Below are 126,855 nucleotides of genomic sequence, written 5' to 3'. Positions count from 1 at the left end.
CAAAAGGAAAATGGGGCTCCAACTGTTTTGAAACATGGTGAGAAAATAAGCTGTAAAATTCCCAGGTGGGCCACCTGTGAATCATCCCTTTTCTTTATCCATTAAGAACAGATAAAAGCAAAGCTATCTCAGTTGTGTGATATCTTTTCATTCACTTGCTGTTTCCTAAGCTTCTGCTCTGCCTTCACATTCAGAAAAAGAGAGCAAGGGTTTTGAGGAGACCCAGGAGCCTGATGGAGATGATGGCTCAAGGTGAAACAGAAATGTTGGCCTGGAGAGAAGTAGTATTGGAATAAAGGAAGACCACTAAAGCTCTTCCTCAGGGGTCCTGATTTTAGATTTCTTGTCGACAGTGACTGAAGTGGAAGGATGTTGATGATGTGCTGATGGCATAAAAATGGAAGATGTTATTTGCCGTCGTACTGCAAGAACTGGGTGACCTTAGGAGTGAATGCGATAGGAAAGGATTCTAGTAACTCTGAGCCACACACCTCAGGCATGGATAGCAGGATTTTCAGCCATAAGCAAAGATGTCACTATCTGGAAATGAGAAGGAAAAACAGGTCATAGGATGAAAATGAATCCCCCTCCATCCCATCTGACCTTCAAAGGCAGCGCACTCATGGTGTTCAGACCTCCAAACAGGTTGTCCTCTGGACTCAGAGCCTGTCCCTGGCCTGGGACGTGAGCCTGCCCATCCCAGGTCCTACAGGTTCATTCTGAAAGGCAAAAAACCCTCTATGTTATCTTCATAAATATTTCTGAGGATAAAATCCATCTGTGAGAAAACTGGTGTGGGCAAAGTTGGCAGCCTGACTCCTAGTCCAAGGACCTGAAGGACATCTGGGACGGGCAAATGGTGACTATGGTTGCAGGTCTGTAGTCCCTGCCACCAGACCCCAAGGGATGTCTGACAGTGCGTGCACAGGGGTGCAGCCAAAGTCCTTGGCATCCCTTCTCGCACTCCAGCATGCAGGCACTGCAGACAGCAGCAGGGACGTCTCACCCTGGCACTGACCCTCACACAGCCTGGTCCTGTCCCTGAGATGAGCCCTCTAAGAGACAATATGGCATTTATCCTCAGACTTGTGCTGTCCAGTCATTCCCTTTGCTCTCCTTCCTCATCTCCTTGTTGGAGCCAACACCTCTGCTCCCAGGAGAAGAGCAACCTGGCACTCCGACCAGATGAAACTTTGACCCTTCCCCCCCCGCCCTATTTTTTGCCTCTTGACAATCTGCTTTGACCTGAGTGACATCCTCTCTTTGCTTTCAATCCCCAATTTTCTGCACTTGGGGACAGACTTTAGGAAGGCACTAAGTGCTGAGGCTGCGCAGAGGCAGCAAGGGGGGGCCACTGCTACCCCGCAGCCTGCCATTCAGGCAGATGGTGGAGGGAGCCGATATGAATAGCTCCTGTCAGTCTCATAGAGCGAACTTTACAATTGTGCTACGTGTTGGACTGCACGTGACTAATGCCATTCTTCTGCAGGCTAGAAGCAGGACACAGCTGTTTCTTTAAAGAAAATTGTTTTTCTGGGCAGAAAAAACCACCCATGGCAATATTGTATCCATGTATCCAATATTACACTCCATAATTAGGCATGATCAAAGCCCTTACTGCCTTTCACTGCCTCTCTTTCTGGTAAATTAGATAATGTTTAAAAATGAGCCTAGCCTTGGTTTGGTCCTTCTGGAGGTTTAAATCTTGCCTCCCCGCACAGCAAGTATGCACTGAGAAGCTGCAGCAGGGCCAAATATAGGTTTCTTTACATAATTCTGGAGCAATTAAGTATTTCAAGATCAGTGATAAGTTCAGTGCCAAAAGCTAAATGGAGCTTCTGTTGACAAAAAATACTACTGAAAAAAAGGATTTAAAAAATACAGACATGAATATGAGCATGTGGAAGGTGAAGACCTCTTAAAAGCTGCCAAAAAAGAGCTCTGGACAGAAGATGAGACTGGATCTTGAGCCTATGGTACAGAAGAAACACGCCAGACTGGAAGGGTAGAGGCTCCACATTTCGGTTGGGCTCACAGCCCTGTTCCCTGCTTCACTCTCTTGGACAGGGCTTCTCCACACGGGTGTTTCTGCAGTGAAATCAGTGCCAGGCTCTCCAACTCGGGTGCTGCCAAAAATACACCCCTGTCACTCCTGCACCTGCATTTCCTTAGCAGTGGGCATGTCCCTGCCCCACAGCCTGGCCAGGGCTGCACCTGCATCCAGGCAGCCCTTGGCAGTGGGACAAAGTGCAGGCAGCCCCAGGCAGCGCTGCCTTGAGCTGGCCCTCTGTGGCGGTCTGGCCATGAGGCTGCAGATGGGCAGCTATCTAGCAAGGCACTGATGTGTGGTTATACCTTTAACATTTCCTTCAGCCTGCATTTCCAGACACAGTGTCTGCCCACCAGCACTGCTAAAACGCCCCACAGAGTGCAGAGCAGGGCAATAGCTTCGGTTTGACTGGTGGATGAGCATCATCCCCAGGCCTGTGGGTGCATCAGCTTAGCACAGGGGGAGTTCAGAGAGGCTGAGCTTTGCTTAAAGCACCTTGGCCATCCACATGGAAGGTGAGCAAGGTAGTGTCTGAGCAAGGAGGGTGTCTTTGATCTCCTTCCTCTCCTTGCATCGATGGGCCACAGTGGCTGCAACATACTGTGCTTCTGTGGCATTACAGTCCCTGCTTAGACTGTGTTTGCACAGCACAAATTGTCGTTGGACCCACACCTGTTTGAGGCTACCTTCATAGGTAACATTGCTATATAGAATAAAAACTACCCCTAACTATAATTTTAGATTCTCTGTTGAGAAACAAAGTTAGAAATAACATGGGTCATTATTGTCAAACCCCCCAAAATCCCTTCTAACCTATAATGACAGCTAGGACTAGCTAATGAACTACAGCCCACTTGGAAGATCTTCAGATTCTCCTGGCGGTCTGCAATATGGGAGCTGCCAGGGAACTCTTCCAGCCCCAAGTGTCCATTATGGAGGGATGCTAGGCTGAAGGCTCTGTTTCCAGCCTATCTGGGCTGAAATTATCCACCCAGAAGGCCTAGCAAAAACTCTAGAGAGACCTCTAATTCTTCTCTGCACTGTCTGTTGTCTTGACTCATAACTTTAGTGCTATTCATAGTTTGGGGAATTCAGCCACCTTTACTGTAGGCAGCAGCTGCTTGAGGAAGTAGCACTGGCCTGTACTGAGTTTGGTGTCAATGCTCCCTCCCAGTTTTGGAAATGCCCTCTCTAAAGTTGTCCTTATGCTTCAAAGGAGTGTGGAAAGGTGACTAGGGCTGCAGCTGCTGCTAAGGGTCACCCCGGGAACCCCTAGGGGTGTCCCTGGGGGTGAGTGCCAGAAATATGAACCGCACACTGCACTTGCTGACCAGCCTGGGGCCAAGGAGCCTTGCAGGGCCCGCTTTTCTGCAGGAAGGGTGGATGGGGAAACTTCCCTGGGAGAGGCAGTTGTTATCATGCACACCGGAGAAACAGGTGCTTCTCTGCAGTGCTGGCTCCTGCCATCCTCACCGCACTGACAGTCCCCGGACATGCACCCTTGTGCTGAGCACCTCGGGGCTGAGCTGGTGTGCCAGGGTCTGCCTCTCGGCACGGTGCAGTTGGGTTCATGGGCTGTGCTAACACAGCTACGTGTCTGTCGCCTGGGAAAATGCCTGTCCGATGCATCCTCTGCTCTGGGCGTCCTCGTGCCTTTCCCGGCGACGGCATTTGTACCACGAAGCCGCGGAGCGGGAGGGAGCCGCGCTCATGTCCCGATGAACCAGCCTCACGTGAGGGCAGGATCGTGGCTTTTCAGGAAGGGAGGCACCAGCCCCCAGCCTGGTTTCACAGCAAGATCCACCTGCCAGCAGCCGGGGCGTGGCTGCTGTGCTCTTGAGGGCCGCTGCCCGGCCCCCCGGGGCCCGGGGGCGGGCGGCTGCCGGCTCCGGGGTCCCCGGGCCCGGGCTCTGGCGCGGAGGTGCCGCTAGAGCGCAGTGAGAGCCCGGCCGCGCCGGCTCCGCTCCCGCCGGGCCCGAGCGTGCCCGGTTTGTTTTCCTCTTTGCTGTGATCCTCCCAGCGCTGCTCCCTGACCGGGCAGCAGCAGCCAAAGAAACGCTGTTGCTCCGGCCAGAAAAGCCAACGTCAGGGTTTTAATTGTTATTTATAACACATCTAAAATTCCCTTACTCTCTTCTAAGCCTTCACGCCGTGATGCCGGGGTGCATTTGGGAGGTGCTCTCCTGACACGGTACTGCTTCTTTAACGATGCGCAGTAGGAGAAGCCATTGCAGGCAAACAAATGAAGCTCCAGAGTCCCTTGCACAAGCAAAAGGTTCAAAGATGCCTGAGCGGCCTCAGAGCTCCCTCAGTTCAATGCTGCCTGAGTGTGCTCAGCACCTTCCAGGTGCTCAAGTCCAGCTCTTCAGGACCAATCCTGCAATCATAAAGCATCAGAAAGAGTTTCAGAGGAAAATGGGGTCTGCAGTACATATTGTGGTGAAGAAATAGAACAAATCACAAAGTCAATACTAAGCAAAGCATCAGTGATCAGAATCAGTCTCTGCTGGAGCTAAGATGTTTGCTACAGCATTTCTGGGCTTTTTACTCCCACTGAAGCCAAATATGAGCTGGGCGTGGATTTCTACAGGTGCCAAATTAGGTTTTCCCACGAAATTCCATTAAAAACACAAAAGCTGGGTACTTGGAGCGGATTAGCACTCTGCTTGTCTGGGGTATCAGAGTGGTTTATGTCCATTGGGATCCTATACGTGGGTGTTGATGGGAGGCAGCAGGGTTTGGTATGTGCTGCTGCAGAATGTAAAGGACTTAAAACAGAAGGCCAATATGCTGAAATGAAAAAAAAGAAGAAGAATGCTTATTGGCCCTAACACAGTCTCTTCAACCATCTTTTGCAGAGATAATGTTACTAAAGAAACAAAATGAATATTTTATTTGTTTATGACAAATAGCAATAAGAATATATTGTCCAAGTTGGGTGGCCAAACCAATTTTTGCAAGTCTGATGCCAAATCTATAATTTTCCTTTTTTTCTTTCTGCCCCAAGTGTATCTGATACATGTCACTGTTGCACAACCTAGATCTGTGCATGTGCAGAGCTCCACACAAGAGACAGTGGTACTGGGGAGCCTGGACTGACCCAACATGGGGACCACTTAATCCAGATAGATGGTGCTTTAAAGTAGCACTTCACTCACAAAATTCTATAATCAGTGGCTCATGGTGAATGAGAAGTTATTTGGAGCTATTTCTAACAGTAGCTTACATGTCTATTACTTGCAGTGTGAGTTGCACCTTAGCAATGAAATCTAATAGGCTTTTATATATGAGGGTTTTGTATCTGAGGAGGCTTTTATACCTAAATACTTAGTCAGAATTTGTATTATTTTCTTCATGAAGTGTATGGTGGAGCTGGGCTGCAAGGACAGCAGAAAGCGGTACAAGCAGTACTTTGGCTCAGCTTTGGCAATCCTCAACTTAGTGATTGCTGTTTGTTCTAGCACAGAGAGATGACACAAAGCAAACTAGAAGAGACCAGTGGCTTACCAGTTTGCCAGCCTGGCTGAAGCAAAGCTTCGTATCTGTTTATCAGAGACCTGTTTTATCTGTTTATCTGTAGACCATAGAGCTGCCTGCACTGAAAGTAAATGGGAAAAGGAAGGGTCAAAATGCAGTTTGCTGTCCTGCTAGGACAGCACCTACCTTGTCTCCTTCCCACCTACAAGAAAAGGTATAACCGTGTATGTGTGTTGCTATAGATCACAGTTCAGGGGAACACGTGAGCACAAGCTACATGCCTGTCAACACTGACTTACTCAGATGGACTCCACTAAATTAACATTTGATTATCAGCAGTCATTTCCCCCATCCCCCTTTTTTTAGAAAATAGTTCTCACAAAGACATTAGTCCACTGTGTAACATGCTCAACAGAATGCTAATTTCAGCACTCTGGGTTTACAGTGTGATATATTTAAAAGAGTTCTCCAGTTGTAACTAATAGAACTTAAATTTTGGATACTGAAGGAGTCCCCAGGACTGAGCTGGGGCAGAAATCACCCTCAGTCTAAGAGCTTAACCTAGGTGTACAGGGCCCTTCTTTTAGGGATTAGTTTTGCTGGAAGAGGCAAAATGTTGACATTTCCTGATAAACAAGTCGTTGCACCTGCATTATTCCCAGAGCTGGAGCTTTGATGGGGAGGTGGAACATCTTTGGCCAAAAAGAAGCACAGGCAGCCTCTGGAAAGCAGTCCCTCTTGGATAAACTGATCTGGATCAAACCACAAGGATGAGATGGCATTCAACTGAGTGTGCTAAAAGAGCTCAAATATTAAATTGCTGAGCTACCCGTGCAGAGATTATACCAGCCTCCACCCCAAGGAACAAAGGTGAGTAATGTGGTAGGTAGTTGTATGTATAACAGAATAAATAAAGCAACATTTCCTCTGGACTGGAGGCAGATTTACCGGAGGAGTACCCCAAGGACTTATGCTGGGATCAGCACTGTTCACCATCTCTGTATGTGGCATGTCAAAGCGGATGAACACTAGCAAAGTTTGCAGATGATACAAAATTATTCATAATAATCAAAGCTAAAGCTGACTGTTGCAGAAGGAGCTTATAATATCAAATGACAGTGAAGTGCCAGATGAAATTCAGTATTGACAAGTGCAAAGTAAGGCACTTAGGGAAAAAATATCTCTACTTATACATCTGCAGTGACAAGCTCTAGATAGCAACACTCAAGAAAGATCTTGGGTAACTGAAATTAAGGTATGAGGTTTCTGAAAACATCACTTATTGCCCTGCAACAGTCAAAAGGCAAATTGGATAGTAGGCATTGCTGAACGAGGCAACACAATAAAATAGAACAGAACCCATGATTACAGCACTGAGCTAATAACCTTAGAAAAGATGTAGAACAGGTAGCAGGGAATTTTCCACATGATGCATTAAACCATGGGATTTGTTGCCAAAGTATAAATGAGTTTACAAAGGACTTGGACAAGGTCATGCCATATAGGACCATTACTAAGCTGAAAAATCCACCTTCAGCCTGTGGCTCAGGGACTCCTGAAACTGTTGATTGTCAGAAGTCAGAAGAGGATATCAGGTACAGATCACTGTGTACTTCCCCTGCCCTTGTGTCCTTCCTTAAATATCTACATAGGCTGTCATGTGAGGTGGGATACTGGACTAGGGAGACCTTTCATCTCATTTACTAGAGCATTTGTTAGCTGAAGGAATGGGAAAATACATCCTGGGTATGATTGTGCAGTGCGAGGCAAGGAGAGGGTGTACTAGAACAGTGTGAAAAACAACATCCCATTTCCTTCCACCTCTGTTTACAAGTTTGTTTGGGGCTATTCTGCATTCATAGCAATTTTGTTCTGATGATCATAAAAGGAAGTCTGCAACTCAGAAAGTTTTACTTATAGTGCTTTTTCAGAAGAAAGATGAGGGTGCTCTAAGGGGAGCTAACATAAATCAAAGTGTCATCCATCATGAAAAAACACGTTATTTTTTCAAGAAGATTTTGTTTTGGTTGCTGTTGTATTATGGTCTCAGTCACAGCATTTTTTTCTTACACCAGAATATACAGTACTGAGCCCATCAAAACAAAAGCCCTAGTCCAGTTCTGAGAACAGCCACATGCCTGCTTACCTCTGAAGCCTCTCTCCAGCGTGGCTGGAAGTCAGGGTGGCCATTTATTTTGGTACACATGAGTGTGTATGTGCTTGCAGATTTGGAGCACAGGACAAAATCCAAGCCAGAGAGAGAGACATAAAATTACATTCTTTCTTGTTTGCTGGTTTGCAGACCCTATCAAGGGTTCATATGTGCTAGTTCAGTGGCACAGTGTCTGCATCCAAGGCTGACTATGGGGTCTAAGGCGTAAACAAAGTAGGCAGTTGTTGAGGGCAGCACACAGCTAGCAGATGCCAGCTGTGGGCTTGGCAACAGGAGTAGCCAAGCTCCATGTTCATGGGGCAGCACAAATTCAGTTTCTCTCAAGTTGCTGCTGAGTCTTGAGCTGCTCTGCCTGATTTGCAAACACAGGGGAGGCATGTTCCCACTGGAGTTAAAAGCACTGAGTTGTGGCTGTTTCTGCTGTCCCATTTTATTCACACAGATTTTATGACCACGTTTTGAGGACACATAGACAAAATCCAAAGATTTTGAGATTTCCCAGGAGTGGGAAAAATACCCAGCCTCAGCCCCATGAGCCTTCAGATACTGCAGTGAAGTGTTTGGTAGGAAAACTGTGGTTGCTTTCTTCTCCAAACAGCTCAGCTTTGATAAATGCAGAAGGACTGATCTGTGCTGTGTGTCCCTTAACTGAGTTACGATGTATAATCCTCCCTGGAACAGAACATTTACATTCCACTGACCTAGTTGAAAAAATGCATTAATTTTAATTTATGTAAAATTCTCCCAATAGAAGAGTGAGAGGAGGGATGCAATTTCTTATTTGTAGTCCTTGCTTGCTTGGAGCTAGAAGTGAAGTCCAACTTTTCAATCAGGATTTTTGACAATGCTGAAGTATTTCAATGGGTGGTTTGTTCGTGTAAATCCAGACACAGCTTTATTACCTCCCATTTTAGCTCACGGGGTCATGATTAAAAAATGTGCCATCAGCCTGCCTCCTCTCCACTGAGGGGTGCCTCTTCTCCTCTGGGAAGCCCAGGGCCATGGAGCACCAGGGGTAGTTTGACACAGCAGAGAAAGCAAAGGCTTCACCCAGACACCTCATTTCAACTCCCCCTGTTGCACATCTCCATGGAGGCTGATCCCATAGTGCCGGGATTGGGGAATTTTGTTGTTGAGGGAGGAGGTTAATGGTGCATCTTCCCACATCAGCTGACCTGAAGAGCCCAGAGAGCATGGTTAGCCCATAGCCCAGCCCCAGTGCAGCAGTGCCCACAAAGCAAAATGGCCAGTAACGTTCGTGAGAGTTGGTTGTGTAGTCCAAAGTTTGGCTGTAGAGTCACTTCGTCTGTCTCGGTGAGACAAACAGCACAGGTACATTTACAAAAGGGACTGAGTGGAGGGTGGGTTTGTACTGCTTCAGCATAGAAAAACAGATGGAAAGATGTCTCATGGTAGAATTCCCTTTAGTAAGAATTACTTGTGAGGTCTCAACTCAGCAATGTTGTTCCTACTCCAGCCAACCAGCCCTGTTTCCACATGGGAGGTTGTCAGAGCAAGGAAGTGGTAGCCATGATTACTTGCTCAGTATGCTTTTTGTTTGCTACCGACATTACTGTAGCCAGTGCAAAATAAAGCCAACTCAGGAGCTTTTCGTACCAAAATGGCCTAGGATCAGGGGAGCACAATGATGTCCAAGTCATCTTTTCCTTCTGTTTTTTAACTCCTGCATAAACAGTAAAATTGGGGCAGGTGAGCATGGGGTCCTTTCTCTATCCCTGGAGGCTCAGACCCAGCCTGCCTTACTCATACTGGTAGCTCATCTGTGGCCAAGGGGAATCCTCTTTCCCTGGCCAAAGCAGGAGCTCTGCGAGCCTGAGCAACACCACAGCTGTCCACAGGAGCCTGTATGCAACCTGAGGGAGCAGCTCAGAAAACCACTGCTTCAGGGAGATGTTTGGATCCAGACTCTGTAATGAGCCCTGATCCTATAGCAGAAACATCAAATGTAGCCTGTGCTCACGCAGTGTTGCTACAGAACATGTTGTCTCATGCAGTCCTTGACAAAAGTTGCCATGTAAACACAGGAACCAGAACTTGAGCAAGCAAGAGAGAAAAAAAAAAACAATAGAGGTATCTGCATACAGCAACTGTATAATTCTTACGTCTCCATATCATGTAGTATCCCTGCTGTTTACAGTCTTAAACCTTTCTTTCAAAATCATCTCTGTTTTAACTCCAGGAATGAGAATAACTTCCCTCACAGGTGCAGGTAGGCATCTGTGTCTAATGGAGATGTCTCAGGGATTAATTTGATCACCAATGTGAAAGGGCAAGAGCCACCGTGCTTTCAGGAGGCCACTGCTCACCTGCCATTTTTTCTTGTTTGCTGATATCTTTACCTTACAGTAAAGTTCATTTCAGATGGAAAGTACTGTAGATGTTTTGCTCATTACCAACAGAAATGCGATGGTGTGTTACTGAGAACAGGCTCTGAATGTGCTTATCTCCAGCTGTTTAAGGACACATTCGTATTGCTGAAGAAGGGCAATCCCTACACTAGACTGCAGCTGCCCAGAGAGATACAGTATCGTAAAATGCAGACAGTGATTTGTGACAATAGAGATTTTTTTCTTTTTTCCCAACCAAAAAGCAGTCATTTTGCACTCTACCTTATGCAACATGAAAAAGCTATTATAGAAAGTAACCTTTCCCTGTTTTCTAATAAATTGATACCAGCAACATCAGGAGTACAATGTCAGACAGGTATAAATAATGAAAGGTATAGAAAGGAAGAGGAACATTATCCACACAAGGCAGTAGCCCATTAGCTCCCAGAACATTTCCAAAGATTTATTTGGTAATGAAACCAGCAATATTCATTTCAAACACTAGAACACAATCATCAGCTTTTCAGCCTTGATAACTCACAAACTGACAGAGCTCCTTCCAAACACACATGCACCCTCACAAACTTGTCTTTTTATGCAGCTGGACTTTGGCAGAATCTTAAAACAAATGTTTCGAGAGAGAGAAATGGCTATGCAATGATACAGCTTTCACTAAAAAGGTAGAAAAGAGAAATAAATAATAAGCTCAATGAACCGATGTGCAACTCTGTAAAATTTAGGATTTGGAGGACTCTGGCAGAACAGAGGAAATTTTATTAACCCTTCTTCCAGGTATGGAAGTGTTGAGAAGAGACCAGAGTTGATTGCTAGCATGAGTAGCCAAGGCTTGGTAAAAGCATTCTGCAGGTAGAAATATTCTTTCAGCAGAATCTTTATTTTCCATGGAATACCTTATGATCTTCAGGAGTTTAAATTCTCATAGTTTGTAGGGATTTGCTATTATTAACTTTGTTTCCAGAATCAACAAATTAAAGACTGTCATTTTGCAATGTCACTCTAAGGGCAAAGCTGACAAAAGGATTTCTGACAGAGAAGATTGTTCCACAACCTTATGTCTCCTTCTATGATGGAGTGACTACATCAGTGGACAAGGGAAGAGCTACAGATTTCATCTATCTGGACTTCTGTAAGGCCTTTGACACAGTTCCCCACAGCATCCTTCTCTCAAAATTGGATAGATATGGATTTGATGGGTGGACTGTTCAGTGGATGAGGAATTGGTCAGGTGGTCGCATCCTTATGGTGGGGTCAATGGCTCAATGTCCTGATGGAGATCAGTTACAAGTGGTGTCCCTCAGGGGTTCGTATTGGGACCAGTGCTGTTTAATATCCTCATCAATGACATAGACAGTGGAATTAAGCGCACCCTCAGCAAGTTTGCAGACAACACCAACCTGAGTGGTGCAGTTGACATGCCTGAGGGATGGGATGCCATCCAGAGGGACCTGGACAAGCTCGAGAAGTGGGCCTATGTGAAACTCATGAGGTTCAACAAGGCTAGGAGCAAGTTCCTGCACCTGGGTCAGGGCAACCCCTGGTATCCATACAGGCTGGGGGATGAAGGGCCTGAGAGCAGCCCTGTGGAGAAGGACTTGGGGGTACTGGTGGATGAAAAGCTCAACATGAGCCAACAGTGTGCGCTTACAGCTCAGAAGGCAAACCGTGTCCTGAGCTGCATCAAAAGAAGCATGGCCAGCAGGTTGAGGGAGGTGATTCCATCCCTCTGCTCTGCTCTGGTAAGACCCCACCAGGAGTGCTGTGTCTAGCTCTGGAGGCCTCAGCACAAGAAAGAAATGAACCTGTTGGAGTGGGTCCAGAGGAGGGACACAAAAAATGATCAGAGGGATGGAACACCTCTCCTATGAATACAGACTCAGACAGTTGGGGTTGTTCAGCCTGGAGAAGAGGAGGCTCCAGGGACACCTTGCTGTGGCCTTTCAGTACTTAAAGGGGGCTTATAAGAAAGATGGGGACAAACATTTTAGCAGCGCCTGTTGCGATAGGAAAAAGAGGGTAGATTTAGATTGGATATAAGGAAAAAAATTTTTATGAGGGTGGTGAAACACTGGAACAGGTTTCCCAGAGAGGTGGTAGATGCCCCATCCCTGGAAACATTCAAGGTCAGGTTGTATGGGGCTCTGAGCAACCTAATCGAGTTGAAGATGTCCCTGCTCACTGCAGGGGGGCTGGACTAGATGACCTTTAAAGGTTCCTTCCAACTCAAACGATTCTATGATTCTATGATTTTGAACTCACATGGTATTTTGAGCAATCTAGTGGCCATTGCATCCAGATACTTGCTAAGAAAAAGATCACAGATACCTGAGTGTCCCACCTCTATCAGCAGGTAAGATTGCTTCAAATAGGGGTGACCTGGTGTGCCAGATCCTGGACCAGAGCCTGTTCCCTGTTCAGGGTCTCTACCAGTGCAAGCAACTTGGTGGACCAAACTGGGGATGCTGCTAAATCTGTTTTGAGGGAAGAAGCGGTAGATCTATCAAAAGTCTGGCAAGGCTTATTGTATCAGCTGAATTGGCCTATAAGCATGTGTGATCCAATAATATCTAGGAACAACACGGATGCTGAACAGCTTTTGTTCTTTAAATTTTCTGTGCCACCTTTAGGACAGGCTTGGTTGAATACTACCAAGGATTTCTGGCATGGTAGCCTAGCTAGCTTGATGCAGATGCATTAGTCTCTTCCTTTAGTTCATATTTATACAAGTACACTGGTGAGAAACTCATTGAGACTAAAATAAAGCTCCTTTTCTTTCTAAGAATTAGTCATTAATTATCCAGTTATGATCTCCTGGACCATTTAGGTAACCCAAGTTCCAGCTAATGGGTTAATTCATTTTATGTCAGTTCAGCTAGGTCACATTGTGTCATTTTTGTTTCTTGATTGGGTGAATGAAACCTTTAAAATGGGATGTAGCAAGTAATGAATATCCTGTTCATACAGTAGAGTAATTCTTGGTTTTGTGTGTGGCTGACTATGTAAACAAGATTACATCCAGGCCAGTGCAGCCAGCCACCACGGCGTGAATGCAGCACGCCAGCTGCACGGGGAATAAGTGGATTTTGAAAATGTCATTGAAGACCTGGTCCAAATGCTGTGAATGAAACATCCCCCTTTTACAGAGCTTTTGTAGGAAAAAAAACCCCAACAATTAACTGGCCCTACAAAATTATCAGTTGTATTATCTGGGATTTTTTTTAATTTAACAGTGACTTTTGAAAACCTTTTAAACACCTATTTTCGCCACTGGACTGAGTCTAATTTTGTTATGTGAACGCCTTTCCAAGGAATAGGTGTTACCAAAAAATGAGTAAAATAAAGAAAACCACAATAAAACTATTTTAAATTCAACAAATTAAACAACTGAAAATTGATCAAATAATGAAGGGGTTTTTCTAAAACGCTTTTGTATTTTAAAGCACAAGCGTGCCCATCAACCACTCAGCATTATTTTTGCAACTGTAGTACACAGAAGCCTTAACATAGCAGGACCTCATTGTCCTTTGCTTTAGTCTTCTGTACAGGCTGAGCTTCAGTCATGAAAATCTATTTCTCCAACAATTATAAAGGAGGGGGGAGATTTTCTAGAAATATCTGAAAAAGTAACTAACGTATGGATGAATCCAGCAGCATTTGGGGGTTTCACAAATATTTACAAATGCTGTTTGCAGTGTGCTGGCAGGCCTAATCACCAGTACAAAAGCCGTATCAGCCTGGTATTTAGCAACTGTGGTGAGCATTAAGAGCCTGAATGCTTGTTGGCTCTGGAGAGATTGCTTGGTAGTGGGAATATTGATTTGTAGGCAGAAGATTGAGATAATCCATTTCCAGGAAGGCTTGTAGAAAAAAATAAGTTCTGATTGCTGTGTATTTGACACAAAAGGCAGCTGCGCTTTGTTTAGTTGCATCTACATTTTACACGTCAGAAACTGATTAGTTTTCCCTTAAAAGCCAGTGTGGAGCCAGGCTTCACACTCTTCTGCTTCAGGCAGATGGAAGCAAGGCAAAAGGGTATAGAAATTCAGTTGTAGAGGTGCAACTGATACAGTTGGAAAAAACAGGTAAGCTTCTGAACACAGAGAACATTCTTCCAGTCTGGAATAGGCATCAAGCTTCAAGCTGAGTTTAATTTAGTTATGATAATTGACAAAACAACAGCTGACTGATTATCTGCAAAGGCTGGTTGGTACTTCAGAGCAGGTGAGTGGAGCAAAAGGAGACACGATGAAGTCCTGCAGCCCAGAAAGTAACAGCTACTCCCTGAGCAGCTTTTGAGGGGAAGAGAGGAGATTATTATATACCACAAAACTGATGTCTTTACTGAGTAGGTAATACCTACTCTCCAGCAGAGCTGTGATTTTTTTTAGGTAGGTGAGCTAACCTGTTGAGTACACATTATTTACCAGTGACAAGGAAAATGGAACAGATCCTTTGCAGTGTTACGTCAAGCAGATTATATTAAGTGCATCTGGTCAATGAAATACATCCAAGCTGTCCAACATGTCTCTCAAATGCTGAGATGTTTATTCAAAACAAGATTGTGGGGCAGATTGAAAGACTGGTGGGAATATATGTGGCTAACATTGATTCAGTTAGGAGCTTGCTATAAAGCTAAACATAATAAGCTTTCAGTGAGTTCAGCTGTCTGTCTCTGTGTCCCAGGCCCTTCAGTGTTGCTGTCCATTAGTGAGTCTCTTTTAGCTTGGGGTGAGTTGCTAGAAAGGCTTGAACTGCTCTGGGTCAGGGCTCCAGGTCCCTCTTCCTGATCCTCCTCTGCTCTCCTGCACCAGGACTGCTTTCTCTATGGGTCCTTCTTCTCTTTGTATTTTCCTCTGTTCATATTATTTCTGTCATCATCTTGTTAACAGCTCTTATTTAGAAGTAGAGGAAAGTAGGATTTCTCACCCGTATGTTTATCTTGCTAAGGGGAATTATCTGAATAGAAAATGAGCACAAGCAACACTCATTTACCATGAAAAAAGCAAGCTGGAAAGTGTCAGAGACATGCAATGAATGAACTCCTCTTGCTAATGGCTGACTGGTCTTCTTATTAATATAGATATAATGATGTTAAGCTTCTCTATTAAGTCAGCAGACCAGGGGTATTGGTTACACTTCATTTCTAAGAAACAGGCTCATTTTTCAATTACATTGTAATTCACAGTGTGTTTAAGTGCCTGGAAAATGCAAGAAGTTCAAGAACATCAGACTGAGGATGCTGCTAAGTTTCACTTAAACAAAAAAATCAGTACAGAAAGACCACATTTGCTGACTTGTGATTCTTCGCTGTTCCCAGATGAAGCGAAGAAAGTACTTACATCCATGCAGACTGGGAACCAAAGTTCGTAACAGATAAAGTAAGTTAAGATCATGCTGAGGACGTGACTAAAGCTGTCTGCTTTCAACCCTCTGCTGGAACCTTCTAAACTGAGTCACCTGGCTGTGCTCACCAGTCTCATACCAGTGTGCAGCTGCAATTCTGGAATGCCTGGTGGGGTGACATAAAAGGTGTTAGAGCATCTTTATCTCTTCCTCATGCTGCCATGCCCCTGGTGCAAGCACTAGGACCATTTCCAGTCCTGATCCGCTGCTGGGGCATAGACCCTTTGAAGGCCGTCCTGGGGCTGCTGGCCACCCAGGGGGAGCAGGGCACCAGTGCTGTCATGTCCTCTGAGTTTCTGGGTGTGCTGGGAAATAGCATTACTCCAAGGATGCTGTAGGACAGTGATGAAAGCAAGTTGCATGCCATGCTGTTTGCATCTGGAACACTATACACATACACTGTATGCATCCAAGCACTCAGCCTTGCCCAGGCTCGGCAGCGCATCTTGCCTTTCCCTGCTGCGCACACAGCTGCAGGGGCCTGGCTTTCAGGTACAGCTTGTCATGGGGCCCCTTCCCTCATCAGGGTCTTCTTCCCTCTCAGTGTCCTTGTTTTCATCTGTTCAATTTAGCGATGTTCTGACATCTCGGAGCTGGGAGTCCCAGGGGATGCTGTATTCTTTTGGTTGGAAAACTTGTGCAAATGAGATGGTAATGGCTGCCCAGAAGGGTGAAGCATGAGAGCGGGGGGAAGAGTTGGCTCTGACTTAAGCAGTGGAGATAAGTGTAATGGTGGTTGGCAAGAGGAGAGAGTTTCCCTTGCCAGCACTCTCCCTTTGTCATTGCCTGGGGCACTGGACCACACACTAGGCCTTGCTGGACCTCCTCAGACCTCTTGGATATGCATATTACCAGGGTGTTAAGGGTTGCCCTCCTCTTGCTATTGCTGGCGGAGAAGCCTGGCCCAGATCCTCACAGCTACTGCCTTACTCTCATTTAATTTCAGTAGCAGTAGCTTCCCACATAACTTTCCCCTTTTCTTTTAGCTAAAACCCATGGCATGGTAAACCTTTGCAACCCTCTTGGTCCCAGAACTTAGGGCAACCACCAGAAAAGACTCCTGCCTCTCCTGACCCTTGTGATACCAGTTCACCTCTCCCTTATGCAGCAGAAGCTGTCCTGCTGCCCTTTGGCTACTTTGGGGACCTTCATCTGGCAGAGCTAAAACACTTGTAGCGGTGCTCTGGTCATGGGTTGCCATATTCTCAAATAGTAGATCCCTGCTGCTGTCTGGTTATCATGGGTTATCAAGTTCAAGTCAACTTAAGGTAAAATACAAATAAAACAATTTATTCATAGCCTCAAAATACTCAACACATTTACAATGCTTGCAAAAGGCATCAGTGAAGAAGGTAAAGTTAACTTACTTCCTACTTAATTGAGTTATGTTAATATTAAATCAAGGAGGTCTCTTTCTCTATTATCAGTCTAGAGATATCAATCAATCTCCAATACCAATCATCCTAGCAAGGTGGCCTTAAGGGACGATACCCCTATGGCTGCCTCCTGCCCAAGGCTGAGCCCTTTGCAGCCCTTTCCCACACGCTGCAGCTGTTTGGCTGTGGTACAGGTGGGAACTGACACACCTGAGAGCAGCCAGCGGCCCAATGCACAGCAAGGGCTCTGCAGCCCAAATAGGAACATTTTTAGGGAAACCTGCAGGTTTCCACAGCTCAGCATTTACATTTTAACACCTGGGACTCTTAGAAATATTGCAGATCAACGGTAGCTTGAAGTGACAGAAAGCAGGAAAGATTATTAGGAATATGATCTGTGGGCTAAGTCAGGGCAGGGCAGTACACACAACTCCCTACCAGGGCTTGCATCAGCTCTGCAGTTTGTCCTCAGTCCAATGTGACAGAAATTTGTGGGTGCCAGTCACCTCTCCCATTCTCAGTGTGGGCCAGAGGAGCTGGCTCAGAATCAGGGCCCAGGGTGCTCTAGGTCAGGAGAGCTAATGACCTCCAAGCTCTCCCTAGTGCACACACTGCATTTGGATTTTCCATTTGGAATCCATTTGGGTTTGGATTTTCTTTCTGCATAACTTCAGGCAACAGCATTGGAGCAGGACGAGCTCTCGGCTAGACACAAGCTGCTGGGATCCAGTGCTGGATCCCAGACCTGGCCACCACAGACCCTGCCCGGCTCCCAGCCCATGCCCCGGCAGACTTCTGGAGGGAAAAAGTGCGTGGGGCAGAGAAACTGTTCAGACTTCACACACGGGGAGCAGCTGTGTGAGATCACTTCGTCCATGTGAAATTCAAATCCCTGTAATGCTGACATGGTCAGGGAGACCTGCTTGGCTGCCTTGAGCTAAGCAAGGGGCGGTCAGGCATATGAAAGCTGCTTCTGGGCACAGCTGAATGCTGCACCTACTCTTTGCAAGATACAAACCAATACTAATAATACGACTAATAGTACATGAGGAGACAGTGTGTACTTCCTCTTGCTGAGGCAGATCCACCCGGTTTTCCACTTGAGAGGTCTCCGACGTATGGCTGCACCTCACTTGCTCCTCTAAGACACATGCCAACCCCTGAGAGGGGAGAAGTTACTTTTGCCTCCCAGCCAGGAAACAATAAAGGTCTATTCCCTAGTTCCCACTGGGATAAACCCTCTTTCAAAGGCCCTGCTGGAAGTGCTGAGCAATAGGGAATAAGCCCCCTTGGAAACAGGTAATGGCTGCATGGTGGTATGGAAAAAGTGAGCTCTGATGGTTGAGCCAGGCTGCTCTGTGGAAGGTACCAGCACTCAGAGTCTGAGGAGCAGAAAACAACCACCTTTTCTATAACTCCCTTATTCTGTCTCCTGAGTCCCATCCCAATTGCACAAGTAGTCTCTTTCCTTATGTTTGCTCCTATCTTTCCAAGACAGCCAAGTCCTTACTAAAGCTAAAGCTGTGGTTACTCTCCCACAATGCAGGAGGAAGAGGCTGAACTTTGAGGAAATGTTGGGCAAGCCACAAATTTAAACTTGAAGTTGATCCAGCCGCACAGCATGTCCATCAAGTACTTATTCTTTGCAAACATTCACTGCAAGTAGAAAATTAAATATCTGCTTTACAATATTTGGGAGACCCAAGTGGTGGGTCTTTGTCAACATTTGGCTGCTGATCAAAGCTGGTTCAGTTTCTCTCTGACTCTTTCTCGCTCTCTTTGTATTGCTCCAGTGAGACAGCTCAGTTCCTGCCAGCACAGCAGTAGTGATTTACTTCTCGAGTTGTGGGTAGGATCAGAGCCTGAGGTATGTCCCTTATTCCCCCATCTCCTGGTCTTTCATCTCCAGTGACTTGCAGTGTACTGCAGACATAAGCATGCCTTTGCCTGTTCAGCTCAGTGGGACTTCTGGTAAGAGACCTGGTCCAAAGCAGTGGGGCTGTTGATCAGCCAGTGACCCCCTTTCACTTGGGGATGTGGGGGTGTGTACGATGGCACCAAGCATCTCTGACACTCTCAAAGCAAAGCGCTGGCTGCAGAGATCATCCAGCAACATTTCACCTCCCTCATTAGGAAGAAGCATCCTTTTGAATTTTAGAGTTTGTTTCCTGTCTACATAGTGGAGGGGAAGTCCTGAGAATTGCAGACCTGCAGCTGAGAGTTAAATTAGGCTGAAGACATTTTTACAGCTTTTGGCTTCTTTTAATGTACCTCCTTTTGCATGGATGTTCTTTACAAGCTGGAGCTCTGCAGCTGTAAGTAGGCACTGGGAAAAATCCAAGGCAACTTTCTTAACTACACACATCAACAGCTAGTCCTGAGGCTCATCTGAGGCTGTTGTACCTACTTAGGCAGTGTTTGAAAGGCTTTCAGATCATAATGAATTCAGGCACTCTACTTCATTTAAATACATGAAGAGCCATTTTTCACTGCATAATCCTGAGCTCTCCCATTTCTTTTTGCACATGGGCATCAGTCTGACCCCATTCATACTGCCATCATAGCAGAATAAAAGGCAGAATGTTACACACTATATACACAGTCTGTGCTTACTTATACCTAGACCTAAGCTTTTTACCTCCCTTTAGTTAACACAAGGGCACCTCCACAAGCATGGGGTGATGCACGCTCCCGACTTGTGACACAGGGCTTTCTGTGATATAAAACTTGTCCTCTCCATGGCAGCCTATGAAAGTGCATGGAGTTTCCTGTAATGACATTGGCAGGGGCTTGGTTTGGTGCAAGAAGCTCTGACCACTAGTTATATGACCCCAGAGATCTTCCTTCCTTCTTTTAAATCTGAACCTGGCCCAGTCCAGATCTCTCCCCATCAGGGGAAGTACTAAAAAAAAAAAAAGAAAAAAACCCAGGGAGAAAAGATGCCTGGTCCAGAGGAGTTGAAGATGGCCATGGTGTATAGCAGGGAGCTGTCTGCAGATGTAGAAGGAGCCCTGGGCTAGCCTAACACTGGTCCCATCACTAGCAGGGAGTGGTGGGGTTTGATGGCACCTAGTCCACCCTTAGTCCCATGTGCCAAGCTCCCTACCTTTTCTGGTAAACACTTTTGATGCTTAGAGTGTCTCTCACCAGACCTTATGGCTGAGACAACTGCAGGCACTTCAGACCCACTATAGTCTCTTCCCACCTGACGTGGCTGCTCCAGTATGCCAGCACACCCCGGCCCACGGCCACCCCCTTTCCAGGACCCAGTCTCCAGTGTGCTAGCCCTGCTCCCACCTCAGCCAGGTTTGCCAGTCGCCGGTCTGGGGTTACAAGCTCTGTTCTGAGGTGCTTCAGAAAAGGGAAAAGGGGGAAAGCCTGCTGCAGGCTGTGCCAGAGGTACCTGAGCAGGTCCAACAGGCACCTTGTTGCCTTTTTTGTGGCCTTCTCTGTGCAGCAACTAATCCACAATGTGGATAAAGTAGTTGTGGGTGATGGAGAGCTGGTAGTACTGCCCTCTCCTGTGCAGGGGGGATTGTGGATGTTGAACTGGCTAGAAGAGGTGGCTCTAGAGCAGCATCAGCAGGGCCCGTGCACACTGCTGTCAGCGATACCACTTCCAATCACATACAGCCTGTGGCAGTTTTGCAAGAGTAAGCACAATGGATGCAGCCTAGCACATGAATATGCCTTCCAATGTAATTTCATCAGTTGTAAGTCATGAGTCACAACAGATGTGACAAGTACTGAGTTCTGTGCAAGCTCACAGACAGGGTCCACACCTGGAAGACCCTGGCTGTGGAGCATTTTGAACACAGTCTCTAAGCTGTTGTCCAAAGCTTGGTCTTCTACCCATGATAACGTCCTTGAAGAGGTCATCTCAAGCACAGATCTCCCTCCCTGCATGTGCCCTACTGCTATTCTGTTGAGCTAGCAGCATCCAAACCTTTCCCATCACCAGGATGATGGATGGGAAGAAGGAAGTGCTACTTTTCTAGATGTTAAGCAAAACGTGCATCTCAGACTCAGGCAGACTGTGGTCACCATGCACTTCAGGTGCCACTATCCATCTCACAGGTGGATGGATCCAGGCAAAGCCTCTCCCTTGCAGTTGAGGCTGATGCCTGCCCTGTGTTTGTGAAGGGAACGAGGCCAAGAGATCTCCTGTGTCAGTGGCATTAGGACCTGGTGAAACAGCAGCAAAACTAGCTTGCGCAGAGGTCCGCATGGTGGCAAGCTTGCCCCAGCAAGCTGGTTAAAGATACCTTGGGTACCCCTACACTACAAAGCAGGCACGCCAGGATCCTTCAGCCTATTTTGAAAGTGTAGTTGTCTCAGCTTGTCCCTCGGTCCATGCTCTGTTTACCTCTCATCTAATGGAGAAAGTCCTTTCACCACCCCCCACTCCCCTCCCTGCCATTGCCCCTTGCCTATAATTAAATATTAATGGACTAATGGAACATGGCATGATGATAAGTGTTTAAAAGATTTATCTTTCTGTCTTAATTTAAGACATTTCAGTATAAGGCAGCAGTTTCCAGCCATCATGGTAATTTATTTAAATGATTTATGTGGAAAAACAAGACATTCCACAGTATTTCTAAGACGGCTCCTGGAGCGTGGCTGTTGCTGGCTAACACTGCCTCTGGGAGCCGAGGTACTCATTTACACCTTGTACTTCACACCTCTGTGGGGGGGTGATTACCCCTGATAACAACACCCCTTACCAGAGACTTTAAGCATTTCTGCTTGAACAAATATGAAGCTGCATGGAATAATTTAAAAAGCACAGTGCACAGGAACAACATGGGGAAGAACTATTTCAATGATACTCAATGCTGCCAAATGAAATGACAGGAAAAGAATCAAACCCCTGAAAGAGATTTCCCCAAAGAAAACCAAAACATATTTAGGGATTTTAGAAGAAAAATGGTAGGGGAGTGATTAATCTGTGGGACTAGTCACATACTAGACTCTGTGCCATTAAGGCTTTCAGAAGCATTGACTGAGAGCAGCTGCAGAAAGTACATTTTTGTTCCATAAAACAGTGGCGCGCCATTCTACAAAAACAAACAACAAATTTAAAGGATCACCATTGCCTCTAGAACTGCCTGGTTTATCTATTTGCAGAGAAATATTGCCAGTTAAACAAGACTGAAGTGTACTAAAGGCTGGCTTATCCCATTTCTGAGGCCCGTCAGTGAGAAGTGCCACCTGTTCCTCTCTGGACTCAGAGTGATGCCCCTGCATGTAACATTGATTTGCAGCCTGGGAGTCCAACCTCTGTTACTTTCAGCTTTACTGCACATGCCTTCCCAACACCAATGGCATGATGTCTCCAGCTGTATGACATCCTTGTCTATGTGCATGGGGCTAAGGGGACTTTAAGACCCATTCTCCTGCCAGTCATGAGTTGCCCAGCTGGAGTCAAAGCAGTCTTGGGTAATTTCTGCCCTACAGAGATGGGGCGCAGGAGCACAGTGCGGCAGCTGGCTCACATGGACCCATGCAGGGAGAGAGGCTGAGTGGAGTGTGGGGCAGAGCCTGGGTCAGGATGCTCAGCTCACACCCAGGGCACTGGGGTGCTCTCTCAGACACCTGCAGACATACGTGCATGAAAGCATCCTTCCAGTCTAGTTGTGGTGCCACCTCAAACACCATGTCAGAGAGCTTTGGATGGAGCTTGCTCAGCTCTCCGTTATGCATTTATGTTTTCCACCCTCATTTCATAAAGTCAGTGAGTAAATTAAGACCTTCAACAAATGGCTGTGACTTTGTTAGGGCCTTGTGAGTGTACCGTTACAGTAGAAAAGCAACAGACAAGAGACACTCCTGCCTGCATGAGGCACTGTGCATCCCCACTGACCCTCTTTCCAGAGCATCCATTGCCTTGCCACTGGCGCGCAATGGAAAATTCAGCCTTGCTTTGCATTTGCAGTCAGGGACAGCTAGCAGAGCAGAAGGACTAATCAGAGATCTTCCAAGTATTTGAATGTGTTTCCACTTATTAAGTAGGAGTGTTTCTAAGATTAAATAGAAAGTTATTTTCTCCCAGGGACCACAAGGCCTGTTGAGCACTACAGAGGGTACGGCATGTAAAGTAAATCAGCAGACACAGTGTCTTGAGCAGGGGATCTCCAGGCCAAGGACAGAGAGCACAAGCCTGAGGGGTGGCCTGTCCTCACTCTCCTGCTCTCTGCTGGTTTAATGAGACTGCCAAAGCTTTACTGCTATAGCCTGAGCAAGCCCTGCTGGTGCTTCCTAGGCGGTAACATGCCCTGAAACTGCTGCAAGAATTTGCTGTGTGTCTCTCCCCATGCCCCACCACCCCCAATCCCATTTCTCCATCCCTTTTAACAGAACTAGCAGCAGTAACCTAGCTACATAATAACTGTTTCCCAAGGCTGCTGCTGATAGGAGCAAAGTTCTTGTTCCTTCTGGTTGGAGACCCTGCCTCTAAAACTTGAAGTTCAGGCATCTGCTCTCATTACACTCAGTAGCATATTCCACTAGTGCAGGCTTTCTTAAAAGCAGTAAGCTTTCCTCAGACTCCTTAGCTTTGATGAAGCCATAGTTTTTGATAAATAATAAAAAACCCAACTCAGAAATAGCTATTAGTTATTCACTGGAACAGCAACTACAACCTCAATTGCCTCATGTCCCAAACCAATGCCCCAGTCAAGGGGCAGGACAGAGCAAAGGAACAAAAGAGAACAAAACAAAACAAAAAAAGAAAACCAAAACAAAACCAAAACCCCAATTTGTTTCACTCTTTGCTCCACAGTTTACTGAACCTCTGTTCACAATACTGCTTCAGCTCTCTGGGAGCACAGCTATGTGTTTACCTCTGTTACATCCCAAGGAAGTGACTGTGCTGTTACCAGGTAAATGAAATCAGTTCTGTCACCAGGGCAAGCTGTTGCAGGGCCTTGGTGATTAAAGAAGTCATGTCAAGGCACATCAGTTGCAGTCCAGCCTATATTACTCGTATGAGCTCTTACAAGAAAGGAAAGCTCTGGACAAACTCTAAATTCCCTTGCAGGGACGCTGGGACTGCAGTCAGCTGCAGAGTTACTTGAGATAAGTCGGCAAAGGAGCATCGAAGTACACAAGATGAAGTACTGAGCAGAGGGACCTGACATTTCAGGACCATTCTCCTCATAATATTTCAGTGCACACCATAGGCGTGAATGAGCAAGAAACCCCCACACCCTGTATCTAGTTAAGCTCATGCCCATTAAAGAACTCAAGATTTTTCTGCAATTTATCGAACTATGGTAGTGACAGGCAATACCCACCACCAGGCATTGATATTTTTCTTAATGACCTCTTCTGCATGAGTCGTTATCCCCAGTCTAGAAATAGGGAGGATGAGCACTATGAGGTGAAGGGACTTGTACAAATTATCTCAGCTATTATGGAAAGAAACAGCAAAAGAAAAACACACCATTTGTTCCCCAGGCTCAGTGTGCCCTCGAGTTTTTGTTCTCTGTTACTGGCCTTTCTTATAAATGCAGGAAAAGGGAAGTTAGTTGAGGTAGGAAGACCTACATTCCCTTTTTTCATAAATTCCTTCTAATAAGAAGGGAGGTTTATCCTGGAAAGCAAACTTTATCCCTGATTATTGCTCAAAAAAAAATGCAAGGGTATATATTTGTTTTAAGAAGTATTTTATTGTTCACTAGTGCATGGAGAGGGCTGGGGGATGCAGAAAAAAAGGTGTTTCTCTTTGTGCAGAAGGCTCCTATGCAAGCCATAGAGGAAGCCTCCTAATTCCACCAGAGACAGCAGATAAAACTGTGCCTGGGCTCCTATGGCATGATTGCGGCGGAGGCAGCCAGCCAGACACAGCAGCAGCTTTGGTAACCTCCAGATCCCTCCTACCCCCAATACATTATATGGAGACATTTTCATTATGTGCTCGAGAAAGATGAAAGACATTTGTGCCAACTTTCAAGTCTTCATATGCATCGGTCATTCCTCTTGAGACAGGAGATGGCTTTTGTTATTGGTTTAGGGCTTTGCACTTGAAAGTTTTTATAAGCCAGTGCTAAGAATATTAAAAACAGGTGTATTTTGAGCACATGGGACCAAAATTTTGTGGTGTATAGTTGAAAGCCAATAATAAAAGAAACCATAGAATGTAAATAAATACTTGTTAGAAAAAAAAGAAAATCCCAAACCAACAATAAAGCACCCACACACTATTGTCTACTTTCCTACCTCCCCCAAGGAGATCCACAAATCCACTTAGTGGCCTCTCTTTCTTTCTAGAGTCTGATTCTCCTCTCATTTACACAGCTGTAAATCCAGACTAATTCCTTTGAAGTCAGGGGAGTCTGAGTAGTTCGAAACACATGAAGTAGGAGAATAACCAACCGGTCCCTCTGTAAACAGAGAACCCCCCACTGGCCAGATCCTGATCCTGTTGATTTAGTAGGTGTTTCCCATTGAGTTTAACAAGTGCAGGAGAAGCCATTTCATTCAGTTAAGTTACACTTGCAGCCAGATCTTCTACAGACTCTGTAGGCTCAGCTTCATGGAAGTTACATTGGTCTCCAGTGCAAGAAGACTGGGTGTTTGATTTTGTGCATGCTGGTGTAACTCAGCAATAATCTGACTTAGTAGATGAAGTCCAGGTTAGGTCCATTATTTGCAATGATAAATATCTGTGTTATTTGTCATCAAAATACTGATTGGTGGTTTATAACTTGAATTGGGCAAATCACTAGCAATAAAATATCATTAGGCCTCCAGCTGAAAGTTTGATAGCTGATAGGCAGTTTGGAATATTAATTGGTGCTGATTAAAAGGTAAAGAATACTTTGAGAAGATATCATAAGGACAAGTCTGGCCAGGCTCTACAATCAAGTCAATAAATAGGTGTTGAATGGGTACTAAGCAGAAAAGGCAACAGGCCTTGCTATTAGCAGAACATGGTGGTTCAGATGCAGTAATAAAATGACACTGTCAAGTGGCCGGATAAAAATCTGGAGTTCTGGAAGACAGTATCTTAGGTATTAGAAGGACTTGTTGATTTCTACAAGGATATTAATCTGTAAAATACCATCTTTATGTTGTTATTTATTTTAAGAAACACAAATGCTTTTTTATCTTTTAAAACAGAATTAATATTTTGTCTTTAAAGACTAATAACTGGTGGGAACCTCAGTGATCTCTTGGAATATGGGCTAGAGAGAAAGCACGGAAGTTGAAAGCAGAAACATGATTTACAGAGCTGAAAGTGCTAAGTGGTTTTTTTCTGTTTGCACGCATGGCAGTAACTGACTTTATCTTCCTTTAACACACCACAGCCTACAAGATGCAGCACTTTCTTCTCACCATGCTATCTCCTGAGAATAGATAATACTGGAAATGATGGGTCTTAAAAACTATTGACATGGCTAAATGCTGTGGCATATTGTGTTTGCTTTGATCAAACCAGGCAGAAAGTCCGGAATGAAGCTAGCCGGCGTGTCCAGCTGAGATGGGGTGTTGCTGCTGGCAGAGTCTGGACTGAAATGACCACTGAAGCAAAGTGCAACTAGGAGGCATTTGGTAAATTCATACCCACAAAAACATTGCAAAATAACACCAGCACTGCCATATTGTTCAGTCTGGAAGGAAACCACAGATTTGATTGAGCTTCTGCTGGGAAGTCAAGGTAATCATCACCTTCAAAAACAGGTCTGTGTCTGTAACATAGAAACAAATTGTTTATGATAGCTTTGAGCAGTCCAATTATTCTTACCTATAACAGGATTGGAAAGAAATTTCTCTGGGTGTTTTTTATTGCTTTCCTTCACCTTGTAGCACTAGATAGGGTACTTGGCTTTAGCAGGTCTTTTGATTCCTTGGGTTGCGGATGTTGCCCTTTCCAAACAGCTGGGTCCAGGGCTTATCACATCCCATGTTGCTCTGCAGGGACCTTTGGGAGCTGGCCACAGGCAAGCCAACGTGAAAAAAGGTGGCAGAGATCTGCAAGTTGTCATTGGCTTCAGCTATTTTATCAGCACGTTACACAAAGTAGAATTTGTCCTTAATATTCTTTTGTTGTTCTCACATCAAAGGGCTAAATTATGCCCCCTAATATGTGTAAGAGGCTTTTCAGTTATCTTTCTGATGCAAATTATATCATTTTGCATTATCTACTCATTATCTGCAGTTTCAAAAGTACAGCAGATGTTGTGCAAATCCTATATGTCAGTTCTCTCCTTCCCTGAGAACAGTATCCAAGTAAGAAAAATTTAAACAATGTCATGGTGAATTCAAGTTTAGCTATAGCTCAAGGGCGGAATCAGTCCGGGCTTCAGAAAATTTGTCAGATATTTGGTGAAACTAAGATTAAAGGTCTGGGTGTGCCCAGCTCAGCGCCTGGATGTATACCTAGCCATCTCCAGCACATACATCCTCTCCCCTTGCTAGCTGCCTATATTTAGGACAGCATGTCATCATATTTCACAGGTGCTTCAGGTCCATTAGTTGACAGCCCAGTGTGAGATCCACCCTCAGCTCTCATTGCACAACACGGAATAGGTTGTATCTGATTGTGGCAACATGTCAACAATGCCAAGGATAATGAATTAAAGATGTATAACAAAGAATGCTTAATGAAGTCAAATTATGAGTGATTGTTTTATGAGGTGGCATTTAGTATTAAGATTAATCATTACAAAGCAAATCCTCTACTCACCTCTGACTGGGCTCTTGCAGAGGTGCATAGCATTTCAAAGTTGAGCTGAGAAAAAGCAAATACTCAAAAGATCTGCAAAGCAACATCAGTCAAATGTGGTATTTATTGTTTTTGAGGAGCAGTGATAGGAACATGGAGGGAAAGAGGAACAATATTGTGGCTCCTTGCCTAGTAAATTTTATTATCACAATGTGGATAGACCATCTTTCTCGTTTTCCATGTGTTAAATATCAGCAAACTGGCTCCTTTGCAAGTTCAAGCTTTTCTATGTCTATACCATAGCCTGGGACTGTAGTCTACAATTATTAATTTAATGGTGGTTCTGCACCATATCTTGTTATCTAGTCAGCTATATTAAATTATGACGGAAGACCTCTCCAGAAGTCCATCAAGGGCACTTCCTCAAAATAAGAACACTGACAGATGGTCAAACATCCAAGACAGAGCTCTTTCCCCAGGAAGGAGTGAGACAAGCCTTTTTACCCAGTCCTATCTATCCCTCTGTAAGCCTGAAGTTGTGTCAAACTTGTCCAGTCCTTAACTCATGGAAGTTAGGGAAGATATGGCTCTGCAGGGCTCTCCTTCCTCCTCCTATGCTGAAAAACCTACCAGGTTGTAACAGGACCACAACATGCCTAAGACAGGCCTTGAACACACATCAAAGGGCAGAGTATGAAAGGCAGATGCCAGAGCTGGAAGAATCAATGCTGGCTCTTTCTTTCTGCCAAAAAGACTATTGATTCTCTATACTTGTTCCTGTAACTTGGCTGACAGGTTCATAGGACAGCAAGAATCTCAGCTAACAGCAGTGCTGCTTCAGCCAGTTGTTCTTAATAACAATGACAAGGAAAGAAGATTTATAGACAGGAGCTGAACAAGGCAAGAGGTTATATATTTTTTTAATGTAAGCACATATCTCAAGACAGTTGGCTTGCATACCAGTTGTCTCACGTCCTTTTCCACAAAGCTGCAATACAGTCTCTCTGGAGTGTTTGATGGGTAAGAGGTGATATATGAAGCTGGGGTAAGAGGATATACATAAAGCTGGTCGCTCTGTGTTCCCTCACATAGGGGCAGTTGTACAATAGCACAGGTCCTTAAATCATGACCTTCTAGACTGAGGACTAACCCATTCCCCCTTGAATTTAATTAGAAAACTCTTGTTGATCTACATGGAGATTATATGCTTACCACAGTCAAGGTTTATCCCTCAGTATGTCCTCTTTTCCTAAGGCCATCAGCTTGTTTGGCTGTTATTGCTGTCTGCACACACTCTTAAAAATTAAAAACCAGGTCCTTCCACATGACCTCTCTTTGTCAGACATCTACACCTTGACCTTCTCCATCTGTTTCAGATACACTACAAAACCTGGCACAATCGACGGCAAATCAGAGCAATACAATAAAAATGGGAACAAAGGTGTTCTGTTGGATGCTTACTGCTGTGGTAGAATACACATCAAAAGAAGGAATAAGCCATGCTGAATATCTGATAGCTCTGATTTACTATACTTTCTAACCATACCTTAAATACCCTGTGTTTTTGAGCATGATCTGTGTTTTTTTTCCTCTCGCCTTGATGCAGTCCCTTCTAGCCCTTATCTTTATGTACCCTCTGTCCTCCAGAGAATATCTAGGTGGAAATACCAAGCAGCACAAAGCATCTTGCAGGCTGGCAATTGGGCTTTACAGAGCTTTTACAGGAGCTATAAAGAAGATACCCAGCAAAAATAGGTTGATATCTGAGATAGTGTCTGTGCATGCTTGATACGTGACTCTGTGGTGACACCACAAGATGGAAATAGATGTTTGTCAAGATTCACTCATTAAAAAGAATCAGAAAAAAGCACAAGCTTCTTTCATTCTGTTTTCTTTTCTTTTTGAAAATCACCTTTCAGTAAAATACGTGGGTGAAAGTCATGTTTATTTTGAACTTTAAGTCTCAGATATTCATTGGGCAACATCAGGCTTTGGCCTTCTACAGCATAAATTCAATATTGGAAAAAAAAGCCAGCATCCTTGACAGCAAAATATCAAAATCCTGTAAAAAACCACTACCCCTCTTGGATTCTGGCAATGCACTCAATGGGGAGTGAGCTTTGAACTCTGAGACTACAAGGCATGCCTGGTTAGTTTTAGTGCCAGGGTGAGGAAGTCCCCTGGAGACCGAGCATTGCAGGAGAAGAATTCAATCACTAAGGTGTTTCCAGGCTGGATTAGGCTGAAATACATTCACAGAATATGCTGACAGGTTTCCTCCAAGCAGGAAACAATTATAAAAGAAAGGCCATTTGTTTCTGTAAGTGCAAATCTAATTTCTTGTTATTCTCCTGGATATACAGTACAGAAATTATCCTACTTTAATAGATAGGGATGGATCCTAAATTGTGCCCAAGCCTCCCAGTACTAAGCAGGTTTTTCTTCCTTCTTCTCACCCAAAAGCCTTAGGCCAGTATATTAAAAATAACAATACCATTCTAAAAGATTAGACTGTCACTTTGCTGAACAGTGGTTTCTGGCTAATAGGACACAATTCACATTCAATCTTAAGAGACCTATGGTAGAAACTATTAAATACACCAATTAGGAATGAGATGGAGCAGTTCCCTACGGACCTTTGCTCTCTGATGTTCTCATTGCCACTGGAAGAATAAATAAATGCAAAGCCTGTCATCCTAGCTAATAACTCCCAGAGACAGAGGTTACAATTACGCAATGGGAGTTAGCCCATGTTTCAATGATGTTTTGCTACTCAGTTTGCCTCCCTGAAAGGCTTTTTATGACTGTGAGAAAAAAAGAGGCAGCAGACTCAAAGCATATGACCCGGCAGTCTGGGTTTCATGACAGCCAGCACTAATCAAGCACAGAAGAAATTTTTATTTATAAGGTACCAGTACCTTTCCTTTAGAGGGGAATATGAATCAGAATTGACCAGACTACAAAGGGTACAGATGTTCCCCAGCCAGACAATGTCCTGGACTGCACAGGACCCTCCACAGGGTAATCAGGTCCGCAGTAACTACAGCAAATAGGAGCCAGGAGAAGGAAAAGGATTCAGCGTTACAGTGCAGCAGATGCTGCACAGGGCATTTGAACCTGTACTCCTTTTACTAGGATGGTCTTCATGCCACAATCTTGTCGTGCTACAATTTTGATCACTGCTCATGAATGTTATGAACACTCAGGTTAATGTCTGATCTCTCATGATTTATAAAAACCAATTTTTTGAACATTCCAAGCCTCATAGATAAATGCAAACATAAAACAGTGCTCTGGAGATATTTTAAGTGGAACTAAATTTTATATACATTACTAGAGGATTACATGTGCAGCAGTTTGGCTTCAGAGATACAGAACATTTAAGGTGGAAATTTTGCTGATGGGAAAGCTGGGAAATTATAGCTGAAGCCTGCAAGGCTGGGAAGGGTGACATGTTAAAAATATTTCATGCTTTTGAGTGTTGCTGTAAATGCATGAATCAAAGTCAACTAAGAAGACAGCCAGTGTTAAAGTCATTAGTGCAAATTACTAGTTCAAGGAGCTAAGAAACAGGAATGGAAATAAATGATTTAGGGCTTTTATAATGCAACCAGAATGAGTGAGCTGAGGCGCTGGTTAAAGCAGCCAATATGATGGATACACTGGGAAGCTGTGTTAGGCAAGAATGGAGGAACTCTGGTTTTCTTACAAAGATATTCATTCTTTACCTCCATCATATGCCTTCTATTAACTTTCAAGTTAAAAAGGAGTTGGTTATTTCTGTATGGACCAAACTGCAGGTGAAAAAACAATCCAGAGGTGAAATGTCTTTCTCAAGGTCACATACCACCTGCCTTGTAACCACCAACTTCTACACTCCTGTTCATACCACTAGATCACACTGACAAATTAGTGTAATAGTTGCCAGTGTGAAATGGTCTCCTGGGAACAAAATGTGTTACCTGTTAAAGATGCAGTTTCCTTACATTTGCTTACTTTTAAAGTACATCTCTAAATAATATTTTTTCAGTGAGAAATTTGAATAGTTCATAATTTATAACACTAAATCTTGGCAAGGTGGTTTTTGGAAGTCAAATCTAATGAAATGACTGTTAACTTCAAACAAGAAGTTGAGCCTGTGATTCATTGAAGGGTTTATCTCTGTCAGATTTGCAGTTACACATATTAAAAATTGATCCACTTATATATATTTTGCTGCAGTTGAAGTTATCAAGGTTATAAATTCTAAACAGTTCCCAAGCTTGTGGTGAGTAATACCAATTTTAGGATTACAATATTTAGAATAACCTTTCTTTCTGCACTAAAATGCATTTTTATCTGCAACCTGCACTTTTAACCTCTGATATTTTTCCTTTCACAAAACACCAAGGCTTCTGTTTTACTTGCGTGTTTTAGAGATCACTGAGAAGTAATATACTTTCTTTTTCTTTTCTTAATTGAGTGATTTGCCTTGAAATCACTTTAAGCGCAAAGCGTGAAATACTTCTTTGTGAGTTTGCATACCTCTTCCAAAAGCGGTGGAACTGCCAGGCCAACACATTCAAAATGGATGGGGTTTGGGGTTGTTTCCATATTTACATGTCTGATTTGAGGTGTCTGAAAAAATCCTGATTCAAAGGGCGGATTTTCAGCTTGATACATGTTCCAAAAGTTTATGTTTATTTATATATGCAGTATGTGTGCCTATGCATTGAGGTCTCTGAGCAGGTGACTCCAGTTTCTGCTGTGAACATCCCCAGTCCCATTAAATAGAACCAAAATCCCAGACTACAAGTAGTGTATTTTGGTGAAAGGTGAGCTCAGGCGTCCCATCTCATCTGGCCATCACGGTGTTGAGCAGTACCAGGTTACCTCCTAGGCCACAGCTTCTCCCATTCAGAAGAAATATCATCAGCCACTTGACCATCATCTGTGGGAGCTAAGATTTTTCTCTTGCTGTGAATTCCTCCCTGCCTGTTTCTCCTAACTGTTCATCTCAAGCCTTCAGATTTTTCTCACTCTAGGATCTAGTTTTAAAACTTTTTTTTTTCCTATAATATATAATCAGCACTCACCTGACAGGAGAGTGTACTCAAGACTTATGAAAAAGCTGCTTTAAGACCACATGATAATAAATTCTCCTTAATCCCAAATATATATGAGATACAAAGCAGGACCCACAACAAGTTTTACAGAGAGCATTAGTGTCAGCAGTTTAAAGAGAATTAAAAGGAAAAATAACATTCCATCCCTGAGGAAAAATCCAAGTAGTGCATAAGACTAAAAGGAACATTTCTATAGGGAATTGCTTATGAAAAAGATTTTTAGTTCAAAATAAAGAAATCACTAGGCACTGCAGAAGGATTATATTGGTCAAAAATAGTCTTCTGAAATATCATGATCAAAAGAAGAGCTGAAGTAAAAGGAAAGTAATCAAGTTCAAGTGCAGGAGAAACTCCACCTTCCATTTGCAACAAAGATTACTTCTGATCAGACTCCCAACTAAGGCAGATACTACATGTAGTTGGGAACATCTGAAAACTGACTTATAGCTATGATCCATAATAATGTTAGATTTATTGACCACCTGCTGTGAAAACAGACCTTTTTTTCTTGCAGCAAAACCTCAGCTCGCCATTTGTGAAGTGTCTCCTGTGTCATTTTCACAATTTCCTAGAAGACATGATTAACCAAGATGCCAGTACTGCTCCATTCCTCCACACTCACCAATCAGTGCAGTATTAATAAGATGCCAAGTGAGACCACTGAACCTCCTGTTGAGCTATTGAAAGTGAGCATGCTAAAAATATTTAGAGAGATTTATTTGATTTCTCCACATGAAGTCCTCTATAATTTATCACTTCAGCTCATACTTGTTCTGTTTTCTGCTTTGTTTTATTTTAGAAAGGGGCCTTTCTCTCCTCACTTTCACTGTAACCACATCAGAGGTTTGGATCTATCCTAGAATCATACAACCATAGAATATCTCGAGTTGGAAGGTACCCATAAGGTACCCATTGAGTCCAACTCCCTGCTCCTCCCAGGGCTACCTAAAACTAAACCATGTGACTAAGAGTGTTGTGTACTTCAGTCCCTGTGTTTAGCTATTTGTCCTATCTGGTAAACTAGCAGACTTCTCCAGTTGTTCTGCCAAGCACAGAGGGGCTGAAATGATATACATCTCAAACATGTATGTATTGAGCAATAAGGTTACAGTATTGTCTCCTTTGCAAGTATGTATGGTGTCCATAAACAACCAGAGATATGAATGATCACAGTGCTGGGCAAGCTGGGGATTGACTCCAGTTCTTCTGAGCTGCAGAATAAACCTGCTCTGCTTTGCTAAATCACAGTGAAACAACCCTCTCATCTAATGGTTATTTAATTTAAGCCAACAGGTCCCCTTGGAACAGGCAGGTTTTGTGTGAGCAGCTGAAAGCAAAATCAAACATGACATTTTGGGGTATTCATCAAAAGCAGTCGAATGAATGAACTTCTGAAAAAATCCAGTTTTTTCTCCAATATTTCAATACCCAGGATTGGAGACATGACAAAGTTTAGAAATCAAAAGGTCATCAGATTTCCATTGTAAAATGCTGACAAATAAAAGTGATCTGTTAAGTTTATTTGAAAAACTTGTGTTTACTTTTAACAGAAAGCCTTATAAGCGTAGCAACAGCCCCATGGAGCTGCTGAACGCTCTGCACGCAATAACAGCAACTATATTTTTGCATGAAAGTATGTCACCATCAGTACAGACTGCAAAGTGCAAAAGCAAAATACATACATGAACATACAGGTAGCAGATGAAGCCGTCATTCTGGATGACCCAGAACTGGGTATCTTACTACATTTACTAAGTAAGGTAACAAGGCACATACGTTTCTGACACTTCTAAATGGACACCAAAACTGACTACAGCATAAGCACAAGGAATAGATACATTGATAATAGAGAAGGAAATTAAGTTTTTACTATAAAGCAAGTACAAAATGGACAATCCCAGCCAGACCTAGATGTCAATGTATATCTAGCTAGCTCACAGGTGGTGTTGAAATAGAGAAATGGGTAGATTCAAATGTGCTTGGGTGGAAGATTATCTGAAAATGTAAGTGGTCAGACTGGTACTGGCCTGGTGTAATAGAGAGGCATAAATGATATTCACAAAAATGTTTTGTTGAATAGACTCATCACTGTTTTGAGATATATCCCAAAAATCTCAATTAAGTTAACATTGTCTTAGGCTGAGCGCTCAACAATGCTGCTCAAAATCATTAGCTGTGTTTGGAAATCTTGATATGTATGTAGAGAGCCATTTTATAGGTGAGTGGTTTTTTTTATAAAACAAATACATTGATATGTAGGTATGTAAGTAGATGCATAAATAAATGAATTTATTCCATTCAAGAGAGGGATGTCAGCACGTTATATTTGTCTCCAGTGAGCACAGAATAGAAGAGCTATAGAGCCTGTGGGAAGAAGTAAGGCGTGAGTACCCCTGAAAGAGGGAGGCAGCATGAACTGGATTCTTGTGCTATTGCCTGACCTGTGTATTTCTTACTGCACTTTCCCTGCTCAGTTCTGGTTTCACAGGACTTAACCCCAGGCAGAGATTAAATGGGAACTTTTTAAGAGTTTAGACAAACTTACTGAGCCAGTGCATGCAACAGGTCATTTTCTTTCAAAGGTGATTTATCTCCTTTATGTGGCTGGAGCAATAAATACCCTGCAAATGAACTCCACGCTTGCTCATAAAATAAAATCCACATTAATCTCAACTATCAGAGACAACTATAAATTGAATGAAAGTGAAACAGGGTAAAGAGGGTTTGGAAACAACAGCTCCATCACTGGCAACTCAGACCAGGCAGACACTGTGGCAGTCCTTGCTGAGTTCAGCCATCAAGAGGCCCCGCAGAACTGACTCTTGGGTCACCTTCAACAAGGTTAAACATGAAACTTCAAGTCTCCATGAGCCACACGCAGGTCTTGGAGATGACTGCAGGGAATAAATATCTCTGCTCCAGGAATGAGATCAGTAGGAAACCTGAATTCTTTGTCAACAGGAGGGCGCAGGAGCAAGCCATCGGAGAGAGGGAAGAGGGACACGGAGAACGTAGCAGAGGCTTTAAATTTTAACACAAGACACTATTGGTCCTCACAGGTCAACAGAAACGAGCAAGTTCACCTTGTCCAGTTGATGGGTATGAGTCACGGGTGTGTATACGCTGTGCATGAGTTATCCTAGCTCTGTCTTTCTTCAGCCAGACTTCTGGCAGAATCACATTATTTAAGTCTTCTATAAAAAACTCATTCTAAATGTCTTTCCTTGGGTTAAAGGTCAATACTGTTCATTTCAAGCTAGCTCTGAGGAACCTCCCACATAACTAAACCTACAGGATTCCCTACAAGCATTGCCTCCAGCTGATGCCAATGGGGTAGTGTGGAGGGAGAAGGGCTCATTCCAGATTTGAGAGCTAAAGGTAAGGAAGAGAAGGAAAGCAGAATACATTGCTACTTCAGCATCTTAGGGTGGCTATTTTTAATGGATTATGCAATGTGGTGAAATTCCTATAGTTTTCTTAGCCTGAATAAAGGTATTAATCAGGGCCCCTTTTCATCAAAGAATACTGTATGCAAGTATCTGTAGGTGCATGGGCCCCTACATCCTAGAGGCAATACACAGATTCAGTGTTAGATATACATTTATAAAGTCTCCTGAACTGCCATCTAAACAAGCATCATTTGCTATCAGATTTGCAGCACTCTGATATTCTGTGCTCCAAATCAGTCCTGGGTGAATTCCATCCCCACAGCTCACTCATTTTTCTATTACAGATAATCCAATTACCTCAGACTCTTATCTCCCTACCAGTGAGCACATATGTCATCTTCCTCATGCAAGTCATCCTGTGGAACAGTTAACAAGCATATTTATGTGAGAGAAGTTATGGACCAAAGCGTTTATGGGCGCAGGAGTTTACTACCTTTGTGGTAAGCAAGGCAAACATATTGATGGACAAGATACATTAGTGTAATTTAAACAAATGAAAAGGAAGCATGAATGAGTATCTGAAAAAGGCTAAACCTCACCCTCAGTTCAGGCTGGAAATAGCACAAAGAGAAAGGTCCTTGAAAGGAGCTGGTTGACACTGGAGAAAGTTTTTGGACACAAATTTTTTCCCCTTTCCAAACAGAAACTATGCAGAATGCCCAGTGTTGATGGGGTTTCATACCCTGTAGGTGCCAGCAGGCTCTGACAGTGCTCACCAGAACTCTCTGCTTGATTCAAGCCAAAGGTAAAACTTGCCTAAAGCCTGGTTCTAGCTAAAACTGGTTGTGAAGAGAGGATAATCCGTCTTTTCTTGGACTTGAGCTAGTTTCAGAAATGAATTTCAACTGTGAGAAACAGAGAATGTTAGCAGAGCTGAAGGTGCCTGAAAGCCTCCGCATGCAGGTGGCTCACTGCGGGCAGGTTATACCGCTGAAGCTAGTGCATCAAAATACACCAAGTTTGTCACCTTACCCCGAGTAATTCCAATCAAAACAATTCTGGTGCAATTATTCTTTTTCTGCAGCTGTGTGGTGGCTCATTTTCCAATCTGGCAACGGTGAGTTCAGCTTCTAGATTCAAACAGCAAAGTAGGATCCAGTAACTGCTCATACAAGATGATTCGGAAGGAGCTTGATGGCTGGGTTACATTTGAAAACATGAGGAGGGTGAGACCTGTAGCTAAGCATGCTCCAGCACCATAAAATTGGAGAGGAGAGGACTAATGCATGCTCTGAACAGTGATGCCAAAGCCCTCCACAAACAGCACAGGGTGCAGGGATGAGTGCTGTGGGACTCTGGAGTTGCACCCCAGCCTCTGCACCACCAGCAGGGCTGGGAAGAGGGGGATGTCAGCGGTGGGTTAACTTGTAGGAGGAAGGAAGAAGGAAAAAGAGGGAAGAGAACCAGCCTGTTTGCTCTGGGACCCAAAACAGCTCTTAGCTGCTCTGAATAGCTCTGTGTGGGATTGACAGTGTAGCTGATGCTGGATTATTCCAGCAAAAATGAGTATTATGAGTATATATTCAAGTGCGGGAGAGGGATGGGGCAAACCAGTATCTGGTAAAACAGCTTTGTTGTGAGGCAATTCTTTTACTCAAAAGTAAACATTTGTTCCCCCAGGCAAGAAGTCATCCTAGCTAAAAAAAAACATAATGAAAGGAGCCACAGCATATACAATCTCCAGGAGCCTATTTCCTCGCCCACTGGGAGGACACATTGTAAAGACCTTCAAAAGGACAGTGGGAGTTTGTTATGGAAAGCATCACAGCAAGCCCAGGGCTCCTTCTGGCCAGGAAGGTCCTAACTCTGGTCATGTACCTTTCTGAAGACAACAAAGAAAATGGGCTTCTGCCTGCAATATCCAGTACACAGTGGCAGAATTACGCCCCTGTACATCTCGGGCAAGTGTGTGGAGCTGGACTCTCGATTTCCAGTTCACTGGCCAGCACTCTACAGGCGTGGGCACACAGGGGCTGCTGCAGGCATTTCAGCTCCTCTCCTACAGCTTGGACTCCAGAGGATTGCCGCTGTTGCCTGGCCGATTTATTTAGAGGAAACCAGAAAATGGCAGCTAAGGAGCTGATTAGATAAATAGTATAGTGTTTCCAAGAAAAATTAAGCTGTCCGTTGCAAACAAAGAGACTTTAAAGACAGAGAATTGTTTATCATGTTCCATTAATGTCTGCATTTTATACCTTCTCGCTGGGTGCCTGTTCTGCTCTTTAAGCCCATAAGTGCGCTGGGGCATTACTGCCTATTTCTCAGCATTTGACCAGGGCCTTATTAAATTACACCCCAATATTAGCTCATCCCTTGGTACTACAGTAATAAGCACAAGGAAATAATATTAATATTAGCCACTATAGCTTTGGATACAAAGAAAGCAAAATGGATGCACTTGTTCATAAACAGACAAAGGTTTCCTCTGATTATGGGTTTCCTCCCTGCTCATTACAAACAATTGTCAACTATTCCTGCCTATAGGTATATCAAGGTAACTAATTGCCAGGTTAACATGGAGGTGATCCACAGTTGCTTCTGTAATTCAGGTTTAGAGTTATTACAGCAGCATGAGTCAGAAGGATTAAATGAGGACAGTAAGCTGAATACAAGAAAATATTATATGCAAATTGTGATTATTCATGACTGAGTCACAAAAAATACGTATTCAAAATCTGTAATGATTTAAAGTTTTAACAATACAATGCTTTGCATTTATGTAATGACTTTCATTGGAGGATCTCAAAATGCTTCAGAGGTATCGAGATGAATGCAAAATAATGTCAGTCTCACAGGGCAGCTTTGGGTGCATTTCTTCTCAAACATCAGGTAGTGGGGGGTGATGCACTTGGTATTTGAAGTGAGGGAGAAGCTAAAGGACATAGGAAGTAACAGCAGAGGCATAACAGTCAGTTAAACAAGATTGGACCTTCAAACTCAGGGAGGGATGAAACAGTGCGAGGGCCAGTCAGCAAAGTAAGAAGTACCACACGTTAGAGTGTTACCTCCCAGGGAGCAAGCATCCCCAGCCAACACTTCTGAGACTGTGCCTGTCTGTGTGCTTAGGAGGACGCTGTGCCTGGGTAAGCTGAAATGTGTCATCGTTAGCAAAGACTGGCTACTATTGCCTCAATTATCTCTTCACAACACCTTGCACACCAGTTTTTTTCTCCCACCACTGCATCAGAGAAATGGATGGGAAGGTTCTCAAAACAGTGGCTCCCAGGGGTTTACAAGATATCAGCATGAGAAAAAACAAATTGCAAGTGGAAAAAAAAAGCACACAGACTCTTTCCTCACCTCCTGCACAGACAAGTGGGACTAACAAGTAAAAAAAATGGAAAAAGTGAAAACATCAATATTCTAGCCCATTTTGAAATGAAAACCATTGTGAAAATATGGCACAGGGTGATACTTGGTGGTCTGGGGAATAAAAAGGGCTAACAAAGATGGATCTGATCCATCCTCTAGTCCCCAAACAGGTTCAGCCTCTGTTGATCCTTACAGATACATTTCTAATACCCTTTAAATTATCCAGTGATAGAATACTTAAAATTATAGCCAACCTCTTTCTTCTCTCTGATTATATAACAGTGTCTACACTTAAGCAGCAAACAAATATGTTGCAAACACAATAATACTCCAAAAATATACTCATTAGCCAAATATTATTAGTGCCAGCAAAAACATGATGTGGCCATCACTCATCACAGGAAGAAATCCCTTCCCCAAAAAGCACATGGGAATTTTGCAGCACATTCCTTCATCCACTCTCACACAGGCTGAGCAAGGATGGTGGAAATATAAAGCAAGAGAGACTACACCTCAATCTGTGTGGAACAGAGCGTGGGCACCGACATTAGGAGACATGGCAATGGAAATCTTCACCACCATCTTTCTGGGACCTCCTGAGAGCTCTCTCACTGTTCGGTGAGACTAAGCAGACTGCAAGATAAGGAGTACTCCAAGCTGTAAGTTCTTCAACTGGAGGAACTATGAACTTCCAGGCTCTTCTTCTACTTAGTGCACATATTTGTTAAGATGAAGAAAGAAAAAGAACAGATCAAGGGTTTGAATGATTCCAATAATAATGAAAAATAGAACAGTATAATCATAGAAAGCTGAAGATGGGAACTGAGATTTTATTGATAGGAGATAGTTTTTTTAGAATGCAATAAAATATAACTCCGCTGGCTGATCCAGAGCAAAAACAATGGTGTATTGAAACCGTAGACTGAGAAATGCCTGCTTATATTGCTGGCCTTAGTAGGAGGACATCCTAGAATCCACACATTCTGCATACGATTCTGCCAGGGAAGCAATTCTGAGTTACAGTGACAAACTGTGATATAAAAGAAGTTACAGGCAGTGTAATTTGTGTTTGGTTTCATGAAAACATCCATAGCAGAGGCTCAAGGTAAAGTATTTCAGAACTTATATTTTTTTCTCGTAGAATTGTAATTTTCTAAACATATTTTTGTCTTTTCTTTATGTCCAGCTGTGAAAATTCTTTGCAATGTGTATGTCACCAGGCCTACTCCTGTGGAGAGCCTTGCTCCTGGAAAAATGCCTTCTGACCCTGGAAAATACTCAGAAGGGGCAACAGAAACCCACAGGACACTGCCTGGTAGGACTGCTTTAGAAACACAAACATGGTGGTTGGTGAGAGAAGTAAAATGCTTCGCAGTACCTCAATGTCTAAAATACTTTATAATGTAGATTTTTGAACTTCCATAACAGCTTCCATCTATATTCTTCAAAGGCCAAGCAAGGATTAATGCAGTAGCCAGTCCTGCAAGACCCGTATGTTTGGCTGTTTTCTATACAAGGAAGGTGACGAGGTCGGTCATGGAGCCTGTGTGTGTGGCTTTTTGGTAGTCAGTCTAAACCACGAGGAACCATGCTCCCAGCTACTGGCCTAACCTAACAGCTACTCAGGTGTTGGATTAGGCTGGCCTAACAGCCTAACAGTTGAGTCTGTTAGATTAGGGCAGCCTAATCTGACAAGTTTCTAGCAATATCGTACCAGACATGAAGATAACCTACCACCTATGGTCAGCAAGCACATCCCAGTATATCTTCTGCATACCAGAAAGCATAGGCACCAGTTTAGGTGTGTGTCTTCTCTTTCTTCAGATAGATACAGACCACACAGGATCTAAGAAATGACAGCAGTGGGCAACTGGATTGGTGTGTGTGCATCATGGCGACTTCAGGCATAGATGATGCAGAAGACTTACAGAGATTTAACACCCTGTAAATGCCTAGAAATCACTGACAAACTGATGGATCTTCCTTCCCAGCTGCAGACAGAACCGCAGTATATTTTCAGTAGAGTACAGATGTACTGGACAGTTTTGAATTCATATACAAAACAAAGGCCTGTATTACACACCAAACAGACACTTCTGGTTGGGAGAACTGGAAGCTGTTACCAGTAACGCCACTGGGAGCTGCCAATGTTTATCCCAGCGCAGTGTTTCATTCTCAGCATCCAGACGTTGGAGAGAGACTCTCCCCATTAACCCCAGTGCTATCTGACTGCAGCGGATCTCAATGGCAAGCTCTGCTGCCAGTGGTCTCTTTGCGATAGTCCCCTCTAGCTATGACTAATAACCGATCAATAGCTCTTGTTATGAGACAGATGGGCCCATTACAACCTGACCTGCTTGGCATCTGGCTCTTAACTCTTAACCTCAGCTGATATAAAATATTCACCAAAATTCTGTGTTAGACATTGGCACAACCTCGCATCTCTTTCCCTGCCTTTAACAAGTGTCATGCATTTGTCAGTGGCACAAGTTATCACACCCAACTCACCACAACGGATGCCAAATTAGTTGAATGGGGCTTGCAGGGTAGGTGGGATGGGGAATAGTGAATGAAAACATGGCATGCACATCTCAGAAAAACTAATTTTAAAGTTATTTTATTTTCTCCTTTCAGTGACCATCCATATGTACACATACACATGGGTAACTCCTTTCTCTGTGCACATGGATATTCCTCTCAGACACAAGTGAGGGAAAGGTCCAGTGTGATTTGCACAGGATTTTCTCAACCAACACCCTCTCTGACAAGATGCACGCCAGGTGTGCACTAGCAGTAGAAGAACTGAGGGAGGCAGACCACCGAGAACAACTTTCCGTGCTTTCCTTCTGAAGTTTGTGCTCACGCAAAGGTGGATGTAGTGGCACTGGGTTGCTCAGTTCCTCAGTGAATACAGTCACTCCCTCCTTCTGTCACCCCGTTATTAACAGCTTGCTTGCCAAGTCATCTGCTTGGCTTCCTGTGGCAAATTTCAGTTTTTACAGCTCACCTGTAACAGAAACAGCTATTGCCTGGCAATAAGTGAAGCCCTCATATCTATTCCCCCATAGACAAATATAGGCAGAGAAGTGCTAAATCAAAATAGACGGAATGCTGCCATCGTGTTTCAAATGTATCCCACCGACCAAATTAATGAGGAAATAGAATGAGAAACTATTTACAAAGCTAGCTTTCAGTGGAGTGTTTCTGATGACTTTTATTAATTATTGAAAAATTTCATACATTATTCAAGCTTTTCCTGCAGCTTATACTATCATCAAACACCCTTATGGACTGGAATCGATCGACCAGCACCTTGTGCTCCTGCCTCCTGTGTAAATGGTGTGCTTGCACGCAGGTGTAGGGCGAACCTCTCTGTGCCAGGGCTTTCCTCTGTCGGCTGCTGCTTCTCCTGCTATCTTATGTCGGAGAAGTTCTTGGATTATTTCTAGTCACTCTCCTGACCCCACAGAGCAGCACAATGGTCTGTATTAAAATGCAGGTGTACATACAAATCAGCTCTGCTCTGCTCTCTTCTATTGCACCTCCTCTGAGGATTTTGCACGGTGTTCCTCCTCCTCTCACCTGAGTGCTTAGGTCAAAGCATCTCCACAGCTTGGAACCCAGATATGAATCCAGATGGTCTGTGCACTCGCAGCCACAAGGACAGGCCGGACAAGCCACCCCTGAGATCTGCAGACTGCCAGCTTTCTAAAATCTGGTTCCTAATTTTTCAGACTGAGAGTCATGTCAATTAGAAATAGAGGTAAGAAGTGAGAGAGGAAGGACAGAAAGAAAGAGCAATATTCTGTGAAATGGACCATCTTTCAAGCATTTTTTAATGAAACATTGTCAAATATACAGACCTACAGACAATAGTTTTAGTCACCAAGTCAATCATATTTTTGCTGGGCATAGAAACTCTTGGACTTGTAGTTTTGAGGAAGATTCTGATGCTTGGGGTACACTAAAGAGACAATCAAAATTAGATTTCAGCTTTCTTTTCATTAGATCAGACCAAACAATTAGATCAAAATATATGCAGGTTCCTATTTGCAGGGGCAGTTAAAAAAATAAGCTATGCTGACAGTTTTTTTTCTTAGAAACAGTGATCCTTTGCCCTTGCCTTTCAGCTGGAACTTCTTACACTCTTGTAGGTTTGCTCACCTTCATCCTTGTCATCTATCCATTCCCTTAATGGCCTGGGCAATCATGGTTCTGGTCTTATTTCATCCTTCGTCTATAACAACATCAAGGACAGTAAAGAAGCACATCCTTAATAGTAGTATGGAATAAACAGTGAGGTATCTTTTAAGGCCTTATTAAGGTTTGATGAACTTTTATCACCTGAGCAGCCATTTTCCAGTGGAGCAGCTACAGACCACAACATACTGGGCAATTGTACCGGATTTCTGTGATAAAGTAAATGAGGAATTCCTCCTGGAAATGTGTAACCAGCCCTGCCTTTTACATCAGATCTGCAAGGGAGCCGAACAGAGTCCAAGAGTAAATGTGAAGGCAATGTTTTCATATTATCTTTTATACAATCCAATAATAATTATTTAATCTTCGTAAAGACAGATGAAACCTAAGCAGCAATGAATGTATGAGTGTAAAAGTGATATAGCACTTAGGTGATTCCTGCAACCTGCAGTTCACTCAGGATGTAAGGCCTTCATTATAATAACCACAAGAGACTAACAATGTAATATCTGTAAGAAGCAATGTGTTGCGTAACCAATTGACAAAGCTGAAAAGAACCAGACATATTTGTGGGCATACAAGCCCCTCCTCACATCCAGGACTTTTCTGGCCACTTTCAATAACTAATCCCACACATTTTACCTTTACATTTATAAACAAAGAACAGCGATGGTGTTGAGCAAATCCATTTGCTGAAGAGAACGTATTGTGAGAAACTACCGAAAGTGAGTAAGCAGGAGGCCTGTTTATCGCTGAATGCAGTATTTCAGAGCTAGAAAACTTAATAGGCAAGAACAGGCTTACATGATGTATAGCCGCAGCTCTTCTGGCCATGAATACAATCCTGCGCTGTGCTCTAACTTCAGGTGCTGGAGCACAAGCTAAAGGTTACATGATGCAGCCTTCCATGTTGGTCCTATTCACTCCTCACCTAAACTGATGTGTATCCATTAATTTTGGTGAACCTATTCCTGATTTATACCAGTGGAAGGAGATACCCTGCCTTTGTTTTCCAGATGCAGTGCAATAGCCCACATTTATCTGGGAGAAAACTTGAAAAGCAATTCCTGAAATTCTGACACTTCTAAAACTTAAAACCCACTTCCAATATTCGATAACTATTAATTTAATATAATGAAAATTAAAGAATCAGTTGTCTTGACAATTTATTCTAGATGTGCTCAAAGTTGGGAATCTTTTCCCACAAGCTGGAATTATCAAACAATTGAAAAATCAAGTCTTCTGAAAATCAAATCTGTTGTTTGTATGTGTAAGTACTATTAAGGGTCCTAGTATTTTTCTGTATTCTTTAAAATAATTGGGATAATCAAGACGAACCCCCTCCCCTCCCTGAGAATTAACAGTGGTGTTTGGAGAACTGCAAATTCCTCCACTGTTTCTGCTGCTGTTATCTTTATTACTTGTGATCTCCTAAAAACTTCCCAGTAAGGTGTGGATTTCTGGGTAGAGGCTTTAAATCCAAAACCCAATATATTTGCTTTCCACATGTTGAAAGCACTGCGTTAGAGACATGGAGCAATAAAAATATCTTTGAAAGAATAGAAAACAAAATACTTTCAGCGCAAGCCCACATTCAAAGTTAAGAGATGCTGTACATTTACAAGCCTGTTGATGGTGTTTTAGACTCAAACCCTAAAATTAGCCTTACAGAGATGGTGCTTTCAGGCTGGAGGAGGCTTTGAAATCTCTGTGCTGAAATGTTTTCCGTTTATGTTTTGGCTAGTGTTTCACCAGGTTGGGCACTCTTCTTCAGTTCATTTATTCACAACTGGAAATGTCATTAGCAAAAAAAGCTTAAGTGGATTCTTCCTAGGCCTGACTGACCACAAAGCTTGAGAAGTGGTCACCTTTGCCACCTCTGCTGCTGGTTCCAGCTAAAAGCCCATTCCCATGTACCAGAAGACATAGGGACAAAATCTTCCTAAAGTCAGATTGATGAATAAGTATTGATTTTAATGAAGCCTTGACAAGTCAGCTTGGAGGAGAACCTTCTCCCATGTCCTCTGAATTCTTGAATACATGTTGTAAACTCAATCTATACTGACAAAATAAATAGCCTCTTAGAGTCCATTATAACTATTATGGCTACTTAGATTAAAGGAGTACGATAATATTTGTTTCTACAGCTAATCAGTGTTGCAGTCCTTACTAATGTTTCCTGAGTAGTTGCTCCATTGGAGTGTTAATCATGGTTGTTCTGATTATCAGCAATTGTTTAAAAAAAGAAACACAAAGCAAACAAGATAAATACTCTCAAACCAAAGATGAAAGGGAAGACGACTAATGGTCATCAGTCTATTGAGTGTTAATATTAATCTTAAATTTTTGAGAGACTGCTTGGATGATACTGGTTGTTTGGGTTTTTTTTCTGAAATCGACAAAAAAAAAATTCTTTTCAAATAGCTTAAGTTTTTATTTGGAGCTGTGACACTTACTTAAAAGGCACTTTTCATGTACGGAGCACCAAGCCAGAGCACGGACCTGGGCTGTTCACACCAGCAAACGATCTGGCATTGCTCCGGATTTCTGTGATGTGCTAAATACATCTTGGAGGACAGGGCCGCGTTACTGCCTCCACCACCAAACACATAGGTGCCTTCAGGTTTGGCCATGCCATTTTGGCAGGTAGGGAACCTGGTGCAAGTGATTTTAAAAAGTCCCCAAGGTAGCAGAGGAAGTCATGGCTGGTAGTAGGAGTACAACCCAGGAAATCCTGGTTCTGGTTCAGGGATCGTAGCCTTAGCCAATATCCATCTCAACATTTCAGTAGTGTGACTGCTGCAGACAAATCATCACGCCCTTCCTCACACCAGTCCTGGTGTTACAAAACACTTAATGTGTTGTTAAGTAAATATATTTCAACCCTGTCATTGATTCAGGGCCTGCAGTCTTACAAGCACCATATCATTTTTCTTCCTTATAAGCGGGAAAAATTCCTGGACTCTATTTTCTCTCCATAGAAACTACAGAATAGAAGCCAATGCAATTAATGAAAAGTGCTGGTATCATGTGGACAAGAATAGGGCACATATTCAGCCCTTTCTTCAGCCATTCAGTCTAATGGGAAATATGCCTCTGTCTGGACCGCGTGACTGGGGCCAAAGTCTGGATTTAATATACCCGCAGCCCAATCATTTCCCCAAGGAAACTGTCAATTACCAGTGTGAAATGGAAATGATGTTGATTACCTGGACCAAACTCTGCTCTTGTTTGTGTCAGAACAATATCCCTGATTGCACTTGCTTCCATGTGACTGCGGGTCGAATTTGGCCCTGTGTCCTCAGTTCCCTGGGTTGCCTTTCAACCACAGGAACAACGCTTCGAGACGGCTGCTTGGGCAATTGCTAATGGCAGGAAAATCCACAGTTCTTCTGACATCAAGGCATTGTAAATACTGAAAGAAAAGAAATCTGTGTTGTATTTTTTTGGTGTATAATGCCTAAAGCCTTATCTCTCATTCTGTCAGGAACCAAGAACTGTGTATACAGATGGTGCAATTTATTATGTTCTGTACTGTGACCAAGTGCTGAAATACCTTCAGGAAATCACCAGAAAGCCTGAAAAGCTTTGCTGTCTCTTGTGACTCCGGCTCACTAAAACTATAATTGAATGAGCACAATATATTAAGCACTGCATGTTGCACAGTAGACTTACAGAAAATGACGCCATCTTTTTCAGCATCATTACAGAAAAAATATTTGCTGTACAGTTACTGCCTGTACCCAAGGTTGTAACATCTCTGTCTCCCTGAATTCTCTTACAAACCCACAAGACAGGGATTTACACAGACTCAATGGTTTTACCTCAACTCGGGTGTAACTCCATTGGTGTAAATTCCACTCCGCAGTTCTCATTTCAAAGGTGTTGCTAGGCCTGATAGGCCTGACATTTAAACCAGTGTCTGTTGGGGCTGAAATGAATGGAGGTTGGTGTAACGGTGGTATGAAAAGAGGATTTTAGCCCTGTATCAGCCAAGAAGTTCATGTATTTCCATTCCTGCTTCACTGAGCAGATTTTTTGTGGAACTGTTTATTAAACTTGGCTCAGTAGGTGCCAAAAATACAAAGAAAAACTAAAATCAGCGTCCTCAAACTCATACGTCTCTGGGTATGAAACATAAACCCTAGGCCCAATATTTTGTTCAAACCCATTCACTTACTTCATCCAAAGCACTGAAAACAGGACTGCTGTTCTATTGACCCAACAGCGGACGCTTACGGGCATCCTGATACACACCAAGCCCAACTTGCAGCAACAACCACCATTCACAGAGCAGCTGCTTTGCTCATTAACTGCTTCACTGGAGGTGAAACCATCTTCATCTTTGATTTTCTACTCCACATCTTTGGTCGTCTCCTGTTCCATCTTTGCAGGGAGGCTTGGTATTAGGGGATTCTTTATCCACTTGCCCTCAAGCGGTGTTAAACATTTCCACGCACTTTGTTGTTACAAAGAAACACGAATGCCACGAAACGTCTTCCTTATTGCAACCCAAAGACACAGGGCTGCTGGGGTCACAGACCCAACTCCCGCCTGTCACAGGACAAGCCCTCGCATCACTCAGGGGTTAGGGGGTGGGGAGGGAACCCAAAAACACCAGCCCGAGAGCCACCTGGCTGCAGTTTTGGACGAGGCGCCTCCAGGACACGGGGGTGCCGGCTGATTCCTCGCCCCCCTCCCCCGGCTTGGTCCCGCTCCCGGCTGCCCGCCGGGGCTCCCCGGGGCCGCCCCCGCCCTGCGCCGGGCCGGCCGGGGCCGAGCGAAGGGAAGCCGCCGCCGGGAGGAGCCCGGGCGGGGAGGGAGAGCCGGGGGGAGCCGAGAGCGCAGGGGACTGCCTCGATGGGCTTGAAAAATCACTGCAGCAGCAGCGGCGGGCAGGGGGGAGATGCAATCCCCGGGCTGCGCTGCCTCGCCGCTCTCCCCGCCGGCTCCGGCTCCGGCTCCGGCTCCGGCTCCGGCTCCGGCTCCGGCTCCGGCTCCGGCTCCGGCTCCGGCTCCGGCGGCGCTCGGCCCCTCTACCCCCGCGCCCAGCTCCAAACTTTTCTCGCCGCCCGCTCCCCCCGGGGGGTGAGGGAGCCCCGGGCGCGGCGGTGAGCCCCGGGCGCGGGCAGGCTGCCGGCGGCGGCCGCCGGAGCATCCCGGGGAGGGGGAGCCGGCGGGGAGGGGGAGCCGGCGGGGCGGGCGGGGCGGGAGGCGGGCGGGGCGGGGGTGGAGGCATGACTCCCCGCTGAGGGAGCCGGGACTTGCAGGGCGCTGGGTTTTCCCGACCACCCTTTCCCCTCCCCACCCGCCCATCTCCCTGCCTCCCTCCCCCCTCCTTCCCTCCCTCCCCTCCAGAATTAAAGTTGGGACAGTCGCGCTCCGGGGATGGGTGCGAGCCAACGCCTCTGCTGCCGGCTCGCTCTGCTCCCTCCCCAGGCCGCCCGGAGCCCGCGCCCCCGCCCGCCCGCCCAGGAGGGATGCTGCTCCGGGAGCTGCTGGGGCTGCTCCGCTGCTGCTGGCCCTCCCTGCTGCTGCACTGTGCCCTGCACCCGCTCTGGGGCTCCGTCCAGGTAGGGCCGCCCGAGCCTGCCCGGAGCGGAGCCGCGGGGGCGGCGGGGCCGGGGTGGGGGGCGGCAGGCGGAGACCCCCGGCAGCGCGGGGGGGGGCGGCTGGTGCGGGCGGCGGCGGGGCGGTGGTCGCGCAGGCGGCCCCGGAGCGGGGAGAGCTGTTGCTTTGCTCGGCGCCGGCCGTCCCCGCTCCGCCGCTCCTGTGGGCTGCTGCGGGACGGAGCATGTAGGGGTGGGCGGCCGGCTCCGAGCCCCCGGGAAGGCTGAACTCGGGGGGGGTGTCTCTCCAAGCAAGATGTAGTTGACTTTCTTCGGCGCGCCGGCAGCCAGAGGGTTTGTAAGCGCATTTTGCTCTCGGTGGCAAGATGCGCGGAAAGAAGCAATGCACGGAGCGAAGCTCCGGCAGTCTGATTTCGGCCGCGTTTTGCCCTGAGTGTTCCGTGTTGATTGAGAATTGAGGTTTCTGTGGGCAAAGGGCTGATTCAGCTTTTGCCAACTCCGACACTGTGATGCTGTGTGACCTTGATTGTAGTGTGGGGTGACCGGCAAGATGGACTGGGAGAAATTAGTACACGGTGAGGGAGAGTGCCCATCCAGTTTGGAAAATCAGAACGGCAGCAAAGCTCAATTCAAATGCGTCACTTTGATATTTTAAAGTTTATTTATAATATATGTCTTCGGAGGAGTGATTGATGAGCCAGCCAAGTGCTGTTCAAGAACAGAACAATTAGAGTTTCCTTCTTGGAGAACACACAGCGGACACTCCACGTCTTTTACTCCCTGTTCTAAACTTAGTGACTCCCAAGAGATTAAAGAGAGATGTTGTTTGGTTTAGCATCTGGTCTCTTGCCGTCAATGACAAAGAGGATTTGTGCCCCTTATAGATTAAAATGAACAGAAATACAATAAAAACAACCTCCTTTAAACCAATGCCCGTGTCATAAAAATCTCTGCCAGTGCTACCTTCCTGCTGTCCTGCTCAAGTATTTAGGTAGCTAGGCTTAAGTCAAAAATTGTAACCGCATTTTTAAGGGAAGTGCAGTTGTTTAAGAAGAGATGCCTTCTGCAACCTCTCTCCTGTAATCAGTCAGTCAATCAAGCATACAAAAAAAAAAACTTGCATAAACATCTTTCTGGCAAACTAATCAGATGATCTAAGCCCATCTTTCAAAAATAATTATGTTTATAAGAATTGAAACAGGCTCCGAGGTATGCAAAAGCCAAGGGCCCCGGCCTTTCCTTTCAATAATTTGGAAGTTTTTGTTGTCCCATTCATCAACTGTGCTTGTACTATTACCTGCCCTTCTGGGGAAGGGCAACCAATAAATCTGTTCATGCTCAAGCTTTTTTCCAGCTCTCCCAAAACTAAGACATATCTAAGGTTCCCATCAGCAGGTACCAATGGGAAGGCCGGTGTGGAGCGTGTCAGCCTTCCTGTGACCAAAACTCCCTCATCTTTGAATCCCTCCCATGACCCCCTTCCCCTTGTTGAGCAATAATCCTTGCTCTTATCCTAAAGTCTCTCAAGCCATACTCCCCTCGACTAATTCAGTAATGTCCCATCATGTTGGTCCCCTGCTCCATCTATAGCAGCCATCATGTTTTCTCATGTCTCTTCTCCCAGCCTCTCTTCACCCATTTGTTGTTGTGGTGACTTATGTGTGGCATGGCCTTCCCTCCCACATCTTTGCGTTCCTTCCTTAGGCCCTGCCTTGAGGCACTTAAGAGAATCAGTCAGATCCTAATCAGAGGAGAAGCATTTATCTTATTAAGTGGGGAAAAAAACCAAAACAAAAAAAACCAAACCAAACCCCACAATCTTTTCTTATTAGTGTCGTAGCCAGCACTGTGACAAGAAGGAAGGGATGATTCTGTCTGAGGCTTTTGACATAATTAAAAAAAAGAGCAGTAAGTGTCATGATAAATAGCGGGCTCACATTTTTTTCTGGTTTCATAAACATGGATCTGGATTAACTCTGATGGGAATTATGCAGAGCTGTCCTGGGATTTATGCAGCGGTGTTGAGATCTCATCTCTGTAGACTGCTTCCAAGAGACAAAGCTCTTGCCATTTCAGCAGGCTTTTAGAGGTCTCTGTGCCTTTTCGGTCAACTGCACTTTTCTCTACAAGCTTTCCTCCTTTTACCTGATTCAAAAAGTCACAAGAAAGCCACCCTCCGGGAAGTGTATTAATCCTCTTTTCCCATCCCAGTCTGTAGAGCATGCTTGTGGACTGCTGCAACCCCATGGGACTCTACTGGAATACTAAAAAGCTCTGACCACATGCAGTTTTATTCTTCCACTCTATGCAAAGCAGGACTAGGACCACTGTATCTGAAGGAAATCTTGTTTTAAAAAGAAATACATCACAGGCATGAACTTCAACAGAGAGACTGCAAAAGGAAACCACCACTTACCACCTTACATTTGTTTTTTCCTGGACAGTGGTGGATCCTATTTTCATTCCTTGACTATTTAGAAACATTTGTCCTTTCTGCAAAGCACATTCGTATCAAATGCACAAATCCATAAAGTCAACTCTATGCGTTTTCAGAGCAGGGCAAAAAATGCACAATCTTGAAGTCCAGGCAATATATATATATCCAAACTGGCCAATGCCTGAGTGTGTTAAGAAAGCCTCATGCCAAAAAAGTCACCAAGTTTTAGACAGGCCAAGGAGATGTGTTCGTGGCACCTCCAGCACCTGAAGAAATGGCTGGAAGGTGCAGAAGTAACAACTAGGGAGCAAGCCCTGTGTAGTCTGTCTTCAGAGATGACCCCTCACCAAGGCAACCTCTGTGCTACAAACTGCCTAGCAGCCTGGTGGGTGTCTGGTTAGTCACGATCTGCAAAGTGCTTCCAAAGCCATTCTGGGGCTGTGGTAGTGTCCGGCAGAACAAACAAGCAGCAAAGTTTGAGGCCAGACTCAAATTAGCAGGCCTTGCTAGGGATAGATTAGGCTCTTTCAACATGCCTTTTTCCTGCCATCTCCTGTAAAGGCAGCTTACCTTGAATTGCAAACAGTAAGAAAGAAACATGGAGTAATTTATTTCATCATCCTCTGCCAGAGCAAGATTGTTCCCTAAAGCATATTTTCTAGTGATTTGTTCTGCTTACCTTTAGAAGACTCAAGTAATAGCCTTCATTCGTTTCATAAGACGACTAATAGACATCAACAGTGGGATTTTTTCCCTTGAAAAGGAGCCAAATGTATTTTCTTTTTTTCTTAATTCTGTTTTGCTACTGTTAATCTTCTTGAAGCAGTCCTTGAATATTTCTCTCCTCAAGGCCCTCAGCCTTGATTCAGGTCTTTCCTTCCCCTGCCAGATTTCAGCCAATTTACATATCTTCATTATTTTAAACTAATTGTCTAAGACAAACCCCTGGTGAGGTAATATCTGTGTTCCTACAGGTATCTTCTAACAACCAGACATTTTACTGAGTGACAAGAGAAGGGAAACAAATAGGTGATAAAGCCCATGCTTTTAAATGGCAGTTCTTGGCTGACCACTTGCAAATTATCATGGGGAATTTTGATAAAGTTTCAGACTAAGGTATCGAGAGACAAAAAATCCCCCCCCCAGTTATGTTTTAAAAGTTCACAGGAGCAGGGGCTGGCTGGGCATGTATAGGGTTAATCTTGTCTGCAAAGTAATTGAGAAAAATATCCACTGGTTTCTCAGGACACTCTATTAACAGCCTAAGGTAGGAGAGCCTCCAGGGATTTAAAAGCAGTCAATAGTTCTAAAAAAAGACGGAGCAAGTCTTTGGTTCTGGTTGATATTAAGTTAGAGCAATAAGTCAATGTAGCGTTTCCATACCAGCACTGTCTTCAGACTTAGCTACATAAAGCTGCTTCTGGTCTGCAAATGAAGCTGGCTGCAAGCCCACACAATGTTATTCTTCCCTGTCTCTATCCTCTCCCATTGCACTGGCTCCTGCCAGACTATAGCGAGCATAGGATTCAGCAGCTGGGGAGCTAGGTAGGGGACGGTAGCTGTAGCTAAGAGTTAACAGTTGCTTCCTAATCAGCTGCCGGGGCCAGTGGAGAGATGTTGCTCTACCTCCTCTGTCAGCCCAGTAAATGTCACACCAGTACAACTAGGAGGTGCCCCAGGTGTGCTCTTCCTTTGGGGCTTGGGAGAGTCCCTAACACCCCAACCCAGCATGTGAAGAGCATTGGAAGAGATAAAATGGCATAGAGGATATTCTGCTGCCTGTGACCGCTTCCTTGAAAAACAAATAATCCTGCTTAGTAGACAGATTTATTACCAGCCATGAGGGATTATGACACCAAGTCACTTTGATTCATTAGAGCATTCAGAGACTTTGCGTAAGTTCCTGGAAACTGTCTGGGATGGACTTTAAACATCCTCTTACTGTTACCTGATGGTGAAGGGGAAAATTGGAAAGCACCTGTGCTGAATTTGTTTTTCCCTGTGTTTGGTAATAGATTTTGACAAGCTGTTTGAAGAACTGAGCCTTCTGACTTGTGCTGTGCTGAGCCGTCCTTCCAGCTCAGCTACACGTAGCCTCTTCTATTCTTTCCTCCCTCTCTATAATATTTAATAAACAAAGCCCTACCTCCATTTCCCTGAGGCCAGAGTAATGCATCTTTCTGCATTTAGAAACCTCCTACGCATGTGAACAGGTCTTGTGTGCAGTGATGTTGTTTTAATTAGCCATTTCTCTCTTTTTTGCCAGAAATACATGAAATGACTGTGTACAGCTTTCCTACCACACAGCACCCTTGGTGCCCAGCTGTGGGTGGTGGGAGAAGCTCACTGGCAGTGCTGTGGGCTGCGAGCTAGGGTTGAAAGGGGAGAGGAGACAGACTGTGTGCCCAGAGCTGGCAGGGAAGGGGAAGAAAAGCTTGGGCAGGAGAGAGGAGGAGGGGAGAAGGCAACCTTGGGTGACCCTGGGGTTAGGCAGGGAGGCAGAAGAGGCCTACCTAAAACAGGTCAGAAGGCAAGGCATGAGATGTCCTCTTTGTAATGACCAACGTGTTGTGGAAAAGAACTAATTTAAAAAGACGCTGTTAGCTCAAAACTTTAAGGACAGTAACCAGCCCAAGACCAAACTGTACAAGGCAACAGTTGAATGCTAGCTTAATTATCTTTAGCTTCAGCAAGACCCAAGTCTGTCCCAGGTGATCTCCTAATCCAACATTTGAAGTGCTTGTTAGATAACATGCTTATTCATCTTTCAGCCTTTGACCCCTTAAAATTGTGTCCAATATTTTTCCATCTGAGTATCAGTCCATTCAAAAAGAGCTGGCTTAGAGACCTCTGAGTTAACACCTCTCAGGCTCCTATAATGTTCAGCAAATTTCCTTTTTGTTAGGGACTTACTCCTCTTCATTTTGTAGCTTTAGATTAGGAATTTTACTGAATATTCCTTGAATCCCTAGTCAAGTAAATATTACTGATGGTAAGAAAAATATGTTATTGATACATGGTCCTTGTCATGACTAGATCAAGCTATTGAATGTATTGTATACCAGTACTGGCTAAATCAGTGTCTGTGGCCAAGCAGTGCCTACAGTTGGGTTCTGCAATGCCTTATCTTCAGCTTTATTCCTAGCCAGCACTGCATGTTATGGGGGCCATAAGTCACAGTCTGTGGCATTTCCATTTTGACCACGTCATTGCTGTGGTCCACAGATGAGTAAAATGTGGGCTCCCTCTCCTCTTGGTGGGAAATGAAACACTCCATGAAATGCTCTCTGAACATCAAAGCAAGGCTGGCAAAGCAGAAGAGAGATCTCCTCTGGATTTCAGTTCTGCCATAAGGAAAATGAACATAATCCTGACCCTAACTGTCTTGTAATTTTTATTAGCTCTTTTTGGCTTGCAGCAATGACCCTGTGAATAATGCGTGCTGTTGGATGGCTTTCCTAAGGAAAGAAGGCTTACGCAATCATATTGCCTGGCACTACCTGCCTTCTCCTTACCCCATAATAACTCAGAAACCAGCTGGCCAATTTCAACCAAGTCTGACAGAGGGAAAGAGGTCTTGAAGCTATTGTGTTAAGTAAAAAAATAAAACATGTGGACCATGTAGGGAAGAGACGACCTTGCAGGGGCCTTAGTGAGGTACATGAGCTCAGTTCTCCCTGTAAGTCTGAGGTACACATTCGTGGAAAATCAGTTTTCACTGTTTCTGCTGCTCATGTAATGACTTGTTTCTTCACAGATCACTCAGGGTGAGCCCCAGAAGTCATGCTCCAAGCCTGTAGCAGAGAAAGTCACAGAGAGCTGCCAGCAAATTTGCCAGTGCAGGCCACCTCCACCATTACCACCACCTCCCCCACCTCCACCACCCCCAAGGTTGCTAGTGGTGCCAAGTAAGTAGCCGCTGGTATGATTGTGGTGTGCTGAGGGAGGGCGAAGCGATGGGGATTCTTGGACAGATGGAAGGAGAAGGGATGTGGGAGAGGGCACAGCTAGCTCGTTTGTCATTTTCCACTTACCAAATGGAAGAAAAAGTGTTCTCAGTAGAGATGGAGATCTGTTTTCTGATCAATTAATAATGCTTGGCTTTTGGAGGAAAGCCAGAGAAATTCCCTCCTTTCATTGTATTATATATGATTCCCTAGCTTTAAATGGTTCCCTAATGCCCTAGCCCTGGGAAATGCTTTCCTACGGAGACATAGCACTGTGCTTCCCCTTGAGTTACATGACCTCCTGTTTCGCCAGGTGTGCAGCTTGGCGGTCTGGGTACTCCAAGGCAAATTAGTTTATAAGCAGGCAAAAATTCGAACACTCTGCCTTGACCATGCTGCAGGTTTTGTTGTCTTCAAGATGCCGGAGCTCTACTGCTCTACTGGTTTGCCATAGCAGTGAGACAGGCTCACTGGTTTTAAATTGCTTACAACTGTAACAAAAGTCAGGTGCACGTCAGGAGTCAAGGGCCAGTGAGCAGTTTTCCCACTAATGCACATAAAAACTAAGACTCATCTATTTCTCTTCATCCAAATCAGTGCTCCCAAGCCTTATCCTGCACATCTGAGCTCCTCCTAATTTCCAGTTGTGCATTCCTATGCCCAGCACATATTGTGTCTGTAGTTCCTGCTGGCTAACTCTGCCAGATTCCTTCCTCATCAGTATACCTGTGATCCCAGATGCACAGATCCTTTCTGGAGAGCGATAGCTGTGCCAGTGGTCCCTGGAGATGCAGTGCCTCTGCAGTGGGACAGAGCTTGCTGGCACTACCTGTGCTGGCTGAGTGCATGGACATGGGCTGGACCCTGTGCAGACGCTTTTAGGTCCCAGGTGTTTGGTGTTCCAGCAAATCTCCTTAACACTTCTATATTTTTGCAAACTTATCTCTCCCTAAAAGGCTGCCTATTAATTCTTCTCCCTGCTTAGATAAACTCTGGGAACAGTGTTGCAAAGTATATCTAGTCTCCTTTTCAGTGCTTCCCCCAAGCGAAAAGAAATCATTAGGTAGCATCATCTGGCTGTTTGTCTTTATCAGCGCCATCCCCAGATGTGCAGAAGACACAAAGAAGGCTTCTACACAGCTTTTAGCCAGGCAGAAGATAGGCAGAATTTTGCAGTGTGTTTTCTGCCAGGAGTGTGCTTCATAATCGTGCCACACTGCAGAAATTTTAGGCAAAGGAAGGAAAAAACAAAGAGTGAAATACTTGGGAAAGAAGGTGCAAAGAGATTTGAAAGCAGAGATAGCAGGAAAAATCTCTTTAATGTTCAGGAAAATGTCATGGACAGTAATATTGAAAATTCCCTTGATCTTTGTCTCACAGTCAGAAAATAAAATACTTTGCCACTCTGTTTTCTTGTACCTGGGGCATGCTGTTGCCCTGAGGGAGCTGCTCTTATCCACATGAGATGTGGTAGAGGAGTGTCAGCACAGGGAGCAGCCCTGCTGCTCAGCTGCACCAGGAGGAGGGTACCAGTGCCAGGCTGCCTCCCCTCCCCAGGCTACTCTCAGACAGCTGGTCTGAGTGTGTGCCTTTGTCTCCTGTGAAGTGGGAAATAAATCATACCAGAAAAAAAAAAAGCCTGTCACACATTGCAAAAAAAGGAAAGAGAAATCAAATGGGCCTGTGACTGGGATAGCCTGATGCTTACTCAGGCTGGATTGCCAGGTGCTAACCCAGTTCTAAAAATGAGCTATATAAATCCAGATGACTAATATTTAAACAAATTATTCCATTTCAAATGCAATAAAAAAATAGATTATAGATTCCTTTCACCAGTAAGCTTTAGAGTAGCAACCAAGTGCCTCATCTTGAAAGATGCTTTCATTATTATCAGCTGTCTAGGCACTGTGATTGAGCCCACGCGTACAGCAATCCCCATCCTTGTAAGAATGAGCAAGCCTCATGGTTAAATATTGATGTTATAGACACCGCTTTTAAACAGCATTCAGAGGAGAGGGCAGTAAAGGGACAAGACAAGCTTTTATTAAGCGGCTGATGCTAGTCTCGCACTTTGCACTTTTTAAGTGATTAAAGTTAAGTACTGGAAAGCCCTCTGCAAAAAAGCAGCAGCCCAGGAGCTGCACGTTTTTTACCTTTACAAGGTACAGCATCTGTGCCGTGAGGCACTTCATAAAGATGCTGGCATTGCTCTCAGAGCTTTGTGAGCCATAAAAGGCTGCAGGCTGCTAGGCACTGTCCTTAAAAGCTCTTTCTGCAATCAAACTGAATGTCGTTGGAGGTTTAGATCATCTCTACATCCTTCTAAAACAGCTACTGTGGTTTGGACCTGATAATTAAATCCAATAGATATAAAATTCCTGTCCATCCACTTACTACAGACACTGACACCTCAGTTATCTGCTAAATGAAGCCATCTAGTGCTCTTTGACATGTTCTGTCTGGTCTCCAGCTCCTGCTATGGAAAAGCAGGGGATCCTCTTTGTGTCCTCTCTACCACTTCCACCTGAATGTTTTGCAATCCCTACTTGGATGTATGGGATGGCACTGGGTAACTGTGAGCACTCCCTGAAAGGTTTTTGCTGTGCTTGAGGGCAAATGAGGACTTTCAGGAACAATTTAGGTGCACTTAGAATCTCTTTAGATGTTCCAATATCAACAGGTTGATCCAGCAACAAAACTTTAGCTCTGCCTTCTGCAGATAGATTTATACAAAATCTGTTAAATGTTGTGAATTCCAGAATTCACGTGTAATAACTAGTAAATGTTATGTTTACTCTGAGGGACAATAAGCTAATTCCCTCCACAGAAAATAAGGAGAATTGCACACAACTTAGCAGCCAATCATGAGTGATGCCAGAAGCACCAACTTTCCAGGCTTTAGAAGACACCTCACTGTTATAGTCATGTATTTACAACAGGAATCTGTGGGGTGTGTTTTAGTGCACCCTGAGGAGATACATCATTCGTTCAACAATATGAATATGGGAAATGAAATAGGATCATGTGGCCCATATATTTCCAAATATGGACAACAAAATTATGGGCTGGTGAATTCAGAGAATGCCTCTGCCACCAGAACTCCAGGCCACAGGGAAGAAAATGTAGACTGCTTTTGTCCTCCTTCAGCTGTGACCCCAGGCCTCCTTCCCCCACTTTTCTAACACCACTAGCATTTTTGATGTCCCTTCCAACCCCTATTCTTGTCTTCACTGCATCCATTCTGAAGCTGTCATGGGACGTTCCTTCATGGCAGCATATCCATGTGCCTCCTCCTCACTAAGCAGAGGACTCCTGATCTGCCCCAGTTAGTTGGTCTGCTTTATAGTATCTAAATGAAGGCTAGGATCAGCCATGCTGGTCACTGTATTCTCCCTGGTTCTCTCAGTATTGCTAGTTCAGCCTTGTCTCTTTCTGTAAAGTGGGACACATAGAGCATTTCAGTTTTGAGTTTCCTAAGCTTCATTCCAGATGCAGTCTGTTGGCATCCCACTGAGATACTGCTGTCTTGTTCAGTATAGATGTGTACCTTACTGAGGATCTTCAAGAAGAGGGGCTCCAGCCCATGTTAGAAGTAACTAGGATGGTGGGGACTGTCAGGAGATGTGGTCACTGAGCAACTGTGGCTCTTTCAGATGGTCTGGTGTATTGATGTTTCCACAATAACTCTCCTTATGTAAGCAACAACCTTCTCTTTAACTTGTGCCTAGAAAACTGCTTGTTGATGAAGTGAAGGGAAAGCTCACAAGGCTCTGAGGGATCTAAGGTGAACTAAGCTTATATGCTGACAGCAAAGAAAGGAGGGACTTTCAAGGATATTGAGTGTGTTCTCTAGATGTAGCTGTAATGACCTGAAGGAGATAGAGATGCTCAGAATCTGGCCTTTAATTAACTGTCTTTTTTTCCTCCCATCTGCTTTCTCCTTGTCTCTGGATTTCAGCCAGGACTAAGGCAAAGTGGATGGAGTGCTTTTTTAGGCAACATTTCTAACCCAGCTTCACAGACCCATGAGATTAAGCTAGTTCAAATGATGTTGACCATTCAAAATCTAAAATACTGCTGTTGCCAACCCTTAAATACTTTGTGAGCATGCAAGTGTCTTCAGGGGCATTGCAAAGAAGAAATTACTTGTTTGGAAGTAGAAGATAGGCTTTCAAAACAGGAAAGGGTTCAAGCTAGACATACACTGCAGTCAGTATCAATTTTAACCTGTGTAAGGTTTGAGGAAAAAGTATTTCAGGATTGACTTCTCCAAAATAGTACAAGGAAGAGAAAGGATGTTCAGCACGAACTCCTCCCTTGCTGGTCAGCTGTCTTTGCTCTACCCATCTCCCACGTTAGGTGAGGAGTCCATGGTACGTCATCCCCTCTCTGGATGATGGAATTGTCCAGTAAGACATTGCTTCAGCGAAACTTTAGAGGAAGAAACTTAAATAAAAGTTTTAATCTGAGATCATTACAAGCTGTACTAGTACAGCTGAGTCTGGATACGTGAACCAACCTCTGGCTCGTTGGACACTTGCATGTAGGTACACGGTGAGGTCTTTCCAGTTCCTGAACTCAGTGAAAGTTTGCCCTGAGCTATCAGTTGAGATAAAGCACAATCAAGTCAGTGCAAAGCCAAAGTGAATGACACCACTGCAGGGGACTCTAATCTCCAAGCTGTAACTGTATGATTTTGTTTTTCAAGGTGAAGTCTTTCCCATTATCTTTGGACATAGTGCATCTAATTAACTATTTGGGCTGGTGAAAATGCCAAAATAAAAGTGACCAACTGCAGGAAGGGTGCAACTTTTTAGCAACTACGTGAGCACAGATGTATAACTTAATTTCAGAAAGTGTGAAGGGTCCCTTCAGTGCAAGAAGGAAATCTAAGTATAGTTGGATCTTTCTGGACAAATGGTTACAATGTGTGTAGATAGGCAGGAATCTGAAGTACAGGAGCAGTCTGGAACTTCTTAAACTTTGAGTAGGTTTTAAAGCAGCTAAAATTTGCAAATTTGGTTTGCTGACTGTTAACAACATCAACTTTCACAGCAGGAGTTTGTAGAAATAAAAACCGTACAGCTCTGGGACATAAAAGAATAAAATGTTTTTCCCTTAGGCTTTTCTACGACCTAAATGCTGGTGGTAGAAGGGACACAGTGATTCAGTGTGGATCCAGAGAACGAGTTTGAGCCTCCTGCACTGTCTCTACATGGCCATTTGAGCAGGAGAGCTGAGCATGGTCTTGATGCACACCATACATGGGTACAGATGTTGATGTGCTTGCCTACACAATGCCAAAAGGACTTTTGTCCTTGGCATAGGTCTATGATTGTTGCCCAGGGGTTGAGAGGAGGTTGTGATTGCAAACTGTATTGAAATCCTCCTGGAAGCCACCACACGTTTTAAAACACAAGGTGCCAAAAATTCGCTATGGGCAGTCTAATGTAGCTGCTGCAATATGGACTGAACATCTCAGGGGGTTTCCCTTTGGGTAGGCTTTTTGTCTTATGAGTGCTTTACACCTTTCCAAACAGCCACCACAAATGCAGTTCTGACCATAAGGGCTCAGCTCTCAGGATGAGCCTTTACCTACCAGAAGATACCTACCTTTATCTGCCAGAAGGACTGGTTCTGAATAGTTTTGAGATATTTGGGCACTCTTGTGGAGTCTTGGATTAACTTCTCCCAGGTTGCAATGTCCAAAGGAATTGTTTGCAAACAGATGGGGGTGTTTTTGTTTTATAATACGGGGAAGATGTTTTCCTCCATACTTCATATGACATAGCAACTATCAAAACTGACCAGTAATGGAAAAGAACTACAATAACATCAAAATGGCAGGGGCCACATCATCTCCTACACCAAGACATTTATGGTAATGACAGCTACTGTGAGAGAATATTGTTTTACCACAAGTCTGGTCTAGACAGTCATTCTTTAAAATACAAGCAGAATGCTGAAACAGGGAAGCCCTTTCAGTTTTGGTAACACAGTTGTCATACCATGAATTAGTCTTGTGTGAGAGCATTGTTTATAATTTACAAAGCAAAACCAAAATTCAGTTCTCGTCTTCTCTTACATACACTTTCATTTTACAGGAGGATTGTGTCTCTAAGAACTGGCAGTAGGATTTTGGAGCTTTAAAATCTAAATTGAAATCCAGCCCTGCAGCCTGGAGTCATCGATGATGGCACATGCAAAGCCTAGTCCAGGTTGCCATCATGTTGTTTTCACACCACAGACACTACCTTCTCTGTTAGCACAGTGAACCAAATCATTAAGTATCTAGGATGGTATTGAGGGAGAATTCACCCACCTAAATCAGAAATGCAATGATTAGATTTCCCGCCTCAAACTGCAGGCACCTCTGATTTTAGCACTAAAGACATAAAGACTTAAAATCCTGATATTTTTTGCATTTAGCACAGTTATTTCTGGCACAGGAATAAAAGTTACAAGTCCTCACCTCCCAGTCAAAATGAGAAAATAATGTGGGGTGAGGAGATTTCTTAAGCAGCAACCAAATATGAATTTTGAAATAGTTTGGACATCTGGGCTGTTATATTAAGTCTGAAGAGCTGGATTAATGACTAGAAAGCAGGTAAGACTGGAAAGGTTCATGCTAATGCTTTCATGATAGGATTCTGTTATCGTTCATGCACCTAACGTCTCATCATATTGGTCTGTTGTAAAATCTGCGTCTACCTTTGTAAAACACTGGTTAGATCAGACTTTCAATCACAGCTTCCATTGCTTTCCTGATTCAGAGTTTTTCACCACAAGAAATTCTGAAATGTTTTGTCAAGTCTAATTTTTATTTAGGCAAGTGATGAATCTTCCCCCTGCTCTGGGACCTTGCAGATTTGTTTTGAATTTTTCATGCAGTAATAAATCCATATTATGGAAAAATCCACTCTCTTGAAAATGCACTCGTTCATACATTTTGAAGTATTTAAAAGTAAGAGCCTCAGGCCAGATTTTGCAGTGCAGGAATCAGTGGGAGTTCTGTTATCTATAGTTTAAAAGCATTGTCTAATTTTGAAAAAAGAAGCATCAGATATTAAACTGATTCTGCAGTAGAACAGTCCTTTCTACTCTAAGGTGCATACTCCAACAGTGATTTTTTTTTTTTTTTTTTTTTTAAGCCAAAGGAGTTGGCTAAGCTGAAGACATTTATTCCCTGTGTGGATGGCAGCCCATTTGTATATGCCTACCATTTCACTGATTAAGAAGATAAATCTTCAGTGAAGTTACTGATGAGTCAGAGGCTGCTGATTTACAAGTAATAGTAGGTTCCCCTGCCCATGGCAGAGAGTTGTGCCTCATCCCGACAAGTCAGAAGTAAACTCTTACTTGGCACAAGGTGTTCTAGCTGGGAGGGCTAAGCAGCTGACCTTGGTAAAGTAGACCCACAGAAACATATGTTATTGTAATGGTTTTGTGCATTGTCTTTGTTATAAACATGATATAAAGGTGTTGCTCTGCCTGTGTAATTGCAACTTACGGTAATTTTTAAGTCAGTGTAGCAGATCAAGGAAGCAGCAGTCTGGAAGTTTGGGATGCTATCCCAAAGTGAGTACATAGTGTCCATTAATATAGTACAAACATAGCTTAATAACTGATGCCACTGCCAAAAAGTGTCATTAATAATTATGCAAGTTAATTTAACACTTCCACTAGTAAATCATACCACATTATAACCACATCTATATAAAAGCAAATAATGAATTCCTAACTGTTATTAAAATTACTTGTTTTATAATTTTGAAATGTCTTTTAAATGGAGCTGATATTTCATCAGTTCACTGGTTAGAAATGTTTTACAGAAAAATCTGTTCCTTGACAAATGCTGCTATTAAACTGGACTTTTACCAATGGAGCAGATTCTATTGAATCATCCCTGGACATTTTCCTTTTAGAAGCAGTGCATAATCTTATTTCATAGCCACTATCAAAGGACTTGACTATCAGTGGAGCAAAGGGAGGGTTTGGTTTAACCCATGGCTTGATTTGGCAAGCTGCAGGTGTTCTACCTCAGCTTTACAGGGTATCATTCTGCAGCACTGGCTGCCTACTGCTGTAGGCTTCAGTAGGGAATGATGGTGAGCAGCATCTCTACAAAAGCTCCCCTACCTGTGCAGGTCCAGACTTCTGTGTAAAGCCTGAGAAAAGTGCAGATAGTTACCGGTAACTAATTTGCTTTAGTGGCTGTAAGGTAGTCTGTGCCTTGTCTTTTAGCTTTCAGAGAGTTACAAGTGTACTCTGAGTAGTGATTGAGGACTTTGTGTTGGGCATTTGGCACAGTGAAACAGCTTCGACTGTTAATGTGATGTAATTGCCATTTTAAGTATTCTATATTTTGTGGACACTGCTTCAAAATTTATCAGTTGATAAATGTAATTTTATTTTTATTAGGATTAAATTTACTCCTGGTTTGGAAGGCATTTCAAATTTCAGTTCCATTTTACTCTGGGTGGGTCATCAATTTTATTCCGTTAAGTTGAACCCAAATACAATTTGGAAAAGGAACTTGAGGGCACTAGGGTGGGAATTATTAATTGGGATGTTTTTAAGTGATAGCTCTAGCCCTTACCCCCAGCAGTAACTGAGCCATTGAAGTGATACAAGCAATAAACTATGTAACATCGAACAGGAGGATTATGTTTATATAGATGCCATACACTAACAGAAGTATCAGCTACGTAGTCAGCAGGCTGTTCCCTAAAACTCAGACATACAGCTTGCAATATGGCTTTCTTTGTACAGTGAACTCTTTAAAGCCATCTGTACTTACCAAGCTAAGGTATATGTCTATTATAGTCACTCCTCCATAAAGTATCTGAATGCCCACCAGGCAAACGGTTAATTTTTCAGAGACGGACACAAACCGGTACCTTAGGAACTGGTGCTACTAACACAGTAGAAAAATATTCCAAGTATTTCCAAGTCTTCCACAACCTGTGTTAGGAAATTCAGTCTGCAGTTGGCTGAAGCTGGTTTTGTATCTGCCATCCCTGAAGGGGAACTAATTTTGAGAAAGTTTCAGCTCTAAGCTGTGAGGCTTGTCCCATCTTTACTTTTATCTGGAAGTTTCTGAGCTCTTTAAAAAGCCACTAAAGGATCTAACAGATAATATCTTAATCATACCAGTAGCACTGAATTTTACTTACATTTCATAGCCTGTGACTTTGATGGGACCACTCATGTGAATACTGTGCAGCCCGAAAAAGTTGTGCGACCTGGACTTTAATTTGATCTATATAAAGAACATTATACCAAGAAAATCTGTCATCCTTCTGTGGAATTAAATCTGCCAACCCTGAGGTATCTTATTAATCATCTCTGGCAAAAGACTGGTCATCAATGCAGAGCTTAGACTTCTGAAATAATATTTTAGCTGTTTGAATTTCATCTACATTATCCCTCCTTTGAAGGCCTGTTCACTGCATGAGCTGAAAGATGGATAAGCTTTCAGAAGACTTCATGGTGACGTATTGTGACTCCCGCAAAAGAGGCGGCTTGTCCACCCTGTGGGGAACAGCAAAAAGAGAGTCTGGGGTGCTGCTTCTCCCTCTGCCGCCAACCTGCTGGGAGATCCCAAGAGAGTCAACTACCCCATCAGCCACTCAGATATGAAAACTCTGAAACAGAGGTATTTTTTCACCTCTGTGAACTTTGCATTTGAGACTAGTAGATGTCAAGCACTGAAGATTATTATTATTTTTAGGATCAAAAGTGAACAGTAATTGCTACAGAACTGATCAGTTATGTCCTGTCCTACCACTCATCAGGAGGCCGCACCACCACACAGCAAGGACGATAAGTCATTCACCATGCCGAGAGCAAGAGGCAGAGCCTATGGCCATGTCATCACCACATGGTAATGAAAGAAAGAAGGCAGCCTGAGGGGCTGGACAAGAATCCACAGTGCAAAACATCATTACATCATGTCTTATTTCTCCTCTGTCGATGATATAGCTTCAACAAAGCCATGGCAAAGGAACATGTATCAGCAGATATGGGAATTAATAGCCTGAAAGAGATATCACTATATGTAGTTAAAGTGTCCATATGGGTGGCACTACCATCATACCTGAACAGACTCAGCTGTACCTGCCTTCACAGTGCCTCTTAAGGCATGGATTTCATCCAAGGGTGCCTGAGGCTCAGTAAAATCATGGGCTAGATTTTTAAGGGCTTTTATCACCTAAAAATGCAGATGGTTGCTGAATGAGCTCTCCAAACCACTTAACTCACAGCAAGCGTCCTAAGTCATGGCCCACTCCAGCTTATTTTGGAGAGGACAGATGCTTTTTATGTGCTGTTTACTAAGTACTTCCTTGCTGCTGACCTGATGCAGGTGGTGGCTAGCAGGTCATGAAGGAAAATGAGACCAATTTTCTAGACGTCTTTCTCCTTGGAAGTCAGTTCTTCATGAGATGCCTTCTGCAGCTGCACCGCCCCATGCAGGAGCCTGTCTCCCTGAAAGAGCTGGTAGCTGGTGATGAGCCCATCTTCTGCCCCAAAACAGCCTCTGAAGCAGAGGCTTGACTTGGGGGAGCTTGACTTCAAGCAGAAGCCAGCTTGACTCGGGGAGGCAACTGTCCAGAAAACTAATTTCTCTTCATGCCTTTCTTACTGTGGTGGATCAGGGAGGTGATGTTGGTTATGTGATGGAGGAGGAAAGCTCTGTGGGAAAATGCATCTCCTGTCCCCTGTGACCCTTTACTTCTTCCACTGGTCCTTACCACTGTAAAATACCCCAGGGCCCAGTGCCGTAAGACTGCAAAGAAACATAGCCTTTTTCCCAAGAAGCTTGAAAAAGTCTCTACATTTGATTCATAGCAGCAAACCTCCTCTTGCCCATGTTGAAGTTGCTCATGCATGTACTGAGCTCTGTGGGTCTCATCTCAGCGGGCAGGGGGCCTGCCACAGCAAACATCAAAACAGAAGCTTCCGATTTTTTTTCAACCTTGTTAAAAGGCACAGCAAGGAAGCCAGAGGCTCACATGGCAGGGCAGCTGACCAGTTCCTTGCAAATAGCTGCAGGGCAGGTGTGCCTGGGGCACGCTAGCAGGGGACTTGGTCTGCAAGGCTGATGGTTTGACACCTGTTACAGGTCTTAAGTTCATTCTTAAAAAGTGTTGGGAGTTCACTCATCCCTGTGTATCATAGATCATTTTTAGATTCTCTCTAGGAAATCTGTGTCAGCCAAAGCAGAATGGGGGAGGGCATGTATAGATATCTGTATGTACGTACTTGCGCATATGTGTGTGCTTGTTGAATATTGATGGAAATATGCTCTTAAGTGTTCAGGTATTAGAGCACCAAAATGGCAAAGGCAGGCTTAGCATGAATGTTCCATGTTTGCAGGCCTCTTCTCCAGGATGCTCTTTTTACTGCCATAACATGGTGGGGTCCCACAGTTTGCTGGGGCAAGCAGATGATTCTCAGCACTGATTTTCCCTGCTGAAGAATAGCCCGTGCTTTCTGTGCATGTTGCTCGCCGCTGGAGAGCCAGACTGTGTATTTGTGCAACGAAGTGGATGGTACTGTGCTGGCGCATCTCTGTGTCTCTCAGTGGTGCCTCTGTTCAAAAGAACTGAGAATTACTGTCCCCAGGTCAGTGCCGTGCTGCTGCTGTTCTGCTGTAGACCATGGCCTTGCTGCTGTGTTTGCTTGAATAGGTAGTTGACAGGAAGGTCAGGGAAATACAGCTAGTTCTTGTAGAAATATAGATAATGTACTTATAACTTTACCTATTTATGCTATTAGAGAATTGGGAAAGGGATAACAACAGTGCCTTATGTTGCGCATTTTATCCCTACACCTTGAACAGTTTGGAAAGCTGGGACTACTGTCCCCATCCTGGAGAAGCAGAATCAGAGGCTGGGGGTGAAGATCTTCCCATAAATTGTCCAACAAGCAAGGGGGAAAGCTGAGGCGGGAACCCACATCCTGAGAGAAATTTCTGTCCTCTACCCACCGTGGCACTCTCCCTAAAGAGAGGTTAAAGCCTGTATCATAAGACTCCGAAGATTAAACTTAAGCTTGTATATCTACATTCAGGCATCTAAGTTAAAGCATCCTGGCTCTTTGAGTGCTTAGAACCTCTGGAAATCAGGCCACCTTCTAAAATAAATTCAAGGATACTAATTTAACAGCAAATTTTCAGGCAGTTGTCACCTTTTTCTTAGAGGCACCAGATACCCACTGATCTGACTGATGACCCCTGTGTTTCAGAAGGCAGGGGAGCAAGTACAGCAGGGTTCACCTGAGCGACAGCTCTCACAGGGAGGTAGCGCTTAGGACTATCTGGGGGTGTCACTTGGACTGTCTCGGTGCTGCACAGCCTGGTACTGATCCAGGTTCTGGAGAGCAGGGAAATGTGACAGTGCCCACGAGGGTCTCCAGAATGACTCTGATGCTGCAAGAAGAAGGCTGTCTTGCAAGGCACAGGCTTCAATTCTCATGTGCTTGGGACAGAAACTGGTAGCGTGTGATTTAATCAGGGTAAAAACAATTCTGTCCTTTTTGCTAAGGGAGAGTCAGATGGCGAGGGAGAAACGGTGGCATCTCATCGGGATACGGCTGGATAGAAAAACATGTGACAAAGTAAGATCGGAGGGCAGTGGCTGACGTGACTTGAGCATCCATTGTAAAGATAAATGCCAGAGCTGAGTGTTAACACAGAAGCTAGCTATGATGTAATCTCCTTAAAAGCCTTTTTCCCACAAGGTCTTTAAATGCTACTGCTTCTCCAGATCATGCTTTAGAGAACAGACTCTCCCTCTGTGCTCGCTAACCCTGCTCTCCTCCAAAAGACCTTGGCAGCTGAAACCATGTTTTGCTCCTATTTGCAGGGCCATACCTCAGTTCTGGTGGGTCCCATCAGCTTCACCGACAATGTAATAGGATTAAGACTGGCAGATCTGGCCCTCAGCCTGCTGGTTGTTTGGAGCACACACTTTCCCTCCCTACTTTTTTTGCTAGTCCTTTGACTGCTCTGCTGTCTGCTTCACCACCACCATCCTTCCATAACCATGTAGGACTGATCTGAAATACCAGTCTTCCTCTGCAGCCGTGCCAAACCAATACAAGTTATCCTAGAACATCAGCATCAGCCCTTCCTGGGCACCCTATGGGATCCTACCTTGTTTCTGTCCATAGGTCTTGGCTGCACAATGCTCTTGGGCATGGTGTCAGCATGCTGGCTTGGGGCAGAGATCTGGCGCCTGCCCGGGAAGTCAACAAGGCAGTTTGCTGCTGCCGCCACCCGTGTCAGGTAGTTACGGCTAAATCCAGTGTTTGCATCTGACTCCCAGGAAGGAGGCAACACGATCCAAAGGGTAGGACTGGCCAGGAGTCAAAAGACATTTTGTTTCCTGGCTTTTTCACTGAGCTGCGGTGACTTTGCACAAGCCCGTTCTTCACAATGTGCTTCACTTATGCCTGGGTGGCCAATACTTTCATCTGGTATTATTTTTATTTTGGTTCTAATGATATGTTCATTTTCTAAAGGACTCTCAAATCTGCCAGGGAAAAGCAGCTGCATGAGATCTACCAAGACAACGCAGCAACGTGGGGCTTTAGTGAAATCCACTGCAAAACCCAAACCTAAATATGTGCAGATTCAATAACCTCTAAAGCTTAGGTCTTAAGCACCACGCTTAAAACTCTCCCACCCGGATCCTCTTTTTTCCTCTGGCTGTATCCACACTCAGGTTTTTTCATCAGCAGTTCCAGTCCTATATTTTGCAATGAGCTGTGAACTCCTCTATGCCCTGTGACCTTCAGAAAACTCCTGCAGAACTGCCTGTCTCCTCTACCTCCTGCAAACTCCAGTCTCCAAAACTAAGCATGAAACTGAGCATGTTTCTTATTTCAGAGGGAAGTATTTTTAGAAAGGGGGAGAAAACTAAGGAGATGGGGAAACCAAGAGTGTAGAATAACAGCGTCTACAGTGTAAAAGCTGCAGGGGAGGGAATTTCTCCAGCATCATCCCACACATGTTTTTATTATAGCAGAAGTTCCCACTGCGTAGTGATTGCAGTATCCCCCTTAAAAGTGTAGTAGGAACATATGCATGGAGCAGCTGCGTGATATAAACTTGTCTGCAACACAATGTGATAAGCAGAAGTATCATCTGCTACAGGAATAGCTGATTTCCACCAGTATTATTTAACCTAGCTACTCTGGGGAGGCAGTAAATCAGGACAGGCTTTCTGCTGAGCTACTATTGCCTGGTAGTAGTTGTTTACCCGACTAGCTAACTGCACTCTGGAAATGGCTCTGAGTTTACAAGGAACAGGAAAGGCACAGATCTATAAGGAAGTAAAAAAAGCAAAGCCAAGATAGCTTCTTCTTCTGGATCAGGATTTGCTCCAAAATGAGGTGATTCTTATTTTCTTTAAACCATTCTGTTGCACAACCTGTACAGTTACAGCCATGCTCCAGAGGGGAGGGTAGTGGGATAGGATATTGCTGGTCTAAAACAGTTCTTTGGTCTTTCCTCTCTGTGTAGTGTCTTCCTCCTGTGCCTCTTCTCTGCGGCAGGATCTCAGGAAACAGGTCCAGCAGAGCAGCTTTCTGGGTCACTGTTCTTTGGGGACTGTGATAATCCAAATCCTTTCCACCGTGTTCGGATTTACTGGAGATGAATTTGCCCCAAGTGGACTTCATCTGTTATTGAAGCTGTTATTCACTCCTGCTTTATACCTTCCTGCTGCATTGGCCCAGTCCCTCGTGTTAATGATGGCTGTTAATAGACCTGGCTTTCTGTGCTGCTCATCCTGCACCCTTTTCCACCCCCCAACTCTCTAAACAGGTAACAGTGTGTCGACCACTTTGAGCAGAACAGCCTTGGGAAGCCACGGTGCTGTGGGAACCTCATATCTTATTGTACTTGCTGGATTTAACCCACTTGACACTGCTTTAGTATTTGGAGCTCTCCTTTGGAGCTTGCTTTGTTTCTGCTTCTTAGGGGGACGCAAGGGCAAAGCAGCAGTAGGGCTGGAGCCACATACCAACCCTCGTCCCCAGCAGCTGCAATGCCAAAGCACCCCCATGCCAGACATTTAAACATCATAGACTCACAGAATGGTTTGGGTCAGAAGGGACATTTAAAGCTCACCTAGTCCAACCCCTGCCATGGGCAAGGACATCTGTCACTAAATGAGGTTGCTCAAAGCCCCATCCAACCTACCCTTGAATGCTTCCAAGGATGAGGCATCCACAACTTCACTGAGAAAATATGTGCAAGCATATGGCAGTGTATGTGACACTATCTTGCTCCTCTAAGGTGGTCTTCTCCCAGGATCTCCTCTATGTCATTTCATATATCCCAGGGGGCCAAGACTGTAGCTGCCATTGGGATGCCAGGAGGATGGCACTCTCTGCCCAAAGCCATCCAGCCAGCAGCTAGATGGGTTTGGTTATGACCATGGCTTACCATGGGGCAAAGAAGTTGCTCTATTGCAGTTGTACCCAAATCCAGTTTATCTTCCTTCACGGTTCAATTGTGTGTATGTGCCACTGGCAATGGTGCCTGATGCTGCCACCGGCTCATGTGGTTGAGGCTGGACCTGCTTGGACTCCTCATGTCTTGGACCCGCCACAGCTGAAATCTGGGAATGCCTCTACCTTCCCCTCCCTGAGTCTGCTCACAGTCTTTGCTCTGCATGTGCTGTGCAGTCTGGAGGCACCACAGAGGATGATTATGGCCTCTTGCAGGCTGCCTCTGAGGCCATGTCTGGCCAGTCAGGGACCTGTGCTGACCCAGCCCCTGGGGCTCCTGTTGGTACCAGCATTGCCTTTGGCATCTGATATGATGTGCTCCTGCATTTCCCCTCCAGCAGATGAAGCGTGGCTGGGTGTGTTGTCTGCAGGCAACAACTGTGAAGGGAGGTTGATGAGGTGATTTTTGGTCCTGCCAGGGAGACAGCGAAGTGCATCCATTCATATCTTAGAGCTCCTATATCTTCAAAATTAATATTTTCAGACACAATCAGAGGTGCTCCAGATGGGAATGCTTGCCTTTACGTGTTCAGCCAATATAAATCTCAAGTGCAGAGAAGAGGGAGAAGAAAAAAAAGGAGTTGGTAGAGTTTCTCACATACTTCACCAACACTTATTAATTAATCCTGATGAGCCACTCAGAATGCAAACACATTTAACAAAACTATTAGCAGCAGTTTCATGTATATAGATGCATATGTATACCTCTTTATAAACGTGCATTAAATATACATATATATATCCTTTCTATTTACATATGTGTGTTCCTACACATACATGTATGTGTATGCATGTATGTATATATATAATAATGCATATACATAATACATATGCATTTATATTGTATGTGTATATATATACAAACACCAGGGAATTCCTTTCACAGCATGCAGAAACCTGACACAGTCAGACAAGCCTCTTCATCTGTCAGTGGCAATCATTCCTCTGTGAGCCCGTCTTTGTACATGATCACCAGCCTGAGCGCTGCCTTCTGCGTGCAGCTGTGGTTGCAACGTGAACATGAGCTCAGGTTTCCCCCTGGCCACGCACAAGCCCCAGGGCCTGTGCATTGGGGCAGGGGTGAGGCTGGGGCGAGCAGAGGAGCCACTGCATGGCATGCATGCATGGCTTCTGCCTCAGGAGGAGGCACTAAGGCCCACCATCTCCGCTTCAGCTTCTTCTTCCCCAGCCTCCCAGGAAGTTTCCCCCTCAAATCCAGGAGTGTCAATGCGTATGGTTTGAAGGGGACACATACCTTGCCTATTCCTGAAATGCCTTTTAGAATAACAACTGAAGATCTATATATGTGTCAAAGTCTAGCAGTACCACAAACTTCATTAGAAGGCTCTTTTGAAGGATTGTTTTTCCCATGCTGGCTGCCTCTCTACTGTTACCAGCCCTGGGTACACACAGCGTTTTCCTATCACCTGGATTATTTAAACATATCTGTAGCAGTTCCTGCATGATGAAATAGAGCAAATGAAGAGGGGACACTTGAGCTGACACTGACTCACAGATCTTTCCACATCACCCCGGGTTAGGTAAGAAAACCTGTGCCCAGAGAGCCCACAGCCTCCAGGGCTCTGGGGACTGAGCTCATGACCTTCAGCAAAATTCAGAGCAGCACTTATGAGCATCATCATGCAGGTGCTGGGACAAGGTCCTCAGCTGGCACCAGTCTCTCAGCTGGGTGGACTTCTGCCAGGTTCAGAGAATCATAGAGTAACTGGGGTTGGAAGGGATCTTTAAAGGTCATCTATTCTAACCCCCCTGCAATGAATAGGGACATCTTCTAGTTTACATCACTTAAACTCTTGGCCCTTTTTATTAGCTGCCGAAGGCTTCATTCTGATGTACAGTTAAGTTAATCAGCGCTCACTTTGGGGTGGATTTACACTGCTATGGGGATTGAAGGGCCTTATGTGAAGGTAGACAAGAGACCTTAGGCTCAGCACTGAAATCAGCTTTCTCAGAAAAGATGTGGTTTTGTGATGGAGACTCTCCTCACATTTCATCTTTTACACAACACAATGCTTATAGAGCAGGTGTCTGAGCCTTGGTGTCTGTGTGTATGTAACCAAAGTTCTTTCTCATTAATCAGGGGACTCACTGAACTTCTCTATTCCACAGGGGTTTGGATGAGACACCTTGATGTGAAAAGACCCAAGCTGCAACAGATTCAAAACCCCTGTCTGTGTTTAACTGGGCATGGAGGGTCTTTTCACACACCTTGACATCTGAAATCACATCTAAACCTCTCCACATGTTCTGGGATTGTTCCTGCATCCCAGTGTGATAATGGCTGTAGGAACCAGTGGCTTCTCTCTGTCTTACAAATGGAGATGCCAATGTGCAAATTACATTAATATATCAAAATAATAAGGCAAATAAGAGTGAAGATGAGACTAGAACCCCAAACCCTGCCTTAGCCAGCAGATCAGCAGGTCTCTAAAATATGTGACATACATAGTGGCTGCTAGAAACACACTGCCTGCATCTCCAATTCCTTTTAAGTTCCAACCAAGACTGATAAAACACTTGAGGCCCTTAGAATATGAGCCTGCCTTCAAAATAAAATCCAATCTCGCTTCCTTGCATGCTAATTAAAAGTGCAGGGCTGATTCAGGCAGCCCTACAATAGCAGAAAGAATGCTGCAGGCACAGAGATGGCAGGGTTTAGCCTGTTGTGAGTATACAATATTAAAAATGGGCAGATGTCTCATAAAGATGATTACACCAGCACTCTTGACCTTTCTGCAAGAACAGGAATAAAAGCAGGAGGAAAAAAATAATCACTTTTGATTTATCTTGAAAGTGCTCTTCCTTTTTTAGGCATGAACTTACTGTTGTTGTAGAGAGGTGAGGGGGGATCACTGTCACCCTTCCACATCACATCAGCGCGCACATCTCATCAGCGCACACTCAGCAGCTGCTTGGGACTGAGCCTGTGGGCAGATTGACACACTCAGGCCTTGGCCAGAGACATCTCCCCTGGGAATGCACATGGGAGCACGGGTCACTGCCTCCCTTAGCTATTTTCTGACTCAGCCCTGTGTTGTGTTTTATTTTGTTTTGTTTTGCTTTGCTTCACTTTGTTTGGATGACTGAAGGGTGAGAGCCAGTGGAAAGAGGTGCCCTGATGCAGGCTCCCTACCTCAGCATCACTGCTGAGGGCTACGCAGAGGCACCAACTCAGCGTAAGCCCCATGATGGAGCACTTACCCTCTCCTGACAGACTTGGTGGTGTTACTTTCCAATGTCCCAGCATGCCCATGAGAAAAGCAATCAGCCTACAACCCATACTGCAATGGAGTGGTAACCCTACTCAAAATAAATAACAGGAGTACTAGACTTCCAAAACCTTATCTTTGTAAAGTACAGCCATGACCACTAAAGATAACCTGCGGGCATATCCAATCATTCCAAGTCCTGTTTCTATATTCTGTAACAGGCAGTACAAGTATGTGTCACTTTTATAACATACACAGAACCATTTAATGCTTCATCCAGAAGATTAAAACAGCTTTGTTACTGTTTTTTCTTTTTAGTAGCTCAGGGCAATTTTGAGAGTGACCCACTCTGAGATTTGCTAAAAAGAAATCAGAGACTTCTTTGTGATTTTAAGGAAACTTCCTTTCCAGTGACACAACCTCTATTTTTGTCCCTGGACATTGAGGGAAACCCTCGGTAGCTGAGCTAATCTTTCCTGGTATGCACATTTCTGACAAGACCCATGTGTGTACAGATACCTACTAACATTAGAACTGGAGCTGTGCCTTTATGCTGAGCCTTCAAAACAAATTTAGTCAAAGAAAGCAAGTGTGAGACATTTTTGTGGTGCTTAAATAGTTTGCAGGACGCCTTTGCTCTAAAAGTACTTTTCCATGAATTTGTTTTCAGTAAGTTGGATCCAGCCACCCACTGTGTGTCTGGAGTTGGTCTGTTTATTCATTGTATTTTGGGGGGAAGGGAGGAGTCACTGTTAAAAAACACATTCTCTCAGCAGTGACTTTCCATTTATACTTAGATTTTGAGACATACTGGTTCTCTGGCTTTTAACTCAACTTATGTGTGCCACACTTACTCTGTAGCTTTATGGTTTCATAACCCCAACATCATGTGGGATTGAGTGTCATATCAAAGTCTAAAGTTATCACACCAACACTAAATCATCTATTTACCAAACCAGTAATCTCCTCAGAAAATATCTAGTTAGTCTGACAAGATGTGTTTTCCTAAACCTATGCTGTTTAGCATCAATTATTTATTTTAATGTTTTATTAATTGAATGAGATTTTCATTATTTTGGCAGGATTTCTGTCAAGACAGCAGGCTGTGATTGCTTAGCTTACTTTGCTTATCTTCTTTAAAATATCATCACTTCCCTACCACTTCCCACCCAACGGTATATTCAATGTGCAGAACAACACTTCAGGGCTTAGGAGAAAAAGCACATTTTCATGGAGTTGTGTTACACTGTGAAAATCACCTTCTCCATTCAGCTGATTTTGAGACCAGTGAAGAGCAGCCAGGAATGAGTCAAACAGGAGGCAATGATGCTCTGAGCAGCTGAAGCTGCTCACCTGAGACTGGTGATGGGTGCTGAGGGAGCAAACACCATGGCCCGGCTAGCCAGCCCTCAGTAGTACCGTGGTAATGACAAAGGGACTCCCTGTGCTGAGACACCCTCCGCTCCCCAAATGGACTGCTGTGAATGACAGCAGTATGTGGCTTGTTTCTTTATGCAACAAGGGAAGGGATTCTGAAAAAAAGGATTTGGATTCAGTTGTGAAAGCATATGCCTTTTGGGGGTTTATAATGGATTTGAAAGAGGTGGTACAAAAAAGGAGGCAACCATGAGAATTGTTTTCATGCGTTTCATCAAAGCTTTTGCAAGACAGTGAAACAACTGGACGCTGTCATTGTTATAGGTAGTGTGGGACATCTTCTGCTCAGTGTTTACTATAATAATTTCAATATCAGAGCAGGGTTTGAGGCCCATGTCTTCCCTCTTCCACAGAGTGCCAAAGAAATCCAGTGCTACTCCATGCAAAGTGGCACAGTTGCAAGCAAGGGCTATGGGTGTCCTTACCCCAGGATAATTTCTGATCATTAAAGGCATGTCACATGTGGGCTTAGCCCCTCTTTTGTGTAACCTGTTTTTTCTACACTGTGGGTGATGAACTGGTGGCTGGGACCCAGGCACAGGAGGATGGAGAGCGTCCCCAGCCCTGGGCTGCCCCAGGGAGCAGAGCCATGGGACCCATCCTAGGGGGACGGAGACATCAGTTCCTCCCTAGCATCAAGAGCTTGGTGCAGGACTCTCTGAGAGGCACTCCTCTGAGGACATGGCACTTCCCATGCACCTCGCTGGCTCTTCAGGAAGTTCCCCTCTCGGCTGACTTTCCCAGCTGCTGTTCATAGGCACACAGCGTGGCAGGCACTTGGAGACATCCATGTGGGCCAGGCTTGGGCTTTCCATCAGCACAAAGGGATGAAAAGCAGTTCTGCTTTTCCTCAGAGGATAATTGTGAGGAGAAATGCATTAAGGTCGTAGAAATGCCATGGTAATGAAGGCTATGTGAATGCATACTTGGAAAGCAGAAAATAGCATGCAACCAGGAGCTTCTTGGAAAAAAAGAGGACATTTCTAAGGAAAACAAGATTACCTAGCACTGCAATAATAAAGTGTAGAAATAGAAAATAGTTTTTAAAGCAGTATTTTAAAGCGGCTTCTTTCTGAGTGCCTGGTCTGGACCAGTGGGGAAGGGAACTGAGCCAGGTAGATTAGGGGTCACCTCCACATCAGCAATTCTTATTTTCCTGTCATTAATAACTACATATAGGTTGTCAGGAATCATATTAACTATTCAGTCCTACATGTATCTGTTTATTCTCCATGTAAAAATACTGTGATAAACCATCAAGGAGTATGTGGTGCACAGGCATGTGACAAGCCTTTTTTTCTACCCGTCTCTGCCATTTGTCAGTCATCTCGTGTTGTGCCAAGGAGCAACCCTGTCTCACCATCTTGGTTTGCTTTACGAATAGTTTGATTGAACCCATCTTGGAGGAAGAACAAGGACAAGATAAGGATGGCCAGACTTGCACTATTTTTTATGATCTCGTCTAATTTTACATGGCATCTGCTGATACATATGTTTCTTCTAATTTCACTGCAACCTTTTGTGTCTGTCAGGGCAACCCCAGGAGGGTGAGGTTGGCCCTGAGACTGCCTGCTCCTTCATGCAAACATTTTGTCATCTTTGAAATGCCCTCTGTTCCGGAATCTTAGAAAATAACAATATTGAAAACTTTCAGAGAATATTAAAAATATTTTAAAAATTAGCTTTATCACAACACAAGAAATAGTTCCATCACCTATTGAAAACTGACCTCTGCAGCTGACATAATAAAGTAGACATTCAGTTGCTGAGGTAGTCTGTGAGTAGATACATTGCCAAAAGAGGAGTCAGGAGCTATTAGTTTTTCAAATCACTTAAGTTTTCAGCTTTATTTTTCTCTCCCATAGGAAAAAAAAAAAACAAACACCAAAACAAACCAAACAAACAAAGAAAAAAACAAACCAACACAAAACCCACATCCTCGCAGTCAATATATGTACAAGAAATTGAGGCAATATTTGCTAGATAAGTATGATCCAAGTGATAGCATATGTTGAATGCTGATGCATGTGAGAAAGATATGGCCTCTTACACGGCACCGAATGCTGAACTGCCTATAAATTATCAAGCTGCTGGCTTTGTTATTTTGATTGCTTCTTATAGTTCTTCATCTAGTCTTTTTCTAAGGTGCTACTGTGGATTTCTCTGGTTGAATGTTGCCAATTCTTCTATAGATCATGCAGTTGGGACAAAAATATCTCAGTAATTGTGTACTTCAGGATTTTACCTAAGGAGTGTTAAACCTACGAGTATGTTTACATCTTTTCCTAATCAAACACAGGAGGCACAGGAGACGTCAGCTCACAATAAATGATGCAGGTGTGATGACATATTTTAATTTCTGCACCTATTTGTGACCTTTATAACAGGAAGTTCAGAATTTAGGATATATCAGATTAAATAATTAGACTCAAAACAAAACAAATAAAAAAAAAACCTTCTGCTATATTTAATTCTCTCCCCTACTTAACTGAAAATATAGATTTAGACAGTCCCACTGACTAATTCATTATCAAACTTCATTTAGGGTGACCCAAATCCTCATGGAGTTTATGTGGTTGCATACACTAAGTTAAGGGTCTCTTCTCCCTCTGTAATACACTGGTAGTGCTCATGCCATTGTCTGTTGCTCACCATCCTTCAGGAAATGTGTCCCCTCAAAGCATGGGAAAAGGAATATGTCCCTGAAGGAAAAGATTTGAACTACATGCCACCAGTATTACTCTTAATGCACAATATTGCTTGTTTTGAGTAGTACTTAATAGGCAATTCTAGCCCTAAACTGAATAAGAAAAATGTAATTGCTTGTATTTTCACAGGTTAACATTTCTTAATGCTGACATTTCTTAACTGTTGGACCTACAATGCAAAGACAATGTAACGGGAAGGAATCTTGTCAACTACAGTCCTCTAAAAGCAGTTAATAAATGTAATAAAATTCCTGTTCTTTTAAAACAAATCCCTCTTCCTTGCACCAAGTTTGCAATGCTGGCAGCTGCAGTACTGATTGGTAGGAACTGCTGCAGCTCCCCAGTAAACCTCACCTAATGGGGTTTGAAAGCCTTCTCTTATCAGCCAAACATCTCTCTCTAAAACTAAATCTGATGCAGCAGGAGATGGCAAATGCAGAGGGAGGAGATGTTTCCCACAGGTAGCAGAGTTGAACCTTTCTCCTTCATGCTGAGCATGTGAACAGCACTGACACAAAGAACTTGGTCATCTGGGGACCATGATAAGAAATATCTAGTACTGAACTAGTTGATTGCTTGGGAAAAAATGGGTCCTAAATGTGAAATATCCTCTTTGTATGTATCTGCGGCCCTGGCATCATGCTATTGCATGGGTGACTGAAGCATATCTGATTATACACTGCTTATTTGGGAGTACTCATGTATTTTTCCACACTCTTTTTACAGCTCCCAAGTCTACCTTTTGCCCCACTGAAGAGACTTGGTGGCCAGGCCTGTTTATTATCATTGCAGTATGCTGCGCCACACTAGTGTTCCTCTTCGTAGTTGTCATCATTTGCTACAAAGCCATAAAAAGGTAAGACTCCAGATGCTTTTACTGTGCTTAGGGCAATGCAAGCCCACAAAGGCACCCAAGACTTGGGTGACACCTTGTTTTGTTTAAAGGCATTCTAAAGGCTAAATGCATCCTGTAGTAACCATGTGTTTTCATTGGAAAGTCACTGTATGTACCATATCCTGCCTGTGTAAAGGATGAAGTTTAATGCACAGTCATTCGCATGAGGAGGAGAAAAACTAGGAATGGGAAAGGGCCACAATGTTCAGATTAATATGGACTCCCCAAAGTCAAATTGCTGCAAGTTGCTGGAGAATGTCAATAGCTTTGGCTTGGCCAAGTGTGGAGGCAGGAAACACTGTCCTGTCCAGTTCTGGTAGTATTCAAAATTTACACATGGTATTTGAGATTTTTGGCCCAGGCCCATTACTAATTGTAGCATTTCATGTTGATGCAAGCTCTTGTAAACCAAACTTAGGGGTAATTTGTGTAGTTTTTCATTTGGATACTCTACTTTTAATTTATTCTTGCTTCAAATTATCATCTACAGAATCCATTTCAAAACCTGTCTCTTTTAAGTTAAAAGCCTATGTGCAGCCTATGTATAACACAGCATATAGTAACCATTTCAGCTCCCCTACCACTGTCTTTGCAATAGACGTGCTTGCATAGCCCTCCGGTAGTTAGAAATTATTGACTTCAGTTACACAGAAAAATGGGAGTGGGAGTAATTTCTTCACCTAAATAATATTTCATATTTTGAGTGGAAGAAGTCAAAATCCATAACTCTTGTGAGATACTGCAGTGAAACTGAATCACAGGTTGGATTAAATGATGTTTATTCAGCTTTGGGATTGTTTTTTGGGGGGAGAGGAAATAATACCTTTCATGAAAAATGTTATTGGCATGCAAAGCAACTGCAGGATTTTTGATGAGCCTCAGCAGGATTATCACAATAGTGGAGCATTGCACGTGCTTCGTGGTTGTCTGAAAATTTATGCAGGATTTGAAGGATAGTATATCCAAGACCATCAAAAAGGGTTAATTCGAACAAAAGACAAGAAGACAAAAGCCTGTATCTAATTTCTTATTAAATTTACGTAAGTATCTTTGCTATTTTAGTTTTGCTAAAATTAATGCTTATTAGTTTTGAGGAGTTGGAAGGTTTTCACTCTGTCTACTGAACTTCTTAACAATTGTCTATGGAGTACTGAAAATAGAGTCAAACTGGATTGGTAATAGAGTGCAAAATTTCTTACCTGTAGGTCCTAATCTACCACTGGCTGTTCATAGGGGATTGGTCCAATTCCACATGGAAAGTTGTATTTGTTTCAAAAACAGCTATTGTATTTGCCTGCCTAGTGCCAAATTGTGAATGATTTCTGCCAAGGCTGAAAAATATACCCATGGGAGCAGTAACTCTCCAGGGCAACTTGTGCCTAGCAAGGAATTGCTCTTCAGATCTGCTCTGATGCTGGTAGATGGGAGGTACAGAAAAGAAATTTAAACAGACAAATTTAGAGATGCCTTGAAAAGGCTGTGGGAATTCACATAACAAAGTCCTATGCTTCATGTCTGTGAAGAATAATACAGATACTTGATAAAACACCCATTATTCGTCAACAGTGTGAATAGCAACGTATAAGTCAGCTGCTCAAACAGGCATTAGGCTCAGAGAAAAGTGAAAATTCTTCTTAGATCTTATTGTTGACAATCATACTGCTGACAAATGCTTAGCTGAAAACTGCTCAGATGTGGGATGGACAGCTATAAAAGAAAATCTGGTTAATTATATTTTTACGGAGTAATTAGAGCATTTCTTTTCATCAATGAGTCCTTCCTAAAACAGCTGCATTAAAAGAACGTCCTAAATTGCCTGGCAGATTTCCTCAGTAGTTCAGGTTCCTTGATCCACTGTAAAAGATACCTATTGATAAACACTGGGAAATAAGACGGTTCACAAGAGAAGCATCTCTGCCTTCAACACAGAGTATTATCCCATATTGTTTAGCTGAATTGGCTTCAGCCAGTGTGAGAAATCCGTTGCTATTTTTTGCTGGGAGGTAAAGGTGGCTAGAGTGAGGGGATTAATCTGGGTGATGCTGAAGCCGAGAGTCCCTCCAGTGTGTTCCCAGCCTCTAGCACCATAACCATGCTCTGCTGCATCCTTTCTCACACCTCCATCCCACCAGCTTTCCTCTGCAGTCCTCCTCCTGGGCCTTCATTCCTGCACATCTCCTGGAATTGGGATCTCTGTCATTGCATCTCCAACAAATCTCTCTCCCACCTCCAAGGCAGTGCATTGTTTGCTTGCTTATAACATACCCATCCCCTTTAGATGTGAATGTCACCCACTCATCCTCCAGCTGCATCTAGTTTGGGTTGTAACCTTGATATGGCACAACCCTCTTCATCCAAGGAAAGGCACATGCTGATTACCTTGATATAGAAATCAGAACCCAGCCTGAAGACCCCACCTTTGCCTGACCCAGCTCTTTCTTATCTCTGGGTGAGGATAGCCTTGTGTCTCACCACTGAACAGCATCCTTTCCTTCTTGCATCATGTCAGGCATGGCTGCAGGTGTCAGAGGTGTCCCAGACCCAGTTCCCTGATGTCATGTGGCTGATGACTGGGCAGGGCGACCAGGAGCATGGCAAAGTGTGCTGAGGATGGCACTATTTACAGTGCCCATCACAAACTGACCCTCAAAGCCCTCTCCTGCTCAGTTTCTTCTCTCTGAAATGGATATCAAAGCAATTGCCGATATCTCAGGGATGTCACTGAGATTCATCACCTACTTTCTGATGAGCAGTGTAAATGTGAAAGTGGCAAGAATTATTATCCAAACATACACTCTCTAAAACCTTGCATGAGACTGTCACCCTCCAGCATTTTCCGACAGGAGTTTTTTTTACCACTTCCTGGGGGAGCAGGGGAATGAGATCCATGTCTTCACATTTGGAAACCCTCATTCTGATGAGAGCCTGGGGTGTGACAAAACCTGAAAGTGCCAGTAAGCGTGAAAACTGGCTTGGCAGCAGCAGATGGCTTATATCTTTTTTTGGTGCAAGAGGAAAAACATTTAAAAATTCTCACCAGCTCATCAGCTAAAAAAGAGGTAAACCAAAATAAAAATACCAAGTATATACTGACTATGAGTTCAGAACGGACGATAGTACCAGTTTTACCCATGGACAGATGTATCCTATGTATGTATCTCTCTATATCCTATGTATACTGTCTATAGTAGATCCTATGTATCTACTACAGCAGACATATATGGTATATATGGTATATATCTCCCAGTGACAAAATCCATAAGTGTTACAGAAGAGTGTTGCAAAAGCCTAACTGGAATAACTCGATTTCTCTGCTTGTTAGTCTTCCAAATGAAGTGAGGTTTATAGCCTGACCTGATGCTATCTATACCCTATTTAGCCTAAAGCATACAGCTCAGCTTAATTAGCAGTGTAAGCATTGAAGGGATGCTGAAGAGTGAAATAACAGCAATCATCTAGTTGTAGGGTGTAGCAAGAGTTAAATGTTTTAGTAGGAAAGTGCAGGAATAGATTTATTTGCACAGAGCTTGGCTGTGTTGTATTAATCCCTCACTTTCATAAGAATCAAATTTGCAGTAGAAAGAAAAAGAAAAATCCTATTGTGCTTAAGTTAAAATCTCATTTACTGGTTTCAAAGGGCCAGACCCAATCAAACTCTCTCATGTCTGCTTTTCTGTAGCAGGAAGAGAGGGAGTGACCGTCCTCGAAGTATCATAACTAAACTGTATTTTTTTTCAATCTGTATAAAAACTGTTTCTCCTTGGATGGTTTGTTTTCCCTCATAAAAGCTAAAACTTTAGAGTATCATCCATTTTAGGCACTAAGGCTTTTTTCTGATAAAATACAAACTAGTGAATTGATGCTTCTTTGTATAAAATAATTACCAGAACCAAGCCAGCATGCTGCTACCTCCATCCCTGTATCTCCCCTGGAAATATTCAGGTTCTTCCAGTATGAAATGGTCATAAGAAATGCTGAAATCCATTCCAGTGGGTGGATTTGATGTCTTAGGTCCAGGATGGAACTAATAGTGAAATGTGTCAATCAGCTTTAATACTCAGAGCACTGCTAGGCAGGTTAAACTCTTGGAAAGATACAAATGGGGTGGTTCTCTGAAGGCTCTTAAAGCAGCCTCTAAATTTCCTATATGTGCTGCTGATGTCTGCAGTGTTGGGCACTGCATGACCACCACGCCAGGTACAGATGTGTGCTACTGCATAGATCAAGCTCCAGAGGAGATGGCATGTGATATTGTGTTGTGCTGCAGCATGGTGATAGCACCCTCAGTTTGGCAGTAGGAGAACAGCTATTTTCTCTGGTCTTGATGACAGAGGGATATTTCCTCTTTTAAAAAAATGTGGATTTTCTCTTAAGAAACTTTTCCATGGCACATCAGAAAAAATTTAGGGTTTGGCACTTAGTGCCAGCAGTAATCAGTCTGTAGCATTTGTACATTTATAGGACGGGCTTAATCACTCATTGGCCAGGGCTCAGGCCCACTGTAAGAAGTGGGACTTTGCTGCTCATTTCATGGATAAGGGAAGTGTTCTGACAACAGCGATTTCTGTAACACATAGCAAGAGCAGATGAATACCTGGTTCAAAATCGGGAATACCTCCAAGTATTTCTCTACTATGTCTCTGTCTGTAAAAACATGCCTTTCTTTCTCTTTCCCTGGAAGACTCTCACCAAGAAGTAAAAGCAAGAGGTCCAAGGACAATTCATAAACTAGCACAGGCTGGAGGAAGCTGGATCATTTCAGTATTGCATGGTTTATGGACTGGACTTGGGCAAGTGCACCATGAATGCCAGCAGCCCTAACAAATCCTCATCTGGTGTAAATCAGCGTGGATTCAATCAGCAGAGCTCGATTCAGTTTAATCAGCTCTGGAAGTGGCTGTCTCTTAAGCTTTTTTTTAACATCTCCAAGCATCTGAAAAATAGCAAGATGGTAAGACTGGAGGGAAGTGGGAAGTAAACACAGTAAAGAGGATTAATGAGAGTTGTTTGGTAAGTAAGCAACTGAGATGGGGGAATGAGGGACCTGCAGTATGTAATCCTGTTTCTGCAGCACTGACTGGTGTGTCAGTGTCTGTGAGGGGAGTAAGATATTTACATAAAAGGGAAAAATAAATCCCTGGCTCTCTGTGTAACATTAAGACACTGGAGCCGTCTCTCAAACCTCAAAGGGGAAAGCAAAGCTGAGCATCCATGTCTCCGTGCCAGCTATGCCACCTGGCAGGAGGTGTTTTGAATGGTGTGCCAACATATAAAAAAAAAGCCAAAATCAGTACTTAGTATCTCCAGAACATCCATAAGGTCTGAGATGACCCATGAGCACCCCATTTTGCCTAAGGATGTGACTCCTTGGCTTTGCTGGATTTTAGGTAGAATGGATACCCCTGCTCTCAGATGTACCCCAGGGTTTGCTGCCAAAGAGCCCTCTTGCTAAGTCAGCAGAGAAAGCAGGCTGATGACAGCAAAGTTTTACACAATATACCTTTTACTCACTATTCTAACTTTGTCAAACCATTGTTTTGTATGTGTCCCATACCCTGAGAGAAAGGTGCCATAAATGCCTAGGTATGCACTTCCTTAAATAGGTGCTGAGTTCACCTTCAAATAATAATTAAATGGAAGAAAACATTGTACTGAAATAAAATGACAGGTCATATTTAAACTGTCTTAAAATTCATTGCTCAGGTATTTTCTAGGGTATTCAGCATTAGCGTTTGATTTATGGATCCTGTATACTGCAGGGTCTAATTTTAGTAGTGGGAGTAGGGTTCAGACAGTTTTGTTTGACAAAGTGAGGCAGGTGCTTGCAAGGGGAGAACACAGAAGCTTATTTAACAAGGCTAGAAAGTGGGATTTGGGGCTGTGGTGAGCTGCTATGTGTGGAACAGTGTGTCCCATGGTGCAGGGGTGTATCTCCTGTTCAGCAGGACATGGCATCCTCTTTGAAGTGGATATTCATGGCATGGCCAATGGCAGACATTTTGCACCACTCAGTCCGCAAAGAGCAAGGACTGTGTAGTCCTCCACGTGGCCATCTCCTATGAGAAGCGCTGAGGCTGAGTACAATCTAGTCCAAAATCATTCCTAATTGCAAGAAAACAATGCTTTTCCATGTGGGGAGAGAAGACAGAACAGTATTCCAAACTTACTTAATCTCTTTGAAGTGGATATTCATGGCATGGCCAATGGGAGACAGGTCAAAGTGCATTGAGATTGTTAATCTCTTCTATTCTCCCTGGCATTTTAGAAGGGTTTGTACTGAAATGGTGCCTTAATTCTCAGCAGATGGCTGGAAAGACGGTAATTACTCATTACTCAGAAGATAAAATGAGATATTTGGTGGAGAACCTCGGTTAAAAAGTACTGTTTGAGTGGGGGACATTCAAAGGGAAGAAGGTCTATGGGGCAGATCTGTGTGTCTTTGGTGCAATTCCCTGACGTCAAACCAGTTCAGCTCTGCAAAAGAGGTCAACCCCTAAGAAATGTCATTCAAAAAGGAATATGGTCTTCATCAGGGAAACCTGAGAATGTCACTGAGGGCAATTGAAAGGAAGACAAACTTAAAAATTTTGGAAGAGCAAGGAAAAGACAGTCATAATGTAGCCTGATCACCTTTTCCACTGGCTGAATGTTGATGCTTATTAAAAACAGGTTTGGCATCTACTGCTGAGCACCACTGTCCAGGTCTCCTGCCGCCTCTATGTCCCCATGTGTTGCTTAGCCTCTATGCCTAATCATCTCCCAGTGGTGAGTTTACTCCCAGCCTTGGAATAAGGTTGTAGATGATCTACTAGTGACAATTTAAATACCCTGAGAAACCACACTTTCTGCAGGAAATCCTATTTTTTAACCATCATAGAATCACAGAACAATTGAGGTTGAAAGGGACAGCTTGAGAACATCTAGTCCAAATTCCTGCTCTAACAGAGTCAGCTAGAGCAGGTTGCCCAGGACTGTGTCCAGCTGGGTTTTGAATATCTCTGCAGATGGAGAGTCTATGACCTCTCCTGAGTTCTTGTTGGTTTTCTTGTGTTCTTTCAAAGGTGCCACTATTTATTAAACTAGATTTAGCTCTGCTTGATGAAAACTGGATGCTAGTACAATGAAAATCAGTTGTTCTTCCGAAGAGTATTGATTGTGCAATGATTTCCAAGGTAATATATATAAGACAAGCTGTTGAACAGCTTTACAGCTTGACCCAAGCCCACTGGAGACACCAGAGCTCTGCTCTATTCATTCTGCTGATTCAGTGGCATCAGTGGGGATTTTGGATAGGGGACTAAGAGTTGGCGCTGCTCAAAGTTTTTGAGTGCATCAAGACAGAAAAGGGTTGGCTTCATTTTTTAAGTAGAATAGTGAAAGTATTGCTGCTACCTGTTAACAGGTTCATTTGACAGATCAAGGGCTGATGAGTAAAGTTGATATAATAGACTTTCTTTCTGAGATGGCTGAGCCAAGGCTCATGGGCAGTGCTGTGCAGGAAAGTTTGCTTTGCCATTGCCTGTGTTGGTCAGATAAGCAGGAGGATCTGCTCTTCAGTGCTGTCAGTCTGGGACTTTTATGAGCACTACACGTTTGCATAACTTATTACAGGGCAGGATTTCTCTGTCTCTTAAGTCTCAAGTTACCCCAACGTCACATTCTGCTAGGGAGAAATTTTGCTGTCATAAAAGGATAAAATGCGCCACTGTTTCTCATAACTGGAAACACTAGAAGCCTTCAGGAGGCTTTAGTTTTTAGCATAAAACAAGTGTTTCAAATCTGGCACAGAATACTGTCCTATGGGTCATTTTTCACTTGTTCACTCCTAATTTGTGATGTATTGACAAAGATGCCAACAGAAACCTGTAGAGCATTATCTCTATCCTGTGATCAACTAACTTTTCACTGTGACCAGGAACAAAGTTGCCATTTTTCTGTTTTCTACTGCAGATGAGGGTGCCACATTGAATGGGTAAAAGTCTTGCAATAGATTCAAGTACTGTACAGTTACTGCCTCAGTGCAACTCTGTAATAGCCACATGTGGATTGCACAGGCTCATGCCAGAATCTAATACCCATGCTGGTCTAATTGTATTGGTTGAAATATTCCTGATTTATCCCAGTGCAATTAGAAGATAAAAGTGGATACTAGAGCTCTGAAACATAAAGAGTTGCCAGGCTTACCATGAGGTTTTTAATACATTTTTTCCTGAAGCCATAACTTCTGATGTAACCTGAATAAACATAAGATCAGGGTTCTCTTCACCTACTAGTCTAAAAACTGACTTTAAACTCAAGACTCCTACATAAGGCAAAGAAATAACATTTTCTTAGAAATTCATTTCATTTTTAAGGCAATCATAGTTTTTACAAGCTGACACAGGGCACTAGTGGCTGACCCTGCTGGTGAAAACCACAGCTGTGCCTGAGGTGTACCCGGTACAATGTGCACAGACACTTGAAGAAAGTTTTTGGCTTGATTATTTGGGATATCTGAGCTTAGGACTGTGTTTGTTACAGCCTGCAAGAACCCAGCAGCAGCACTCTGGGGTGCCTGGGACAATCTTTTTTATGGCTCGGCGGAAATTGTACCCATGGTAGTGGCGTGGGGGATGTAGATCTATTACTCCAGCTCTGTATCAGCCAGAAACTTCCTCTAGACAATGAGAATCCCATAGGAACCTGCTGGGTGCCTTTATTGCCCGCTTTTCCTTTCCACGCAGGACTTGCAGTGCATCTGGAGTAAAAGCAGTAAAGCCTGATTTCTCCAGTGGCTGAACAACTGCAGCTCCTGGTGAATGTAGCAGACACGGTGGATTTGCAGGAGCTCTAAAACTCCCAAAGTTAGAACAAGAAAGCCAGAAAAGTGTGGAAGTGCCCCAACAGCTCCCACACGTGCCCTGTGCTGCCCCAAGCAGGCACTGCCCACACTCACTCTGCTCTGTCTGGGGGATGACAAGAACCAGACCTGACCATGGAGCAGCTAAACACCAGTCAATCCCCTACCCATCACATGCATGCAACCACTTTCAAGATGCTCAGGACTGTTCAGCACACCTCTCGGTCCTGTGTGCATGCCCCATTACCCCCCAGTCTCTGCCCTTTCTTGTTTTCCTCAGGGACTTGGTTCCTGCATCACCACCATGTTGCCCCAGATTTGACCATGCAGAGGATACCCCCTACCTGCCTGACATTTTGGCACACCTCTGGCAAGCAACCTTGCCCTCTCTAATTCATGACTTCTGCTGACTTTGATCTTGATGCTTAGCTCTAACCTGGACTTCTGTGTGCAGAGACCCTGGGGAAAGGTAGAGCTTAGGGAACAGCAGGAGCTGCGCTTGGACGTGCTTCCTCCTGTGTAGGGAATCTCAGCCAGAGGTAATGAGGCATCTGACCACAACAGCATTATTTCACACTGTAATTAATGTGCATTAGAATCACACCTTTGTCTAACTAGTCACAACTTGGTGTCCAAACAAGATCTCAGCTTTTCCATGACCTAGTTGAGAAAAGGTATTGATAAAGGAAGGCTCAGGGGTGCTTGTCCCCACCAGCTGGTTTCAGAAGTCCCCACTGCTCTGATGGGACGTCACATCACACACACTCCTGCCTTGATGTGCTGTTTGCTGCCATGCAGCCACACTGCCCAAGGCACAGAGAGTGTGGACAGGGACCCCTGCACAGAGCTGCAACACTCCTCCTGCACACATCAATCGCTTGCAGCTACCCTCAAGCCCCTTGCAGCTGTGCTGCCACCACTTGTGTGGCTGCACAGACTGATTTCTGCTACCACTGTCCTTCCTTCCCTGCACCCCACCATACTTACTGCTAAATATTTATAATGCTCCTGGGTTGCTAAGCAGCGCACAGCTCCCCGCTCCAGAGAGCCTTGCCATGAAGGCGAGACACACAGTAGGTCAGCGTGGGCAGAGCTGGGTGTGGGAGAAGATGGCATCTGTTGGGGTCGTCCTACTCTGCCACAGCTTACCTCACTCTGACTCTGGTGTCCCCTCCATTGGCAGGCACATGGCCACCCTCTCCGGTGTGTCTAAGCTAGAGAACGATGCTCCTGGTTTGCCTGTTTCAGAGAGTTGACTAAATAGCCATGTCAGAGGGCATTTGTGGAGATGAGCATCACAGCATCCATTCTGGCCTTTGAAAAGATGTCCCGGATGGAGAAATGGTGCCCTCTTTGGTGTCTGCCTTTTGAGGCAGTAGCATGAAACCTTATGAAAGATAGTAAGACTGCCAAGTGACGGAACTGCAGGCTAACCTGGCTCTTCCTTTCAGTTGCACCGAGCCCTGGGAAGTCAGCAAGGAGACTGGCTGAACTCAAATACTTCCTCAGAAATTTCCCCCAGTTAAAATTGTCTAAAGCCACTTAGCTCCCAAACTGCACAAAACCAAATCAAGGTGTGCAGGACTTGCTGTGGTTACTCTGCCCCTGTATGGACTTGCCCTATTGTACACCTAGAGTATGGGAGGGCTGGGACCACCCTGTGCAGCCCACTTACAGTGCGTTTGCATTTATCCTGCAAAGAGCAGGGCCTGGCTCTGCAGGCTCTTCTAAGTGAGTGGAGAAAGTCAGAAGCAGCTGCTTGGAAATCAGTGGTCTTACCCTAGTTGGTCGCAGAGACGGATTGCCTCATATGCAAAGTGGTCTAGATACTTACAAATGTTAGTTCATTTTACAAGTTTTAATTTTCTTCTCATCTCCTTGCATTTATTTGTGTTGCAGACACTCTTCTATTAAAGACATTTCTATAATGGAAAATCTGCAGATAACTTTGGTTCATCTGCACAGAAATTAATCATTACTATTTAAATAATTTTGTGGCATTCTATTTAAATCATTCTGTGAAATAGTGGTAGCCTTGTTCTTCTGTATGGATCAAGTCCATCGTTCAAGTTGTCCCGTCTGTTTGCAAGGGATCAAATAGCAAGGTAGTTATCTATATTCAGCAAAAAAAAATCTGGGTACAAAGTAGCACAGATCATCAACTTTCTTTGAGGGATGGAAAAGTCCAGTGCCTAAAATGGCAATTTCAACAGTCACTTGGCTGGTGAGAGACATACTGTCCTTCAGGTATGGCAATGGGCTAGCAAAGAGCAGCCCTTGCTCATCTCCTCTCTCTGCCACCTTATTATTCCATCCCCATGTTTTTCCAGCACTGATGCCCACCCTGACCTGCAGCACGGGGCACCAACAGCCAGCCAGTTTGCAGACCTGGTAGGGGATTCCTGCACCTTTCCCTCCTTCACTTCCCCTCCAATATAGGCATCTCTTTGTAAGGACAACTTCTAATTGGGTGCCTAGCTAAATAATAGTTTATAGATGTCTTTTACTAACCTCACTGTAGCTGAGCAGAAGCAGTATGCTGGTTTTGGCTGGGATAGTGCTGTGTTTTGGCTTTAGTATGAGAATAATGTTAATAACACACTGGTGTTTTAGTTGTTGCTAAGTATGCTTACACTAGTCAAGGACTTTTCCAGCCTCCCATGCTCTGCCAGCAAGATGGGAGGGGACACAGCCAGGACAGCTGACCCAAACTGGCCAAAGAAATGTTCTGGCTGTGTGGTGTTTAGCTGCCTGCCGGGTTAAACCACAAAAAGCAGTTTGGTAGTTGTCATGTTCTGTTCAATGTATATGTTTAGATGTGTTGTCTATATTAAAAAAAGCAAGGTATTGCTAAGGATTGGTGCAGATGGTCACTTGAAAAGCATGTTTCTCCAGATTGCCTAATTAATGTTTGTTAAGCACTTTAAAGGTAGAAAGTATTGAATCGTGATAGGTGTTGTTCAATCTGTTCCATAAAGACTGGAAAATTTTAAAGGACTTCATGCCAGCACCTGTGAGAATGTTCATGTCTCAGTTTTATGTGGATCACGGAGAACTGTCACAGAGCTGTGCAGAAATGAAGGAGCAAACCTGCAAGTGCATTCAGCTTGTAGGCTCAAAAGCCCAGAGAGTGTGCACAGTCCAGTGTGAGGGCAGCCTTAAATTTTTGTCCATCTTTACACAAGCTCCATGGCTTTGATTTCTTCAATTTAGTGAGACGCCAGCATAATGCCACTACCGCAGTAATGCATCCAGTCTGCACTAGTCTGGAGGATATTCACAGGAGGGCTCTGGAAAATGCTACTTTCCTCCCTCTTCCAATCTGCATGAAATGGAAAAAAAAAATCAAAGTAAGAGAGTATACTGCCTTCATTATCCAGCTGTTACCTATTCCCAGCCATTGCCCAGACCTGGGTGCCATAGTAGAGCAACGCACCTGGTGTCCAGCTCTGACTCGAGGTATTACCTTCATCACTGAGAATCAACCCCAGGGAAACTGAGGCTGCACCTGAAGTTCAGTGAAATGGTTTCTCCTGTTACATTGGTTGTTTCAGTTCCCTGAAGCAGTCAGTATTCCTTCTATGATTCTTCAGGGTGGCAGCCTAGACGTCCTAGTAACACGGGACTGGAACGAGACCCTTGGGTCACCCTGTCTGTCCCCAGTATTATGGGCACTGTGGCATTTGATCTGTTTCATAAACATACCAGTCTCTTCTTGAAGCCGTGTAGTTTTCCCTCTCTCCCTTCTGCCTCCTCCAGCAGTCCCAATTCAAACCATTTTTCTTCTGAGAGTAAAAGAACCTTTTTTTTTATCTCCAGCCTAAATTCACCCATGTCTGCTTCCCATTTCTTCCATTCAAATGCCCTTTTCCTCCCCTGGTATTCCCTGACACCAATCCTATCTCCTCCTTCTTTTCATTAGACTAGGTTGTTCAAGCTTGTTTATTGCCTTCCATAAGAAATTAGGACAGAAATGTGAGCTCACTTCTCTCTTTGATTTATAATCTTGTTAGGGCAGATCCTGTCTAATGCAATGGAGTTACATATAACTCTATATGTTACATATGCATATATTATCTGGGACCTACATATATATTGACAATCCCAGGGTGTTTCTGCATTCCTTGACAGAGCATGGTGCAGCATGAACTGAGTTCCTTAGCTGCCTACGCTGCTCTGTGGCAGGACAGGCCTTTGAGGAGCAGGAGCATGCCCAGCTCATCCCCAAAGGGCACTGCCAGTGCGTAGCATACTGCCAGGCATGGCCATGGCTGTGGCCATCCTCCAGACATGTTTTGGCTTTGTTCCAAGCAAGGTGCCTTCATTCAATGCATTTAATATCTTCTCTCTCTTTTCTTTTCCCCCCCATTTAGTGGCTTTTTGCCAGGATGAAAGGCCAGCAACATGAGCTCATTTTTTTACATTAGTCCCATTCATTTTTTTCCTTTCATCATCAAAACATGTCAAGGATGTATTCTGCGCTGAGAATACCCAGTGGATAACATCAGCTGTAATATCCCTCCAGTCAATAAAACCTTTTAAAGATCATTATAGGGAATGCAAAGAATGGGTTGTAACGTGAGGGGTCACTGAAAGTACTTTTATCAATTATACCGGTTGATAGTCTAGTATCCTAATAATAAAGCTGCTTCTCTTTCTTAAGATTGGTTTCTTGTAGGAGCATAATTCTGAAGTTAGCTTAATTGAAGACCTAGTAGGAAATGTGATTGCATCACCTTAGTCTCCCAGGGACGGATCTTCCTCTGTAACATCAGAACAAATCCTTCTCAAGTCCACCAAAGTCTGTGGAATTACTCTGACTTTGCACTGCTGAAAATAAATGAAGACTAAACTCCACTTCTTAAATTTCACATGTGGCTCAGCAATCTATTGCAATTACTTGCAATCTGAACAGGCCAAATCCTCCCTTCAGATATACCCAGGGCAACTTCAGTAGGCTAGGATTGATGCACTTCTACAGAAAGAGATTTGCCCACCACGTTTTGCAACCCGAGCACACCAGTTCAGGGAACCTCTAAGTGCTGATGAATGGCTGCAGAGCAGCTCCCCACGGATTTATTTCTTTTCCCCGAGAGAAGCACTCAGCAAAGGCTAGATCTTCAATCCATGCACAGTGAGGGGGTTTTGGCTATTACAGAGGAGTGTGAAACTCCCCAAAACAGAAATCGCCCACGTGCCTGCAGGGCTTGCTTAAATATACTCTGGAAACTGGTCAGCTAAAAATGGCTGTGAGGGAGAGCTGAATTAGCCATAAATTGCAGGCTTGAAAATGCTCGTGTGAACAGCCAGAAAAGAAGAAACTCTCCTCTAGGAGATGGTATCTTGGGGCTAGATCAAAGCCTGTTGATGCAACATGACTTGCAGTGCTGTGAAAGAGACTTTTACATTTTGCATAACGGTCCTAGTACTGTGCACTTGTACAGGTCTTCTCCCCTTCTCCACACGTGAGAGAGATGGAAAAGGTCTGAAGATGTTCAAAATTGTATGCTTACTTTCTCTTGTAAATCTTATTTATCAGCTGATCACTAGTTTTGTTTGGCTAAGACTGAAGCACTCAAAGGTCTCTGGGGAAAGAGTGGTCTTTTCCAATTCACAAACCCACTAGACATTGCCTTTCCAAACAGTGCAGGTAATATCATCCAGGTATACCTATAAGACTTTCTACTTTGGAAGAGTAAGTCAAAAACATCACATGTTGGGAAAATAAGTAATCAGCACTGGGCAAGACAGTTTAACTGTCTTTTAGATGCTGGACTATCTAACTTACCAGACCAAAGATGGAAATACAGGGAATACGTTGAAAAGCCTTCGGAGACTGAGAGTATTGAATGCTGGTCCTCAACAAACATTGAGCAGTAGTGAGTGCATTGCTGAAAGTTGTCCAGATGGAGCTGCTTTTTATTATAACTGTAAAGCATTTGCTTTGTGTGTGGGAGGTAGTTGAGCCAGTAACCTCTTCCTACGAGGAATGAATAGTATGCTGCTTGTTTTCTGAACAGATAGATGGTCTACATATGGCTGTTAACTAATTTAATAGAGAAAACCTAAGGTTTCAGTGAATTTTCATCATTACAGTTTCTTCTTTGATTTCTATCTTTACATTGTCAAATAAAAATTATCCAGACTGAATTTTTCTAGGCCCCCTGAGACTGTCAAAGTCAGAATGTGACTCTCTTTCCATGACTCTGAAAAATGTCTCCAGAGAAGTGTCCTTCTTTACATGAGCCCCATATATCTGGGCCATAGTGCCAGGCTGGCCAACCCAGGTTAGTCAATTAGGCAAGGCTCATGGTGGGCAGCTGCACAAAAATTCGATGGCTATGTCCCAGAAAGCAACTGTTGTCAGTGCACTGAGCCCTTCTAGCAGGGGTTCTGTTCACAAACCAGTCTTAGAAAACAAGTTCACTTCTCCCACCCGTTCCTGTCATGAGAAATGATTCACCTCTGATGGCTGATGGCCAGCATGAATCAAACAGCTGTTAGATGAATACCCCCAGTACTGAGATGTAAACAGCCTCCATTTAGCTTCTTTATTGTCTTATAAACACTCAGGTTACTGGGAAAGATGGTCCAGGAGTTGAATAACATTACAAAACTTCCATTCCTATCCTGTATCTGCTAAATAAGGATGTTTTTGAACTGTGGCTGTAGCGCACACATCATCTTGTCTGGGATTCCAGCAGTGAAGTCTAGCCAAGAGCTCTAAACATAGCTGCTAGCATCCTAGCCCAAGAGATGAAGCTGAGTGAAAACCTACCTACCAGGTATTTACCCTATTTCTTGGACAGCTTTTGTAATCCAGGAAGATGCTGCTGCTGTTGGATGTCTACTGGTATATATATAGCTTTGATATTTCTGCTGTGCACTGGGGGCACATCAGGATAAACCAATCCTATGAAGCAAATGGGTGCGTCGTATAAGACCCAGTTTTATTGAAAATCATTAATTTTTATGTGTTGTTAGCTAATGAAATATTCATCAGTATTGAGAAGAGCTTTGAAGTCATTGCAGGTATAAGTGTTACATCTTCACCTCTCTGATTTGCCTCTTCCCTTCTGCCGCTTTGCCCCAGGGATCGGCAGGCACATGTGCAACCTGGCGCCTGCTACCACCAATGCAGGAGGAGCGGACGAGCTGCAGTGATGCTCATCAGTAGAGCAGCTCGCCAGCTGCTTATCTTTCTGCATAGCACAACCCTGTGCTGTGACATGCAAAAGTGAGGCTCTCCAGAGAGCTTTGTAGTAGCTTTGTTCATGGTAAGAAGCCACTTCAAGGTGAAACGGCTTTGAGAGGAGACACAATTTAAGATCCCTTCATTTCTCTACTGCCAGCCCAAGGTCACCCCCTCCTAGCTTGGCTGGGTTTCCCTAGGGCCCAGCCTTCCCAGATGCTGGCCCTGGTGCACTGGCACTTATCAGAAACATTGCTTTGGAGGTAGGCAGTAGGAAACAAGATTGCAACACTCAGGTTTGTCGTATGACATCAGGTTTTATTCATAATTCTCATCCCTTCCAGGCACCTTGAAGAGTATGCACACATGGATTGCATTGTGTCTTTTAAACTTTGTTGTGCTTTACTCTTCTGGACAAAAATTCTATTCCCATTTCTAGGTGATCTTATTCTCCTCAAAACTTCAATAAGCCTATAAATAATGAGGCATACTAAAGTCCCAACTAAATGAATAGTCTGCTCAGCTTTTGCTTGATTTTGTCTGAAAAGTCATATAGAGAGATTTTCTTAAGTGTGTACAAGTGAGATACGAGGTGAAACCCTCCCCTAGTACTGCACTGCACAACTGTCTTACAGACAGTAGGTCTATACCAAATTTATGCCAGTAGCCAAAACTGGCAGGTTTTGTCAAATATGCCAACTGAGTTTTGTGACTAGACATGATCAAGGGCCAAAAACTGTGTCACCTCTAAGAAATTTTCTAAAGACAGAACATACAAATTATGTTTGACTGTGCATCGTTTCGTTGACCTTTACAGAGGACTCTGCAGAGAACTGGTACAAACCAAGATGACAAGCCAATAAGAATTTCTTTGATAAATAAGATTTATAATGTGCTCAGAACATCATCTGAAATTGAAGCTTGCCGTGTGTAGTACATTGTTAAATGGCTGTTTGATGCTTTCTTGATTTTAGGACTCATGCAAATTAATGCATGCATGGTGGAGAGGTCATTACAAACCCTGATGCATCATTTCAGGCGTGTACTGAGCTGTACAGACTTGCACGTACCTTTCATTCGCAGATGTTTGGCATGAAGAGTGAACCAATTTGTTTGCTAAACATCAAAGCACAATGGGTAGCAAATCAGACTGTAAAGCAATGTAAACCATTTGTTAGCAAACAGCCTGTTTCGCCTGCCACCAAGTGAGTATATCACAGATATTAACAGTTCCCTACTCATTCCCATACTAATCTGAAACATTATTTTCACCAATGGAGAGCAACCCTGGAGTGGAAATGCATAAATACAGGGCCACAGCACTTCAGCTGAAAGGGGGCTTGGAGTATTACATGTAGGAAGATCATGCATAACCTAGTTTATCAGGCAGAAAATAGGATAAAAGGACTCCCCTTGGTGTGTAAGAGGAAAACTTGCATGCTTGGATCTCAACAGTGGATGAAATTCAAAGTGAAAAAGAGCTAGTGACACACAGAGCTAGTGGCACCAAGAAGAACTAGTGCCCTAATGCAAAAGGGCAGTTGAAAAATTGCAACAGGCCAAAATGACTTTGCATATCTATATACATAGGTCAATTCTAATCACTGTGACAAGTGCATACAAGTCTGTCAAGCCAGTCATTTAAATATCATGACTGAAGCAAGTCTGACCCCAAATCCACACCTGACATACATTTAGAAACAAATCAAGTGAAGGAGTTAAACAGAGCATTGTCCAAGCCTGAAATTCTGTGTCTGCCACAAATAAATAAATAAATAAATAGATAGATAAATAAATAAATAAATAAATAAATAAATAAATAAATAAATAAATAAATAGATAAATAAATAAATAAGTGCCTCAAATAGCCATTTCATTGAGACCCAAGAAAGTAGTTGCTCTGTTTTGCTAGCACTAACCCTGAGCAGTTGATAAGGCAGAAGCAGAACCCTGATAAAATCTCCATTCCACTATTTGCAGGCTCTGAAAAAATATACTTGCAATGCATGCTGGTGCCAGTGGTGTGGTATCACTTGCAACCTCTCCAGCGGTGCCTCCAGAGAGCTCTCACCGTCAGGGGAGAGTCTCCGAACCTCCCAGCTCTGTGCTGGGACACCAGCCTGGGGAGGGGAAAGAGCAAATAGCTGCTCTCAAGAAGAGAAACTGAAGCAAAAAAAAAGGGGGAGGAAAGGAAAAAGAGATTCAGGAGGACTGAAGAAGTCAGTCTTGAAATCACTTCTAGAAAAAAGAAAAATTGTAGACAAAAATGAGAGGAAGACTTTTTTTAACATGAAGAAAAAAGAGGAAGAGTAGACAGGGAAAGAAAATGGAACTGGAGAGGTGCAGAAATGCATAGGAGACCAAGAAAAGAAAGAAGGGCTAAACAGGAGGCAAACAGATAGCATGTAGAAGTGGCAAAAATGTCTTCATTTTTTGACCATTCATAGCACTGACTGTCAGGGTTGGAGGGGGCGGGGAAGAAAAAAAAAAGAAATTTTTGAAAGCAGCAGAGAAGTTTAAAGAAAGCCACACCATTTTTCCTGCCCAGGAAAATGTAAGAGAAGTATTGCCATCAGATTCTCCATTCCTCTTGTCAGGGATGTGGTGGGGTGGATGGATGCTTTACAGTGTCATGAAAGACAGAGCCGCAGAAGCTTGTATCAGATACAGACAGGCACAGCATATTAATGGCTGAAAAAGGGGTTCAACAAAGCTCTTAGTCACCCCTTCCCTTCCATTTCCATTCTCTAATAGCTGGAATTGTGACTAGTACTAACAAGCCTTAACTCTTGCCAGCTAAAGAGCAGCGTAAGATATCACAATCAGAAGTATTTTCTTTGAGATTACAAGCAAAACAAATTTGTCTTCCTGTAATCATTCTCCATAAATCTTTCACTAATACTTCACTGAAATTCAATGTCATTAACTATTTTTTTATTAATTGTTGTTTGTTTTGTTAAACAATGTGAAGAACAATAGCACAGACTAACTGTTGTATTACATTTGTTTTTCTGGTACTCTTTTTGCCCTTAGAAGCACCTTAAACTGAAAGCAGTAATGTCTGAAATATCTGTGTGGAAAGCACGTAGCTTTTTCCTCCTACTATGTGTACAGCTTCAGCTTTAAATAAAGGTCACACCACTTTTCGAGGAGAGAATTGTGGGGGAAACACTTACATGATGTAACATGGTCTATTATGGGACTTATGCTCAGGTCTGCATTTTCAGAGTCACTTTAAAATCCCAAATAAGATGATGCTGGTCTGTGATGCGTAGATGCTTGTTAGATTTCTGCACTTGCTGGCCATTTCCTGAATTCCCTCACAATTAGCATTGGTGGCCTTGGCCAGTGTTACCAAATGGTGCCAGTGGCCAGCAAACAAAATAAAAAGGGGATGCTTCAGTGGTTCATGTTGGGGGACTGGTAGATCACAGCAGGTACCATGTTTCAGTCACTAACTCAGACACCTAGAACATGAACATCTGTGTCTGGGCTAGTAAACTAGCCTTCTTTCACAGGCAATGCAGAGGAACACAAAATGCCTTGGGCACAAGGCATCTGACTTATTTTGCGTATCCACTTTAAGCTGTTCTGAACTGTGTTTTAAAAGTACATGTTTCTCTCCATTGACTGTGAAGGTAGTCTGGGGTGGTGACCACAGATGTACATACCTACACTGCTCAGATGAGTCCTCTCCTAGTGACCAAACATGGTGGTTTTATGATGACTGCTGAGTCAGTTGGGTCCTCAGTGGACATGACTGGTCATCATCCCAGTTCTAATTACGTTGCACTTCAAGGCCCAAGACTGCCCCAATGCAGACCCTGACTCAGTACCCAAGCCTCCATTCCAGAGATGAAGGTGGTCGTGGAAGGCTGTCCTTCCAGCAGCCTTTGTCTCATGCAGCATACCCACCTAGCTAGCATGGGCTAGCATGGGGAGGCCAACAGCCTGTCAACAGGGCTTAGGACCAGACCCCTCATCTTCCAGGTGGATCATGAGGTTTGACAAAGTTTAACTGCTGTTTTAAAGGGAAAATAGAGAGGAAAAGTTCAGTGTTACGATGCACCTTACATGTCCTTGCTTTCAGTCTGTATTGACAGAGATTATGTTTATTTCTGTCCTTTCTTCTCCCTTGACCCGGCCTATACATCATTGAACCTGGATTCACCCAAGGAAACCAATGAGAAAAGAAGAGAACGGAACCAGTCGGGCTGAATATGCAATGACCTCCTCCCAAAACAACAAAACAGTTGATAACAATGCGGTCGTATAATCCCTGAAATCCCACTGAGGCGCAGGAGGTGGCAAACTTTCAAAGCACACACATGGAGTATGCGAGGTGGGTGAAATAAGGCAACGAAAGGAGCTCGGTGGCCAAGAACTTCATTTGAGAAATAGCGCACGCATCAGTGATTCAGAAGAGAAAAGCAGGCTGCTCTTCAGGCTTGCTGCTTCTCCAAAGGCGGATAAACTTGCCCACTCGGGCTGCCCGGAGAAAAGGCCTCACAAAGGCATAAGCATTGCATGCTACATCTCATGAAGGCCATGTCACGATGCCTCCCATTTCTTCTTCCTTGCTTCCCCTCCCCCACTTTTCAGTTTGAATTGAGTGTCCACAAAAGCTGCTGAAATAGGGTCTTTTGAGGAGAAGGTGATCTGCCAGAGTGGCAGCAGCTTATTATAAATAGGTCTGAGGGTTAAGGGTAGGAGGGGTCACCTACGTTCTTCTCCAGCCTGTTCAGTTTTGTACACTTAACTTCATTCTTATCATTCTTATTATTTCATTATTAAAAAAGGAACAAAGGTTAAGCCAATCAAGCAACCAAAAATTGCATGAACTTGTGACTTATCCCAGGAAATTCATCTGCGGTCTGGTGACTATGCAATTTCCATGGCTGGAGACTTTTCAGGCAAAAGAAATCAAAATGTAAGACTTCAGCAATTAGCATTCCTATTGAAAGAGAGATATTATTAAGAGGTGCTTTGAACATTATTACTTCATAATCAGCCTCCTTTTTTGCATCACACTTTATTTTTTATCTTTAAAAAAGTTCTTCCTTTGTGAAATGCTGCATGTTTCTCTGTGTTTGCATCATGCTGATTCCCCAGGGAAACCCCTACAGGAAAGCTGTTGTTTACATCTTGGGTGAGTATTTGGGTGGGATCGTGTTGAAAGGACTAGCAGCCCTTTGAAGTCCTCTTCATTCACTGATTAGCGTTGTTTCCCGAAAGCATCCAGTATCCTGAACTGAGCCACCAAGGTCACTGTAGGTCTGGCTTGGAGGACCACTTTTGAGGATCTAGGAAGCTGGCTGTGCCCACGTAAACTCAGTCTCTGCCTCTCCTGGGATGAGACTGCCGATCATGCCAAATTCAGCATAATAGCTTAGTGTTATACTTTCTGTGACGTGGATTGCAGACTACTTAAAGCAAAGCTGAATCCACCCAAATTCATTTCACATAGGATCTCAGGTTAGACTCAGTAAGTAACCCTCTAGGATAAAGGCGATGAGACTAGCTGAGACGCTGGTCTTTCCCCACCTCCTGAAAACTTCCCTTCATGTCACATGTATGTCTCCATTTACCTCTGTGCTGGAAGTAGTGATGCAGTGAAAGACAAATTTCCACCCTGGCTTCTTGTCTGGACGTCAAGCTTTGATACCACTTGGTCTCCACGTCTGTAACTCCCAGGCGCCGACCCAGTCTTGCTCCAGGACGTGGCCGAGCCCCAGTTGTCACATCCCTCGGTACTGCAACACACTGATGCTTTCAGTTTTGTATAAGGATGTGCCTGAACTGCAGAAATCAAACCTTGATTTTGAACGCATTCCTGTCTGCAGTTGGTCTGTTGCTGGGATGTAGAGATTGGCTGATGGTAGAGGAAGACGATGTTCTGCAGATCTTCCCCGAAAAAGCTCCGGGATGTTCAAATCAGCAGTTTCAGCTCAGGCCCACCTGTAGTTTTCTATTACCTATTGAACTGTTGAGTGTATGTAAATATAAGTCTCTTTTCAATGATAAAATGAAATGCTGCTATATACTGGTGTTGAGGAATTTATGGAGTTATTAATTTAGCTGTCATCACTATGTAGAAGTTTAGCTATATAAAATTATTTTTTAAAGGCTAGACTTTCTTGAGAAGTGAATGCAATTACAAAAGTGAAAGGGAATAAGTAACCCTTTGCCCAAGAGTATGATCATTACCTGCCATATTCTTGTTGTGTTCTTGCACAAGACACAGTGATATGTTCTTGGATCCAAAGTGGGATTAAAATGACAGAATTTATACTTTGAGTCTAGTATCCCAAATGATGATTGCCTAAAGCACTTAGCCCCTAAATACTATAACACAAATATTGCAAGTATATTTCTAGAATATTTTTTATGCTATAACATTTATTATGGTGTAGTTACCTATGTTTGCCTCTCTTTTTTTACTCCAGCTTTTTCTGCTTAAATGTGGCATAGTCTGAGACTGGTTGCATGTTTAGCTGAGAGTACAAAGTATGAATGCAGAAGAGTTTAGCATGATATGGGCTCAGGATTTCTCCTAAATGGTGTTGATTTTATTTATTTCCTAACACAGCTTTAAAGGCATGTTTTGTAAGGCCAAAATCACAAAAGGGATTTGTAGCTCATTATGCCCACCCAAATGTGTCTGTTTTTGCAAGAAAAAGTCTAAAGAGATGGTCACCAGACGCTGTCTGATTTTCAGTGATGTCAACAGTAAAAGGTCATCACGGAGAGAAGACCCTGGTGCATGACATAACCCACAAGTACCCCCCACCCCAGGTCCCCTGAGGTCTCCTCAGTGGAACATAAGCATCAAAAACTTCATGGAGGGTGGGGAGGCAGGACATTTCAAGGAGCAGCATGCAGGGACTGGGATCTACTTTCAACTCTGCCACTGATCTGCTGTTTACTAGCGAGTAATTTTGCGCCTCTGTGCCTCAATTTACCCATCTGTATTATCAAGATAAAAATACTTACCAGGTCTGTGGCAGTATTTTCAGAGATGTAGATGTATCCTATTTGTATAGGCAGATTTACACTATCATGATATCCAACATGTTGATATTAAATAAACCTATTTGGGCACACCATCGTCATAATATTTCATAAACAAGCATTCCCCAGTGTGCTTTTTTTAATCTGCTGGCCACAGAAGAGCAGCAGCAGGCAGGCTGAGAGCTGCCTCTCTGCCTCTCCAGAGCCTTTGCTCACAGCACTCGCACAGCTCCACGGCAGGGAGAGATGGGAGATCCTGCATGGGGTAGTTTTGCCTTTAGGTTCCTGCCTAAGTACAGTTGGCTACATTGCACCAAAATTTAAGGTGATCTTCAGAAAGGTGCTTGGAAAGTGTACTGGAAACAGGTGCAAGTCTTCAGAAAAGAAAGGCTAGAAAGGCAGTGTCATTGAAGAATGATTTCTGAAGTTTTCTGATATGGTTTAAGGTTGTGTTTAACACTCTACAGACTACTTGCAAAGCTTTTATAAAGGAGGCTTCTGTGCATCCTTATTGTACTAAAATACAAAGGGAAGGGAATAGGTGTGATAGATAAGGGCTTCACTAAGCAGTGACCCTGGGTCTGGGGAACTGACAATCCAAAATACAGCTTTAAAAGCATTTACAGTTTATTTTAGCCACCAAAATATCAGGCATAGAAAGGTCCCACATGGCTGCATTCACAAAATAACCAGGTCCCCAGCAGATGAAAAGATGGCCAATTTCTATGCAGAAGTTAACTGCTCTGCTCTGACCCCTCTGACCACCACCAGGCAGACTCAGAAAGCATCAACTCAAAACTTCTCAAGGATCGCCACTGGCAGATGCAAGCAGGGGATGCACTTTAAGGGCCTGAGCTGTAAAGTTTCCTCAGTGCTCAGCAGTGCCAGGAAGGTGGAGCTGAAGCCCCAGCCCTGCAGCCCCTGCTGGCTCAGACCCAACGCAGCAGTGTGACCAGGAAAGCATCTCTACCTTGGCTAGATGCTGCAAAAACAGACATGGGAAGAAAGAGGAGAGTTCTACTACGTATAAGATATAAATATATTGATATATATCTATACAGAGACCTAATTGTCCAGTCTTGCATGCCATATGGTCACAGCATGTGAAGCGAGTGTGGGCCTCTTGCTCCAACCAGGTCACGACCATAGATGCTGCCAAGCAATGGAGAATCAGGCCTATGGTAGATATGTATTCACAATACTCCCTGCACCTGTACAAAAAAAAAAATGTATTATTTTAAACTGCAAAATAGTGTGTTTAAATCAATGCATGAATGTAAATATTCTAAGATCTGCCTTCTTGACTGTGTACCACATGTACAGATGAAAATGAATATTGTTTATAGGAAATCTGTATCAGTGGTTAAATGACTAAAGAGAAAAAAAAATATCAGAATTAATGTTGTCATGTTTCTCAAACAGGCCATTAATGTATATTTAGCATTTAAGGACCTTGCTCAATAAATATGTTCTGTACCAAAAACTGTGTTGCATATACAGATTGTGCAGTACCCTATTTTAAAAAGGCACCATAATTAATTTTTATTTTAAATAAAAATGTACTTGTAAAAAGTTTCCTGTGTCCTGTCAGTTATGTAGCTGAGAACAGAGTCTACATGTTGAAGAGAAATCCTGAAGGGAGGAATGGCTGCAGTGACTCTTCCGGCACTTCTCTTACTGCCCAAATTAACCCTGCTTGCTTGAACACTTTCTGTTCTGGTTTTGGAGAAGCTCATAGCTGCTGCTCACACCTGTGCCTGGCTGGGTTCTGGGTCTGTCTCACCTGACCCTGCAGTTTTAGTCCTAGATATGTGCACTGCTGGTGCTTCATAAACAAAGAAATTACACTTGTATATTCCTGCAGCCCCGCAAAGCTCAAGAAGCCCCATCTCTTTATGCCAAAGGTGCTGCAAGTTTCCCTGACAATATACTCTAGTTTGAGAGTGATTTCTTGATCCTTCAACATAGTACTCTGTACCTTTGTTTACTTTGGTGCAAGAGGTAATGTGCACCATTTTATATTCTAACACCCTGTGTGGACCTCACCCTCCCTTTTCCACACAAGAACAAAAGCAAATTATGGACCCGTCTTTCAGCAGATCAACACTGACCTACAGTACCTAACCCATATCCTTTGGCCAGGATTCACCCCTCACAGTTTTATGCCTTTACCAGATAGGGGTGAAGAGTACAGTCTGTGTGAGGTCCTCTGAAGCCAAGGCGCCGTCACAACCTGAACCCTCCTTCACAGCAGAGGTCTTCCTTCCCCAGCCACAAAAGGAGCCTAAAGTAACTCCCCAGGGACCACCAGGTGCCTAAGTGAGGTCAGCTGAATACCAGCAAGGGGCGTGGGAGGATTTTATTTTAAATGAGGAGACATCTTGGTTGCCTTTAACTCCCAAGACAGTTATTTCCTAACAATTTTCATTGGCTCCTTGGGAATGATTTCATATCCCAGTTTAAAGAAGCCCTTAAATGGGACAGAGCAACACTAATGCAAAGTGAGCAGGTAACAGTTTAATGAATTACAGCAATAACCATTCTGCCATATACTATGTTATCCAGCAGACTTAAATATCAGGCATGTTTTGCAAAAGAAAACTTCTACGTTAAAATCTCCCTGTGACCACTGAGAACGAAACCACCTCTGGAAGGCATTGGCCCCTGCTTCAGGCATCAAAGCTGCCAGGTCAACATCCATACCTCCAGTCTGCAGCAGAGGAAGAAGGACATCACTTTGAAGAGGAGACTGCCACGACTGGGAGGAGATTGCTGGGAAACCAGTCAGCAAACAAAGGTAGGGCACAGCCCTAGTGAAATTATGATTCAGGTGAGGTCCCTCAAGTCCTACCAGCAGTAAAAATATCAGTCCAGAATTCACTGCCATTTGGCTGAGCTCTTGTCATGCTTTAGTCATGGTGAGATGATCACAGAAACCAATGCATGGGCATGTTAAAAAATGACCCGAGTACCAGGGCTCGTCAGAGAGCAACGGGAATATTGGGTGCAAATCTGATTAGACCAGAGCACAGCAGAAAAGCTCCAAACCTAAAACCAGGGTTATGTCTTGAGTGTAGCTGAAAACTTCGCTAAATATAAGACACAGCAACTTGCCATGGTGAAGAGCCTGGTGTTGCCTGGTGCTTTCTTCCTCCATTGCCCCATCAGTAGGAACCAGCATTACGATACCAAGAGAGAAATTAGATTATTGGGATTTAATATTATTTGGAGAGGGAGCAAGAGATTTGTAATGAGAGAGATGCAGTGTATTATATGATTTTGCAAATACACAATCATTATCAAGTACATTTCACTGGTTTCATCTGGACACGTGCATTGCCAAGGTCTACATCATTTTAAGAGATGCCCAATACAATTAGTTTCAGATTACAGCTTTTTCCATTTCTGAAAGATGCACTGATTCAGGCATGCTTGATTCATGCAGGTGTAATCTTTTCCCCCAAAACAATCAGATGTTTAAAAAAAACACAACTGATGTTTTAGAATGTATTAGTCTTCAGTTACTAAAGTGCTAACATTCTTAATATTAATAGCTATTTCTTTTCTATCAAATTATCCCTTCAAGCTGAGCTTTCATTTAATAAAGATTTCTTAAGGTTTTTTCATAACTATTATGTCTTCAACCATTTTTATAGCACAGTAACAATTGTCGAATTGCAAGGTAACAGAGAAGTTGCCCTTGAAAGTGGCCTGAATATAATTAATTATTTTAGTATTCAGGAAAAAAATACTGGGAATATGAATACCAAGTTTCCTGGCATGTTTTAAACTTATTTTATTTTTGGTTTTAGTTAAAACCAAAGCACTCACTGCCACATTTAAACACTCGTCCTGCTGCTCCCATCTTGCACCGTAGCACAGTTTGGTATATCCATGGGGATTAGGAATTCTACTGATTAGACTGAGCATCGGAGCAGTGCCTGTGCCATGCCAGTGTCCTCCTGGCCCAGCCCGCCCTGGTGTGAACACCCACGCAATGCTGTGAGCCCTGGCAAGGGCTCCTTACCTGAGCAGCTAACATGTAGCACATGGGATGTTGTGGCAGCCACGGGTGGAGGCACCGACACCTGGATGAGGTTTGTGGCCCCCGAAGGGGTATTTTCTGGGCAGAGGGATGGATGGGGCACAAAGTGAGTGCAGGATGCAGCACCAGCACCCACTTTGTGCCCCAGTACAGACAAGTCACTGAACAAGTTAAGGTACAGCAGCAAAACGATTGAGGCTGGGGTAGGTGGTCAAACCCCCTTTATCTAATATTATAAAATGCCATAAAAAATATTATACCCATGAAAGCAGCATTATTGCACTGACCAGAGTTTCTTATCAGCCTTCAAAGCCACTGGGGAGGGGGCTGGACAGGGCGTATGTGATACATGGAGATCCAGCTCTGCCTCCCTTAACAATTTAAAAAGAAAATCCTACAACCTTTAATTTGTACCTCACCGTATAAATGGCAAGGCTTTAGGAAGCTGATTTTATCATGAGTGCTGGCTAGATACATCAAATCTTCTTTCTGGCTTGTTGGTTTCCTTGATCTGTGACCTCTCATTAAAAAAAGCAGTTAAATGGTATTGTTATATATCTGCCTGAAAGTATTTTTTATTATGTATCACCGTGTCTGAGAGAGAAAGGAAGTTTCTTTGTAAATAACAGCTGGCTGTTTTTCTTTCCTATGCATTGATATAAATCTCATAAACTCATTTTCATTCAGCACAAAAAGAACTTGGAGCTGGAACATGAATAAATTTCCCTTTACATTCGGCATCGTTCCCCCCTGCACACGAAAACAGAAATGCTTTTCAGTATATAGTCATATATACAGTCATAGTCGGAAGCAGAAAATATAAAGAAAAGCAGAGGTATGGCAGACACGTCCCAGTGAGCGAGCCTGTGAGCCAGAGACAGCCTTTCCTATTTTGATTTGTAATTGGAGGATAATTCAATTAGACATTTCCAGCAATTTAAACATTCATGCATTGTCCAGCACCAAAGCATGAACTGTTCAGCAGCAAACTAGACCTGACAGCCTTAGCAGGCTGAGTGGAAATCCCAATGTTTAAAATGGAAAGGCCTCACCTAATTGATGCCTACCGGAAAATTAAAAAAAAAAAAAAGGGCGAGTGCAAGGGGGGACAAGGGGGGTGAGAGAACTACAAATGGCAGAATGAGGCTTATATCCTGGTTGAGGGCTTCACACCTCATTTGCAGCCGTTTGCTTGACAGAATATTTCAAGGCCTGTATGTTCCTTTTAGAGAGAGATTAAAATAAAATTGTACCTGATCATCCATTTGCTCCACCTTTCTGATGATAGCTGAAAGGCAGGTGTTCAGAAGCAAAACGGATGGGACCTGCAGCTGCTTATGAAAGCCAGATCCCTCCTGCCCACGTAGGAGGCAGGATGCCATAGCATTGAGGCGTTGGAAGGCATCACCTGATGCCAAGGTCCCAGCACCGTACGCATGCAGCAGGAAAAAGACCTGCCTGGACTCTGCAGCCCACTCAGAGGTGGCAGGGAGAAGTTGGAGAGCATGAAGCACCGTCACCATGCCCATTGCCCACGTCAAGGCACTGCGCAGCCCCTTGCCCAGCATCACGTGTGAAGCTTGCAAGGGGTCAGGGGCCGAAGCCGGTGCCCACTGCTCTGCTCTCCCTGGCTGGCCACCAGCAGCCAAATGCCTGCGGGGGTTAACCACGGGGTGCATGGCTCTGTGCCCACAAAACAGAGATATTGGCTGCTTGGATGATAGCTTAGTGATGTTAAAACTCTGGGTACAAAAATAAATAAGAATAAGGATGCAAGAATTTCAGGAAGGATTTAAAACAAGGATGTTTCAGAGCCTTGTTTTCTTTAAATGTCTCATCCCTTGTGACCTCTGGATCCAGGGGAAGGAAAGCTATGTGTCTTTGCCACAACAATCTGCCCTGGAAGAAGAAGGTCACGCTAACCTATCGACCGGCTGGCTGGCAGGCAAGACTGCTTTGATGGACAAAGATTTGGGCTGCTCAAAGTCATTCTTTTGGTAACAACTTTTAGTGGCAGGCAATGAAAGCAACATGAATGATCAAGTAAAACTCTTCTGGCAGGCTACATGCCTTTGGTGTCCTTTCAGTGGCTCCCCAGAGAATCTCTGGAGCAGAAAACTCACTTGCAAAACTTTTCAGGAATGTATCACACCTGTCCCCTCTTCATTTTAAGCATTATGTGGGACCAAGTTTGGATGGTAAAAATCCAAGAAGTACATACAGTACATGTGGATGTCAGACACAGTGGTAATTTTCCTTGAGCCTTTCTATTTGAAGAGCCAATGTCCACTGTGCTTATAACGTATTCAAGTGTGAACAGTTTGTGCTGAAATTTTCCATGCTGACTGTCTGCTGCAAGCTGACCTTTGTATTCCTCTAGGAGTTGCAGAAGAACAATTCTGTTACTTCCAAGAATGATATTTGGGAAAAAGATATTAAAACAAAACCCAACAGTAACTTCTGACTGTTTCATTGAGAATCTCTAATTCCTCAAGTCTTTGGAGAAGGTATTAAATCTGACAAGCAGATCAATGCTTTTATTGACAGTTACAAGCTTCTGGAAACGCATCGGTTCCCTTCTTTACAGACCACTTGAACCAGACAGGTAAATCTGAAAAGTCTGTCTACAGTGAGGTGGCTCCATCTCTGACACTCCTACTGAAATTAAGACACTGATTTTCAGTCAGTTCTTGTCCAAGAAGTAATCAATTTATTATCTGTGAATAAAGTCAAGGGTAGAGCTGAATAAATGCAATTCATTTGTTTTAAAAACTGTAGTTTTGGAAGATCAAAACTATTTGCAAATTCAATTCAAAATTAGCAGTGAATTTTACTCATAAAATATTTCCAATAGTTAGAAATGGAATGGAGAAGAAGGTACCCTGAAATGGCAAAACATTTATTTTGGACATTAAAATGTGTCACAGACTCAGACACAGCAGAAAGGTTGAATGATCCAACTCCAAAACATTTGTGACTGGCCCAAAATACAATCTTTTGGTTTTGCCAAAAACAACTCCACATTTTATTTTGGTTCTACCCGACCACATTTCCTTCCATGTTTTTTTTCTCCTAATTCTACCAACAAGCTAAAAACTCAAAAACTCACTACTTACCCAGCTCCACCAGGGACCCCTGAATGTTGCATATTTATCTTATTACCAAAGCAGAGGTTGGATTGTTCTTCTCATCCTTTCCTCTGTGTCTGAAGCAATGAGTGAATGCCCAACTTTTAGAGGAATATGCTCTCATCTTCAAATATATTGGTAGAAACAGACCTTAGTAGAATAGAGAAACCACTCAGCAGAAACAAGCAGAGTCTCACCAAAGAGAATCTTACTCCCTGTGTTAGTGGGAATGAAGGGTATTTTCAATGTCTCCCAGTTAAAACAGGGGATGCTGATCATACACACAGATAGAAGCAAACCCTCAGCATGAGAAATCCCTCAGATGAATGACCACATGAATCTGTTCCACCTTCCTCTTTCCTGGTACTTTGGGTAGCGCTTAGTCAAAGCTGTACTTCAGCAGCTGTTAAACCGTGCCTCCTGGGTGTAGGCACTCCAATATACACAGGCAGATATACACATGGTGCCTGTCTAGAAGTGGACACCAATTATTTGCAATTTTCCAAGAAAATGTGGCATAAACTGTTTCAGGGCGTCTTTTGAAGCAAACCCTTCTCCCTGCCCCAATCACTAAGGCAAAATTGTTATAATCTGAATCTCTTTGAAAAATGACAGGGCAGAAATGGAGTGGGAGACACCTCTGAGTTTACCCTTTTTCCTAACCTTTTTAAGTACTGCTGGTGCACATCTGAAGTTACTGAGGCTTTTCTGAGGTGGAGGAATGTACTTGAACAAGGAAATCACAGATTCAGCAGCTACGTTGTTTTTCTCCTCATGCTTCATCACCTGCAATATGAATTCAGGTCTCCAAACTGAGTTTCTGGTTGCATCTGAGCAACTCACCATTTTCAGATTATGACCTTTCTGACCCTCAACTGTATTCAGGGAGGTTGTCCAGGAAGAAAAAAAAAATGCAAATTAAGCAAGCAATTCCCTAGCTGAGATATCAGACTCTATGGTACCCACAAGGTCACCTGCCAGCTTCACCAGCCCCACTAGAAGCAGTAGAACTACTCCATAGCAATTAGCATGGGAAAAAGCAGCAGAAGTTTATTTTAGTAATAGTAATTTCATGTAGGATTTGTGTTGTTAAGATATCACAGAAGATGAAGCCAAGCGCTTTGTAGAATTAAAATTTACCATTTCTGAGAAAAAAAAAAAACTCTCTGAAATGTTATTTACTGTACAAACAGGGAACTGATCCATCATATGCTTGAGGGATGCTCTAAATACAACATTCCCTTTAAAAAAAGTTTTAGCTTGTGAAAATTACTCATGTGATGAAATTTATACTGAGCTGGCTGCTGTATAAACACAGCGAGAGACATTCTCTGCCCAGCGCCATGTAATCTGAACAGGTTCAACTTTTGCTGTCAGGACCTTGAGGGATATCAATAATATTGCAGTTTCATTTGTCATATGGGAGAAGAGGTTTGTTCTCAACATCTGTGATTTATGACTCACAAAGCCACTGAATACCTGAGGAAGGATTCTTCTCACCTGATTTTAACCAAACTAAAAATTTGGTGTTTAATACATCTAAATTATCTAGAATCTTGCCATCAGTGGAGAAAGACAGCCTCTCCAGATGGCAACTCATTTTACCCTGAAATAAGTACCTATGCCCGGGGTGCTGAACAGCCCCGGCCTGTCTGGTTGCACAGGGACAACTGCTGCATCACGGGACATAGTTCCCAGGGTCTGAATTTTATTGTTGGTGAGAGACCAAATGCTGCTGCATGCCAGCATTTCAGCAGGGGGTTATCATCCAGTCTGATGACGTTAGATGTGCCCATCCTAGCGGGAAATAATGCAAAATTAAGTAATAATCAATAATCAGAGTAGGAAAAGTCCATCTAAAACTGGACATCCAGAAAATCCAACCTCATTCTGAAAAATACAGTAGATTAATTAATATAAAACCACACTTAAGAAAATTTGAAGAATAACACTGTGTGTGTGTGTGTGCGCGCGCGCATGTGTCTGCACACACGTGTGGCATTTAGTGCAGCCTGAGTAGAAAAATGTTATTCTGAAAATAATAATTCTTGGGCAGACAATACCTTTGAGGTCACTTGAGCAATCTGGTCAGTCATTACTGGACACCTTCAATTCTTTTTTTCCTATTTTTGAGCAGTTTCTTCTGTCAGGAAAAACTACTCAGACCCATAAGTGAGGAATCGAACACCCTTTGAAATGACTCACCTCTAGGGTGAGGGGCTGCATTGTCTGTCCACTGCCTGGTCACACGCCATTGACAAGAATGACCAGAGGTGCTCAAAAAGCCAACTCATCCCTTCTGATGACTGCAGTCTGTCACCATCACCTGAATTCAACACACATTGTACAGACGTGCCCTTTTTCCAAGGGAACCAAGCAGCTGAAAGCAACATGACACTCCATCAGCTTAGGCAAGCTTAAAAACAATCAGCACTGGGTTTCTGTCTATGGGTTTTCAGGGATTTTCTGCCTTGACTTACATTTAATCAGCTGAAATAAGACAAAAATTTCTAACAAAAAAAAAAAGATTCTAAATTACACCAGCTACCAATCCACCTTTCCTCCAGGAAAATATACATTTAGTCCAGGCGTGTTCTTGCTGCTATTTGTAGTATGAAGAGAATTTTTAAAAATAGCTGTTTCACAATTGTTTTTCAAACCTGCTCACTGTTTACACAAACAACTTGCCTCTACAAGGGGAGATCTGCTTCAGAACAATTTCTCTCGGTCAGATTAAGCATCAGTACCTCTAGAGTACACCTGGAAAACTATCATAATTTAAAATCTTTTTTGGTCTATATAAGTTTTCAGCTGTAGCGGAATTAAGATAATGTCCTGTAAATAATGTGTATGACCCATAAGACAGATCACCAGCTGAGGCTGTAAATCCTTGATGCTACATTGGAGAAGGGCATCCCAACTATCAAAGGCGTTGCAGAAGTACGATACCCGGCGATGATCCTGGCTGCTAAAGATTAAGGCACTGCTGATGCTGCCAGATATGAAGAACTGAGGAGGGGAAGCAGAGTTGTGTGGTTAATGTTTTTCATAGGGTGGTACCCTACGTGTACTGACTTCAGTGGCTGGGCTCCCATGGACTTCGCTGGTGTAGGATCTGGCTTCTGGTGGGTTCATGTTCAGGCTTTCACGATGAAAGAGAGTGCTGTTACATTCTGTGTGGAGTCCTGGTGTCTGAAGTAGATAAGAGGTTGTTTGTTGAAACCAAAGTATAAAAGATTTGTCTGAAATTTCCTTTCGCATAAAAGAACACATTTTAAATGACACTGGAGACAAAACCAGTTACTCCCTCTTATGTTCTGCACATTTTATCCCATGCTTAATATGCCAGGAGACAGACTAAGGAGGTGCACAAGTGATGAGATTCTTATTTGCAGGAGAGGGGGGAAAAAAACCTTCAGTAACGAAGACAGACCACCCATGTATCAAATGATAGTGATAACCAAACTAATATAAATCAGACATGACATTTAGATACTAAAGAATAACCTACATTTTGCCGTTGTTGTGATGATTCACAGCAATGAACTTGACCTAAAAAAATGCTACATAAGTGCTCAGTGTTATTAATAATAATCATTATTCAGAGAATTCCCAGATGGATTAATCCAACTTCCTTTCTGCAACAGCCCATGTCTCCCTTTATTCAGCATGTTCATTTTATTCGCTTCTAATTAAATGTGATTTTCTCAGCAGACACTTTGATTTTTTTATTAGAATATTTGACTCAGCAGAGCTGAGCAGTTTGCATCCCATCCTGCCCGCCGAGTTTGTACTCCAGCTCTGCCTCACAGACCCGTCCGCCACGTGCAGCCATCCTCGGAGAATGCCACATCCCTGGAAATGCTCTGAAGGGAAAAGCTGTCACGTTTCAATGAGACCCATGGCGCAGATCATGTCCTCCTCTCTGGATTGATGTAAAATGACAATCACAAGGCCAGCTTGTGCATTCTTGTTATAACCTTTAAAGAATGGATCTTATTGGTATGACAAATGAAACAGGTATTGGGTCCTTGAAAACACAGTCTGAAATTATTCTGGAAAAGGAAGGTGTTTTTTCTGACTCTTCATCCTATTGATTCAAAATAATTCAACAAAAATTTTAACTAAAAGCCACATTTTCAGGCCAAATTTAAAACTCTGCTATTATAATCGTAACGGTACCCTGATGGACTTCCCTGCATCCACAAACCAGCTATGGAGATTGTTCAGCAGTTCAGGGAGCATCACCAGCTGTATGGAAAGTGAATTTACAAAACTGGGAACTGTGGCATGACCCCTGGCAGGCTGGAGGAACCTGTATGAGGCTGTAGAGATGCGCTGCCTCGTACCTGCCTGGTGGCACAAGAGCCTGTGGACGATGTGAGGCTCTGATGGGACGCAGGTACCCAGATGCTCATCTCCAGACACAGCACTGCAGCTCATACAAGCATTTGCCTCTCCCTTGCTGGTTACCTATCTGGACCTCATCTCATAGGCAGCTGCAGTTTTTGGTGTTTTTTCTTTTTTTTTTTTAGGGATAAATGCTTTCTGGATTTAGCTCGTACTTTAAAGATTTGGGCAAAGGAAGAACCAAAGCCACTGTTTCTCCCTGGACTCTGTGGGTGAAAGAGGCAACTGGTAAATGACCTCATGCTGAGTATGCACTAGCCTTCATGGTTCACAGAGAGTATGGCTGGTCTCGTAGCCAGTGTCATTCAGTATAGTCTCAAAGATGAGGTAAACTGAGGCAACTAATTTCGAGGCATCAATGCAGGGCCTGCAAAAAGCCTTTGCTGGAGTCATGAGTATTTTTCCACTGCCCTGGGGAACCAGAGGTAATTATTTCCATAAGGACCCATCACCTCTCTGAAGGCATGGGGTTTCTTTTTCCCCCACTACATTTTCTTTTTCCCTAAGCTCCTGGATACTACCATGATTTATAGCATTTTTTTAGTTCACAGAAAATAAGCTACTGGAAGAAAGAACTGTCTTATGGGTAACATCAATTTCTGATAAAGAAGAGTCACACAAGAACAGAAATAATGCACAATCTTGCCCCACTAATGAGCGCATGCTGCAATCTGTCCCTCCCATAGAATTACACTAGTTAATGCAAAATAGACCAGTTGCCATAAACCTGCTCCATTCATAGAAACAGTGTGATGAGCTCTTCACCTTGTAAATAGCCATGTGTCCCACCAGATTAAAGGAACTTTCATTTTATTGAAAGCAAAGATCCGTCCCCTTTGCTCCCTTCACCCAGGTGCCAGAAAAAAAGCAGTCCTGTTGTGAGCCGATGTCTGCCTTACTACCTCTCCCCACCTGTGCCCACTGTGGCTGCTCCTGCACAGTGCTATGCCCTCCGCCTGGAGCTCGAGGATGGCTTCCAGCCTCCCAGAGTTTTCATTACCTTATCTCCATTATTTAGACAAATGCAGAACACTTCTCCAGACAGGTTGCAGGGCGCCAGTTTATCTGCATTAATATAATAATGAACCTTTATCCACAGTACCCAGCCTCTCTTTAAAAATCAATCACTGCCTGATTAATGTTCTGTAAATAGTGGGATGTCCATGCTGCAGTACTAGATGTACTACCCTCATTTGATCCTGCTCAGCTGTGTTTCACTGCTTTGCTTATTGTTTTGCTCTTCTGATGTCACCTGCCTTCTTAATATTTATTGTTAAATAGCCAGTTTGAAGTACACTCATGATCTGTTTAATGGCACCCATGTCACGTATTCAAAGGATTTTAGCTTTAATGCATTTACCTTGCTTGTCAGGGGCAAAGGGTAGCTGAGATGTCCTGAAGCTGTGACATGTTAATGGTAACTGTTATCTTTGTCCCTCTGCTGCCCATGAAATCTTGCCATGGTCAGGATGTCCTAGGGATAAGCATGATACTATGTAATTACATGGGAAGAGGAAGCCCATAACATTTATTTTATCCTGGAAATTACATGAAGATATGCTATAGCAAACCAGTCAAGCAATACAGAGCTTTTTAGGTGACATACTAATTTTGCTGGTTCTTTTGAGGATCATTTAATTCTTTTAAATGCCAGATTATAAAAAAATATCAGAGAAAGATAGTTCTGGCTTCCCATAATTTTAAAATTTGTAGGAGGGCTTCCTAGAAACACGATCCTATAAATGTAGCCATATATGCAAATAGCATTTTGAATGCCTTCTTCTGGGGTCTGCAGCTGTGCTACCTAGGATATGCTTTTTTTGCTTGGCAAGAAGTAGAAAAAAGACATTGTCTTTAAAAAATGTGGCAGGTCACCACATTTCACTTGAAACAGAGAGGGACTCTAAGATATACAAATCTAATAAGGATAGTGAAATAAGATGGAAAATGGCTTCTTTTTGAGCAAAAGACAGGGAAAAGGACCTGTAAGAGTCAGTCCCAATTTTATGACTCATCTATGGGAAAAGAAGTTTCATTTGTTGCAGAAGGATAATTATCTTCTTCTGGCTCCATGTATGAATTTCCATCTAACTACAGACACTGCCTCATTGCAGTTGGGCGTATCATGAGAGACATCCAGTTATGCTGGGCACTGAGCATACACATAACAAGACATATTCTTCCTCCAAAGAACCGAAAAGATAGAAAAATCTAGGAGAAATTGAGAAATTTTACTCAATTGAAAATGGGAAAATTGTGGGACACAGTGACCTGCACGAAAAAGAAAGCTCACAAGGAATTGCCCCAAAGCCCTGTAGCATCCAGTGAACTGGGGAGGTCTCAGCAAGAGTCTGGGAAGCTGCCTCTGTGTTCAGAGTCTAGCTACGTCAGCATGGCCCTAAACCCCCAGTAGCCACCTATGGTGACAACTACACTCTGAGCCACAACGACCCATATTCTGTCACTGTCTGTGGTGGCAATTACTGTCTTTTGACGCTGCTTTTTTCTTGGTGTCTTTTCTTTTGGAAGAAATGCATTTTTCTTTCAAAGGAGAAAGCAGTTCAAAGGCAGGGTATCTTTCCCTAACTTTCTTAGAGAGAAAAAGGAGGTCATATATGCTGGCATTTTCACATAAGCACATTAAACATCTGCAGAACTTCACAGTTTGCTTGTCCAAACCAGCTAGGACTGGAGAGTTTCTATTTTTCTTTCTAGCTGGGGAGAAAGTTCATAAAACAAAAGGAACATGCCTCAGAACAGCACTTCTAACAGAAAATTATCTGCCCTGAAGATGAGAAAACCCATTTTGTTACATTTATCTGTTTCACACCAGAGAAAAGTCAAAATGTGAATTTATCTAGCAAAATCAGCAAAGCCTCTTAGGCTTACGCTGTCCCAGCTGGCCTAAAGCTAAAACTGACTCTTATGGCTTCATGTTGGTGGGGCTTGGCTTTTTGTTTTATATTAAAATGTTCTATAGAAGGTTTAGGGTATTGAGAAAACACAGAGTCAGAAAAATCAGTTTAAAATTAACAGTCCATAACTGTGGAATTAAAAACCAAACCAAACCAACAGCAACAAAAAATGCCAGGAAAAATTATGCAGAACCACTTCTACTATAGAGAGCCAAATCCATTAAGCTAATGAGTTAAGCAGCTGATGTTCTGACCTGACTTTTTTCGTTCATTTAGGATCTCTCATTCTTCATGCAAGAAGATCTCTTATTATTTCTTATCTAAACAAACCCCAATATACAGGCCTTCTTCTGCCAACAGTTTGATGAGAAAATTTTCTTCTAAACAGTCACAATCTAGAATTTGAACAGTGTGACCTATGTGACCTATTACATAAATTCTCTTTCCTCATCTTTTGTGAGCCAGTGACTGGGACTGTGTAAACAACTTCCTTTATCCCTCCCTCAACAATCAGTTTCACTTCAAAATAAGTTTCCTCTAAAGATTTTTATTTTTAAAAAAAAACAACAGGGATATGGATGACAGGACACTTTAATGTAAATCCCTGTTCTGTCATGTGCTTCTCGTAAGAAAAAAAGCCAGATCCTCAGAAGACATCTGGCAGAGCAATCCAAAAGGCAGGGCTTTTGAGCACCTCTTCAGCTGCCACCTGCCTTGAGAGGGGCTTAAATCCTCAAGCTGCTGGAAGCCCCTGAGTAGACTAGCTCTGTTCTGGGCATAAACATGATGCCATCCATCCAAACAGCACTGAGTGCTAAAACTCATCAGGAGTCACAAACATATCGTTTCTTCTGCCCCAGTCCAACTGGGATGTGCAGGGAGACTCTGGCTTTACAGCCCAGGGTTAGGGTACTGACCAGGGCGGTCACAATCAGTGCCTTCATCCAGTCAATATTGTGCAAAGTGAGGAGAAAGCAAAGAAAAGAAAGAAATCCCCTCCCAACAGTGCCAGGAAAAGCCACAGTCTGGAGGTAAGAGCGAGTTTTCAAACTTTGGTATAAATCAAATCGGCAAAGCAGCTGCTTTATCCACCAGGGAAGTGGGAAACGTTGCATCTCCCCATGCCCCACCATGGTGGCTGTACTGCCTGCAAGTAGAACTGAGATGAGTTAGGTGTTTAAATATGGTTTTCACAAATGCTAACTCGGCACTAAGGAAGGCAGATACCTCCAGGAATCATTTAGGCATCGAAGCCCATGAGCCAGACCAGTGGTGGCCAGTCATTTCTGTTTTGTGGTCTCCTGTGGAAAGCCTCCTCTAGAAATGTCACATACAAAGATTACTGCAGATATATACAAGCTTGCTGGTCTTCAGCTTTCGCAGCTTCCCAAGAAGTAGTCCATAGGCTCCCAGGGCTTGCTGTGCTGAAAAGCATTAAGTTAGACACTGAAGACACGTCTCTGCTCCATGCAGCAGTATACAGAGGCACCTTAGTTAACACTGAGTGAATCATCATTGAAAGTAAACACTTCCATTTTCATGACAGAGTATGAGTGGGCATGAGGAGGAGCTTACATGCCTTGACGCCATTCCCTTGCTATAACTCATTCATGCTTCTGCATTTTGTATAAATATTCATTCCTTGCAATAGCACATTCTTGTCCCTACCCCAAATAAAGAGCCACCACTGAAGCCAGTTTAATACTGACCCACTTTATACAACACTGAGGAAACAAATAGCTGTCCTTCAGGATGGGTCTTCCGCACCACACTCGTAGCACGGCAAGCAGGCAAGCGAGGCAGGCCCATGCCAAGCACCAGACTCACGCACATTCATCCCATAAAGAAGGGGAAGAAAGCTGAGGAGCATGGCAGGCCAGCAGACTGCAGCACCATGTCCACCCCTGACACCATCACCATGGCAGACCTTAAAAGTCTTTGCTGCATCTTCAGCACATTTCTTCTCCTTCCTTCCCCCAAGGAAGTTTCTGAGACTAAAAGCTTAAAAAGTCTTCTAGCTGTGGCAGGAAAAGCGTGTGCATTTCATAGGGTCCCTTTACCCTCTCTGTGTCAGGATCAGAGGAGAGGAGCCTGTTCACATCCAGCCCCAAGCTTCCCCTAGGTGAAGTGCATAGCATCCACAGCAAATTTTCTGGGATGGGTAATTAAATTGTTCCAGCACAGGCTCACATGCCTCCCAGGGATGGTGCAGATGGGATTTAGCAGGACACCAGGAGTGCATCGGGGATCAGGTTTTCTCAGCCCAGAGAGTTTATTTTCTCACACTTTTCCTACTCCATCATGCTGTCCAGAAAATGAATGATCAAGCTTGACTTTTAAAAATTTAATTTTCTGAGTGTGTTTTGGCATTGATCAATAAGTTGCCTGTTTTGGACTTTAAGTGATTGTCTCTGAATTTTTCCTCTATATACATGCCCGAAAGTGGGGCACTCTGTGACATTTTTGCTAAGCAAATCAGTTCCTGTCACTGAAGCTTAATAAATGTTACTCCTCTGCCACGCAAGGCCTGCCTGAGGTTGTTCTGCTAAGGAAAACAAGGGTAGAAATTGGATCTGAGGAGAAAAAGTTTCCTGCAGGATCAGAGTTTGATATAAGCCTTAACCCTTGAATATTTCTTATTTAAATACTTAATTAAAACTTGGAAAATTAAAACATCATCTATTTTTGCAAGCAGCAATATTTTTTAAAAAAAAATTCATTTACTTAGATGTCTGAAGAAAAAATGCAGGCTCGATTGCCATTATGAACCAGATTCTGCCATCTTTCCTACTTGAACCCACTCTAGTGCCAGGCCAATGTTGAGTTATCATTACTGATAATTGTAAAAGAATAGCATCAGATTTTGGCCTGATATTTGGAAACTTCCCTCTTTTCAGTCCTTTGGGGTGTTTGATGATTACATTTCAAGCCTTGGAAGAAATGAAGAAGTTTGGGCTCGTAGCAGAAATTTCCCATAACAGCAAATCTGCATGCATTGCTTCTCTGGGGGAAGGTGGGTTACAGCTCCCTTGCGCAGAAGCAACAATTTAACATACCCCTCTTGTGTCACAGGTAGATGGCCTGCACATACCAAGGAGCTGCTTCAGGGCTATAAATTCCCCTAAAGCGATCAGATGTGCACTGTGCGATCTATGCCCGTTGGTAGCTCGGGGTCCAGAGCTTTAGTGACACAAAGCAATGAAGGGGTCAGACATTCAGAAAATTAAGAGCTATCTCTCTTGAGAAAACACAAACAATCCAGCTGCCTGTCAGGCTATTGCTCATCTCTTCTTCCTTCTGACCTTTTATTGCTAAGACCTTTCTTTCCCAATTTTCCCCTTTCCCCTTTGTTTAATTTTAAGAACATCTCTGCTTCTTAACAAGAAGAAATATTTTATCCCAGAAATGTTTATGGGTCACTGACAATGATGCGTAATTTTTGTTTTGCTCATTAAGGCCTTCCCAGCCAAACTTTGGCTCTTTCCTGTCTATAGCTTCAATTAATGTTCCATTTGGCATTTGTCTACCTATTAACACTAACAAAATATTGTTAGAAAACATATCAAGTTGCCCTTCTTAGACTATAATCAGTCTTCCTGGCATGAACTAGAGTCAGGTTCAATCTGGACTTTAAGTTCACTTCTGAATTTCAAAAAATTATGCAATCTGTAAAACTTCAATAAATGAAACTCTCTTTCTGCTATGCAAGCTAATCTACTTTTTCACTTAATTTTGATATGCCCTCAAAGCTAGGTACCACATCAAGAAAAGGTTGCACCTGAAATGTTTGTTGAGTGGGTAATTTCCTCTCTATAAGTACTGGAGTCTACTAAGAATTGTCAAAGAAACTTTTGGGTTGGATTTACTTGTTTTGCTTATAGGTCCATGTGGAATTTCCTCCACGGACCTGTTGAGACCCCACAGCTACCTCAGATCTCCATCTCTTGGGCCCTTCAAATTCTTTTGTACCTGCTCATCATCTTTTGTGCACAGAAGGCTTTTACACAGGGATGATAGGGGTGGGCAAGTTCCTTTTACACTTCTCAGAAAGCTTCACAAATATAAACATGATTTTCATAAAAGTGCTCTGAGGGAAGTCACTCTTACCTTCCTTGCAGTATGATGAAGGAACTGAGACACAGATGCTTTGTTTAAGACTGGTGCAACTTTGGGACCACTAGTATGGAACCAGACCTCTCTTCTCCACATCCAGTCCCAGGACATTCCTGTCCAGGCTCATTTGGTTGCTGACAATTGCTCAAGTCAATGTAACCACTGTCTCTCACTGAATAAATACCACACATTAAACAAAGGGGGGGTTTTCCTATATATATATTACATAGCAGGTCTATACAAGTCCCAGCTTTAGTTTCTCTCACAAAAACATAAAACAGTTTTTTCAGTGCTTCAGGGACAATTTAAACCTATGTATGCTGGAACTGAATGTAGTATCAAAGTATATACATTTAAAAATATGACTGTGATGGCAAAGCAGATCAGATAATTTGAGGACAAAAAAATTTAATTATGTAACTATTATTTATTTTATTCCAAAGGTTTTGTTCCTAGGCATTAATTTAGAGGGAATTTAACTTGGCTAATTCAATAAAGAGCAATGACCTAGAATAAAAACAGCAACAATTATTCCAAGTCCTCTGCTTTCTCTTGTAGTAAATGGCCCATCCCACCATTAGCTTTTGAGCTTTCAGACACATCTTTTCCATCTCACCCACTGCTGACATTTCCCAGGTGAACCACCTCCATGGATAGCATTGTTTCAGCAAACAGTTGTTCTCTCCTGCCACAGGATATCCTACAGCTGTCTTATTCAGTGAACATAATCAACCTCCTGAGGAGAGCTGAATTATTACCAATGTAGACTGACTGAAAGTAGTGATTCCCTCCACTTTATCCCAGTGTGAGAAGATGAGACACCGCACATATAAATACTAAGTTATCTCAAGCAAGTATGGAGCAATAAAGACCTAAAATACCTTCATTGTTCTGTCAGTACTACATGAATTATTGGAATATTTGGTAAATCAGTTCAATGTTGATACCAAGTTTTTTTCAGATTGTTATCCTGGGTATAGCTTTGTATATGCATGAGTCATAACAATTACAATTTATTAGATTCCTTAGGGAAGATCTCAAGGCTCTAGCCCCAACCATGGCATCTCATAGGAAGAGGTCTTAAATAAGCCTTTGCAGATCTGGCCAAGAGCCTTTTTGTATCTCTTTGTTACTGCAGCTGATGCTGGAAGAACATCCACCTGGGACAAAGGCATCACAAATTCCCAGCCTTGGACATGGCACCCTGATTCAGGAATAGAATAGAATAGAATAGAATAGAATAGAATAGAATAGAATAGAATAGAATAGAATAGAATAGAATAGAATAGAATATTCCAGTTGGAAGGGACCTACAATGATCATCTAGTCCAACTTCCTGACCACTTCAAGGCAGATCGCAAGTTAAAGCATATGTTTGCCATGGCAAAAGGAAAAGAACTGTGGAAGTCAAGGAAGACTGCTGGACTTCAGAACAAGTCTGACACCACCATATTAGTCAGGGAAGGAAACTGCCCAGCCTGCCCAAACGAACAACTCAGATCCATGGGAGAGATGAGACCCCAACAAAATTACCACTTAGCCTAAAATTGTTCTGCTGGAGCAGTACTACTGCTGACCACAGGTGCCCACTGTCAATAAAGCTTACTTCCTTTCCCACATGGGATGAACAACCTGCTGTAAATGAGCCCACACCAGCACAGCGAGGACATTGCTCACTGTTGCAGACAGGCAAGCCTGCAGATGTCCACAGGATGGGAGATCATGGTCCCAGCCAGTGTCCTGATAGCTCTTGTAAACAAGAGCCAAGTCCTCTGAAAGTACTGTGTGTGTTCAGCAGGTGTTTTGTTTGTTGTTGTTTTTTTTAAACCATAAAGACCTTGCTTTTTAACCATGGGTTCATTCTCAGAGAATATTCCTCATTACGGTTTCTAGCCCCTGTAGGCCAGATGGTGAAACTCTGCTCCTGAGATGGCTTCCTGAACCATGAAACCAGTGGAGGACCATACTTCAATCACCCTATTTGCTCCAAGCAGTGCCTTAGATCACAAAAGACTGTAATGAAGTCATTAGGTCTACTGGAGTAGAAAATACTTATTTAAAGTAGATCTAGCACCAGAAGTGGACTGAAGTGGAATTTTCCATTTTATACATATGAAAGATTAGGCTGTGACTACCCCCACACTGCTACAGAATTAGCCATGGATCCAGATATGACACTTCCTCTTTCAGTCTTATAAAGCTCTCTTTCTGAATTCACAGCAATAAAGGAGTCAATGATTATCCAAAATGCTTGTAATGCTTCTGATTCTAACTCTATCACTTCCCTCTCTCTTCTGCTTCTTGTCAGATTGTCTTTAGATTGAATGAAAATGTGTTTATCCATCCTGGAAGCATTTCCCTGACATCTAGGGAAGATCTTCACACATAGCAGGTGCTGCTTTTAATGAATAAGGTTTTTAACTTTCATAACTATGGTGTCACTCCTAGCAGTGCTATTTGCACTGTGGTTTAAGGGTAAAAAACAAAAAAACCCCACAACCACAAAAAACACTAACAAGACTGTCAGCCCAGCACACAGCCTTTCCTGGGCTATTGCAGAGCATAAGCCCTCTGAAGGTTAACTCTCTGCCAGTTTCAAATATTGACCTTGATGTCTTGTCCCTTACAATATTCTTTAAAATCCATCATCTGCAAACTAAGTTTAAGTCAGAAAACTGAATTAGTAACAGAGACAATGAATAACAAGCTTAAAGGGGGGGAGGAGAGAACCTCTTGCAGGTGGCCAGCTCATAGCTGAGTAATTCTCTGTGCAATGTTCATGCATCAAAAATCTAATTCCCTGTAATTTTATTTAGGATGGGGAAAACTAAACAAAATGAGCAAAGTGATATAGGATTTAATTTATATTCTGACAGGTACATTCATCTAAAGTTTACCTATAATAGCTGCAGTTACTGTACCTTTCTTCCAAAGCATTTAATGGTGTGAAACAAGTGGCAATAAAAAAAAAATACAGGACCTACTTGGCATTGCTATTTGCTATTTTTATACTAAAAAAAGAAGTCTCCCTACTGTCAGGCTGATTGTATTAATCTGAGATTCCTACAGTCCTTCAGACTTGATTGCTTTTCGATTCTTGCTTAGTAGAAGTGGCAATAAAGAAGCTGAAATCATAATTCCTACTTACAAGGCAAAAGGGAGGCCACTTCAGTTGTGGCACATTTTGTTGCTTTAATTAAAAAGTTGTTCTGAGAACCTTAACTCCTTCTGCAGTATTCAGAGCACAAAAAGGGTGGCATTTACAGGGACACTTTGGGGATCACACCTGCAGTTTTTCTGAGCTATATTGATGTTGTTGCTTAAGCATACCAAGGCAGAGAAGCGATCATCAAATTTGAAATATTCTTTTTATCTTGAAAAAAATTAATTGGTCCTCTCAATGATGGAAATATATTTTCCTTTATGTAGTTCTTAAAGTGCTGTACATCTCTATTAAAGCTCCTAAAGGGAAGTTTTCAGGAAAAGAACACCCTCTAAAACCAAAAAAGACTTAAATATCAAGCAGCAATTGAAGGCCCTTAGCCCAGAGCTTCAATGATTTTCAGGTGCCTGCTCCCTTTGAGATGAATGCCCAGAAACCTTAAGGGTCAAGGTTTTTATTCCCTGAGAGTCAGCCAAAAGTGACCATCACTGTACAACCATGAGCTACCATTCTTTTCTGGAGACAGCAGTGGCTGACGATTCATCGGTGTATTATGCAATTCCCCAAGCTAGGCAGACTCCCCTGAGACTCACTTTTCACTTTTAAAAAATCAATACACTTTACTGGTACTTTCAGCTTTTCCTATGACAACAGCATTGAGAATTAATATTTTACTGAGATTAAAAACAGTGGACTAAGGTGGGCATATAAGATCTGGGTCTGCCCTAGGATAACAGGAGAGCTCTGGTAAGATGCTGTTGGCTTAGAGATATTAAGTTAAATCACATCTAGGTTTTTTATTTAATAATGCCAGGATCCTTTATGTCGTCTGTGACTATAAGATCAACTGTTTCTTTTGCACTGGAATCATGACAAAGCCCTGCTAGCTTGTCTGGGTTTTGGCTGTGTCCCTGAGAGAAGTCAGCTTGCGCACAACTCTGACATGGGCTACTACTCCCTCCCACTCATGATGTGCTACCTCTGAAGCCATGCTCCTTGGCCATGGAGAGGATAGGCACAAATGCCTGTGATGTGAGGCAGTGCCCTTCTAGTTATGAACCAAGATGTAGTTTGAAGGGTTTCTCAGCATCTTCAGATGCCAACTGACCCAGGAGAAGCTGACCCTCTGCTGATTACATTATCTGTGTTGCTTATCTTTACCTTTTGCTTTGGAACTCCCTCGTAACACCTCAGTGGAACCCTAGTATGTGTGTGCTTTTGAATACCCCCAGCTGCTATCACTTCCCTGAAAAATAATCTCTGGCTAAAATTTAAGATTCAGGTTCTTCAGTAAAACACCAGCTGGAGAAGTTGGTCAGGGAAGCCTCTGACTGGCACAGATCTACCTGCTCATCCCAAAGCATATAATTGTGATCTTTCCCACTCACACCTGGAACAGGGCAGGAACAGCTCCTCCTTGGGTCTTCAAGTCTCTGTGGGCCATGCCCTGTGCATTCACAAGGAGGTAAGGGAGACCAAAGTCTCATCAAACCCCCTCTTGCTTTGCTGAGTGGTGAGTAGCATTATTACATTATTTCTGCTGTTGGCTGTGTACCTTGATAAAATTCACGCACAGAATCATGTAGGTTAGAAAAGACCTTTAAGATCATCAAGTCCAACTGTAAACCTAACACTGCCAAGTCCACCACTAAACCATGTCCCTAAGCATGACGTCCAGACACATTTTAAATCCCTCCAGGGATGGTGACTCAACTACTTCTCTGGGCAGCCTGTTCCAATGCTTGACAACCCTTTCTGTGAAGTAACATTTCCTAATATCCAACCTAAACCTCCCCTGGTGCAGCTTGAGGCCATTTCCTCATCCTATTACTCATTACTTGGGAGAAGAGACTGACCCCCACCTCGCTACAACCTCCTTTCAGGTACTTGTACAGAGCGATAAGGTCTCCCCTCAGCCTCCTCTTCTCCAGTATAAACAACGCCCGTTCCCTCAGACACTCCTTATAAGACCTGCTCTCCAGACACTTCACCAGCTTCACTGCCCTTCCCTGGACACGCTCCAGCACCTCAATGTCTTTCTTGTAGTGAGGGGCCCAAAACCGAACAATATTTGAGTTGTGGCCTCACTGGTGTCAGGTACAGGGGTTGGTCACACTAGGGGTTGGTCTATCAATGGAGGACATAAGGAGGGGCCAATTACCTGTCCCCCTCTCCTTTACACATGCAAACTAGCATTCGCTCACTATGAAGCCCAGGAAAGATGCCACAGCACAGAGGAAAACACTCTTGAGCTGTGTGCTGGTTTTAGCTGGGACCAAGCAGAGCCTTGAAATGCTACTGTGGATTTAACTTCCTGGCCATGTTATTCTGCTCCATTTTGTAGACACTTGAGGCAACATTGTTAAATTCCCTATTTTTAATACCCTTAATTGAAGCAAAGCATCTTCAGCAGCCCTAATGTTTGATCTCAGCCTTGCAGCTGGGGAAAACTAGCAGCTGTTTTGTGATTCAAACAGAACAGAACAATAACCTACTGAGGCTACTTCTCCTGTATATGGATGGGTGAGTCAGATGAATAATTGGACAATGCAGATCAGTTAAGCCTAATTCAGATAATAGAATTAATTTGCAAATTAGTACACATTAGGTGAATCAGCTGCAATTCATTTTTGACATAAATGTTAACAAATATTGAAGTAGTTATAGTGAAACATAGATAAATATTGCTGCAGAAAAGGTTCCAAAGAAG

The 126,855-nt window shown here is 43.4% G+C and overlaps 1 protein-coding gene across 2 annotated transcripts; it reads left to right on the top strand.

Moving 5' to 3' along the window:
• Positions 1 to 48,892: 48,892 nt before the first annotated feature.
• PRIMA1 (proline rich membrane anchor 1) lies at positions 48,893 to 103,946 on the top strand. 2 transcript variants are annotated; one of them, XM_064460661.1, is made up of 4 exons: positions 48,893 to 49,156; positions 55,348 to 55,498; positions 79,161 to 79,290; positions 96,335 to 96,439. In XM_064460661.1, exons 1-4 carry the CDS (start codon positions 49,064 to 49,066, stop codon positions 96,348 to 96,350), a joined length of 390 nt encoding a protein of 129 aa, XP_064316731.1. In that variant the 5' UTR covers positions 48,893 to 49,063; the 3' UTR covers positions 96,351 to 96,439. The 2 variants fall into 2 exon arrangements, with proteins under 2 accessions (XP_064316731.1, XP_064316729.1); XM_064460659.1 differs by lacking the exon at positions 96,335 to 96,439 and adding an exon at positions 99,537 to 103,946 and having other exon boundaries at positions 48,899 to 49,156.
• Positions 103,947 to 126,855: the final 22,909 nt, after the last annotated feature.

The sequence above is a fragment of the Phalacrocorax carbo genome, chromosome 9, assembly GCF_963921805.1.
Source record: "Phalacrocorax carbo chromosome 9, bPhaCar2.1, whole genome shotgun sequence".
Taxonomy (NCBI): Eukaryota; Metazoa; Chordata; class Aves; order Suliformes; family Phalacrocoracidae; genus Phalacrocorax; species Phalacrocorax carbo.
Note: the sequence above shows the minus strand (reverse complement) of the source record. Positions and strands in the feature narration are given on the sequence as shown.

What these genes read in the sequence shown, in the direction of transcription:
- PRIMA1 (XM_064460659.1), top strand. Translation starts at nt 49,064, where the DNA reads ATGCTGCTCCGGGAGCTGCTGGGGCTGCTCCGCTGCTGCTGGCCCTCC. An exon ending in CGCTCTGGGGCTCCGTCCAG is followed by an intron (nt 49,157 to 55,347) that starts GTAGGGCCGCCC and finishes GTTTCTTCACAG; the next exon opens with ATCACTCAGGGTGAGCCCCA. An exon ending in AAGGTTGCTAGTGGTGCCAA is followed by an intron (nt 55,499 to 79,160) that starts GTAAGTAGCCGC and finishes CTCTTTTTACAG; the next exon opens with CTCCCAAGTCTACCTTTTGC.